At 41.8% G+C, this 112,462-nt stretch overlaps 2 protein-coding genes across 2 annotated transcripts; one reads left to right on the top strand and one right to left on the bottom strand.

The window, feature by feature from the left end:
• The first annotated feature begins 14,299 nt into the window (after positions 1 to 14,299).
• WASHC4 (WASH complex subunit 4) lies at positions 14,300 to 62,214 on the top strand. Its single transcript, XM_060245580.1, has 34 exons — positions 14,300 to 14,449; positions 18,950 to 19,089; positions 20,972 to 21,025; positions 21,173 to 21,238; positions 21,398 to 21,443; positions 24,108 to 24,175; positions 25,418 to 25,500; positions 27,620 to 27,662; positions 27,903 to 28,006; positions 29,507 to 29,627; positions 31,097 to 31,220; positions 31,333 to 31,460; positions 32,532 to 32,692; positions 34,089 to 34,215; positions 35,229 to 35,354; positions 36,038 to 36,145; positions 37,131 to 37,277; positions 37,433 to 37,512; positions 37,957 to 38,062; positions 39,914 to 40,030; positions 41,358 to 41,526; positions 41,792 to 41,946; positions 44,108 to 44,182; positions 44,280 to 44,384; positions 44,698 to 44,832; positions 49,343 to 49,451; positions 49,977 to 50,043; positions 50,934 to 51,020; positions 51,697 to 51,844; positions 55,034 to 55,130; positions 55,474 to 55,670; positions 58,939 to 59,038; positions 59,924 to 59,999; positions 60,770 to 62,214. Exons 1-33 carry the CDS (start codon positions 14,389 to 14,391, stop codon positions 59,989 to 59,991), a joined length of 3,522 nt encoding a protein of 1,173 aa, XP_060101563.1. The 5' UTR covers positions 14,300 to 14,388; the 3' UTR covers positions 59,992 to 59,999; positions 60,770 to 62,214.
• Positions 62,215 to 63,219: 1,005 nt separating this feature from the next.
• APPL2 (adaptor protein, phosphotyrosine interacting with PH domain and leucine zipper 2) lies at positions 63,220 to 106,554 on the bottom strand. Its single transcript, XM_060245579.1, has 21 exons — positions 106,182 to 106,554; positions 97,190 to 97,288; positions 91,884 to 91,943; positions 90,687 to 90,758; positions 87,770 to 87,857; positions 85,057 to 85,098; positions 84,880 to 84,938; positions 81,853 to 81,999; positions 80,216 to 80,298; positions 78,444 to 78,602; positions 76,542 to 76,730; positions 74,936 to 74,978; positions 74,791 to 74,847; positions 74,610 to 74,698; positions 73,355 to 73,513; positions 73,193 to 73,245; positions 70,629 to 70,803; positions 67,594 to 67,630; positions 67,346 to 67,486; positions 66,417 to 66,464; positions 63,220 to 64,743 (listed from the first exon to the last, which is right to left on the bottom strand). The coding sequence occupies exons 1-21, from the start codon at positions 106,233 to 106,235 to the stop codon at positions 64,612 to 64,614; spliced, it is 1,986 nt and encodes a 661-aa protein (XP_060101562.1). The 5' UTR covers positions 106,236 to 106,554; the 3' UTR covers positions 63,220 to 64,611.
• Between the last annotated feature and the right edge of the window lie 5,908 nt (positions 106,555 to 112,462).

Below are 112,462 nucleotides of genomic sequence, written 5' to 3'. Positions count from 1 at the left end.
CTGGCCGCTCTCCGGCAGATCGCAGGGAACTGCAGTTTCGATAAGCGGGAGGAGGCCTTGAGAGACCGATTCGTCTGGGGCCTCCGAGACGAAAGGCTGCAACAGAAGCTCTTCGCCAAGGAAGAGCTCACCCTCCAACAAGCCTTCAACGAGGCGACGGCCTTCGAGAGGGCCACAAAAGCATACAGCCACCCACGTGGAGAGGCAGTCCACCAGGAAGAGATGGCACCGGGCGACCAGGAGGACGAAGAGGCTTTCCAGCTCCGGCGGCCACAAGGAGCAGACCCAAGAGCCCCCTCGAGGCAACGAGCGACGGAAAGACCGTCCACCATCAAGTGCGCCAGCTGCAGCGACCCCCACGAGAGGAGGGACTGTCCATACCACAACATGGACTGCCGTAGCTGTGGGAAGATGGGTCACATCGCTCGGGCTTGCCGGGCCAAGAACAGCCGTCGGTGACCAACAGCGCATCACGACTCCACCGAGGCCCACATGACAGCGTCAACCAGCCTGCAGGTATTGAACTTGCCCCTCTCCGCCCCCGACAAGGTTAAAATGATGGTCCTCATAGAGGGCGCCCCATGCCTCATGGAAGTGGACTCGGGTTCCTCCATCTCCATAATTTCGGAGGAAACCCTAAAGAAACTGTGCCCCCGCCTCCAACTGAGGCCAGCTGACTTTGTTCTGAGGGACTTCCAAAAAAACCCGGTACACATCGTGGGCTGGGCCCGGGTACGGGTAGAGCGAGGGAAATTCAGGGGACCTCTGGACATTCTGGTGGTCAAGCGCCAGCTCACCACCTTACTGGGGCTGGCCTGGTTCCAACCACTGGGGATCCAGTTAGTGGGGGTAGAGCAAGTATAGGCGGGTAGCTTTGAGGACGTCTGCCGGGAGTTCCCAGCCATTTTCGATGGGTCCCTGGGGAGTTACAAAGGGCCGCCCATCACCCTGCCGCTTGATCCCCTGGTCCGACCGATCCGGCTCAAAGCGAGGCGGGTCCCGTTCACCTTAAAACCAAAGATTGAGGCAGAGCTGGACCGCCTCACAGCCCAGGGAGTCTTAGAACCAGTGTCCTATGCGGCCTGGGAAACCCCCATAGTCACACCTGTGAAGCCTAATGGGGAGGTGAGAATTTGCGCTGACTACAAGTGCACTATCAACAAAGCGCTCCAGGACAACCCATCTCCCGTCCCGGTGGTCAGCCATGTACTGGTGGCCCTAGCAGGGTCTAAAATTTTTGGGAAGCTGGATTTGGCACAAGCGTAACAGCAGCTACCGGTCGATGCCAAGACCGCCGAGGCATAGACCATTGTCACCCACCGGGGAGCTTTTAGGGTTCGGAGGCTACAATTTGGGGTTAGTGTAGCTCCGGGGATCTTTCAGAGTATAATGGACTCTCTTCTTAAAGGGATCCCCGGAGTGCAGCCATTTTTCGATGACGTTCTAATCGCTGCCCCGGACGCAGTGGAATTCAGCAGCCGCCTGAGGGAGGTCCTCCGCCGCTTCCAAGCAGAGGGGCTAAAGGTCAAAAAGGAAAAATGCTTGCTAGGGGTTCCGCGGGTGGAGTTCGCCGTGGACGCATCGGGGATCCACCCGACGGAGGACAAAACCAGGGCTATCGTCCAAGCCCCAGCCCCCACATGCAAGGCGGAGCTCCAAAGTTTCTTGGGGTTGTTGAACTTTTACCATTCGTTCCTGCCCCACAAAGCGGCCATAGTGGAACCACTCCACCGGCTGCTTGATAAACAAGCCCCGTTGGTTTGGGGGAAGCGCCAAGCCGCAGCGTTTCAGGCAATCAAGGACCTCCTTGTCTCCAACGCTGTGCTCCACCACTACGACGAAGCCCTGCCGCTGATCCTAGCTTGCGACGCTTCCCCGTATGGGGTGGGCGCAGTTCTGGGGCACCAACTCCCGGATGGGAGGGAGGTCCCAGTGCGTACTATTGAAGAACCCTAACCCCCGCAGAGCGCAACTACGCTCAGATCGACAAGGAGGCTCTGGCAATCGTGGTGGGGGTGCACAAGTTCAATGACTACCTATATGGTAGGCGCTTCACCATTGCCACGGACCATAAGCCGCTCCTGGGCCTCCTTGCCCCCGCAGGCAGACCCCACAAATCTTGTCCCAGTGAGTCCTGAGGTGGAACCAATTCCTCAACTCTTACTCCTACACCTTGGTGCACCGCCCAGGCAAAGCCATGGGACACGCGGACGCCCTCAGCCGCCTGCCACTCCCCTCAACGGACCCAGATCCCACCCGGGCCCACCAGGTGATGCTCATAGAGTCTCTGCCCGAGAAGCCACTCTACGCCGCTGAGGCGGCTCGGGCTACAGGCAGGGACCGCCTCCTCACACGGGTTCTGGACTGGGTGGGGAGGGGGTGGCCTACGGGCAAGGTGGACAGTGAGTTCAGGCCATTCGCGTCACGCAGAGATGAACTATCCTCTCACAAGGGTTGCTTACTCTGGGGCAGCAGGGTGGTGGTTCCCCCCCCCCCCATGCGCAAGCAGGTTTTAGACACCCTACACGAAACCCACCCCGGGATTGTGAGAATGAAAGCCCTGGCCCGCAGTTACGTATGGTGGCCAGGCAAGGATGAGGAGATTGAGGGGTGTGTGAGAAGGTGCCAACCCTGCCAAGAATCCCGGCCCGATCCGCCAAGCGCCCCCGTCCACCGCTGGGAGTCCAACCGGCAGCCATGGTCCCGCCTACATTTAGATTTTGCCGGGCCATACCAGGGCCAAATATTCTTCGTCCTGGTTGATGCCTACACTAAAAGGTTGGAGGTGATCCCGGTTGCATCCACCTCCACTGCAGCGGCCGTCAGGGCTTTGCGGAGGGTCTTTTGTACGCACGGGATCCCTGACACCCTGGTCACGGATAACGGGACGGCATTCACCTCCCGGAATTCCGGGAGTTTACCAGCCGATACCTCATCCAGCACATTAGATCCGCCCCCTTCCATCCGGCCACCAACGGCCAGGCAGAACGCATGGTGCGGACCACCAAAGAGGCCCTGGGTCGCATAGTGCAGGGGGACTGGGACCACTGCCTGGCAGCCTTCCTGTTCCACAACAGGATTACCCCCAACCCCACAACAGGGTTGAGCCCCGCGGAACTATCATGGGGAGGAAACTGATAACCAGGCAGGACAGGCTGCACCCAGACCGGGCTACCGACGTCCGCAATTCCCCCGAAGTCAGGGAAGTGGCACGGGGGTTCTTCCCGGGAGACCCGGTCTTTGTGAAGAACTTCGCAAGCGGACCAGAGTGGGTAGCAGGGCGGGTACTGCGGGTGACAGGGTCCCGATCGTACGAGGTGTCGACGGAGGGGGGCCAGATCCTCCAGAGACACATCGACCAGCTGCGCCGCCGCACAGTGCAGGAGGAGCCAACAGGGACTGGAGAAGCAGCGAGGGGGAGCGAGCCAACAACGGAACCACCTGAAACGGCCCCGCCGGCGCCGACCCTGCCAACATACGATTCCCCGAGACTGGCCGACCCAGAACCGCCACCGGAGGTGGCCCGCCAGCCGCCGGAAGAGAATAGCCAAGGGGATAGCCCCTCTGTGGGGGCCGCCCCAACGCCACAAGCGACCCCAAGGCGATCAACCCAGGAACGCCGGGCCCCCGCCTACTTGCAGGATTATGTGACTTGAACTAGGGGGGGAGGAGTGTAGTGTATTGTGCTTTAGTAAAGCACCGTGCGGCCATGCAGCAGAGGCCACCAGGGGGAATCTCCTGGTCACTCAGCAAAGCGCGTGGAAGGACTCCGCCAATCAAGATCTGTGGCGGGAAGTTCGACTGGCCAGGATTGGCCTGGGCCAGCTGGGGGGCCGTTCCGGGCTGTGTGTATATAAAGTGGGTCCCGGCCCACGTTGCTCTCTCTCTGTTGTGATGTACCATCCATTAAAGCATGTTGCCTTCAACATGTCTCGTCTCTGAGTACATTACAACACCCATTGTAACCCCTCCCCACTTTTTAACCTCAGTAACAACTTGTGTCCCAGGGCTAAGCAGTGAGGCGTTCCCACCACTCAGAATTCTTAGAAGGAAAGCAACAACTGTGGTTGCTGTTTGTTGAGACATGAATTAGACATGAATCAGAACTGATGCACATGCAGCTCCACTCCTGCCACCCATATTCACAAGTTCCTGATGAGAGAGGGAAGTGGAAATACATGTGTCAAAGAGTCCAAGACTGAACCCCATGGGTCCCCAGGGCAGAGGCACATAAGCAGCTAGACTTGTTTATTTTTTGAAAAATATTTTATAAAGTTTATTGAATTAGTGTCGAATAAAGAATTCTGCGACATGCAATGCATCACTGATAGGGTTGCCAGCCCCCAAGGGATCCCCCAATTTTGTAGGCTCCTGCCCACTGCCAACCAGCTGACTGGAGGGGGAAGCCCTGCCCCCAAAAGCCACAACCTGGTGCTAATACTCCTTCTAAGCTGTGAAGTCTTAGTAGCAAGAATTCTACTTGAAGTAGCAAAAATTCTACTTCATGAACTACTGGCATTAAAGTTGTGAGCAAGATGATGAGAATCTTTTGTGCCATGGAAAAAGCGATAGCAGAGTTGCACTGTAAAAGCAGTTGTTAAGAGCACTGGTTCCTATAGTAATTGTGACCAGAAGAAGATTTTCATATAGAAGCATGCTTTTGAACCTGGGATACATGTTGTTGCACTAATATGCATGAAATCTTATGACTGCTGTATTTAGATTAATTACCTGCATTTTTGGACATTGATTGCAAGCAAACTGCAATCAACAAACTCTACCATAGCAGGCTGCTGACTTTGTTATTGTCAAGACAGATATAGGAAAAAGTAGTGTTATCATCAAGACTGATATAGGAAATAGTATTTAATATGGATCTGTTATGATATGAATACAAAATTTGTTTACAATGAGATTGTAACGACTTTATTGTGAAATTGAAAAATTGGTGTGTATGGAACAACAGTAACAAATTTGGACACAGTGTTTTCTTTGAATGTTTTCTTATTTTGTATATAATCCCCAGTTGGGGGCAGGGGATCCCCTGGTTTGGAGGCTCTCCCCCGGAGGTGGGGTTGAATATCCAGTGGGCACTCTATTATACCTTATGGAGACTGGTCTTCATATGGTTTAATGGAGAATCAATACATGGATATTAATTCTCCATAGTTTGTGGGGGGCTATTTTTTCAGCATAGCATCTGGTACCTCTCCTCAAAAACTGCCTAAATTTCAAAAAGATTGGACCAGGGGGTCCATTTCTATGAGCTCCCAAAGAAGATGCCACATCCTCCATTATTTCCAATGAAGGAAAGACATTTTAAAAGAGGTGGTCCCTTTCAATGTGATGTCCAGAACTCCCTTTGGAGTTCAATCATGCTTGTCACAACCTTGCTCCTGACTCCACCCCCAAAGTCTACTTGCTCCACCCCAAAGCCTCCAGATATTTCCAGAATCAGACCTGACAGCCCTAGTTCCCCAAAACACTCAGTTTGAAAACCCACTACCTGTGACATTCTAGAGACAAAAGGGGGATGACCCTTTGAAATAAAAGGGGTCCTCTGAAACAAAAGCCACTTGACATGGAATCTCACATGTACAGAACTATAGGATATCAAATGCCACAACATGCGTGGAGGCCTCTTCTTTTCAAAACTAACAATAAAGCAAGAACATTACACATCAAATATTTCATTTTAATTTAGCAAGTTCAGGAAGGAAGCAGTTATAGGTTTTGAAGAATCCACATGATGCATTCTTAGAGCAGCTATCTGCTATGATCAGTAGCAACCACATACCTTGCAGTGATCATTCCTGTGGGAAAATCACTGCCTATAACAAGGTTCCCTCCCATGTCTGTTCCAGTTCCTTTGACCAAATGTGTGCTAGGAGTTCCATCCCTAGAACTTAATTTGCAGGCATACAGGGGCCCAATTCTGACTCAGACCATGCACCATTTCCCCTGCACGAAATTGCCCAGGGAGTTACTATCCCACTGGGGAGATGCGTGTACCAATGTCTTAACAGTGTGTACAAATGTCTTAACAGTGGATCTGATTAACATAATCAGCAAAACTGATCATCTTAAATCTTAGAAGAGAAAATCTTTGTCAAAACATTTGAAGAAGAAAGCAGAAGAGCAGCAGAACCACCTTTGCTGACTACAGTGAACTACACTTGACCCATTGATGTCAATGGGACTTCCTTATACTTCTTGGGTTGGAGTGTCCCAGATCAACAGGTTAACTGTAATGAAAATAGAAAATAAGAAAGTATATCCAGTTAATGTATCTGGATATATATTGTCATGATTACATGCTGCATTTGTGAGATTTATAGATATATATGAGCAGGGAGAATGAAATTTTGGGAATATTTTAGTTGGAGGGTTGGCTCAACAGTAGTCATAAGCTGCAATATATGCAGATCAGGAATTCTGTTACTAAAACAGGTAAAACACAAAAACTTGCCAGACCATTAAGAAGAAGAAGAAGAAGATATTGGATTTATATCCCGCCCTCCACTCCGAAGAGTCTCAGAGCGGCTCACAATCTCCTTTATCTTCCTCCCCCACAACAGACACCCTGTGAGGTGGGTGGGGCTGGAGAGGGCTCTCACAATAGCTGCCCTTTCAAGGACAATCTCTGCCAGAGCTATGGCTGACCCAAGGCCATTTCAGCAGGTGCAACTGGAGGAGTGGGGAATCAAACCCGGTTCTCCCAGATAAGAGTCCGCACACTTAACCACTACACCAAACTGGCTCTCCAGAGCTATGGAGAAATGTCAATCCTTCAGTGCAGAAAGGATTACTCTCCAAACAGTTTGCTTGAAGATTATGGAAAGTTAACCATGGATACCAAAAAAGTTGGGAAATGGATTTCGAACAAGACCTGCCAGTAAAAGAATGGAATAATAACATATTTAAGAATGTGTTATAGCTATTAAATAAGGAGATCAGAAAAAAAAAACATTGCCCAAAGGTGATCTACAGATGTCAGTATGGGTTACAATATAATACAAAACAGCTTCTCCCAACTCAGTGGGATTTGGTATTGTATCTATTGGTAAAAGAAGAGCCTCATGGCGCAGAGTGTTAAAGCTGCAGTACTGCAGTCCTAGGCTCTGCTCACGACCTGAGTTCGGTCCCCGTCGGAAGCTGGGTTTTCAGGTAGCCGGCTTGAGGTTGACTCAGTCTTCCATCCTTCCGAGGTCGGTAAAATTAGTACCCAGCTTGCTGGGGGAAAAGTGTAGATGACTGGGGAAGGCAATGGCAAACCACCTCGTAAAAAGTCTGCTGTGAAAACATTGTGAAAGCAACATCACCTCAGAGTTGGAAACGACTGGTGCTTGCACAGAGGACCTTTCCATTCCTATTAGTAACAGGTAGAATGGGAAGCAGCAAATTGTTACTGAGATCAAAGATATGGTTTCCAAACTGTGGATAGTTATGTGTTTTTTTTTACAGTTGGTTTTTTTTATTATTCTATTTAGTCTGTTACAACAAATATTTGTAGCTATATACATTTCAATCTCTCCCTCCCTCCCTCCCTCCCTCCCTCCCTCCCTCCCTTTACTCTTAGTCTTTTCACCCCAGCCATGGGCACAAAGTCTTAATCTTCCACTGAATGTCTTTTCTTCCTTCTTTCAATATCCAATCTAGGTAGGTCTTCCATCTGGTCTTAATTTCATTAGATTTCCCTTCCCATGTTGTCTCTTTGTTGATTGACGCCACAATGTCTGACTGTATAAATTCAAACAAATAGTTGTGCCAGATTTCTACTGTCCATTTACTTTTGTCTTTCCAACCCAAAGCTATAACCACCTTTCCCGCCAGTATCATAGCCTTAATTAAATTTTGAATACTCAAATCCATTATCGGGCCTCCTATTGTACTTAACAACATTAGATTAAAATCTATAGTTAGTGTTATATAGTATACTTTTCTAATAATTCCGATAATTTCCTTCCAAAAGGTTTTTACTTCTGAACATTCCCACCACATGTGTGCATACCAACCTTTAGAGAGTTTACAGTGCCAGCATAATGGGCTTAACCCTGGAATCATGTTAGCTAGCTGTGCTGGTGTCTTATACCATTTTGTAAGGAATTTATATTCAAGTTCTTTAAATTTGGTTACTTTGATTTCTTCTATTCCTTTCATAATTTTATCCTCCATCCTCTCTGATATCTGACCTTCATAGCTCCATCTCCTTTGTAAGTATTCTGTTATTTTATCCTTATTTATTATCATCTCTCTATATATTTTTCCTACCAAACCCTTTTTCTGCTTTGCCATTTCTTTGTATATTACTTCCATTGGTGCATCTATCCAGAGTTCTTCATTTTCGCTAATCGTTTTTACTGCCTTATATAGCCCAGCTATTTTAACCAATATTGTTTACCTATCTCTTCTGTTACTTCCTGTAAGGGCTTAAGATTTCCACTTCTAAACATATCCCCCACTCTGTGATAACCTTTAAGATTTAACATTTCCTACCAATTAATATCTTGCACTTCCTCGTTAACAGTTTCAAGGGGTGCCCATCTAGAAACTTTTCCTAACCAATAGGGTTGCCATTTCTTCCAAACTTCTAATGATGCTCTTCTAGGGCCTATTGTTAATTTTAAGACTTTATTCGTAACTTTAGAAAAAATGCCTAATCTACTTATATTATTATTAGTCTCATTCTCAAAGTTAACCCACTTCTGAGTCTTTTCCTCGCCTATTTTTAATAATGTTTTTAGTTGAAAAGCTTCATAATAATTGTTTAGGTCCAGCATTCCCCATCCAAATTCTGATTTATGACTATATATTATTCTCTTATGGAACCTGCATTTTTTACTGTCAAATATCCACTCATTTAATGCTCTGTTCCATTGTTCAATTTTATTTTTCATTGTTCCCAGAGGCAACATTTGGAATAGGTACGTTAACTTTGGTACCCAAAACATTTTAGCACTCCTTATTCTAGATGATATCCCTAACATTTTATTTTTCCATCTTTTCATGTCTCTATTTTTTTTTCCATATTTTATCATAATTATCCTTTATCATCTTATCAATATTTTTTTTTGCAAAACTATACCTAAATATTTAAATTTCTTAACCCCCAATCCTATATTTGTACTCCTATTTATCTCTTGCCTTTCTTCTCTATTTACATTAAAATATATGATTTCTGATTTTACCATGTTGACCCCTAGCCCTGAGCACGTTTTGAAGCCTTCTAGGATAATCTTAACCTCTTTAACTCCCTCTTTAGGGTTTGTCATGATTACTATAATATCATCTGCAAATAGATTGAGCTTCATTTCTTCGTTACCTATCCTATAGCCCTCTATTCTTCCCGAATTTCTAATCTGTTCCGCTAATTGTTCTATTGCTATTATAAATAAGAGTGGAGATAGTGGGCAACCTTGTCTTACTCCTCCTTGTATGGGAAATGCTTGTGAATGTTCATTATTAACTCTTACTTTCGCAATTCCTCCTTTATAAATCTCCTGAGTTGCTTGTAAGAACCCTTTCCCTATCCCTATTCTCTTCAATATTTGCCATAAATACTCATGAGAAAGAGTGTCGAAAGTTTTATAAACATCCAATTTTAGTAACCCGATTTTCTTCTGCTGACCATGATATAAGCCATTGAGAATATTTCTAATGGAGTGTGCTATATTTCTACTTTTATTAAATCCATGTTGGTCCCCTTTTATGATTGTCAGAATGACTTTCTGTAGTCTATTCGCCAATATTTTTGCAAAGATCTTGTAATCTTGGTTTAAGAGGCTTATAGGTCTATATGAACCTACTTCTTCCGGATCCTTCTGAGGTTCTAGGATTAATATTATTTCTGTTTCCCTCCACGTATCTGGGGCATTCTTCCCTTTCAAAACTTCGTTAAAGACTACCTGCATTTCGGGTGCAACAATCTCCATCATTTCTTTATAAAATTCGCCTGTGAAACCATGTAGCCCTGGCGATTTGCCTTTTTAAAATTCTTTTATTACTTCCCTTATTTCCTGAACTGTAATATCGCCCTCTAGTACTTCTTTCCCTTCTTTCTCTAAAACTACACTAATTGTCTCCTGAAACTCTATTGTAATCTTTTTCTTATATAGATTTTTATAAAAGTTCTCAAAGGCCTTGATGATTTCCTTGGAGCTTTGTGTTGAGTTGTTATTCATTTTTATACTTCTAACCTTCTGTTTTGCTTTTTTGATAGTTCACCAATCTTTTCGCTATGTTAATGCTATTCCTCTGAAAGTCGTTCCTTACCATAATTTCCTTTTTCCGTATTGTAGCTATATCTAGTGCCTCCAGCTATTTTTGAATCTCTTTAATTTTGCTCTGTAATATAGGGCAATATTTTACCATTTGTTCCCTTTGTAACTTCTCTAGTTCTTGGAATTTGGTTTGTCTTTTTTCGTACCATTCTCTTTTTATATTCTTTTATTTCTTTATACAATGACCCCTTATTACCGCTTTGGCAGCATCCCATAGTATATTAGTGGGTAGCGTTCCTCTATTTTCCTTAAAATATAAATTTATCTGTGTTTTCATAAATTTTCTGTCCTCTTCTTTCGCCATTATTAAATTGTTATATCTCCAGGGTCTATTTGTTGTGGATAATTTTAACTCCAATTCAATACTTATGGGAGCATGGTCAGATATCCAGATTAGAAAGGTTGTAATCTCTTTTATAAACATATTATTATTCTTTTCAAGGATTATGTAATCTATGCATGACGCCGTTTTATGCCTACAGGATATATGTGTGGGTCTAGGTCGTGAGCTTATAAACTCGTGTGCTTCTTTCAGGCCCCATTCCCCCAACTTAATATTTTTATTCTTTGTTATGTCCGTATTAAAATCCCCTGCTATTATTATTTCTCCCTCTGAGAATTGTTGAATCTTCTTAAAGACCTTAATTAAAATTTTCTTTTGCTTTTTGTTTGGTGTGTATATGTTCACTATAGTAATTTGTTTTCCTTCCAGTTTAAACTTAACTAATAGGTATCTACCTTCCTTATCTGTTAATTTTTCGACATCTTCCACTGTAAAATTTTTATGGATCAAGGTTGCCACCCCCCTGGCCTTGGAAGTTCTTCTAGCTTCTGCTAAGACCTGCCATTTTGGATTTTATTAATGGTTTTCTATCTTTTTTTTTGTATGTGTCTCTTGTAGACGCATCAAATCTATCCTTTGTTCTCTGGCTATTTTAGTTAACCTGTATCTCTTAAGGTTTGATGTTAAACCATTTACATTCAGTGAAAGTAGTCCTATTGCCTTATCCATTTTCTTTGGTTTTTTTAATCTTTGGCCTCCCTGGCTGTGGGTGGTTTTTTTTATTTATTAGGAAATACCCTCCCTTCCCTCCCCTTTCCTGTGGTTGAGACAATAATATGAATTAAAACATCATGCCGTCTCCCCACCTTCCAGAGTGTATGCACCCCAATCCTCCCCTTACAGCTTATTCCATAAAGTTAGCTCATTGAACCTTTGTATACTTCCCTTTATGAGGTTTCCTCGTGAGAATCCGTCCTTCGCCTTTTATCGTGCCTATTTGATGCTCCTTCTCCTGGGTCGTCTGCTGCCTCCATGCCTTCCTCCTCTCTTTGTTCTCTCAAGTCATCTGTGGCGATTCCCAGTAGTCTTAAGGGTTCCTTTGCCTCCTTAGGGTTTCGGGCTATCAATCTCTTCCCGTCTTTAAATATTATTATTGAAGATGGATACCCCCACGAGAATTTTACCTTATTATCATATAGTTTTTGCCCGTAAAGTCTCATTTGATTTTTTTCTTAATAGTTTCTTGACAAAAGTCCTCTCTTACCCAGACTTTATTACCTCTAAAGGTCAAATCCTTCTTCTTTTTCAAAGTTTTATATACTTCTTGTTGTATCCTTTCTCTTGCGAATTTTATGATGATATCCCGTGGGGCTCCTCCTTCTCATCTCCTCTGCAATCTATGGGTTCTTTCAATTTCTTGGGGTTGTACCTTAACCCCATTTTCTTCTATCCAATCTCTAAGTGTTCCTTCTAAAAGCTTATTGTTTATCTCTTCTGAGATCCCTGCAAATATAAGGTTGGCTCTCCTATTCTGATCTGATAGCGCTATAAACTGGCTAGATAGCTGTTCTATTTTTTGTTTATTTTTAGTAGCCAGCTCATTAGTTGTGGTAGCCATCTGCATTGTTTCTTTAAGTTCAGCTGCTAGGTCTGTAACAGCTTCCTTCACTGTTCTAATTTCCGCTCTTATCTGTTCCTGAGAAGTTGTTACAATATTTTGAAATACAGACAGTTCGGAAAGCTCTTTTATAGTCTTCGCCATTTCTCCCACTATCTTCCAATGAGTCTAATGAGAGCTTTGTGTTCGCCCTGGGCGTTACCACCTTAGAAGGGTAATAAATAATTGCTTTCTTACCCTCTGAATGCTCTAATAGAAATTCCTTTGTTCTCCAGAACCTCCTACATCAGTTTCCTCTTTTAATTGTCCTTGAGGACGGACTAGTCACATTCTTTTTGAGCTTTTAAGATAATAGTTCTAAGGAGAGGACGGGCAAGCTGCCGGCTTCTCTCAACACATGTGTACAACTCCCCCTGTGGATTGTTATGTTGATGGATAAGATTTCAATGATGAAACAGGAATTTTCTTAGAAGATACAAACATGGCACTTATTCGTCCAGTGGTAGTCCCTCTTGGCTGAATACTGTTCTATGGTAAAGTCCCATGTTAAGGATAATTAGGAAAATTAACTCGATAAGCTGACTAGTGCCTTTGTGTATTTGATACCATGACCAGTCTGAGATACACTGTCTAAATGAAGCATATTGCAGAGATGGAAAATGTGCAGAAAAATACATTCACTATGAGTACGAGGCATACTCCTTACAAGAACAGACTAATCATTTTTTTGGATTTTTAGTTTTGAAAAAAGATGTGGAAGGTAGAAACGACAGCAGAATTGGAGGAAAACAACCACATAAATAAGAACAGCTCTTTATAACATACTTTTCCTTGTATACAAAATCAATATATTTGAAAAGCAATACATGTGGCAAAGCTTGTTGTATCTAGAGTACATGCAACATGTTAGTATATGCAGCCATTAATGGCTTCAAAGGTCCAAAAATAATTATAAGTTACAAAATCATAAGTATACATCCACAAGGTCCACAAGTCTAATAACATCAACTTGATCACTTGAACTTGAAAACAAGCATCCGGTGTCCTTCCTGTTTCAATAAGAATCTTCCTCAGATCTCATAACAAGTCAGTGTACTATCAGTGCCTGTGTCACCATAGCCTACAATCAGCCAAACAAGTGATTACCTTAAGTATTTTCAAGGTCAGTTATATCCAAACCTAATTAAGAGAATCACCACTCCACAATATGAATAAGAAACAAAACCTTTGTTTTTTTATTTTTGTTGTTGTTGTTGGCAAAGATTCTAGTTAGAACATGTGCAAACTTGGCCACTACACAAGTCTACTCACAACTCTAGTTCCAGATAATTGAATAAATTGCACAATACCGTTCCCAATACTGATTCTTATGGGACCCCCACTGCTTAATTCTCTCAATTGTGAGAACTGTCCATTGATTCCTCCTCTTTGCTTCCTGTCACTTAGCCAGTTTTTAATTCATAAGAGAGAGGGTCTTCTTATCCCATAACTGCTAAATTTACTCCAGAGTCCTTGGTGAGATACCTTGTCAAAAGCCTTCTGAAAGTCCCTGTATATAATGTCTACCAGGTCATCTACATGCTTGTTTACTTTCTCAAAGAAGTCCAAATGGTTGGTGAGGCAAGACAATTGTATCTTTGATTACAGTTTCTACTAATTTCCCTTAAGGAGCAAAATATTTGTGTTGGACACAACCTAACAAATATGGATATTTTAAAGTTTTATTTATGTGCAAATATATGTGTTTTACTGAAAACCAGTTCCAACAAATTTAGAGAAGCTGTATATAAATACTGTCTGTAACCCAAGCAGCGTTTATTTTTAGCTGTCCCAGAACCCTATTGTCTCTGAAGGTGCTGAGACTCTGACAGATTGCTCTGTCACAATCCACAGCAATCCTTGAGGGTGATGATGGCCGAAATCTCACGGCGATTAAACCAGTTTAAGGTTGCACCACAGACGCGTAGCACTGCCGGCTACGCTTTTATTTCCCTCAGATTTGGCTATCATCACTTTGCCCAGAGGGTGTCATTGTTGAGCGCCCCTTCGCTCGCCGCCGAAACGCCGCTGCTTCCCGACTCCGCTCCATCCAGATCAAGAGACTACATTTCCCAGCGTGCCTCGCGGGCGTGGCAGGAAGTCCCGTGTCTGCGAGGCGAGGGGCAGCGATTGCTACTCCTGGCGTCGCTGCCGGGTTCGGGTCTGTCATGGCGCTTGAGACCCTCTCTCCGGACTGGGAGTTCGATCGCGTCGATGACGGTTCTCAGAGTAAGAGCGGGAAAAGAAAGAGGCGGGGAGCGCGCGCGCCCTTCTGTAAGGGAACTGAGATGGGCATGGTGGGGGCGGGGGAGGTGTTGTTAGCCGGCTGAGTCTGACAGTTTGAGGGGAGTCGCTTAGCCTGACCCGGTCCTGTGGAATGGGACCGCCTGACTCGTTCCTTCCTCCTTGATAGCTTCTCTCTCTCGACTCCTCTTCCGTCGAGGGAGGCCTTTCGCCTGTCCACATAGCCTGAGGGGAGTCTGAGGGCCACAGGGCTCTTGCCGTCCCTCAGCGCTCTTCAGCCATTCTTTCAGTCAAGGTGGCTGAAGGGTAAAAAGGGTGCTTTTGAAGATCATGTCTGTCTCTTTTGCCCGCCTTCATCCCCTTCAAAAAAATTACATACAGTTCAAATACATACAACAAACCCGTCCACCAATTCCCGCCGCAAAAGCTTAACAAGAACCATCTTCCTGAAACGGAATAAAACAGGAGTCTAGTGGCACCGTAAAGACTAACAACATTTACTCCTTGTAATAATAACTGTTTTTAGTCTTTAAAACACCACTCGACTGCTGTTTTGTTTTGCCTGCTGCTGCTACAGACGAACATGGTTATCTATACGGAATTATCCTCAAACGGACTCTAAAGTGGTAGTTGCTATTGCAAAAAAAAAAAAAAGAGAGAGCACCCTCCTCAGTGCCTTTTGGCAACTTTGTTCCTTATGTTGTTCAAGACACTTGCATATGGGTTGACCTGTTAGTCTGTAGCAGCAAAACTAACTGCAGCGAAGCTTGGAGTCTTGAGGCACATTTTAGACTAATAATTTATCTTCATTAGATGCATGAAATGTATATCTGTAAGAATGATACATTTATATTAACAACAGAAAGGTGGAGAAAGATGTTGAGAGACTGGTTTAAATTCAAGTCAACAGAGCCAATCTGCTTAGAGCAAGTGAAGACCATTTTCAACTCTTGTTCTATAGGCAAAGTAGGGTTAGTTTAAAAGTTAGGGAAGTGTTAAGAGGAAACAAGACTCCCTTGTGAGTTATGAGTCTACAGGAAGAAAGCACTATAGAAATGTCTTATGAACAGATTCTATCAGTTAGCAAAGATGGCCCCTGTTTTGAATAATCACAATTTATTTTTTCCATGTTCCAGTTTTTCCAAATGAATGGTGTTAGATGAAGTGCAATACCTATTTTGATCTGGGCAATAGTTAATATGTTTGTAATTCTCTCAATTTTGTCTTTTTGTACAATATCTTCAAAATAATTGCATCTGTTTCTGGATTAGTTTATTTGGGATAACTGTTTGTCTGATTTCATAATCAGATGTGGTAATGCAAGTTGTTGTTTCTCCTACAATTATGCAATGGAAATGATGTTTTAAGAACCATTCCTTTAAACACTGTTTTTCAACCGCTATGATTGTGAGGGATTAAGAAGAAGAAGATGAAGATATTGGACTTATATCCTGCCCTCCACTCTAAAGAGTCTCAGAGCAGCTCACAATCTCCTTTACCTTCCTCCCCCACAACAAACACCCTGTGAGGTGGGTGGGGCTGGAGAGGGCTCTCACAGCAGCTGCCCTTTCAAGGACAACCTCTGCCAGAGCTATGGCTGACCCAAGGCCATGCTAGCAGGTGCAAGTGGAGGAGTGGGGAATCAAACCCGGTTCTCCCAGATAAGAGTCCGCACACTTAACCACTACACCAAACTGGCTCTCCAGTTAAATCAAGGGTGGCCAAACTGCAGCTCGGCAGCCACATGTGGCTCTTTCACATATATTGATTGTGTGGCTCTCAAGCCCCTACTGCCTTGTCATCTGGCTTGGAGTAGGCATTTCTCTCTTTGAACCACTTCTCCAAGCCAAGTCAGCTGGCGGCTTGGAGAACTCATTTAAATGTAAAGTTGTTTTCTTTCCACATCTCCTTCTTTCCTTCCCTCCAACATCTGACATTCATGTTTTGCAGCTCTCAAACATCTGATGTTTATTCTCTATGGCTCTTACATTAAGCAAGTTTGGCCACCCCGGGTTAAAGGTTTTTAAATACAGAATCTCTAGTACATTTCTTATGAATAGAATGGGGGTACTGTATATTAGTACAGGAACAAGGGAGTGGTGAGTTCTGATTTAATTTGGAAGGAAAACACCAACCACTTAATGTATACCTGTATGCAAGATTGCTGATGCCACTGAGATGCCCACCTGGGTACACTTTATCTACTCTTTTGCTCACAGCAGTGTTCAGTAATGATAGCTCTCCCTCATCCTTTCACTGCACTTTTGTGGGGGGGAGTGGGGTTCAGATCTGTTCTTAGTGATTGTGACCTTGGCAGCAGGGAAGTGGTGGCTAGTCCAGATGAGTGCAGAATGAAAAAGTGGGGTCTTTAATATGTGCCAAGAAGTTAGTAATAAAATATGCCATTTGGATTCAAATAGATCTTATTTTGAATGTCCCATAAGAAAACCATCTCTTTTTGTGCCACCGGTCCATCATCTGGCTGTGACAGTGTTGGGACAGAGCACAGTGCCACTAAATATCTTCCCTCCCCTCCATATTAGACTTCCTTCCTTTCTTTCTCTCAAGCATTCTTTCTGTTAATTGTTTCCTTCCCCTTGGTGTTCCTATGTGACTTTGTGTCCGTTAACAATCTTCTTAGAACAATTCAATCTCTTCCACTTGTGCTTTCATGACCATTTCAAATGTAACTTTCTGTGGCAATGGCTTCGTTGTATCAAATATTAATCCTTATATAAAATGTTCATGGAGACATTCTACACAGTTAAACAGAGTGCAGATGTATGTCCCACTGTTTGCAAATTGTGGAATAACTTGTCAGATGGAATACTTTACACAATGATTATTACAAATATTTCATGAACTATCAATTTTGCACAGTAGTAATTTGAATCATTAGTTCTTGAGAGAACAGGTTAACTTTTTCATCTTTATGCTCTGCATGTCTGCTAATTTTGACATGTGTCGCAGAGAAGCTTAAAGTAGCATATCACTTCCCCAAATTCAATTCTGTAAATTCAAGCTAATATGAGCTGCTAATAATAATATAATTATGATATAGCAATAACAAAAATGTGAAACTGAGAAAATACTGATGAGGCAATGTTCTTTTCAAATCATTTTGCAGATTGCCTAACTAGGTACAGTTCCTACTCAGTCTAAAATGAAAGCAGTCTGTGTCAAGCTGGTTAAAACAGTAGGCTTTCGAAGTTATTTGCAGATATAGATGTTTAGTAATGGGAAATAAGAATCCAGCTGTATCATTCTAAGAGTCGATCTAGTCCAGCATACTTTTTACAACAGGGGCTAGCGAGAACCAAAGACAGAGTGACAGCAAGAACTCACTCAGTATTTGCCTGTAGTATCTGGAATTCAGAAGCATTTTGCCACCAATTAGGTGGATTTGGTATAGATCCATTGCCCATAAATTCCTCTACTCCCTTTTTAAAATTACCTGTGTTAGTTGTCATCAACAAATTCTGTGACTTATCTACAAGAAGAAATATTTTATTGTGTCATGATTCTACTGCTAATCAGTTTTATTGAGCGATCCTCCATTTATAAAATTACCTTTTTCATGTCTCTCCATCTTCTAAACTGAACAATTCGAAATCCTTCAGACTTTTCTTGGTTTCCTGCAGGATCTCTTTGTAATCATTAGCACTATATTGGCTATGTTTCCAGCCTTATAGAATGGAGCCTAATTTTAGTAACAAGTATTTTTTTTAGAGGGCTGAAAATTTCACATATGAGTTATGCATAAGAACATAAAAGAAGCCATGTTGGATCAGGCCAGTGGCCCATCCAGTCCAACACTCTATGTCACACAGTGACCACATGTTAATCACCCTTTGGGTGAAGAAGTACTTCCTTTTATCTGTTTTAACCTGACTGCTCAGCAATTTCATCAAATGCCCACGAGTTCTTGTATTGTGAAAAAGGGAGAAAAGTACTTCTTTCTCTACTTTCTCCATCCCATGCATTATCTTCAATATATGCATTCTGCTTATATTGACGTAACAGGGAGGGCTTCTGTTTGTAACTTTCAATTTGATGTGATCAAAATTAGTTTGGATTTGACAAACATACATTAAAATATTTCAGTAGAGAGAATAGGTCTTGTATAATTTCCATTGTATATTAGTCAAGAGAGGCAAAAAATATAGGAATGGTGAATATTTATATTATCTGTTTATAGACAATGATATTTTACCATCTGAAAGGTTTTATGATATGCTGTATTTTGTCTTGTTTGAAAAGCTATAGAATATGTGAAAAAACTTAAGGACCAAATGATCAGCTGTGTTCTGTTTTGGGCCAATAGGTCAGTTGTTGGGAGGTGAATTTGCATAACACAACATTGTAAAGTACAGATCATTCTCCTTTGTTAGAGTAAAATTTGCTTTGTAAGAAAAAAAGAGAGAGTAGTCTAGTGGTTTTCTACTAGTAATCTGCTGTAATGAAAATAATACTGTTTATTTTTAGAAATCCATGCTGAAGTGCAGTTGAAGAATTATGGGAAATTCCTTGAGGCATACACTTCTCAACTGAAGAGAATTGAAGATGCACTGGATGACTCTGTGGGAGATGTTTGGGACTTTAATCTTGATCCCATTGAATTAAACGTATGCTTGTGTTTAATGTGCATATATGTTTTTACATTTAATTCTGTTGAGTTACTAGTGTACATTTGGGAATCTGTTGATTTAGTGCTTCATACAGTAGCATACATGTAAATGCCGCTGATAGGAATAGGACTTCTGTGCAACTGTGCACAAAGTTGCAGTCCAAAAATCTAGCACTGTACATCTTTCAGAAGAAACTTGCACAATCTAGAGCAAACATTTGGTAAGAGGTAGGAATAAGCTGGCATTGTATTTGGTGGATGTACAGATCTTTACATTTGTTTATTTATGACATATTGTATTGCTCTTTTCAAGATCAAAGCAGTTCATATTTGCAAAATTTATACCTTGACTTTCTGACGTCATCAGGGCTGTTAAGGTGGTTATATACATAATAAAAACACATCTTAAAATAATTTAAAAACAAAATTAAAATACACATGCATAAAAGCAATAGTTAAACAGGGCAGGAAGGAGGGGTCACTGAGGGAACAGCAGATAAAATCAAAAGATGGCAACAGAAGGGGACAGATGAATCTCTTAAGGCAAAGAGTTTCAGAGTTTAAGTGTCATGACTGTGAAGGCTCTCTCCTGGGCAGGGGCACTGAAAGAATGGCCTTGGAAGATGATCATAGCGGTCAGGTATATTCATAAGGGAGTAGGCAGTCCTTCAGATATGATGGTTCAAAGCAGTGCAGGGCTTTAAAAGTCAACACTGGCACCTTGAATTACACAGATCAGGAGTCACTGTAGAAACTATGATATGGTCCTTACGACCCACTCTAGTTAATGTCCTGTCTGCAGCATTTGTAGTGGCTGAAGTTTTCAAGTACAGTCTCACATAGAGTTCATTGTAGTAATATTTTTTTCTTTTATACTTTAAAGTATTGTAAAATACTTAATTGTAGTATTGTATTGTAAAAATACTAACTGGAGCTTATTCTCTTGGAACACAGAAGTATTTGTGGCCCCTCAGAAACTGAAGGTGGGGCTGGCTCAGTCAGACTCCCAGAATATATGATATGAGGTCTCTGACATGGCTTGGAGGGCGGGGGGGGGGGAGAAGTATCTAGAATAAACAGAAAATGTCATTATGAGAAACTTGTGTGAAGAAAAAAGGTGTTCTTTAAGGCCAAATACTTTCTTCTCCCTCTTAGTTATCATTTTGATCAAAGACTTGTCATTCACTAACTAGTACAGGAGGTCTCACATATAACATTCTAACATGGTATTCTCTCTGGAGCTTATCTTCATAGAGGGATAAGCTTGTTATTACTGTATAGGTAGCATGAAGTGAAAATATTAGAACTTGTTTCTGTTGAAGTGTGATAATTCCATAACCGCCCCATTTTTAATATGAGCCTCTTTAATGCGAATGAGGATCATACATTTGAAGCTTCAGATGGTTACATAAGGCTCATAATTGTGTTTGGTACTTAGGAACATTATTTTAAAATACCTCTAGCTAAGACTGAATTTTAGTGATCCACAGGATCCTCTGAAGGCAAGCAGAATTGCTTCTTTCCAACAGTAATGCCTTGTTATGAACCTAGTGACAAATCATATACAGTCTTTCCCATGTGATTGCCTTCATTTATTAATTTATGTTTATTTATCATTTGTTTTTTGAATGATTTCTCCCAAAAGAAATTGTATGGTTTAAATGTGTTTTCTTTTTGTGTCCATTTTAAAAATATGAGAACAAATAATCTTATAGAAAATTGTCTGCCAGCAACATAAAAAGTTCCCCCTCATGTTATTGCGTTTGAGGAATCAGCTTGGGGAAAAAATGTACCTGTGATGTGATTATTTAGTCTAGTCAGTCATGCACCTGACTTCCCATCTTTCTTAAAAATACGCTCCTGTTTTTGCTTAATTTTAGCTTCTGCCTTATGAACAGTCTTCCTTACTTGAACTCATAAAGACGGAAAACAAGGTAAAGTTCTCAAGTGTCAAATATTCCTTTTAATTCCAGAAACATTGGTAAATGCTATATTGTCAATCTGTTTGAACATATATGAAAAATAAGTTTAATTTTATATGCTGTGCATGTATGAGTCTGTTTTTCTCTTTGATTTACCAGGTTCTAAACAAAGTCATCACTGTGTATGCAGCCCTTTGCTGTGAGATCAAGAAACTAAAATATGAGGTATATTTTTATAACACATGCTTGTAGTTGGCAAAACTACTGTCTAGGCTTTGTAATAGATTCATGTCCTGCAATTTAAATACATAGCCATGTGTTTTCTGCATTAATTCTTTGTAAAGTTATAATTCAAGGGAAATAAATCTCTGCATTTGTTCCTAGGCTGAAACAAAATTTTACAATGGCCTCTTGTTTTATGGAGAAGGAGGTAAGTGCTTCTTTAATTATGCTAATATGTGAAAATTCTGGTATAGCTAATTGATGGTTTATAAATTAAAATTAAGGATAATATTCTATGCATAGTAATGTACTTGAAAAAACCTTTGGTTTTTGCATATACAATATTAAAGTATTTTGTAGAGGTGTTTAATCAGTTGTAAACAAAACAAGTGGCTGTAATAGTGCATAGATTGGCTTCTGCTGTTGAGACTTCAGCAGCATTGTGTACATCAGAGGTATTAAGTTTAGTTTAGTTTATTGGATTTATATCCCACCCTTCCCACTGGAGCAGGATATCATTGTGAGGAGGATTTAAATGATCATGTGTTGGCAAAACCATCTTCACTGAATACTTACATTTTTTGAATTTTTTTTAGTTTGAAACCTGTTGTTGGTAATGAACGTAACAAAAGAAACTGTATGCTGAACTCTTTAGTTTTTATATTTTAAGTAAGCTTAGTGATAATCAATGTGTAGTCAATAAACTGCATGAAAAGCAGTCATGAGCCATTGATTATGTTTTTGAATATTATTTTTTTGGACGAAGGACAAATTTGTAATACTTCTTGTTTAAAAATTTTAATGTACCCTGAAAACAGTGTGTTCATTTTTGAGGGTGCTAGTTATTTTGTTAATGTTTTTAGAAGAATACAGTCAACTGATTAATTTTAAATTGAAAGTCTTTTTAAACAGAAACACTTCACACAGCCTATGAAAAACAGAAATGGATGGTGTAACTTGAATTTCCAATAGCAGCCTGTTCTCTAGCTGTTACTGACCAAACCCGGGAATGGACTGCCACAGTTCTTTTTTTTTAATTTCAACTTTTTTATTATTTCCAAACTAGCATATACAGATAGACTGCCACAGTTCTCACCCTCCTATAGGGTGGAATGGAAAGAAGAGTTGGTGTGAAGATTGTAGTTGGTGATGGGTCTTGGTTGATGCTGACTCTTCAGTGGGAAAAATGCTATTGCCTGTGTTTCTTTTACTTATTATATTCTCATCCTGCCTTTCCTCCTAGAGAGTTTGTAGTTGGCAGAACTGGTTCCAATACTTAGTTGTATATTTATTATCTGCGTACATGGCACATATGTTTCTTTCCTCCTCTGTTTTATCCCTTCACTATTGTCTCCTTGTGAGGCAGGTTATTCTGAGAGACAATGATAGCTCAAGGTCACCCAATGATTTTTTTATGGCGAGTGAGAGTTTGAATCTGGATCTCCTCAGGCTTACACCACCCTGGCTTTCAGTGGTAAAATGTCAGCTACTGCATTGGATCCTTCTGGGCAGTATTGTGGCTAAAGGGCAGGTTTCTGCCTCCCTTCTCACATCTGTAGGATGAATGATATCACACTGTTTTCAGAACAGAACAATCTTTTGTTTAATTCATTTATGCCTTAAGGGACACAGAGGCCATCTGATATCCTCAGACAGCATTTGGCGTAGAAATACAGTATATTCTTATTTGGTCGACAGTACTCAGTGGAGAAATAATTCTCTTAGCTAGGTATTACAGACAGTGCAACATTACTTTAAAATTTGTCATTTTATGGTGCATTTTATTAAAACACATTTTGAAAGATGTAGTGATGTGCTGCCAAAATTGAAACAAGGCACTTCTTTTGATTTTTCTGTCTCATTGGTAGGAAGGAGAGAGCTGTAGCAGCTGCAAGATTCATCCTTTAAAAAAATTGGTTTCTCCCAGTCTATGAATGGACTAAGTAATTTAAAGAGAGCAGGCAAAATTCAGTACTATACAGGGTGACTGCATAACTTGCACTTAGGGAGAGTTTTTGTCAGATGCATTTGCTCCTATCATGGACTGCAGTAATGGAGAAAGTTTAATAGATATCACTTCCATGTTAGTGAATTGCCTGTACTCATGTGCACAGTCAACATGTGATAAGTCCCTGTGTGTTTTATCATTTGAGCATATGATTGGTTTTTTCATGATGTACACAAACAAGAGATATGTCTGCTTGTTATGCCTGATGGTGTACTCATAATGATGGAGTATTTGCAATTTTCTGTGTGAAAATAATACCAATCCAGCAAGTGGTCTTTTGCTCTTCAGCCCATGATAGGAGCAAATGCATTTGACAGAAACTCTCCCTAAGTGCAAGTTAAAATCAAGGATTTTACCAGAGTATACAACTGACTAATATCAAGCAATTATATTTTTATTTACTAATTTATAACTCACCTTTGTCAGTGAGACTCAGGGTGTATTACATGGTGTAAAATGATGTGATTAAATAATACGAGACATCCATTAAACAACACAATTGGACTAGGATTACAAAAACTAGAACTAATTCAAAAAGTATCAGAAATAATATGTCAAACAGTGCAAAAAAAAAGAAATTAAAAAGCAGAAAATACTGCAGTGATAAACAGTGATATAAACTATGATTCAGTTCCCTCTTGTAGCACAGAGCAGAAGTATTTTTTGCCTGGCTGTCCCCCGCCCCCCCCTGGTAGTTTAGGCAGTCTTGGGGATGAGATAGCATTAAAGTTGAAAAGTGTATTCCAGTGAACTTTTAACCAGACTGCATTGGACATGTAAGTCATATGACCCTGGTTATGAGAGTAATTAATACTGGAGACAAGGCATTTCTAACATCAGAACAATTTTCATTTATTTTTCAAGCTTTGGAATCCAGTAAGGTGGAAGGAGATAGTCAAATACAGATGGGAAGATATATCTCATTTTTACAGGTAAAGTGTATCTGTAATATTTATGTATTTCTGCAACTGCTAGTAATATGTTTCACCTGAGCAATGGACTTTCTAATTGTTGCTTGCTGCAAGATAATTACCTTCACTGTCAAGTTTTACTCATATATTTTTTGGCTTTTGCTCATGAAAACTGCTTTCAAATGAGTTGGGGGCAATACTACTACTCTGTATCTTCCTTTACAGAGAAAAAAGCAGCTGGATGTGGGGAATTCTGAGCCCTAAAAGGGTTAACCAGTCCTTTTTTGTTTTTGCTGGTCCTTTTCTCAGATTTTCCTTCAAGGACAAAAGCTATCAGAAACAAAGGACTGACTCAACATGTTTGACCAACACAGAATGAAATCAATTGTTTCAACAAAGCAAAGACATTGAAGCCCTTATTTTTAAAGGGAATATTCAAAGTATTAACAGTTTTATTTCCCAATAATTGCCAGGGGACTTTCACTTGTTTATTCTTAAATGAAAGCAGGATCTGAGTGGCTCAATTTCCTGGGGTTTTTTTTTGTAGAAATTGTGGGTTTTTAAAATCTGGCATAATTTTAGTGGCATGGGATAGTAGATAACTGTCTGCTGTATCATAAGACCTTGTGTGGAGAATTTCCAGATGGCTTAGATTTTTCATTTCCCACTGCTTTACTATTACATCTTTCTAAGGCATTAGTCCATTAGGACTTTCCGGAGGATAGAAAATGTTGACATGTTCAGTCTCTAGGTGGAGTCCTAATTTAGTCAGTTTCCTTCTAGGGATTCAATAAACAGTAAATACTGTTAAGGTACAGCTGTTAACATAACCATTAATGACTGTGTTGTTGGGACTTAACAGTTCCAACTAATTAGTCTCTGGAGATTCTAAACAGATGTGAGATCATTAAGAATTTATAAACAATGTAATTTTTAAAATTACAAGCATTAAACTAGTAACATTAAGGCACTTGATGGTGTTTGGGATTGGGCTCATGTGAGCAGAACACTCTGAAATTTCCCTCATGCTGTCTATGGCTGTATTGAATTTGACTGTATTTTAACATATGGTGTTAAATGTAAACATTCAATCTGATAACTACACTTTAAATAAATAAATAGGATATTTACTTCTGCCTGGGTGACTGCACATTATTTTTCAAGTGAGAAATATTGCCCTATTAATTTCTAAATCTACAGATTAATGTTGTTTTATGAGCAAATGGTCTCCAATATAAAGCTGTGTGAAATTTGTCATTTCAGGAGCTGTCTTGTTTTGTGACACGGTGCTATGAAGTGGTGATGAATGTAGTGCATCAACTGGCTGTTCTTTATACTAGTAACAAGTAAGTACTGAAAGAAATGTTGTCTTTGAATACCAGATGAAAATATAGCAAACTGATGTGCTTCCTAAATTTTGTTCATTTGAGAAGTTGGGAAAATGTGGGAAGGTCTGTGGAATACATATCTAAAATATTGTTTAAACTCATCAATGACTTGGTGTCATACTTTTTTATCTTAATGTCATGTTTTTTCCCAGAAAGATCTTTCCCAGCATTTGCAGCCTGAGAAGCTTCTCTGAGAGATGTCAGGGATTGAGCCTGGTCTTAAAGCATGTACTCTACCACTGAGCCATGGTCACTTGTGCTCACTGAATTGTCTTGTGCCAGTGTAGGTTTCTGGAATCGAATTCCAGTTTGTGTGAACACAGAAGCAACATTTGCTTGACTTGATTTACAAGTTATATTAATTCGGTTGTGGGGATATAGATTGCATTGCCAGTAGTAACGTACTCTCATTCTCAGGACCAAGTGAGAATGTTAATGGATCAATAAGCCCTGTGTGAGGTGTTAATGGAGCAATAAGCCCTGTGACAAATGTGGAAACAGTTTTGGGCATTTTGATTCCAAGTCTGGCATTGAAATTGATAGGTGGATATCTTCTATACATTTGTGCTCATATTTCTAGCCTGCCTTTCCTCCATGTGGGACTCAGTGGCTAAAATGAGATTACAACTGACCACTTAGTGATCATATCAAAAAGTATAGCCAGTCACGGAGCAAGGATGCCACATGATATTATATTGGGAGAGATCCTAGGCTGTGAAGGGCTTTAAAGGTAAGAATCAGCACCTTAATCTCAGATATAAAAAGGCAGCCAACTAAGAATTCTGTAAATAGGTGTGATACGTGAATAATAGTTTGCTCTTGATAATAGTCACTGCATTTTGCTCTAACTGAAATTTCCAAGTTGTCTTCAAGAGGAGGCCCTTGTAGAGCACATGATAAGAGTCTAGCCTTGAGGTTAATGTACCATGTACCCTTGAATAAGGAACCAGTCTCCATAATTGTTGAAGCTGAAACTAACTGCTCTTGGCTGCAGTTCCTATCTAACAAAGCAACCAAGTTTTTGACCGACTCAGAGATAGACTCACAACTTCAAGGGTGTACAACATAAAATTAGTGAAATCCAAACTTTTTGACTGGTCCACATAAAAACAGAATTTCTTGCCGTGTCCACTAAATAAAAAGAGTGATACTGTGTGATATCTTTGTTTTGGGAGATCCATGATCTGCATTAATTTTGGTATATGAATGTTGCCAGATTTTTGAGTGCAGTTTTGGATGTTATATTTTTCTAGTTGATCTTTAAAGTTGGACTTGTGTGATATTAGTGTGAATCAGGCTTATAGTTAGAAATAACTACAAGGGAGATTTTCAGATTTGAAGCTGCTGTGAGTGTTTGCTGCTGGGGGGAAGCCCCTTTTTAAAGTGTAGTATTTAGTCTGGTCAGGGAGCTTGCAATCACTGGGAAATCCCACGATACTGTACAAATGCTAGCTAATGTCAGTCTTCTGCACATAGTTCAAATAGTCTCTTTTCAGTATTCCCTCAGCTCTTTTAGCAGGTGTTAGTTTTCTTCTGGATTTCTTTGTAATAATATTTGGCAGCACAGCAGCATGACTCATTTTTTTCAATGGATGAAGCTGTGTATGTGATCTTTATTTATATCAAGGCATTCACAGCAGTTATTCCAAGGTGCTATATAAACACCATCAGTGACATACAAAGACTATTATTAAATCTAATAGTTATACCAGGCCTGTGCAGTGCTGAACACTATCCACCAGCCAGTTGTTGTGAACTATCAGGGACTTGTTAAAGTTTCTGCTTCTGCTGCCTGCTTGAAACTGCTGAAACAGGGGCTATTGGGCTTCTGGCAGGCACAGTACGTGACCTCTGTGCTGTGCTCAGTTTGATGGGCCACAAGTTGTGTTGAATGAGATGAGGCACATTTTCTGTAATGTTGCAACCCAGTTAAGTGTCTCTAGTTCTCAAATATTGGATGTCTTGCAATTGTGGAATTGTTTTCTCAGTTATTGTCAATTATTGCGATTTACTGAAGAAAGCTAAGCCCCCTCCCTTGATTATGTGATGTAAAATGTAGTATTGATTCATTTTTCAGGAGTACGCCTAAAGTTATAGAAACATCAGGAGTTCATTTTCAGGTGAGAATTATTTGCAGACGCTGATGCACTGTGTCATAAAACTACACAAGCTCTCAGTCTGGAGCTCAAGTTTTGATATCTTGTTCTTCTACTATGGAAATTGTAGTTGTGCCTGTTTCTTTCTTGTAATGAAGAGAACCATACAGGCAATAAGACCTTTTCCTCTCAAAGAAGTGTACTGTATTTAATAATTTTCTTAGGGATCCTAAATCTATGTTGAAATATGTATGTTTCCAACAGGCTATGTATGAGCATCTAGGGGAGCTGCTGACTGTTTTACTAACTTTGGATGAGATAATAGACAATCATACTATGCTGAAAGATCACTGGACCATGTACAAAAGGTGTGTTGGTAAATGAGTTTCTTTTTTAGAAAAATTATAAGCACAAATAGTGCAGTAGCTGCATTGAGGGGACCTAGTCCCCCAAGCTAATATTGTTCCCATACATTTAATTGGGGGCTCACTTAGGATTTTTTGCAGCTTGTGCCCAACAAGTCCCTGAGCTTTAGTATTCATATGCAATTGCACCTTGACCCTATGTGTTTAATCACTGACTTAAATGGGAGAAATGCTAAACTTTTATTGTACAGAAGTAATTATTTCTGCAATGACCCACTGAGGTGAACTGTTTTAAATTTGCTCATGTGTGCAATGAAAGAATGGCCTTGATTTTCTTTCTAGCAGGTATCTGTCTTAAATTAAAATTTATTCAGTATATTTATAATCTGTTTTTCCTCCTGAAGCAGCTCAAAGTGGCTTGCAACAGCAAAAAACAACAACAATATAAACAAACATTTTCTTGGATTGACTAAAATTCAAAATATGGCTCATCTGAAGCCTCTTTATAGTTACCTTCAGGGAGAGAAAGATAAACTTAGCTCAGAGGTTACTCAGCTGCTGATGTCCTGCTGTCAGCAAAATCATTTTTTCTGCCCCCCCCCCCCACAAGCCACGTTAGAAACACTTTATTCTTTGAATAGTATTGGACTAGTTCAAATGTGCTTCACAGGGGTTTGGTTTGTATGGTATGGTAATGTAATGCATGAGTTGGGAGCTTGGGTGTTTTGTATTCCAAGATAAACTTTGAACAAATCAAGGGAGCCATATCTCCTCACCATGCAGTAGTGCTACAAATTGTTGTGACTCTCTGTTCAGCTAGCCCTAAATCTTAAGGATTGCACTGCAGCAAAATTGCTATATAATATTGGCTTCTGAGTAGAGAGCTGTTCATGTAGCCCTGAACCAATGCAGTTACTGCTGAAACAGGTATTTTTACACTGTGTTTCTCAGGGGCAAGGGGAAATAAAGTGAATTTCACACATACATATGCCATTTCAAGGTGTTTATAAAGTGTTAAGGAGTCCTGCCTTAGTTGTTGTGTATTAGAATTTTCTCAGATCTTAGCAATATACGAAGCATAAAAAATCACATCCTTCCTTTCAAAAGAATCAGAGCCCAGAATTGGAGGGTAGGAAATGCTATGGTGCAGATTCCCTGTTCCATATCTACTGTAACCTGCTAGTTATTTGATAAGGTCAATTCTCTCTGTCCCCTGATCTTCCTTTTATTCTTTTTTTCCTTTAAAAATCTTCTCACTTGCCTCAGACATTCTATGAGCAATGCTCAGACCTCACTGAGACCCCCCCCCCCACTTTAAGCATGCAATAATCCCTGCTTCATCTGTATAATTATTTTATTGAGAACTATTAAGTTCACTGTTAGGAAGAATAAAAATTGCCTTGGCAATGATAAATAAATTGCAGCTTCAGGGAGTGCCTAAGGTACAACACATGGGTACGTTGAGTTTGCTTTGAGTGGATTGTCATTATTTTGCTTTGCCAGGTTGTTAAAGTCTGTCCATCACAATCCTTCCAAATTTGGTGTCCAGGAGGATAAGCTGAAGCCATTTGAAAAGCTGCTATTAAAACTGGAAAGCCAGTTATTGGATGGGATGATATTCCAGGTAACATAGTGATTGTGGAGCAACATATTTTCAGTGCAGTTAAAATGTGCAGTGAAGCCCTAAAGAGTGCTTATTTTTGGAAACAATGATGTTTAAATTGGTAATGATTGAATTTTAAATTTTATATTTTTCTTGTTTCTAATATATTCTGCCTTATAGCCTAGCAGCTATCTTAAGTGTGGCCACTGGCTTAGATATTCCAGGTGCTATTAAGAGCAGCTGTTCACCTCTCTCTAAGGGCAGACAGGACTAGTTCTTTAGATTGCACATGGTATGTTCATAAGTCTTACTTAATTTAAGAATGCTGCATGTAGTTGGCTTCCTTGCAGCCGTGGCCATCCCTTCTAAATGTTGAAATTTTTTAGAGTGTATTTCTTATATTTGAGAACCTAATTGATTTTTAGTAGTAGAATAGCATCTGTTCAAGTATTCTGTATTGATGAATACAGAATACATCAATACAAAATAGCTTCTGTTTTCTCATAAACGTTAATAAATGCTCAGAGGCCAGAATTTTTTTTTCTTTGCATACAATAAAAACTTCCATGATATTGATGATCTGTTTCTACAAGTGGCCAAGAGGATTTGAGCTAGAAATACTGGATGTATTTCCCTACTACTTAGCAACCACAGTTTGCAGCAAAAAAATTAGGATCCAAAGGATTAGGCTTCAAACTTATATATTTTAAATGCACCTGTAGGCTGTATGAGTGTTAAGTAAAAGTGTATGTGTGTACTGAAGCAAATCCTTGGTTCATCAAGGTCAGTATAGTCTATTCAGACTGTCAACGACTGACCAGGGTCTCAGGTGGAGGTCTTTTGCATGACCCACTACCTGGTCCTTTTATCTGGAGATGCCATGAATTCAGTCTGGGACCAGAGGCTCTTCCACTGAGCCACAACCCTTCCTCAAGTTGGTGTGGTCTAGAAAGATGTTTTAATTTCCCTGGAGAGCATGCAGTATGTATGGCAGAATTGTTATGAAGTCTCTACCTAGTACATTGATCTGATAAATAACCCAGCACTTTTGTCTTTTTTCATACAAGACATAGTTGGAACATTTTTATAGCTTGTAGTATGTATAAGTAACTAAAGCTATATATTCCTCTATTGTTTTTATAATGAACCCAATTATTTAACATTAACATCAGAATGCTAATTGACATCACTTAATGTTTTTAAACTCCTTTGTAATCCCAGAAATATTTTCTCATTTTTAAAAGTGTTGTCTTGTGAAATCAAATCCCTACTGAAATGAACAAAGAAGCTGAAGCAGTGGTTAACAGCCACTGATTAAATATGGATTCCTTTATAATCAGATACCAAAATTATTTCAATTAAATAAGACCTCCAAACAAGGGAGAACTTGTAAATTCTAAGTTGTACTTATAGTTTGTTTGCACTTACATTGTCAGTAAATTCCACTTTTTACTGATGGTGTCAATTATTCTTCTCTTGTCCTCTTCCAGGCTTGTATAGAACAGCAGTTTGATTGCCTGAATGGTGGAGTGTCAGTGTCGAAGAATAGCGCCTTTGCTGAGGAGTTTGCACATAGTATTCGCACAATTTTTGCAAACGTTGAAGCTAAGCTTGGTAATGCCAGATGGACTATTTTCAGATTGACATTATTGTTTGTGAAAGTTGGTATATTGTTTGTTTGCTGTCATACTTCAAAAATATTCTTTTCTGTGTGTATTTGTACAAGGTGAACCCTCAGAAATTGACCAGAGAGATAAGTACGTAGGAATTTGTGGGCTGTTTGTACTACATTTTCAGATTTTTCGGACGGTAGACAAGAAATTTTACAAATCGTTATTGGACGTATGCAAAAAGGTGACTTTTTTGCTGTTTGTAACTTTCCTCTAAAAATTAAAAACTTCACAGTCAGTGTGAACATAATTTTTATCAATATGTGGCTTAGTTTAGGGCTTTAAGCGTGAGAATGCACTGAATAGAAACATTTAAATTCACTAGCTATTCAGTAATGTCTAATTATTTGGTTTTAAAATATTTATAGCTATTGGTTTACTGTCTGCATTGCTTGAAATTGTTGCAGCTGAAATTTTGCAACTATTCATTAGTTGCGGTGAACAACATGCTACTTTCAGGGTAATACAAAACGTATAATTAGTTACTGCCTTTGATTCAGCCTACAGTAATATTAACAGTCCCATCATTACCATGCTTGTTCAAGTGTAAATCTCATTTATTAAGTGAGAATTAATTTGATACTGAGGATAGCTTCCTAAATGTAATACAGGGAATAATTTATTTTCTATATGTGTTCAATGGAATATGTATTCATGATATGGCAAAGATATGTTTGGTAATTTGCAGGTTACATACTGCCCAGTCCAGAGGTTTAGCAGGTTTAGCACTGGTAGTGCAGGCCTCTTGTCAAGCTCCTTGAGTAGCTGAAGTGACATCCTGTATTATAGAGAAGAGTGGCATAGCATTCTCATACCTGTTCTCAAACCATTTCAACCCCTCTTGGGACAGCTCTTCACTCAAATAAACTGCTCACTAGATTGATGGGTCCTGTTCCACAACTCCTTAGAATGCTGCAGACTATGGCTGGTCCCTTCACTCCACCCAGTCTTAAAACATTTTGTGGTGTTCCTCTGCTACATTCATGCAGCAGAGAATAGACTCAGAAGCAGAGCCTTAAATCTAATGTGAAAAATAAAGTGGGGCTTTATTCCTAAGAAATGTGTTTAGAGTGGTTTATGTATGTATTCCATAGAATATTTAATAGCACTTCAGCAAGGTATAGGACAGTACTACATATCTGGAAATGATTGTGTGTGTTTTGCACTGTGTATTTGAATAGCTCTTTCAAATAAAATCAATAACACTAAGGTGAACTTTTTTTGTCTATCTATATTTTTGTCATTGATGTGACAGGTGCCAGCAATCACACTTACAGCTAATATAATTTGGTTTGGTGATAATTTTCTTATCCAGAAGGTGCCAGCTGCTGCCAAGCTTCTAGACAGGAAAAGCCTTCATGCCATTAAAGCACACAGGGAAAGTTTTCTACAACACAAGGCTCAGTCACTTACCAAGTAGGTTTTAAAGACAGAACTTTTTACCCTGTGGGATTCTTAGTCTGTACATGTTTATAAAAAATGTAAACTGTAAAATATCTAGGCACTGAATACCCAGATCCTTTACACAATCTGTGGAAGAAGCTTCTGTTGAAATAATAATAACAACAACAGTTAAACATGGTTATAATAATAATAGTTAAACATGGTAATTACTACTACTACTATTACTACTACATTATTGTTGCTGCTGTTGTTGCTTGTTTCATTTCTATACTGCCCATAGCCAAAGTTTAGGTTGGTATTTAGATTAAGGTAAACCAATTTATGATTGGATGGCAATCCTTGAAAGGGAAATTAGTTGTGTTTGCCTTTTGTACTTTCGGTGCTCTTTGTGCAATTTTTACATTGTTATTCTAAACCACTTAGGTGGATTTTCAGTTGAAACAAATTCGCTGAGAGTCTGGAAGCCATGTAACCTTGGTCATAATGAAGTATTTTCAAGTGCTTCCTCATGGCAGCTGTCTTCACATATCATATGCTTATTGTCATGTGAATCGGAGGCTTTTCTCAACACCATCCTAGGCTCCTTCTGGAATATTCGTATTGCTTTGTGAAGGCTTTCCATCTTTTATATGTGCATAAATAACCTAGTAATATGAATGTGCACTGTGTTTAGGACTGAGCATTAATTTTCAGTCTGATCATGCATTTGTCACATGCAATCCTAACTGAGATATTAATAGCCTCTCTTAGATTGGCTCAGTTCAGACAATGAATCCTGCAGTGGTTTGTGCTAGTAGTAGTTTAGAAATGAAGTTGTGTTTTAGAGCGACTTTTGTTTTCCCTTCAGTTCTCAGCACTTGGTTTCATGTTCAGTCTGGAGTGGAGTGGTTGTCATAAATATGATCTATCAATTTGGACAAATTCGATGAGGGAAAAATGATGAAGTTGTAGTCTGAAGTCATAGTTCAGCTTCTTCAGTGTCATTTACAATGCAATTAAATTTGTGTAGTAAAGTCTGAAATCCAATTTTCAGTCTTTCAAAGCTGAAATCAAAGTCTAGTCTTTCTAAAGAAATTACAGCTAAAGTTCAGCTTCTCTGTAGAATTTTGCAAATAGATTTTAATTTCTTATGATTAATTGAATTCTCTGTTTTTGTATATACTGAACACACTGATGTATTGTGTTGGTTAGTTTTCATGGTTCCTTGCGATCTTTTCTTTCATAATTTGGATCTCATGACAGACTATACTTGGCATAAATTGCAGAAGCCTACTTCAAACCATGTTTTCTGATTCTGGTTTGGTAGCTCATTGCAAGCCATGGCTTATAAAGTCAGACATTGTGTTCAACCATGATTTGGTGTGATGTCTGATAGAGCTGTTGAGCAATATTACTATTTTCTCTCCAGAGAAATGCAATCATACTATGTGTTTGTGAGCTCATGGATGATGAAAATGGAATCTATTTTGTCAAAGGAACAACGAATGGATAAATTTGCTGAAGATCTCACCAACAGATGCAACATTTTTATACAAGTATGTGTTAGAGTCTAAAATCACATGGTTAGAAAATGCTATTTACTGTATAGCTAGGTGATTTTCAGTTCCTGTTACCTTCGAGAAAACTGATCAGTCCATCTAAATGGTATACGTTGCCTTGTACAATCAAGAGCCATTCCTCTTTTTGTAATTTCAGAGGTAGTTGTGTTGGTCTGCAGTAGTTGTGCTGGTGCAGTAGAATAGCTAGATTCGAGTCCAGTAGCACCTTAGAGACCAACAAGGATTTTGGGGTATAACTTTAAAGGATTTAAAGCTTTGTTTGTCAGATACCTCTTTTGTAATTATTAATGGCTAGGGATGGGCATAAACCAGGAAAATAGAGGTTGGTTGTGGTTCATGAGATTGTACAAATCACGAGCCTCCCCAGTACTGAACTTGTTCATTTCATGACCTGGGAACTCACTGCTTGGAGTTCACTCAGTTTTAAGTGAATTTGTTGCTTGGACTTCACTAGCAAGGCACATCTTGCAAAAGCCATATAAATGGCTTTTGCAAAGCGTGCTGCTGCAGCCTCGGCTGGGGCTCTGCTGGGCAGCCTGGTTCAAGCTGGACTTTCCAACAGAGCCTACAAGTCTTTTCAGCCGTCCCTTGGGGGGAGTAAAAGGGATCACTGTTTCAGTCTAACAGTTGTTGAGCGCAGCAGCCCTGCAGTTAGGCAGAAATGGATGCAAGCTATTTCAGTGATCCCTCTCACTCCCCACCCCCGCTTCCTGCCATGGGCCCCATGAAGCTCTGAAAAACCATGTGGAGATTCATGGCAGAGTCATGGATAGGAATGGGCTTGGTTTACAAACCATGACTTGGTAACTTTTGCAACAAATTTAGGGTCATGGGGAGATTTGTGCTGATTCCTATTAATGACTTGGTACATCTATTCCATGACAGTTTTATTTTTGTGAGAACCATTTTTTAGTGAACAATTTGTTCATTTTGTTGTAACAGAGATGCAATGTGTGGTGATTCATCCTTTTCTTCCAATGTATTTCTAGGGGTTTCTGTATGCTTACAGCCTTAGCAACATCATAAAAAGCACAATGAATCTGCACATGTCAATGCAGAAGCCAATGACTAAAACCTCCGTTAAAGCATTGTGCAGGCTTGTGGAACTTCTTAAAGTAAGTTGCAGTGTTATGATACTTCTTATCCCCTCTTAAAATAAGCAGAAGATGTTTTGCAGGATTAGGAGATATACCTGTGCTTAAATTACAAAGTGAAAAGAGGCAGAACAGAATAGAGGCAAAAAAAACTGGTGCAGAACTGTGTATGCTGTGTCTCTTAAGGTTTTAAGGTTTTTTTACTACATCCTTTTCTGAACAAGGGATACATGCTGTGTAAGAGCAAACCATTTTTAGGCCAGGTACTTGAAATATGATGCCTGAGTTGAAGTCCTACATTAGCATTTAGGTTTGAGTCCTAATTGCACTCATGCCAGTAGAGTTTGTTGACACTGATTGGTCTTGTTTGCGAAGTGTACCTAGGCCTTCAGTTTTGAAGCTCAGTCCTAACCTTCAGCATGGTTGGCTAGTATAGTAGTATATCTAGTATGCTTCCTCTGAAGTGTGTATAATGCATATAGTTGTACATTGATATTGAAGAAACTTAACTACCAAGTACATGTGGCTTAGTTTTGTAGTGGAAGAAGGTCAGGATTTCTAAGAGTCTTGTATGTTGACTGAAGCTTTTAAAGGTTTTGGGGAAAATAGTTTTCCATATGGAATCGGTATTTAAAATTTTTTTGATTCAGATCTCAGTTGCAGATTTGAGATGCTAACTCTTTCCAAAATGTGGCTAACTGCAGGCAATAGAACATATGTTTTACAGAAGAAGTATGATTGTTGCTGATTCAGTCACACACATAGTTCAGCATCTTCAGCATCAGGCTCTTAATGCTATTTCTGTAGCCAAGGTATGTAATCAAAAGTTTTAGTACGTACTTGTATATTTTGTGTCCAGATTCTATACTGATAGATTCTATAAATTGCAAAACGGAATTGGACTTGGCCAGAACATACATTATCATTTATTTCAGTTCAATGGGGCTTGCACTAGAGAAGTCCCCAGTGAATTAACTTTAGAAGAACCTTGCAAGATCAGGCAGTGGTCTATCTACTCGAGCATCTTGTTTCACACAGGAGCCAACAAGTCCCCCTGGAGAGCCAACAAACTAGGCATTCACTCTTTCTTTCCACCTATGTGTGTTCTTTATCCTTCTCAACCTCCTGCTGCATCTTCAAAAAACATGTATCTTGACAATTGGGGTGTCATGTTTGTTTTGCCTGCATTTGTGTTTTTATTCTTCATAAGAAACCTGTATATGAATGTTTAGTTTGAAATGTCATATTTTCTCAAATCATGACAAATACTGTTTTATAACATCTGTTCCACTTTATGAGTGCTTTTCCTTACTGTATGATAACCTCGGCTTTTAATAGTATTTTGCTGAACCTAAACCAGATACATCTGCACAGGGGAACAGTAGTTTCTGTCAGTGAATTCTTCTTGCAACACTTGTAAATCTTGTTCTGAATTTTTAAGTGTTACATGAGAAAAGGGGAAAGATGTCTGAAATTAGAAATCCCAGTTTCCCAGGACTTTTAACACTGTTGCCTATGGTGAACATCTGGAAAGCTAAACTTCACCTAGAAGCTTATGGATTTTTTTAGGAGTAGGATCCTGGGTGGGGGAAGTATTTCTTTGTATGTAATTTTTAATTATTTTAGGCATATGTAATTTCTAGTTATTAATAATGGGTTTGAGGTTTTAAATGTCTTTAAATCCAATTCTTTAGAATGAAAATCCAAATTAAATGTGGTAGGCTTATGCATACAGTTAATCTGCTGCTGAGTACAAAATGCTGTCTCTAAGTGCTTCCTTTTTTAAAAAAAATACAGAAAAGAGTAATTTCTGACAAAAAATACAGTGAGCAACGCCTTGATGTCCTCTCTGCTCTTGTATTGGCTGAAAACATCCTCAATGGTCCTAGCACAAAACAGAGGCGGCTGGTCATTTCCCTTGCTCTCAGTGTTGGCACACAAATGGTAAGTGTGACAGTTTTTTCCTCTCCATCTGCATGTTATACAGTTCTGTTAGCAGTGATAAATATGGGAAGTTTTGCAGTCAGTGGCTGTGGTACAATTTGTATGGAAGCATTGGGTTGACACTACAGTGTGTCTTTCTGTATTTTTCATTTCAGAGAACGTTTAAAGATGAAGAACTCCTTCCTCTTCAAGTAGTTATGAAAAAGCTGGCTTTAATCAGTGAACTTCAAGAAAGGTAAAATGGAAGTAGTACAGTATAAATATTATGAAATGAGGAGGAAGAAAATGTTGTAAGCCACTTTGGGGAGAAAAGTGGGGTATAAATAAATAAAAGATAAAGAGACCCCCACAAATTCTTGCAGAGTCTTGGGTCTTGTAGAGTGTGACTTCATACTGTGTCATAGCCAGAATTGTTACGTATCTGGTGCAAAATCTTACTTTGGCTAAAAGTTTCTTGTGCTTCTTGTGGTGAAGATATAAGCAATGAGCACTGAAATTTCAGAAGCCAGGATAGGGTGGAGGGGATGGAGAAGAATAAAGCTTTATACAGCTGAATACAGCTTTTACATTAGAAATATTAGAAAGTAGAAAGGAAAGTAATCCCTGCAATCAGTGCTCCAGGTTTGCTTTCAATGAGATCTGTTTCTTTTTTAATAATTCAAATGATTTTTTTCCTTAGAGTCCGAACACAATGTGACTGTTGCTTCTTGTACTGGCATAGAACTGTGTTTCCAATTTATCTGGATGATGTCTATGAAAATGCAGTAGATGCTGCCAGGTTACATGTAAGTAAAAAAAAAAAATCTGAAGGAAGCATCTTTTCTGTGGTCAATTTTTTATGGCAAAATACCCATGGCTGAGATTTCAGAGAAGTATGTGGAAGACTTAATCTCTTCAGTAAACCTTGAAGCTAAAACCATTTGTTTTCAGCTGATTTGCTTAGCTTTCAGTGTATGTTTTACTCTACCTGTTGATCATTTTAACTGTAGCTCAAGGTAATCTGAATTTCAGAAAACCAAGGCTGCAATTCTGAAGATTTATTTAAGAGGTAAGTCTGATGGGCCTCTGTTAGACTTACCTTTCATATAGATATGCAAAGGATTGGGCTGTTAGGTAAGCATGACTGATTTACAATGCAATCCTATAAATGCTTACTCAGAAATAAGTGCTCCCATTTAAATGTGCACAGGACTGCAGCTTTAGTGTGAGATCTAAGCTGGCAGATGAAGGTTTGCGATCATCTTACAAACCAGTATCAGAAGGTGTAATTTGGAGAAGTAGGCTTTCCAAAGATAGTTTAGCACAGTGTCACTCATGGAAGCCACATGTGCCTCTTTGACATGCCACCTGTGGTTCTTCTTGGCATTGTCCTCCAGTGTGACACCTACTCCATGTTTCAGTATAATAAGCAAGCTCCATTGCCCTGAAGGATCTGTGATTAACAAATGATTCCCACTTTGAATTGAGGATGGGCAAGCTTCAAGCTGCAGGTGTCATGTCAGAGTTGAAGGTAAAGACAGCCCCTCCCCCCCCCTCTCTCACACACACACACACATTCCCCTCATCCAGACAGTTCTTGGGAGGAAAGCAAGCTGGCTACATAGAAAAGAGAATCACTATCATCATGACAGCCACTTAGGAAAAGAACAAGACCAGAGTGGGGTGATGATGGTTAATGTCCTTTCTCTGCAACCACCTTGCTTTTCTTCCGGAGACTTGGCAGTCTTGTTCTCTCACCTGCACTGCTGCTCCTCATCCCGAGGAGAGAGCAAAAAAGGTAGAAAGGGAGCCTTCCCTCTGGATACATAAAGGCTGGATGAGATTCAGCAATGGTGGAGAGAGACAACTTTACATGGTCAAAGGTAATCTGGTGATTTTATAATAATAATAATAATAATAATAATAATAAACTTTAATTTGTATCCCGCCCTCCCCCCCGAAGCAGGCTCAGGGCGGCTAACAAGACATGGTTTCCCATGATTTACATAAGACAATTTTAAAATACAATTGATACATACATTTAAAACAGTTACATAAGGTTAAAACTACATAAAAGTTAAGACTACCATAAATTAAGGTGCTATTCAGTAGATATTTTTCGATGGCAAGGTATCGTTTTAAAAGTTATATATTTAATAATTATATTGCATATTGTTGTATGTGTTTGTGAAGTGACTCACAGGGCATTAAACGTGTATTTTATTTAGAACAGGACTCTTTGGGTTGATGGTGATTGGGAATGTGGCTCCTCATCAGCTGCAGAGTGGGTGCCCCTGGTTTAGCATGATTTCTGAACTGGCAGAATAGTTAAGGCCATAGCACTGCCTGCTGAGGTCACTTACCTAGGAACCTGGTGGGCTGAGTGATGGAAAATTAAGACTAATCATTCTAGGCCATCGTTTGCCTTGCACACTTGGATGCTGAAACTGTGATTTGGATTTTAAACTATGAGCATGATTTGTCATACCTGAATTGAGCCATAATATTGCACAACTATATTGAAAACAGAACAGCTGATTTTGTTGACTCCTGTCTGTTCTAATGATGCATCACTTTGTAGTATCTTACTTTTCAATAGACTGTTTTTAGATTATACCGATCTTGACTTCTATATTAATTTGAAGCTTTTTCTACAGTACATGTTCAGTGCATTGCGGGATTGTGTACCAGCTATGATGCACTCAAGGCACTTGGAATCCTATGAAATGCTTCTGGAGAGCTATGACAGAGAAATCATGGATGTTTTAAATAAGGTGGTAATGCAAGTATTGTGTTTACTTTGCATGAAAGTTGAAAGCAACAGTTTGAGAATATCTGTTAAAATCTACTGTTGTTGAAAGACTTTTATGAACATCTGTATAGATGCCTTAGGATGGAACCTATTGCTGTATGGAAGAGACTAGTCCTTTACTGCGCCACTCTGTTGTGGATTTATAGGGGAAAGTCCAGCAAAACAATACACTAAAACAATTAGTAAAGTACTGAATATGAATCCTCAGTACAAAGACACATTTTTCCCCTTCGTACAAATGCGACAGGTCACTTCTGATAAGTTGCATTTTATGTAAAACATACGTACCAGAGGAAAAACATACCCTGGGGGGATATAGTGGGGGGTGAATTGCAATTTAAATAAATTACATTATGCTAAAATCTTATTTTATCTATGCTTGTAAACAGTGCTATTCCTGGCAATGAAACTATGATTTGGCCCTTGTACAATTTTCCAAAATGTCAGACTGTCCAGATAGTAGGCTGTAAAGTACAACATGCCTGATCACGTGTTTCTTTTCTAGATTAAATTTGCAAAACTTCATTTCTAGTGAATTTTTCTTAAAAAGTTAAATTTTTATTTCTAATTAGTTATAAACCACATGCCAGCAAAATATGCAAATAATTTATGAACGTTAAAATAACCATTCTTTTTATTTTTGCAAAAACTGATTTTTTTTTGCTTATTTGTTCTTTCATTTTTTTTGTTCATTTAATTGAATTGTAGCTTTGCACTTTTACAAAGGCATGACATTTTTAATTTTAACTAAATTTAAAATAAAATAAATACAGCTAGTATTTGTGGAGAAGTGAGCTAGGATTTGTTTTTTTAATTGACACTTGGCTGTTTGGTTTTATGTTCTGATTACGCTTTGCTAGCGACTTCATTTTCTTTTTAAGAAAGGAGGGATATAAATATTTTAAAAGGAAAAATAAAGCAAAATGCATATTTTAATCTCCTTTGGTTTTTTCCCCTTTGTCTTCTCTCTTATGCCTTGTCTGCTTTTCAGCAAGGCCACTATATTGAAAATGATCATGAAGCGCTGTTTACATTTTATGCAAATAATTGTGACCAGCAAAGAGGCTCTCTGGAGAATGGCAAAAAATTGTACTGAAAGTATTAGACACATCACATGATGGAGTTTGCCTGTTATTGAATAAAAATGATGTATTTGCAGATATGCATAAAATATGGCAAATGGCACTTCAAGGTCTCTTCTGTCTTTGCAGACCCATTTCTTGAAACTAATTTTCATAGTATAATTCCATCCCATAAAATGTGCTTATCATGAAATTTTGTTTATGCAGCACCTTCTGGACAAATTATGTAAGGAAATAGAAAAGGACCTGCGTCTCTCTGTGCATACCCACTTAAAGCTGGATGACAGAAATCCATTCAAAGTTGGAATGAAGGACCTTGCCCATTTTTTTGCTTTGAACCCAATCCGCTTTTTCAATCGGTTTATAGATATCAAAGGTATGCCTTGTTGAGTCTTTAAATACTTTTCTAGGCTGTAAAATCCATTCCTCCTCCTCTTCCTTTTTGCTCCCTCCCCCTTCATTCCAAATTTAATATTGTTGTGTCATTCCTGTAATGGATTATAAAACTATTTCACATATTATTCAGTTCTAAATAATACATCTTTTGGACTGCAGAAATTTTTTGTTTCCTTGTTTTGTATCAAGCCCTTGATTGCTACCTATGAAGTAGCTGTTGACTTGTACTATTTCTGTTTTTACAGCCCATGTGACACACTACCTTGACAAGACTTTCTACAATCTAACGACTGTGGCTCTGCATGACTGGGCCACATATAGTGAAATGAGAAATTTAGCAACTCAGCGTTATGGTTTAACGATGACAGAAGCACATCTCCCTAGTCAAACTCTAGAACAGGTACATAATTTCTGTGCTGATTTTTTACTCAGTTCTCTTTGTGTTATTCTCATTGGCTTTGGAGTTCAATGTTTAAGAAGCATTTTGGGTTGGCACAGCAGTTACAGTGGAGTGTGGAAATGCAGCTTTGGCAATTTGGCAAAGTTGAAACGGGAAGCTGGAACCAGTCCTCCTTGCCTTCTCCTACTAGGGATAGGCACAAACTGGGGAAATTGTGGCTCATGTTTGTTTGTGGTTTGTTTGATTGCTCAAACTGGTGGTTTGTGGTTCATTTGATTTCCCACACCAGTTCATGGTTTGTTTGGTTCAGGAGGTGGTACAACAGTCCCCTTGTGAGTTAGAGATGCCAAAGTCTTCAGCAGACTCCTCCACCAGCCCTCCAAGTTTGGCAAAAATTGGATTTGGGATTTCTGAACAATAGCCCCACCAAAGCAGATGCCCCCAGGAAAACTCAGCTCTAGCTTCAGGTTCTGTCCTTGAAACCACAGCAAGAAACTCCTTCCCAGCCAGGAGACATGTTTAAAAAATTATCCTGCTGTGTGTGGGGGAAAAGGAGTCCCTCAAAGCCTCCCCTAAATCAGCCACCCAGCAAACAGCAACTGAACTAACTCCTCTCTTTGTGCTGCAAAGTGAAAGCAGCTGAGTCAGGGTGTGGTATAATACTGGTGTATAATCTGCTTCCATAGAGCAGAATGGGAGCCCCATAGTTGGCTCCCAGAGCTGTCAGTCAAGCTATGGACAACTGCTTTGGGTATTTCTAGGGCTCTCCACAAGTCCATCCCCAGTGTTGCCTAGAAATTGGTTGAATTGGTGCCAGAACTGTCTGGAGAATGAACCACAAACACAAAACAAACCACCATGGAAAAAATGTGGTTCGCTTTTGGGTGCTGGAATGATGCAACCAAGCAAACCAGTTCAAAATAAACCATGAACTGGCCCGGTTTGTGCTTGAACCATGGTTCATTTCTAAGTTTGTACCCATCCCTATCTCCTACCCAGCAGCTTCTCCCCTGTTGTGTGTGTGGTGGGGGGGGGGGTCAGTGAGTAGGTGGGAGCATATGTGAGCTGGAGCTACCAATGAAGGGAGGGAGCTGTTGATGGGAGAAAGGAGAGACAGCAGCAGTGAAAAGGAAAATAGAATTTCCCCTCCACTGAGTATCCCTGTGGGCCTCCCTCCTGTGTTTCTGCTGTTTGTATAACTTAATTGTTCTGATGTGTTATTTTAAAACTTTTATTTTGAGTTGCTTTATGTATTTGTCTTTTAAAAATTTGTTTTTTATTTAGTCAATGTACAGGGCACCTTTCCAAAGTAAATACACCCAGGATGGGCTAATGAAATGAAATCATAACAAAAGTGACAGAATATAGGACTAGCATGCCTCCAGAAACAGTTTGGTGTAGTGGTTAAGTGGGCGAACTCTTATCTGGGAGAACTGGGTTTGATTTCCCCACTCTTCCACTTACAGCTGCTGGAATGGCCTTGGGTTAGCCATAGTTATCGCAGGAGTTGTCCTTGAAAGGGCAGCTGCTGTGAGAGAGCTCTCAGCCCCACCCACCTCACGGGGGGAGAAGTTTTAGGAGATCGTAAGCTGCTCTGAGTCTCTGATTCAGGGCGGGGTATAAATCTGCAGTCTTCTTCTAATAAAAGCCAGAGCTGAAACTATTTCAGCGAAGGCTGTTTTGCAGCAGGTTTTTAGATGGAACTGGAAGGCCTGTCTTGATGGGACTAGTGCCCCTGAGCATGGTTGTTTCATAGTCTTGAAGTGGCTGCTGAGGAGGTATTCCCACCAAATCTCCATTAGACACACCTGCAGTTGCCTGCAACATGGCCCCTCAGCTGACCTCAGAATACTAGCAGGAGTTTATCAGTTGAGGTGGTTTGTCATATACTTTAGGCCCAAGCCATTAAGAGCTCAAAAAGAGTTTACAGAGCCTCCTGGCTCAAAAACTAACACATGCTTTAGAGGGAAAAAAAGCAAATCTAGATATGAGAATAACAAACTTGTGACATTGAAAGTTTAGCTACACTCCTGAAAGTGATCCCCTTCAACAGTTGTATTGTGTTAATTACAAATCCCTTCATGTTTTGTTTCAAAAGTAATTACTTGGATTATTTCCAAGTGGTGGCTGTAAAATTATCTAAAAATGATTGTTGTTTCAGGGCCTTGATGTTCTGGAAATTATGAGGAACATTCATGTATTTGTATCTCGTTATCTCTACAATCTCAATAACCAGGTGAGCATGGGAATTAATGTTTGTGATTCCTCATTGTCGGCTGATTTCTAGTCTAGAACTATGATAATTATATAAATAAACCACTGTTTAATTGCAGATCTTCGTTGAGAGAATCAGCAATAACAAGCATTTGAACACTATAAATATAAGGCACATTGCTAACTCAATTCGAACGCACGGCACAGGAATCATGAACACAACAGTAAGTATTATGAGGGTTTGGGAATTTCAGATATTTAAGACTGTGTGTGAGTGTGTGTTATTTCAACTGAAACTGTAAATGGGGTTAGTATTTAAATGGGAACAGAGGAACCCTTTGCTTTGGTGTCCACCTTGCCCCCTCCTCTTGGCACAAGGGCCACAAGCTATCTGAATGTATGGGAAGTAGTGGAAATGCCCTGAGAGAAACTGAATTCTTGTAAGCTTGAGGGAAAAAATAATGGAAAATGTTATTTTAACCTCCTCTGCCATACTGATAGCTTTTCTCATACTGAGTTTCTTACACTTTTCTTCAGGTAAATTTCACATACCAGTTTCTGAGAAAGAAATTTTATATCTTTAGCCAGTTCATGTATGATGAACACATCAAATCCCGGCTGATCAAAGATATCAGATTCTTCAGAGAAGTTAAGGATCAAAATGATCACAAGGTATGATGTCATATGTGTAGTCTTCACAGGTTCATAATGCCAATTACCATCATCTCCCATTCCCTTTTCCATTCAGCAGTTCATTCTGATGGGGAAACGGTCTGCATGTGAAGCCTGAGTCTATCATATATATTAACCGCAATAGCTAAATGACCTTCACATACAGAAACTGCATCTTAAGCATGTTTAGTGTGGTATGGGTACTGATACAGTGGAGGGGTAGATGTATCCACTGGGCTGCAGAAGGGGGAAAAAAGTGAATGTCAGGGAAGAGAAGTTAGGATGACTGAGAGTTGATGTGAATGCTGCATATTCTCCTGAGGGATGATTCCTAAAGCATGCTACATCTAGAATTAGTCAATTCTAATGTGTGCTTATGAATTAGTATCTGATACTCCACAGGGGCAGAAAAATTCAAAACTTGGTTAAGTACAGAGTTTCTAGTTCCCTCATACAGACTACCTAAGCTGTTGGTTTATCCATTTTCACTTACTGCCAGTACTTTTTTTACAGTTAAATAAAAAAAAACCATTTTCATAAGAATACACCCCACTGAGTAGGTCAGAGTAAGATTCCCAATAAATCTGATTAGGATTGTTCTCTATTATTTTGGAGAAGGGCCATGACTTGGAGGTGGAGCACTTGCTTTTGATGCAGAACCTTGCTTTTGATGCAGACCTTTCTCTGCTGGTGGACCTATTGCCAGTGAGAGTAGTTAATACTGAGACAGATGTAGTGACATTCTGACGTGGTATAAAGCAGCTTTGTAGGTTTGTTCATTTGAGGATTTCTACTGTGTAGCTAAGATTACTTTGACAATAACCAATACGTTCTTAATCAATGTTTTATCTTTTGTACTTATCAAGCATTTCATAAAGCTTAGTAGAATTAAAAGCTAGTCCAACTGTAGTATCCATGTGTAACATAAAATATATTCAAAACCAGCATCCACTACAGAGTACTTCCATCACAGATATAGAAAAGCTACTTTTGAAAGGTGGCATTTTACATTAAAATTTCATACTTAATATCTGACTTCCCATGTAGGATAGCATTGTGCTGTGTTTGCACTTAAAATGCCTTCTGAATGGGTAAGCCAGTAACGTTATGAAAAGAGACGTATAGCTGCTGATCTCATTTTTATTATTTAAAAAGGCTACAAGGTGTGCAGCTAAGTTTTCTGAAAGTCTGTGTATGTTATAATGTCTGTTATAAGAATATGGTCATCACTAGACTGATATATAACTTATAGAGGTTTTCTATTTTTAAACTAAATCTTGGGGGAAAGCCGACAGGAGATGAAATGTCTCTGGTTCGGGAGGACTCGTCTCAAAGAGATGAAGGGTTAGCTGCTATTTTTCTACCGGGTAACGGACCGGAGTTGTCCACTGTGAAGGTGACAAACAATATGGACTGTCTGCCAGTGTCTCGAGGCGGCAGGAGGAAGGTGGCGGGCCTAGCTCGCCTGGGAAATTATAGATGTTTGTATGCAAATGCTAGAAGTGTTCAAAGTAAAATTGGTGAATTGGAATGTTTAGTGTTGGGAGAAAACATAGACATTGTGGGAATTTCAGAAACTTGGTGGAATGAGGAGAATCAGTGGGACACGGTGATTCCTGGATATAAGCTATATCGGAAGGATAGGGAGGGAAGGGTTGGAGGTGGGGTGGCTCTGTATGTCAGAGAGGATATACGGTCCAGTAAGGCTGAGATCAGAGAATTAGATTCACTTTTAGAAATGCTTTGGGTTGAAATAGAGGGCCCAAAAGGAAATTTAACTATGGGAGTTTGTTATCGCCCACCAAATCAAAAGAGAGAGGACGATTATAATATGATGGAAGGCTTAAAGATAGCGGCTAAACGTAAAAACTGTGTTGTAATAGGTGATTTTAACTACCCGCAGATTGATTGGGTCAATATGTGTTCTGGTCGAGAGAAAGAGATTGAGTTTCTTGATGCTCTCAATGACTGTGCTATGGAGCAGATGGTCTCAGAACCTACCAGGGGTGGGGCGATCCTGGATTTGGTCCTAAGTAATGCCCAAGACTTGGTGAGAGATGTAAAAGTGATTGCGCCGCTTGGGAGCAGTGACCATAATGTTATTGATTTCACCGTTTGTATAAATAGGGAGTTGTCCAAAAAGACCACCACAACCACGTTTAACTTTAAAAGGGGTAAATACACTGAGATGAGGAGGCATGTGAGGAAGAAACTGAAAGGAAAGGTACATACGGTCGAAACCCTTGGGGAAGCTTGGACGCTATTTAAAACTATAATCCTAGAAGCTCAGATAAAATACATACCACAAGTTAGGAAAGGCACAAACAGGCATAAGAAAAGGCCTGCGTGGTTAACAAACAAAGTAATGGAAGCTGTAAAAGGTAAGAAGGACTCCTTTAAGCGGTGGAAAACCAGTCCAAGTGAGATTAGTAAAAGGGAACACAGGCTGTGGCAAATCAAATGCAAGACTGTGATCAGGCAGGCAAAAAGGGACTATGAGGAGCATATTGCAAAAAACATAAAGACCAACAATAAAACTTTCTTCAAATATATTAGAAGTAGGAAACCAGCCAGGGAGGCAGTGGGGCCCTTGGATGACCATGGGGTAAAAGGATTACTGAAGGAGGATAGGGAAATGGCTGAAAAGCTAAATGAATTTTTTGCCTCCGTCTTCACTGTAGAAGACGAGAACTTTTTGCCCGCCCCAGAACCACTAATTTTGGAAGGGGTGTTGAAAGACCTGAGTCAGATTGAGGTGACAAATGAGGAGGTCCTACAACTGATAGACAAATTAAAAACTAATAAGTCACCGGGTCCGGATGGCATACATCCGAGAGTTCTGAAGGAACTCAAAGTTGAACTTGTGGATCTTCTAACAAAAATCTGTAATCTTTCATTGAAATCTGCCTCCATTCCTGAGGACTGGAAGGTAGCAAATGTCACCCCCATCTTTAAAAAAGGTTCCAGAGGAGATCCGGGAAATTACAGGCCAGTCAGTCTGACTTCAATACCGGGAAAGTTGGTAGAAACCATTATCAAGGACAGAATGAGTAGGCACATTGATGAACACGGGTTATTGAGGAAGACTCAGCATGGGTTCTGCAAGGGAAGATCTTGCCTCACTAACCTGTTGCATTTCTTTGAGGGGGTGAACAAACATGTGGACAAAGGAGACCCGATAGATGTTGTTTACCTTGACTTCCAGAAAGCTTTTGATAAAGTTCCTCATCAAAGGCTCCTTAGAAAGCTTGAGAATCATGGAGTAAAAGGACAGGTCCTCTTGTGGATCAAAAACTGGCTGAGTAATAGGAAGCAGAGAGTGAGTATAAATGGGCAGTCTTCGCAGTGGAGGACGGTAAGCAGTGGGGTGCCGCAGGGCTCAGTACTGGGTCCCATGCTCTTTAACTTGTTCATAAATGATTTAGAGTTGGGAGTGAGCAGTGAAGTGGCCAAGTTTGCGGATGACACTAAATTGTTCAGGGTGGTGAGAACCAGAGAGGATTGTGAGGAACTCCAAAGGGATCTGTTGAGGCTGGGTGAGTGGGCGTCAACGTGGCAGATGCGGTTCAATGTGGCCAAGTGCAAAGTAATGCACATTGGGGCTAAGAATCCCAGCTACAAATACAAGTTGATGGGGTGTGAACTGGCAGAGACTGATCAAGAGAGAGATCTTGGGGTCATGATAGATAACTCACTGAAAGTGTCAAGACAGTGTGCGTTTGCAATAAAAAAGGCCAATGCCATGCTGGGAATTATTAGGAAGGGAATTGAAAACAAATCAGCCAGTATCATAATGCCCCTGTATAAATCGATGGTGCGGTCTCATTTGGAGTACTGTGTGCAGTTCTGGTCGCCGCACCTCAAAAAGGATATTATAGCTTTAGAGAAGGTGCAGAGAAGGGCAACTAGAATGATTAAAGGGCTGGAGCACTTTCCCTATGAAGAAAGGTTGAAACGCTTGGGACTCTTTAGCTTGGAGAAACGTCGACTGCGGGGTGACATGATAGAGGTTTACAAGATAATGCATGGAATGGAGAAAGTAGAGAAAGAAGTACTTTTCTCCCTTTCTCACAATACAAGAACTCGTGGGCATTCGATGAAATTGCTGAGCAGACAGGTTAAGACGGATAAAAGGAAGTACTTCTTCACCCAAAGGGTGATTAACATGTGGAATTCACTGCCACAGGAGGTGGTGGCGGCCACAAGTATAGCCACCTTCAAGAGGGGTTTAGATAAAAATATGGAGCACAGGTCCATCAGTGGCTATTAGCCACAGTGTATGTGTGTATATAACATTTTTTGCCACTGTGTGACACAGAGTGTTGGACTTGATGGGCCGTTGGCCTGATCCAACATGGCTTCTCTTATGTTCTTATGTTCATCTGTTGGTTTGTATGACAAAGTTATTAATTATAGAAGAAAAATAATGTGGGAAAGCAAAAATGGGACTGATAGTAAGTACATGAAGGCCAGCATTTGTTATTCACTTATATCAAAATAATTTCTCTAGTACCCTTTTGAGAGAGCAGAAAAGTTCAACCGGGGGATCAGAAAGCTTGGAATTACACCTGATGGACAAAGTTACCTTGACCAGTTCAGGCAATTAATAAGCCAAATAGGTATGAAAGTATATTGAAAGACATTAACTTTATGCTCTTGTTTTTTTTTCTTTTTAAACTTCAAAATTTATTTTTTAAAATGTTGTTGTGCCAGAGTTAAAATTCTACTTTCAGTGGGAAAGTTAAGAAGCTCAATTAATGGAGTTTATGAATGCTTGGTTTTCAGAATGCTTGATTTTAGCTAATTTTTATCCATATCAGCCTAAAATATTGTACTTGAATAACGAAGAGACAAGCATATTGGCTGGATTATGCTTGTGTCTGTAATAGCATAAGTATGTTAATCTTTATATCCTCATGCCTCCTACAAAATATCATACTTGCTATTGCCAGCATATTTTCTACTAAGTATGATGTTTCTATTTCAAGGTTAAATTTTATTGACTATTGAGAGCACAGCCTTATTAGATGCCCCCAGCATCTACAAGTAATTTGTCATTTGAATTCTAACTGCTTGGCTGCTTGTTTTTCTCTTTCTCTAAATTCTCTTGCCTAACTTCTTTATTTCTTTTTCTGTTTTTAAAGGGAATGCTATGGGCTATGTACGAATGATAAGATCAGGTGGACTTCACTGTTGTAGCAGTGCAATCAGGTATATAACAAATGTATTTCTGCTTCATTGTGTTGTTGATGTTTTATAAAAATGCTCTTTTCAATATGACGGCAGGAGAGGCTCAACCCAGTGTCAATATTGAAAAATACAGAGGAGTGTTTTTTTAATAGAAAGCTGATGAGCTTTGGCTCCCCAGTATTACAGCATTTTGTAGATGATATCAGCAAATATGACACAGAATAGCATTTATGAATAAAGCCAAAATTCTTAGGAGTTTGCAACAGGACACAACTACTTGAAATCACAAGACAGACAGCATGGGCACAATCTCTGTCTCCATGGTATAACTATGCAATCATTTAGCATTGTATGAGGCTGCACACTCTTCAATCGTGAAGGCTTGTACCTTCTGTGAATGGAAGGATTTCTGCTCAAGGAGCATGACTTTCTCTCCTCCTTTTTGCTACCCCACCAAAATACTGCTCTTAGGATTCCACTGTCCCACAAGTTACTAGCCTGTTTGCTACCACTGTGTCAGCAAAATATGAAACTTTTCTCCAGCTGATGAGGTGCTTAAGTTGGATGAAGATACCTTATGCTGGAGGAAGACTTCATCAAACCTTGTTGAGCAAAGTGGTAAGATACAGATCAGTGTTAAAGAACTGGTGCTTTTTATTTACGCAAGTCAGGTTAGAAAGCTAATTTGATGAATTCATGTGCCAGAAATAAGAAAGGCAAAGCTAGCCCCGTGGAGGAGTATTACAGAAAGCTGAAAGACACATTGCTGATAGTTTCATAGCAGACTATGAGCAAGAGGGTGATGAGTTGGAAAATGGAAACAAAGTGATGTAAAAAGGAAGAAGAGTATATTGGTTTTATAAGCATATTATGATACATAATTGTTAGTGAACTTGATGTGAAATTTGTAGGTTTGTTCCCGATCTTGAAGATATTGTGAACTTTGAAGAACTTGTGAAAGAAGAAGACCTCTCAGAAGAAACACAAAAGGCAGCCAGGTAGCTCAGCTTGATGCAACTGCAAACAACCTCCCAAACTTTTATTTTTGTCTGCCCCATACTTTTTTTCTTTTTTTAAAGAAAAAGCTCAAAAATGTGATGCTGCATATATTACAACATAAAGGGCTTTGGGGTAGGGAATTCAATAATATTTATGGCAATGCAAGTATATTTGTAATCCATTCATTTTTATTGATAAAAGCTGTTACTTTACTGTTGATCTATAGTAATTGAAAAAGTATTGTCAATCACTTTTGTGACTTGTGCTAGGCTTGTCAGAGGGAAGGTGGCATGGTATATAGCCGTCTTGTCAGATCTTGGAAGGGTAGGTCCTCGGATGGGAGACCACCATGGAAGATTTTGCAGGTGGCAAACCACCTCTGCTTCTCACTTGCCTTGAAAGCTCCTTGCTGGTATCACCATAAGTTGGCTGTGACTTGATGGCACAGGGTTTATACTAGAACTGTAGATATATGGAAAGCTAAAAGTGATGTTCTAGTATAAACCTTGGAGGGAGGTTGTTTAGAGATTTTGTAAAGGTATCTTGGAGCAAATGTTTGAATTTTACTTGCTGGGAAATTTTTGTCTTAAGGCACAGATAACTTTAGCATATTGATAGTTAAAGTATTGATTTCAAAAATTTCCTGTTGGATTCATGTATACCTTTATCCCACAGGCAGCTGGATTTCGTACTTAGCGATCTTACCCGTAACTCTGCTGAAGGCACAGAGTACTTCAAAATGCTTGTGGATGTGTTTGCTCCTGAATTTCGCAGTCCAAAGAACATGCATTTGCGTAATTTTTATATAATTATTCCCCCACTGGTTAGTTATTTCCTTACTAGATTTATTTCATGATAAAAGTAGTTGATGTACATCTTCAGAGTGTGATTGTTGAAACAACTGGAATTTTAAAAAGATTGTTTTAATTTTACACATCAAGGTTTCAGGCCTATGCATATTTGTTTGGAAATAAGCTGTTTAAATCAGTGGAGCTTTCTTCCAAGTACACATATGCTTAGAATCAGACTGTTTAAACACATGAGATATTTCTCGATCTGGGTGATGGGCATCTAACTCTCTGACCATTGCATTCACAGCACTAATGTGACATACTTCTGCCAGAGAGCACATACATAAGAAGAGCCCTGATGGATCAGACCAGTAGTCCATCTAGTCCAGCATTCTGTCTCTGAAGGGCCAACCTCTGTGGAGGTTCCCCTCAGCCAAAATGGCTAGTAGCCATTGATTGATTAATCCATTATTATTGTTATTGTTGTTATTCTTCACAACCTGTATAATCCCCTTTTAAGGGTGTTTATTCCTGAGGCCATCACTACATTCTCTGGCAGTGAATTCTACATTTTAATTACTCTCTATTCAAAGAAGTATTTTATTTTGCCTGTCTTGAACCTACTGCCCATCAGCTTAATTGGATGCCCTTGATTTTTAGTATTTTAGGAGAGGGAGAAAAATTTGTCTTTGTCAACTGTCTCCATCTCATGCATTATTTTATAAACCTCCATCATGCCCTCCCCTTAGTCATTCATTTCAATTATTAGCTTCTATGACCAAAGCTCTTAAGCTCAATCAGGATGTAACAATTGTCAAAACATGCATTGGTATACAACAGAAGTAACCATATTTACAGAATTCAAATGTTACAGTCAAAATATTCAAATCTAAAAGTGAATAAAATGTTAAAACAGGAATTTCTAATAAACCTATCGTGCAGTTAAGTAATCCTAAAATTGTCATGTTAACCACATATATGCCAGATTCCATTACCATCAGATCAATCCAGATTTCTGTCGTTTCGCAGATATGATTATCATTAAAAATTTTGTAACAAAATAGGTGGTTTCAGGATTGGTATCTGCCTGCAAATAAGGGACCATCCAAAGTTCAGTTGGTAGTTGATGTTTAATAAGAACAGGAGTTATCCAAATTGATCTAGGAATTGACCACTGATGACAATGTAATAGAAGATGGCCAAGTGTTTCTGTAGTTCAAGACCCGCAATCACATAAGCGATCTGAGTACAGGACTCTAGAAAAACGACCTGTCAACTCAGCAGTGGGAAAAGAATTAAGTCTGGCAAGAGTGAAAGCACGTCTATGACTAGGTGTTTTTAGGGATCTAGTATATGAAGGAAGTGACTCCGGAGGAGGAATACCTAGGGCAGGAGTGGAGCATACGTGTCTTGCTTGATCTAAAGTACTAGCCCGGTCATCTTTTCTAAACTGAAAAGTCCCAAACTCATTAGCCTTTCCTCATAGGGAAGGTGCTTCAGTACCTACTCATCTTGGTTGCCCTCCTCTGTACTTTTTCCATCTCTGCAATGTCCTTTTAGAGATATGGGGACCAGAACTGCACGTTGTATCTAGAGGCCCTAGTCTTAGTCTCCAGCTTACCTTGTAAAAAGGCTTAAACTAGCAGGCTGACTGAAAACTGAAAGGCTGCTGTCATGCACAACTAGCTAAGTGAAATGCTGGTGTGTCTGATTTTCTTACGTAAGATTTAAAAATCTCAGTAAAGATTTTCCAGAAGAAAAAGAAATTCAGAAGGCTCTTTATTATTTATTTATTTATTACTTTACATTTATATCCCGCCCTCTCCGCAAGCGGACTCAGGGCGGCTTACAACATCATAAAAACAATCAATTCCATAAAACATATAAAACCATAATTCACTTATCAATTTAAAACTATTTGCGCTGTCTCAGTCCAGTCTGGCGGTATTGGGTTCTGACTATGATCGTCAGCTTCTGTAGGATGTCCGGTGGCAGCCCATTTTCAGTCAACCAGAAAAGCCTGTTTAAACAGTTCGGTCTTACAGGCCCTGCGGAACGCTGACAAATCCCGTAGGGCCCTTATAGCTTCTGGGAGGGTGTTCCAAAGTTCTGGTGCTGCCACCGAGAAAGCCCTGGATCTTGTTGCGCATAGCTTGGCTTCTTTTGGGCCAGGGGCAGACAGCAGATTTTTTGTCCCTGATCGCAGTGCTCTCTGGGGGATATATGGGGAAAGGCGGTCCCGTAGATAGGCAGGTCCCTGACCATAAAGGGCTTTAAAGGTTAATACCAACACCTTGAAGCGAACTCGGAACACAACAGGCAACCAGTGCAGCTCTCTCAGCACTGGCCGAATGTGCTCCCGTCGTGGTAGCCCCATTAACAGCCGTGCCGCAGCGTTCTGCACTAGTTGTAGTCTCCGGGTTAGCGTCAGGGGTAGCCCCATGTAGAGAGCATTACAGTGATCTATTCTTGAGGTGACCGTAGCATGGATTACCGTCGCTAGGTCGCTGCGCTCCAGGTAAGGGGCCAGCTGCCGTGCCTGCCGGAGATGGAAAAAGGCAGATCTAACGGTGGCTGCCACCTGAGCCTCCATTGTAAGGGAGGACTCAAGGAGCACACCTAAGCTCTTGACCTTGGGGACCGGTATCAGTGGCACCCCGTCAAGGGCCGGCAGCTGGATCTCTCTCCCCGGACCGCCCCGACCCAGGTAGAGAACCTCCGTCTTCGTCGGATTCAATTTCAGCCGACTCAGTCTGAGCCAAGAGGCCACGGCTTGTAATGCCAGGTCTAGGTTTTCCAGGGTACAGTCAGACTGGCCACCCATCAATAGGTAGAGCTGGGTGTCATCCGCATATTGATGGCAATCCAGTCCATACCTCCTGACAATCTGGGCAAGGGGGCGCATATAGATATTAAATAGCATCGGGGATAGGACCGCTCCCTGCGGCACCCCGCAACTAAGGGAGTGCCTCTGGGATGCTTCCTCCCCTATCACCACCCTTTGTCCCCGATCTTGGAGAAAGGAAGTCAGCCACTGCAAGGCAGATCCCTGTATCCCCACATCGGTGAGGCGGTCAGTCAGTAGCTGGTGGCTCTTAACACCACCAAAGAAACATTTACAACAGGAACTGGTCTGATGTATGAAGCCTTCCTGGATTTTGATTTGTCTTTTATCCTTTGCTGTTCCCAAATGGTATGAATTCTGTGTCTCTTTGTTTCAGGCTCTCAACTTCATAGAACACTCAATTAGTTGCAAGGAGAAACTGAATAAAAAGAACAAAGCTGGTGCAGCCTTCACCGATGATGGTTTTGCCATGGGTGAGTTTAGTAACATGGTTCACCCTTCCTGCACACTTAAAAAAAAAAAAATTCTCCCCCTCCCCCCCCCCCCAAAAGTCACAGATGTTGCTCAATGTTATATTCTTTTAAATATAGCATGGATTATAATTCTACAGAAGACTTGTTGTCAGCAATATATCTAATGATATAAACTGCAGCACATGAAAGCATGAACTTATGTCATCAACTGACATCTATCCCAGCATGAATTTCCCTGAGTCAGATCCCACCCCCTCAGATGTGAATCTGTGCAGAATATATTAACATTCTATTGTGTTTGGTTAGTGCATGTCTTGAGCAAGTGGACTTTTAACTTTTGCAGGGGTAGCTTACATTCTGAAACTTTTGGATCAATACCAAGAATTTGATTCCCTCCACTGGTTCCAGTCTGTCCGAGAGAAGTATGTGAAAGAGATCAGAGCAGTAGCAAAGCAACAGAATGTTCAGTCGAGTAGTCAAGATGAAAAGCTGCTACAGACAATGAATCTTACTCACAAGAGATTGGATGTTTGTTTGCAGGTATCATTTATTGTCACTTGCATAATTTAAAAAACCATTACTATTGTCAGCCTGTAATTATCTAAAGCGGGGTGTCAACTCCTTTGTTATAAGTGCTGGATCTGACACTTTTTAATAATAATAATAAATTTTTATTTATATCCTGCCCTCCCTGCCAAGGCAGGCTCAGGGCAGCTCACATGATACATATACCATGATATAACAATAAAATACAATTAATACAATAAAATACAGTTAAATACAAATTCGTAAGTTTAAGTTAAATAAATAATTTAAAACCAGTATAAATTAATGGTGCTATAGTTTCAGTACATATATAAAGATGGCTGGATATCATTGCCAAGATTCCACCTTAGAAGGCAAGTTGGAAGAGGGTGGTTTTACAAGCCCTATGGAACTGATTAAGATCCCGCAGGGCCCGCACCTCCTCTGGCAGCTGGTTCCACCATTTGGGAGCCATTATCGAAAAGGCCTGCTCCCTTGTTGTTTTTAGCTTGGCCTCCCTTGGCCCAGGGATTTTCAGAAGATTTTGCGAACTAGATCTTAGTGCTCTCTGGGGAACATATGGAGAGAGACGGTCCCTTAGGTAGGCAGGTCCTCAGCCATATAGGGCTTTAAAGGTAACGTAATAACCAGCACCTTGTAACGAACTCGGTACACAATTGGCAGCCAGTGCAGTTCCCGCAGCCTAGGCCGCACATGTTCCCACTGAGGTAGTCCCACTAGCAGTCTGGCTGCTACATTCTGCTCTAGCTGCAGTTTCTGAGTTCGGTACAGGGGCAGCCCCATGTAGAGGGCATTACAGTAGTCCAGCCTTGAGGTGACCGTTGCATGGTTCACTGTTGCCAGGTCGCCACGCTCCAGGAAGGGGGCCAACTGCCTCGCCCTCCTAAGATGGAAAAAGGCGGATTTAGCAGTGGCTGCTATCTGGGCCTCCATTGTCAAGGAAGGCTCCATTAGCACTCCCAGGCTCTTGACCCTACGCACTGGTATCAGTGACGCACCGTCAAAGGCTGGTAGGCGGATCCCCTCTCCCAGCCCGCCATGACCTAAGCAAAGGACCTTTGTCTTCGCTGGATTCAGCTTCAGCCCACTCAACTTAAGCCAACCTGCCACAGCTTGCAACGCCCGGTCCAGATTTATAGGGACATCATCAGTCCGGCCGTCCATCAATAGATAAAGCTGGGTGTCATCAGTGTACTGGTGGCAACCCAGCCCATACCTCCAGGCAATCTGGGCAAAGGGGCGCATGTAGATGTTAAACAACATCGGGAAGAGAACTGCCCCCTGAGGCACCCCACAATTAAGTAGGTGTCTCTGGGACAGCTCTCCCCCAATTGCCACCCTTTGTCCCCGACCCTCAAGGAAGGAGGAAAGCTACTGTAAGGCTAGCCCCCGAATTCCTGCATCGGCGAGGCGGCGGATCAGCAGCTGATGATCGACCATATCGAACGCAGCTGATAGGTCTAACAACAGTAATACTGCCGAGCCGCTGGAGGTCACAAACATGCTTAAACTTTTTGCAATATTTTGTTTAAAATGGAAAGGTGGGGGAATCTTGGGATTTGGCAATACAGTTTTAAAAAAAAAACAAAGAAAAAGAACAAGCATCACAGCAGAAACTAAAAATACAAAATGCTCTAAGCCTCTGAAATGAAATGGCTGGGCATTGCAAGCTTCTCCCCCCCCCACCATCCCGGGTCTACTCAGATTGGCAATTGCTCTCCAGTGCAATATCCCCTTTTGCCTGTGGGTTCTCACGTCAGAGTACTCACTAGGCACCAGTTCTCAGGTCCATTCAGCAGAGACAAGCTGGCTCATAGCATCAACTCTTTATTTGCAAAGACAGAACTCCAGGAAGCAACAGTTTCAGCTGGCTGTGGGAATGCTGGGAAATGAAACTGAGCTCCACTCCAATAAAACACATTGCAGCACAGACAAAGTTGCAAGGAAAACATGGAATAGATTTTAATTAAGGTCTCTGGGCCCAGGTAGACTATTTATCTGGGCACAGAGACCTTAAAATCCATTCCACATTTTCTCTGCAGCTTTGCAAGCCCAGAAGAGGTTTTTGCTGCAGCCAGAAAAGACAAGGCAGGAGCTGGGAACTTTGGCAACCTCAGAGCTTCAAAGGGTGAAGACAGGATGGGTGGAGGGGGGAGAAAAGAGCCCCATGGGGCTGATTAAAGCCCTGCATGGGCCTGACATCTAAAGCATTTAGTAGACCTCTGGGGTATATTGGAAGAATCCTACCTGTAGAAGCTTAAAATTTAAGTTTGTTGTTTTGGCATTGACAATGACAGTAAGGGTATATATCATTTTATAATATCTATTAGGGATGGGTATGAACTCATGAACCCTGAACCACGAACCTCTAACTTCCATTGGATGAACTGGTTTATTGTTCATCCAATTTAGCCCATCCTGAGTGAGTTCTGAAGGCATTTGGAGCTCACTCTGGAAACTCAGTCAAGTCAGGCAGCCCCACAGCAATGATGGTCTGTATTCTTGGTGCTTGGGGGTGGCAACAGTGGGAGGGCTTCTGGAGTTCTGTCCCCGTTGGTGGACCTCCTGATGGGACCTGGGTATTGGCCACTGTGTGACACAGAGTGTTGGGCTAGATGGGCCATTGGCCTAATCCAATATGGCTTCTCTTATGTTTTTGTGACAACTCTGTGCTGCTCAGAACTGTGGCCTCATCCCATTGCCTTACAGTCCTCCACACCACCATTACTGTATGTGTATTAGTTTAAAAGATAGTTTGTATGAGAATTGGCTGCAGTTGTTCAACAGAAAAGGAAAGTCATGTTATTGTCAAATATCCCTAGACTTTGTCATGATGAGCCAAATCACAGATAAAACGTTATAATCCTGCCTGAGTGAGTTTCCCTAAGGAAATGTTTTGTGTGAAACCTAACATCCTACAGCCCCTGGTTCACTTTAGGCATTTACTTCCATTGTATGTTTTTACTGAATAAACTTTGCTCTTGTTAACTTCTTAAAAAGAAACCATCTTGTGCCTGCAATTTTTACATTAGTTATCAATCCAGTTTTGATCTTATTTTTGAAATGTGTTTTTCTCCTGTATACAGTGTCTCATACCAAGTGGACTTTTTCACTTTGATATCAATTATTCAGTAGTAATATAAGTAATTGGGGAGTTTCTGGTGTTCATGTACTTCAATAAGGTACTTTAAATATACTAATATTCTTTGGCACATTAACACTTGCTAAGGATATCTTTCTTACCTGATTTTCTTCCCCATAGGAATTTGAATTGCTCTATTTCTCACTAAGCAGTGCAAGAATATTTTTCAGAGCAGATAAAACTGCAGCAGAAGAGAATCAAGAAAAAAAAGAGAGAGAAGGTTAGTGAAAAGTGTTGCAACCTTTAAGGAATCATGGTATCAGAACTGTTTTTAAAAATATATGAAATGATGTGGGGTGTTCTTGTTTTTAGGAAAACAGTAGTTGATTCTTCTATACCCAATTTCAGTTACTAGTTTAGAGTATCTGCGATAGAATTCAACCATGACATATAATTGCATGACAGCTCTCAGATGGGGGAAAATTGAGGAAGTCTGAAAGATATTAATTAATTGACCAAAGAAGTCATCCAGTTCCTGGGAAATATTCCATTGAAATCAAAGGCAGTTGCTTCCAAATGGAAAGCACTGCAAACGTTTGTCTGCAAAATTCAGCTTAGTCAATTGGGAATGAGGCAGTTGATGGCTGGTGTTTGGGTTTTTTTGGGTGGGAGGGGAGATTCATTCCAATGTGATGAGAAATAGACGACATTCATTTTCTATTAATGGCCACTGCTGGTGCATTCACCCTGAGGTGATTGAAACAGTTCCTGAATACATGCAAAAAGGAAGTGTTCAGTGGAACTGGTTATTTGCAGATATTTGTAATGATATGTAATCAGAATGCTTGAAGGCGGAGGAGCAGTAGTAGCGGCCATTTTTTTGCAGGTTGTCCAAGTATTAGGTAGATTGTCACCTGAAGGTTCTGTAGTTTGTACAGTTGAATATACATGAACATTTGATCACAAGCATTGTGATGATGCAAGTTTTTGTTGTGAAACATACTTGGTTTTAAGCCTTTATATCTTAATCCAGTTCTTCTGAGCTGTGAATGTTAACAGCCTGCTGATTATTATGATGTTTGTATAAGAGTAAGGACTCCTGTAAACATGACAGTACAGAGGGTACAAAGTTTTTCAGAGATTTTCACCCCCTTTTCTCTTGTAGAAGAATCAGCAAAAACAAGCAATGGAGACCTGTCTAACTCTTCTTCTGCAGATCCTGTTGTGAAATGAGAGCTCTGGTATGCATTTATTTACATGGTGATATATGGCACAGGGCTTTCCCCCTAAACTAGGGTTACCAGATGTCCTCTTTTTAGGGGACATATCTTCGTTTTTTGGTGCCCATCCTCTTTTGGGTTCTTTTTAATTAACTGAAGAAAATGTGCTCTCTTGGGGTTGGAACATTATGAATATTCCTAGTTAGCAGCAATTATGTTTAAATAGGAGGGGTATTTAAAAATGAGATTGTCATAGTGATCACTTGTTTGAAGTAGTCTGTCAGGAAATATGTTCTCTTTTTTGCTTTTCAAAATATGGTAGCCTCACCTAAATAGTAACTACATTCAAGTTTAGAAACAGTAAGTGGGGACCAATGAGGAGTCCCAAGAGAGAATATAACGAATTCACCCACTGTTGTCTCCCTGCCCTTGCTGTCTGTTCTTTTTCTTTGTTTGGTTGGCTCTTTGTGTTTCCCATCATTTTATAGCACAGGAAGTTTGATGTGAACAGTAAGAACAATGATTACTTCTATAAGAATTTGATCAATATGTTTAAACCTAAATATACGTACAACATCACTGTGATGTAGTAGTTAGAGTGGGAGGCCAAGATTTAGACCCCTCATCTGCCAGGAAACTTCTGGTTGACCCTGGGCTTGTCAAATACTCAGCACAATGTTCCTCACAGAGTGTTAGGATGAACTATTTACATCGTATCCTTTGAAGGATAAAAATGTATAGGCAGGAGAGAAAGTATATCTTTGATTTGTATTTCTTGCTCTGTTGCATAGAAATCTAAAGCTGTGATTTGTTGAAATTGATGGGACCAAACTGGCATGGAATTTTTCATCCTCTGAATCTGAAAGTGACCCAGCAGCACCACTCAAGTGTACAATAATCCTCAGTTGCTCAATTCAGATTTGCATTGCATCATCCTATCTGTTCAAGTGTTCCTTGTGATTTTTTGTGCTGTTTTCATACAATTTCATAACTTGGTATTTGAATGCTGTTGAGTTGGAGAGAGATGAAATTAACACCTTTGGCATTGCCGTTTGTTCTTTTTTCCCTGTATTTACTTATGTCCTTGCTTTAAATGTCTTCTGTCACTGACCACTGGTATCCAGGCTGCCAGCTTAGGTCAGCCTCAGTCCTGCAGAGACAGATGCTGTGTTCCCATTTCACTTGGGCTTTTAAATGGAGAGAAGCCTTAGTGTTAAAGTGTATCATATGGCCTTAAATGCACAGTACTAACCAAACTAATATGGTCTTGATACATTCTTAAAAATAAACATCTTTAGTCTTCAGCTAGGTTTAAATTCATGCATATGCAGTTTCTGTGAATATATACATATGTACATTCTGTTCTCTTTGTGAATATAGGATGGTAGTCCTTGTACTCTTAACTTCTCTAAATGTAGTATATAACCAATAGGAGAAGTTGCTTCCAATATAACCAATTAATGAGAGCCATTTCTAGTTTACATTCCTGCAGCTGCTAGTGGTAATATTCCTACTAGTGCAATGCTGTGGGATCTACAGAAGAACCCTTTTTATTTAATAGGGCTTCAACCAGACAGTTGTTCTTGCATCTGCGTTGTGTGATTGATCTGGGGGGAAACTGTCTGCACCCATTTAATGTAAATGATAAAAGCCAGCATATTAAGATGTGGCAGAACTGTTCTCCCTTTGCCCCCTCCTGTCTTTTTTCAGGCATGAAAGCACCAACTACAGTCATTTTCTGTGGATTTTATAAAGGCTGAAATAAAGGGACACTCCCCCCCCCCTCCAGACTTTATGCACTGTTGACTTCCTTCTTGCCAAGTTTTTTTTGTGGCATATGAAACAGAACATGAATCTACAAACCCATGAATCCTCACAACAGAAGTCCAAGTGGAAGAGGATTAAACCTAGAAGGTTGCCCTTGGTTTTTCTACCCTAGCAGAGGTGGGAAGGGGGTCAAAATAGCAAAGCCACCAAAGCACTTTGACTATACACTTGTTATGCTCAAACTTCTGACCAAAATGCAGCTTTTGAGGTCCTGCTGCATGTTGTCATGGAGGTAAAGTTGACCAGTTCACTTGATCAGTGGGTTATGTTCAAATTCTCAGGAATGATGGGGACCAAATATAACACCTTATTCTAACTCACTTCATTAAAAGGTATTTTGTTACCTCACTTTTCTTTTTCTTGTTAAATACTCTGTATGTAATGTTAATAAATGTAATGTAAGAAGCTGAATTTACTTTGGTTTTTGTGTAGTCATGGGCTGAGATTGGTTTGGATCCTACACCACTGAGTGATGGATCCAGCAGAAGAGATCACAGAACTAGTTGGCAGAGGTAGAGTGTTTCCTGCTGTTTGTCCTGGAATTCTTCTGAGGTGGGAGAGCTTTGCCAGTAAAATGCAGTGAGGGGAATAAGATAAAATAGTCTTTCTTCATTTGTGCTGCTGTAAGCCTCAAAAAGAAGAGAATGCAGCAGTTTTATGCAATTAATGTAGTTTGTCAGCCCAAAGGGAGGAGTTCTAATGGAGAAATAACTACTTCACTGAATACTTACAGACATCCAGAACAGAGCACTGGGATTACTATATTCTGGAAAGCTACCTAAAAAAGTTATTTCTCATATGCCACACTGATCCTAGTGCTCTTGAAAGGGCAAACATTTCAAAGTTATTCAATCTGGGATGTTTGCTTGTATTGGGACAGCTTGGATTACAGAAAGTAGCAGGCAGACAGCTGAAATTTCTGTATTGTTACACTAACATAGGTATAAGACAAAGATGGACTCTGCAGCAAATTATTTTGTAGTTGATGCGAACTTGATAATACTTCTGAATGGTATCAGTTTCACTTAGTCTTAAATTGGTCATATGAGTGCAAATAATTCACTGGCTATATTATAGAATCAAAGTGTTTTACATGTAAAGGTACTTCGTAGCAAAGCTGGACCACTATTTCCTAGGTGTTTGCTTCCTGCGATTTTAAAGAGAATGCAGGACATTCAGCTTGTATTATAGGCCCAACAATGCTAGTCGAAGATCACTAAACTTTTGGTTTAACAAGCATCCTTTCCCCCCTAAAGCACTTGTCCAAAAAGCCTTATTCGCTTACCAGATTTCACACTATACTACTGTAGTCATGTACTCTGTGTCTATTGTGTAGCTGCTCTGGATTGAAATGGTTCGGTTTGTGCTTCAGAAGCCAGAACTTCTGTGATATCAAACATTCACACCCCCAACATAGTTTAAATAAGATTTTAATCTAGCATTATTGCTATAAACATCTGTATTGCAAGATGTAGACTTTGCTTTAACATTAAAACATTTACTTATAAAACATCCACAGAGAAAATAATCTTCCTGGTTAGATCCAGCTCTGTTCTTGCATGTTACTTGCATTTTAAAATGACTAAAAGTTTTTTCATTTGTATTACTTCCCAATTCTGTGCTAATCCATGAGCATCATTAAATTGCATGCAAAATTATACTTATGGTTTTGTCTTCTGAAGAAACAGGTTTCCCAAGGCCCTACTTTGCCACAAAAACCAAAGTGCAGAAATTGTATTTTCTGCAACTTGCTTGGTTCAATTGGGGGAGAATATTTATATTACTTAACCCCTCTGATGCACACATGCACTTCTAGTTTGGACAAGCTGCTTGCTGCCATTCCCCCCCCCCCCCCAAATAACAGCTCCCTCATATCTAGAGAGCAACTACCAAAGCCTGTACATAGGCAATGCATAGCATCTGGTCCACTTGTTAACCTTCTGGTTCAGATGCCTGCTTCACTTCATGTACAAATATGGTCCCTACAAAAATGGTAGGCACTTAGAATAATATTAAAAGCTTATGCCAGCTACAGTATAAAAATAGATATTAATAAGAAAAAGTGTTTATCAAAGAGTTTTGTAAACAGCCTAGGACAAAATAGTGTTATGCTTTAAAAGTACATGAGAGCCTAAAAACAACTTCACATGGAATTAAATGACGCCTTTCTTTTGAACCGTTAAGATACAGGACTAGATTGTGGAAAATAAAAGATTTCACTGAGTTGTGTGTATTCCAGGTATGTTACTGAGTGCAGTATTCAGCCTTCTGCGACTCTCTAGTCTTTCCCATGTGTGTAAGAAGATGGAATTGAACAGCTGGGTGCAGTGCTTGGTTAAATCTTAAGAACCCATGGTGGCAGGGGGGTGAAGTTTGACCCACTCCTGACTACCATAAGCAGAAATGTACATTTACATAACTTGCAAAATGATGCTATCTGAATACAATCAATTTAAGGAGTGCACAAAGTCCTGATTACAGCAGGAAACTCAAAGTAGCTGAACTTTCAGGTCTGATACCTACGGAAATAGCACAGGAGCAAGGTGGCTCAGCATCTCAAGAACAACCCCACAATGTATGTATGCTTTGCATTTAAAATGCTGCGGGTAAGCCACCGAGCTTTCCTAAATGCTAGCAGCAGATGACTTCGTGTTGATTGCTGTAAGAACTTCAAAGATTGTCACAACAAAAATCCATGCCCTGTTCTTCTATTCTGTCACCAAGAGGAACCCATTCACACTGGATCACAACTGAGAGCACAGAATTTGACCTGTTATGTGCAACATCAAATCCTCTAAATTACAACTTATGCTTCAGACTCTTCCTGTCCATCTCCATGCACAGCAGCGTCTTCTTCTGACTGGTCATTCAGTAGCATGAATTTTCCATCATTGGTCAAGGGCATGGATGACATTAATTGAGCTAGTGCTTCTGGATCCTAAATGGGAGACATCACAATAAAACAGTAATGGAATGAAGTTAGCAAATGCAATGGCATTTCAGTCTGTAACATTATGGACTGTATTTTAAACATAATACTAGCTGAGGCTGCTATAATGTCTTGCAATATGGAATACAAACCAGGTAAATTGGCAAAAACTGAGTTAATACAGGTTGTATCACACTATCATCAATTTCCATTGTAAGCTTGTCCTGTCTGGCATAATAGATACAGGAGAAACACAACTGAAATTTTGAGTAATTTCCGAAGGCTGGATTTCTGATACAAAAAGGGGCTTCTGCTCATGAAAGTGACGTCTCCCTCCCCCGCCCAGTGCAGTCCTTGAGGATTAAATGATCTTAAGGACAGCTTTGGGGGAGGCATAGAGGGCTGCAAAAAGGAAAATAAAGCAGGAAAAAACATTGTGTGAGTAGAACTCTCATGCATTGCTGGTTCCCGTCCAGAAGGAAGACATAGTATCTCTAGGTTCCAATCAAAATGGTATTTGTAAATTATCTTCCATGTTCTTAGTGCTTCCTGATTAACTATGCTCTATTAAGCAAATGTCCACAAAATTCTAGTTACTAAATTTGCAAGACATCTTTGAATTTCCAGAAGCCAAGTTGATGTAAACATTGACGTGTTTCTGCAACTGTTCTTACTCCAGAGAGAGAAACTGGTTTCTTTCTGGAGTAAGAACTGGTTTAGACACAGTCCTAAAGTTAGTCATTTGTGATAGCCCCCTTTTACAAGTATTGTTCCCAAGTTTATTTGTTCTTTTTTAGATATTTATATTCCCTTTTCTCTTCTAGGCTGCCCTGTGGCACAGAGTAGTAAAGCAGCAGTACTGTAGTACTGTGGTCTGAACTCTCTGCTCATGACCTGAGTTCGATTCTGGCAGAAGCTGGATTCAGGTAACCAGCCCAAGGTTGACTCAGCCTTCCATCCTTCCGAGGTCGGTAAAATGAGTACCCAGCTTGCTGGGGGGAAGTGTAGATGACTGGGGAAGGCAATGGCAAACCACCCCGTAAAAAGTCTGCCATGAAAACGCTGTGAAAGCAACTTCACCCCAGAGTCGGAAACGACTGGTGCTTGCACAGGGGACCTTTCCTTTTCTCTTCTATGGAGATCCAAAGCAGTTCACATCTGTCTCCTCTCTTTCCATTTTATTCTCATAACCCTGTAAGGTAGGTTAGATAATGATTGGGGCAAGGTTCCCAAGGCAGAATGGGGGCTCCAACCTGGGCTCCCAGATCCTAGCTGAACACTTTAACCACTATACATCACTGGCCACTGAGTTCAGTGAGCGCTCATTACATATATGCTTGCTGTTTCTGCTGAAATCAGTGAAACCAAAAAACTTCACCTCTATTATTGGTTCATACCCAGAAAGTGTACAACATCTGGGCATAGATCCTATATCAGTTTGTCTCTTGCACCAAATCATGGTCATTATATGAATGTTTCATAACAATCTAACTAGGTAACCAAATTTTTGTATTCAGCTAATCCAGGGAATCTGATTCATCCCTAGATCAAACTGACAACAGTGTCAGGGTGAACAAGAACAGTTTGGACTAGGGATCCTCTAGCAACATTGTCTCCAAAGTTACAGCCCTGGCCCCAAACTGGAGATGAAGGGACATGGAATTAACAAGAGTATATATTACCTTACGAGCCTCAATGATTTCCTTTCCTAAGCTTATTGCATAGCAAATCTGCAGAGGAAGAAGAAATTGCCTTAGAACAACTTGCAAAAATGTCTTCCCTGTCCACAATCTTATGGACAGCTCCTCAAACACATTCAGACAAGATGCAGCCTTAGGACTGTTTCTGAAACCTTGCTCAGTGACCTCAGGATCAGACTAAGTAACAGTGCTCAGCAACAAAAAAAAAGAGAAGCTCAGATAACTCCTTGGCATTGTCGTATTTTCTTGTGATCTTCTTCCCCACCCCACCCCATCAATCATGTGGGAACTGGTTCATACACATACAAAAGGAAGTAGCAAGAGACATTCTCAAACACTATGTTGAATAGGCTGTAGAAATGAGGTAGACAACGATGATCTGTAGCCCACAGCCCTCAATTTCTCACCTCTAGTTTATAGATTTACAGTGTGCGAGAGGGCCACATCTGGATCTCTGCCCCCTTCTGCGAGCTCTCAACAGTGGTCAGAGACCTAGAGGTGGACTTCCAGCTGAATGCTTTGCCTCCCTTTTCTGTAGAGACTTTGCAAACACTTGCCAACCATGCATCCAACAGAACATACAGCAAAAAAGGATAATTAACAGAAACCAACAGATTGGTACACAAGTACTATTTTTCAGATGAGTCCTACAAAGCTGAAAGACCATTGGCATAAACAGAGCTTTCTATGCCACTCTTTCAGAACCTTATTCCTGAGAACTGGTGTACAGACTTCAAATGGCAAATTTTCAAGTTAAGGGAGCTGTAAATCAAGGTAACTACTAAGGAAACCAAAATTGGAACTTAAAATCTGGACAGAGTAAATGTTTGCACAACTCACTAAATTCCTACAGATGATAGCTTGAACTTTATATATATATATATATATCAGGAGCAAAGCCATCTCCAGACCTTTTCGCCTTCTGTGTTGCTCTCAAAGACAAATGCGCTCTTGGAATTTTCACCTGGAGACTCGACATCACAAACCACAAATCCAAGAAGCCTCTTGTTATCTTGATGTGCAGCAAACTGTGTCACACTGGCAAGTTCAAACTGGAAAAGCAGGTTTGAGAATTTAGATGAGCAGGTGCTTATCCCACAAGAAAGCTTTTTAAAAGGGATGGTTGCAGTATTAATAGTGTAAGGACAAATATACTTACGCTTGTCCTTGTAACTTGAGTTTGAGGATCTATTAATCTGCAGGTAGAATAAGTGTTTAAGAAAAAGGAATTCAGGTAAGGGTTTTCCCATGATTTAAGAGCACAGAAAGAAAAGAGGCTGCAATCAGGTGAGTTAATCTTAGCAATATACCAATTGTGCTGTACATTTTTCAGCACAATCCTAAATAGAGTTACACCTTCCTAAGTATGGAAGGGTATAACTCTAAGATTGCACTGTTGCTGTTTTTTTTTTTTACTGTAGCTCTTCTGTTATATGCTTGACATATCTTAATGTATTGTGCCTTGAGCCTAATGAGAGAGAAGCATCTTATACATCTTAAATGAGAGCCAATTTGGTGTAGTGGTTAAGTGCATGGACTCTAATCTGGGATTCCCCACTCCTCTACAAGCAGCAAGCTAGGTGATCTTGGGTCAGTCACAGCTCTTTCAGAGCTGTTCTCTCAAGAACAGTTCTTTCAAGAGCTCTCTCAGCCCCACCTACCTCACAGGATGTCTGTTGTGGGGAGAGGAAGGGAAAGGAGCTTGTAAGCCGCTCTGAGACTCTTGAGTGAAAGGCAAGGTATAACTCCAATCTCTTGTTTTCTTCTTCTGCATACTTTAATTTTTTTTAAATAGTCACATTGGCTCAAGTTAAGATATGACTTCCCTACTGAAAGCAAGGAATGGGTTTACTTTTGACAAAAGTAGCCATATTAGATACAGTGAGCAAACTCGAGGCTCCGTGCGTGTCTTCTAATTCGATCCTGGACTGTTTCGACCCACTCAGCTTGGAGGAGGTTGACAGAATCCTGGTAACTGCACGCCCCACTACATGCGATCTGGACCCATGCCCCTCTTGGTTAATTAAGGCCTGCCGGGAGGAGCTAGGATGTCCTATACGGGACATCATAAATAGATCTCTTTCGGAGGGCCAGTTTCCAACACCCCTGAAAGAGGCAGTGGTCCGCCCTCTCCTGAAAAAAGCTACATCAGACCCGTCCGAATTGGCCCATTACCGGCCGGTCTCAAATTTGCCCTTTTTGGGCAAAATTATCGAGAGGGCTGTGGCGTTGCAGTTGCAGGACTTTCTGGATGACACTTCCGCCTTGGATCCATATCAGTCCGGCTTCCGTCCAGGCCACGGGGTGGAGACGGTGTTGGTCGCCCTCATGGATGATCTCCGGCGACATCTGGATCGAGGCGGCTCGGCGGTACTGCTGTTGTTAGACCTATCGGCTGCGTTCGATATGGTTGATCATCAGCTGCTGACCTGCCGTCTCGCCGACGCAGGAATTCGGGGGTTGGCCTTACAGTGGCTCTCCTCCTTCCTTGAAGGTCGGGGACAAAGGGTGGCGGTTGGAGGAGAGATGTCCCGGAGACACCTACTTAATTGTGGGGTCCCGCAGGGGGCAGTTCTCTCCCCAATGCTGTTTAATATCTTTATGCGCCCCCTTGCCCAGATTGCCCGGAGACACGGGCTGGGTTGCCATCAGTACGCTGATGACACCCAGCTCTATCTACTGATGGGCGGCCGGGCCGCCGACACCCCTATAAATCTGGATCGGGCGTTGCAAGCCGTGGCAGACTGGATCAGGCTGAGTGGGCTGAAGCTGAATCCAGCGAAGACAGAGGTCCTTTGCGTGGATCGCTGTGGACTGGGAGGGGAGATCTCCCTACCGACTTTTGACGGTGTCTCACTAATACCAGTGCGCAAGGTCAAAAGCCTGGGAGTGCTACTGGAGCCCTCCCTGACAATGGAGGCACAGATAGCTGCCACTGCGAAATCCGCCTTCTTCCATCTTAGAAGGGCGAGACAGTTGGCCCCCTTCCTGGAACGTAGCGACCTAGCAACAGTGATCCATGCAACGGTCACCTCGAGACTAGACTACTGTAATGCCCTCTACATGGGGCTGCCCTTGTGCCGAACTCGGAAGTTGCAGCTAGTGCAGAATGCTGCGGCCAGGCTGCTACTGGGACTACCTCGGTGGGAACATGTGCGGCCTGGGCTGAAGGAACTGCACTGGCTTCCAATTATATTCCGAGTTCGCTATAAGGTGCTGGTTATCACCTTTAAAGCCCTATATGGCCGAGGCCCTGCCTACCTTAGGGACCGCCTCTCCCCACACGTTCCCCAGAGAGCACTAAGATCTAGTTCTCAAAGCCTTCTAAGGATCCCTGGACCAAAAGAGGCCAAACTAAGAGTAACAAGAGAGCAGGCCTTTTCTGTAATGGCCCCCCACTGGTGGAACCAATTGCCGGAGGAAGTGCGAGCCCTGCGGGACTTTAATCAATTCCGCAGGGCTTGCAAAACCACTCTCTTTCTGCAAGCATATGAGGAACCCTGAAAGCGATATCTCGCCATCGAAATACGTCAACTGAATATAGCACCTTAACTTAATTTTAGCTGTAATTTAATGTAACTGTTTTAACTGTATGTATTAATTGTATTTTAAAATTGTTTTATAAATCATGGTATACCATGTCATGTTAGCCGCCCTGAGCCTGCTCCGGTGGGAAGGGCGGGATATAAATAAAAGTTTATTATTATTATTATTATTAAGTTCCTTTGAATGTGATTTTTGTCATGACTAGGTTGGATCTGGGTCAGAGCTAGAAACCGGATCTCTAGACTACTTGTACTGATCCATAAACTCTCCTGTATATATTAATAGAGGAAATGTATAGTAAACTTGGAAGATCTGTGTGCACAGTGGATCTGTTATTGCCAGATGCAGCAGATTTCCCATTCTGTGAAAGCCATGTGAGCAAAGTGTGACACTTTTCTATTAAAGCCCTGGATAAGGCTATGACCTAACCAGGCTCTTTTATAATAGTGCTGTCCCTTATCCCATTTCATGTTCATCAAAAGCCCTGTGAGGTAGGTAAGGGCTGAGTGTGTGTGACTGACCCAAGAGCTTCCCTGGCAGAGCAGGGAAGTCCAACAGCCTAGTTCGCTTCAAAATAGTGGCTGGTTGGATAAAGAGGGGAAGCAAAGAGAAGAGAAAGAGAAAGAATAAAAACAACCTTGAACTTACTTCAGGTCACAGCTGGTGACCAAGAGGTGGGATTCTGTCATACGGAAGATGTTGTGAATGGCTCGAGCTGCCAGCACCTGCCTCATTGCTTCATAGATCACATCAACTGTTTGGTCTGATTTGACAGCCATAGACCCGAGGAAGCGAACTACAAACATCTGCTGCAAAAGTGAATCTGGAAAAAGAAAATAAAGGAAGAATTTTTATTTCCTTCTCCAAGACAACAGCTTCTGCGTTCTGTTCGAAGAGAAGTCTTTTCTTCGGTGTAGGTGACTGCTGGGTCAGCTGACACATGGCAGCATTATTTATTTATAAATTCAATTTCCAAACCACCCTCCTCCATACTTGGGGCTCAGGGCAGTGTACAATATTCAACAATGCAATCATATTCAGATTTAAATAAGTTAAGAACAGTAAAACAAATATAATAACCATTCCAGGTGGTGTCTAAAACCAAATTATCTTTACCTCAAGGGGGAGTGAATGGAAGGGAAGCCAGGCTAATTAAAAACTGTTGCTGTCCCCAACCATGGGCCTGGTGGACCATCTCTGCCTTGCAGAACCGAACTAGGTCCCACAGGGCATGGATGTCATTTGGAAGAGAGTTACACCAAGTTGAGGACAGCCAGATATTTTTTGGGCCAGAGATAGACTAGGATGTGTGAATGTATTCTCACATATTTTACAAAGACACCTGTCACTTCACCTCAGATAGTGCTTTTCATTATTAAAACTTTCAGTCACAATTCAAATTAAAATATCTTGCATCACTAGGGCAAAAGAACAACAAAAACATATTTAAAAACAAACCCTGAAGAGGTAAGAGAAACTGCAGTCAGCATTGATTAAAATGAGAGCAACAGAAGCTTATTCAAAAATAGACTGAATGCTTGCAGAAAGAACCCAATTAACAATCACTCTGAAATGTAACTGGGGGATGCTGCCAAATGAGCCTTAATGAGGAGAAAGTTCTGCTGTTTCCATAATACCATTGAGCAAGCCTGGTGCTGTGGGACCAGCCAGTGATTATCCAATAGGTGCGGAACATGGAGCTGGGCTTCTCCAGATGGTCTCATATGGAAAAGGCATTTGGTGATCCTGGACCCAAACTATTTAAACCCTCAGACATCAATGGTACTACTACACTAGGCCCAGAAGCAAGTAGTGAGCTAACATGGATGCCTCACAAAAGACACAATATGCTCACTGTTGTTCTCTCCTAGCTACCGGACAGTCACATTTTGAGAGTGCCATCACACATTGCCAGTCCTTGGACCTCTTCAGCTGCTCACTTCTGTTGTGAAAGGTGTTTCTTGTCATTATCAGGTGTTTTTCACTTCACTGACAGAGTTTGAAGGGGCCACGAGGTATCGGCGATGATTCCCGTGTTGTCTGGGACTGATAACGATGCTGACATTGTGGAGTGTTGACTGAGGGCTGCAAACCAATTCCCAATTGATAAAGACATAGCTGATGAAGCTGAAGCTGTTATGTTGCATGATGCCGCCTCCGCGGCAGATGGCCTGCGTACTGGTGGCAAAGCTCGTCAGGAAGTAGAGTGTGGTGGGTGTGACATCGCCATCATGTGCCATTTTTCTGGGCGGTGTCTCCTGGCCTCTGGGCCACGTTGATGCATCATCCTCCAAGTTTCTCCCTGGTCGTGTTCCGCATGTGTCTCGGCTCATCTACGCACTTCATCATCTGCTTACTGTTCCCTTGCGAGTACGTCCACTGGTATGTTCTTATTCTCCGTGCTCTGGGGGCACCACTGGTAGGTGTGGCCTTCCACGCCACAAAGATTACAAGTTATTGGGCGTTGGCATGAATCGGTAGGGTGACCGTGGCTGCTGCAACAGGCACACAGCACTGTGTTCCGGTCTCTGCACTTGTGATAGTACAATCCGCACGAGAAACAGGCTCGCAGCTGCCAGCTGTATTGGATCGTCACTCACTTGGCCCTCAGGAAAACGTAGCAGAGCAGGTGTTGGATCCTCCCCAGAGTGTCCCAGTGAAGTGCCACCACTGCCCTGTATTCGCAGGTTCCAAAGTCCAAAGCGTCTACGCATTCCCTCAATCAAAACAAAAGGCGTCCTTTCTGGGTGAGTCGTAGACTGATGTCTTGTGGGGATAGCTCCCTGTGGTGTGTTGAAACGGTGACTATCCACATCTCCCCACGAACAGGGGTTGCAGTTCAAAGTCAGCAAGAATCCCCTTAGGGTAGCGCTTCTTCCTGGCACTCTCTCTGATAAGCAAATTCCGACCACAGGATAATGTCCACTTCAGGTATCCCAGGTGGCAAGCTGACAGCTCGTACTTCCACTGGCGTCATGTGAAGGTGTTGTACGAGAAACTGGTTGACAATGTATTCCTGGTCTAACTGGAGCTCCGCAAATTTAGTTTGTCTGCTAAGCCATATGGGGGAACTGCTGCAAGAGTGCTTCAACTTTCTGCTTACAAACAACATTTATGGATCTCATGGGTTATTGTAAGGATGAGTGGGAGGGTGTTGTCCTATGTTGTCTGATGCAACTCTACTGTTTACAAATAGCTCTGACAGTCCTTACCTTCTTCATCTTCTTTCTGGCCATCTTCAGACTCTCCAAATGGGTTTGTGCGCCTGCAACACAAAAGAGGAGCAACTGTTACTGTATGAGCACTTTGTTATATGAGAAAAGGCCCGGTAAGGGAGCACATCACCAAAGGGAAGGTTTTTCTACCAACTGTACCTGCCACCTCTGTTCTGATCCAGGAACTCCATGGCAGGAAGCATGATGTCAAACTGAATTGGTGTTCCAGGTGCAATTAGCTCGGCTGAGTCTGGAGCACTGGCAGGTTCATTAGGGGTCATCCTGTCATTCGGTATCTCCACATTCTTCACATCCTGGCTAAAGCAGGAGATAACAGACTGCTTTTCCATATGACAAAAGCAATTATGTCAAATTCTTGGAAGAGTGGCTGCTGCAAACTGAGAACCAGGCAGGAGCAGGAAGATCAGTGTTCAGCGCTGGGTTGGGCTTTTAAAAACACAGCAGCATTTACCGTAGATGGCTAAAGGGGCTCAAGGCTTAACTAATCCATATTACCATGTTGCATATATTCCAGTGTTCCTGACATGGGTAGCCCAATCTTGCCAGTTCTCAGAAACCAAGCATGGTCAGCCCTGGTCGGTATTTGGAAGGGAGACCGCCAAGTAATGCGAGGGTTGTGACACGGAGGCAAGCAATGGCAAATCACCTCTGAATGTCTCTTACTTGAAAACCCTGAAGGGTCCTCATAAATCAACTGTGACTTGATGGCGCAAAAAAAAAAAGTTCCAGTAGGTTAAATATATAAGAATGGAATGAGGAAATAAAGGCATATCTTTCCTTTATTAATATGGAAACATACGAAGCTGCCTTTAAGCCTGGGTCACATGATACTGTGCTATCATTGTGCAATACAAGGACTTTCCAGATGTGACAACTACATTACTAGGAAGCCGCCATCAGCAGCACATGATGCTCCCAAATACACACATTTTGTGTGAACAGGGCAACATATGGATTTTCCATACCACAGTTCACAGGGAGACCATTTGCACCTTGTTCTATTCACATAAATGGTGACCAGGCATATCATCAGTAGGGATGGGCAAAAACTGGGAAAATACTTTTTGTGGTTTGCAAACTGGGCACACCATAAACCAAACTGTCATGAACTTTCAGGGGCCAAACAAACCAGTATGGTTTGTGAGGTGGTACAATGTGCCCCCTCCCCAGCATGCTAGACACGCCAGTTCATGCCCTATCCCTAATCATCACTCCCATTGGCAAACTCCTGCTATGCAGGGGATGTAATGTCTAAAAAGGACTAAAGTTGTGAATGATCACAACACAATGCAATGCCAATGCAATATTCCAGTAATGTGTGGGTGCAGCCTTATTCTGAGTCAGTCCTTCCAGCTGACAAGACACAACAGCTATTCAAAACATAAAGAGTTACCTGGGACATAGATGCTCCTGCTTTTTTCCAAAGCTTGTGATTGGGGTCACGGCCTGTAATGCTGTCTGATTTAATTTGATGGCCACTGCCTAAAGCAAAAGATGCAGTCTGAAGTCAGTAGGGGTGACTAAGCTACCAATGAAATACAGAAGACATTTTTAAGAATAAAATATCTGCTCACTTCAGGATTGTCCGTGAGATAGATCTGTCGTGAGATGTTGTTGATTGCACATATCCACTATTAACAGCAAAAAAAGCAAAAAGTGAAGATCCTGAGCTACTGATTTAATGCAAGAACAAAAACCATTACAAAGTGATTTTTTTACCTCCTCATATTCTTTTTTGCTCTCTGCCTGAAGAGTTATGCCACTAAAATGAAATACATTGAAAGTTACTTTCTTTCCTTGAACCACAGTTATGATGCACACATTCAGTTCGTCTACAAAATGAGCTTGTAAAGAGACGTGTCTCAAAATCCAGCAAATCCCATGACATCCAAAGGGAACCTCAATTTGTCATGCACACAAAATCAACCAAGCATAAGGGTTTGGGATAACGGAAAAGAACATGGAGTGAATGGAAGACTGCCAAACCAAAAGGAGCTCAGGCTGAGCAGTTTCAAACAGCAGCTAGCCAAATGTTCCCAGACTATCAACAAGCTTGACATTTTTGGCTTTCATGACTGCCCTCCGTATGCTTATCTATCCTTTAAAATGAAGGGTTTCAAGTTTTAGTCTTTTGGGTAATGTGTCTATTTTTTTTCTCCAAGTTGAGATGAACACTGGGTAGAAAATTATTTCTACTGTCCTGGATTTAAGTACATAAGAAAAGCCCTTCTGAATCAAACCAAGATCCTCCTAGTCCTCATGACTGCCCAGTGGATGCAACAGGACATCAAGTCAACAGCCCTTCCCTGCTAACTTTTGATTACAAGTTTACATTTGGCTTTTCATACCCATGCAGAACTGTAGTACAGCAAAGCACCCCTGCTAAAATTCTCTCTCCTACACATCTCTAAAAAAAGGAACAAAAGCTTTAATTTTGGAAAGTTGGCAATCTTTACCATGTAGGAAACTCTTCATTATTTCAGGGTACCCAGACACAAGATAACAAGCATCCAGTGCCTACTGAAGGATTATAGAAGAGGTTATTAAGTGCCACGTAGGAGTGAAAAGAAAACCTGCATTGATCAAAATGGTGTAGAAATATAACTATTTCCCTAGAAGAGCCTGACTTGTAATGCACCGGTGAAAGTGGCCAGTACAAACCCCCACCCTTAAGCAGCTCTGGGCTGGCACATCAGGTCTTAAGTTTCTGGATTGCAAACAACAGAATGGCATGAAAAACCATTACATCAAATAGAATTATTTATGAAGTCAGGAGACATTTGCTTTAGATAGCTAGAGACCTCTGTGAAGGCCAAAACTGTGTTCAAATAAGCACAGATAACAGTTGGTCGGACAGCTGCGAGTCACACCATGCATAGGTCTGGTCTGGTAGAACATTATTTTAGGAGAGATCAGAAATCTGGTACAATTCTGTTGGGCCTCCAAAAGAGTTGTTCTACTGGACCTATGGTTGAAGACAGTATCGAGTGCCTAGTCAAAAGGCTACAGCTAGTTTTGGCCTCCGCCTCCATCCTTTCTCCCCCTTGCTTCCCCCTCTTTTCTTAGTCATTTATACTGCCTCCCCATGAGATTTTATGCTATCTTAAATTGTACAGAAAGTGTTTTTCTGCTCTTATTGTTATTTATTGATTTTGTTTATGTTGTATTTTAGAAGGTTCTGAATTGCAAATTTATACATTGTTGTCACCTGGGAGCCAGTTTCAGAGAAAGCAGGTTATATATAAAATGAAACAAACAAACAAATTTCTGTCCAAATGGGAGAATAAACAATATTGATCCCTGACATAAGCTCTGATTTCCGTACAGTTTTCCTGTGGGAGTGGTGATCTGAAAACAGTATCGCCGATCTTCACAGTCGACTGCCATGACAGAACAGTTGTCCAGATCTTGGATCAGTCCTCCTGCAACAGCTCCCCTGGGCTGGCACATCAGGTTTCCACCTTGAGTGAAGAAGTACAATCTGTCCCACGTTGTAGTCACCAAGCCTGTTTTACTGTACAGGACACACAGTTTTGATATGTCATCCACTTAGAAGAGCTCGCATTTAACAGGTACAAACTGGGACTCAGGGAAATCCCTCCCTCATGTGAGTGCCTTTAAGTAGGCCAAGGGCAGCCACCTTCATCAGGAAAAGATTCAGGAGGATGGGTACATTGGGGCACATCCACTGACTAATCCCACCCCCACAAGTGACCATTTAAGCAGTAGTCAGTCATACAATGTCACCAAAGGAACTTGTGATGAAAAATATACGACTTTTCCAATTCTCCCTTTCCCCCTCCCCAATACATCTTTACCAGTGCAATCCTAAACATATCCATTCCTAAATCCTTCCTAAATCTATTGAAGTCTGTTTTCTATACTGATAGATTCAGGGGGAAGTCATGTTGATCTGAAGCAGCAGAACAAAATTTGAGTCCATTGGCATCTTTAAGACCAACAAAGTTGGTCTTTAATAAAACTTGGTTGGTCTTAAAGAGCCCACTGGACTCAAACTATTTTCTATACTATTATTAATTACTGCTTCTGCTGTGTCTTGGCTACAGTTTGATTTGTATGGCTTTAGTGGACTGGATATTACCTTTGGTGCCTCTTACATAGAAAGGGCTTACAAAATTTTATACAGACATCAATTAAAAAATAACTTCTGTATTTTTTCTTTTCAAGAAGTGCATCAACCCAAAGAAGTTTCAACAAAAGCATTATTTGTTAAAAACATCCTTCCTGGTTTTGGGTTTGTTTTTCTAACCTTTTAGGTACCAAATATAATATTGTGGAAAAGCAACACCCCCAAAAACAAATATTGCTCCACAAAAAACAACAGGTTAAACTGTCACAGTCTACCTAGCCCTGCATTCTGTCTTTCCACAAATGGCCTGCTATATTAAAGGCAAACCAGTATATGACTGTTCATCATCGTTAGATATATTTTATAGTTCTAAATAGAATTCAAAGACCAGGCACTGAGAAAGGGATCTCCAGCCTTAAGAATTCTGTGAAACATATTCAGTACAATGGAGTGGTTTTTGCTCACTTCTCACTAGTGCAAAACAAGGCAGCAATATCCTGCAAGGGACTTAGGGCAGCTTACGATGTTTGTCCCTCTTCTGTTTTATTCCCGCAACACCCTTTTAAAGTAGGTCAGGCCAGTCACCCACTGCTTTCACAGCTGAGTGGAGACTTGAACTCTGCTTTCCCTTGACCTAGTCCAGCCCTCTAACCACTGCACCATACTAGCTCTCAGTGCATAACCAAGAGGTGAAACACAAGCTGAGATCCAAATAACTGGGAACATCAGAATGTTCCTACTTCCCCTTCCTGTCACAGACCTTCATGGCCCCAAAAATCCACTCCTGAGAGTTGGGGCACCCTCCAAAGCAGCATACAATGCAACACAGGGGAATGAGAGGAGAAGGGAAGAGAATCAGCAAAACAAAACGAAAAAGGTGGGGAAGGCCTTTGGAAATGCCTTCTGCTCACACACAGAGCTGCTGCTATTCTGGCCATAGTCTCATGAACATGTGTTTTTCATTATTCTGCAGTAGAGGAAAAGTCACATCAGCTTTAAAATCCAAAGCCAAAGAGATATTTGTTGTACTGTTCTACCAATTCAACATTAGACAGGGTCTTTCCAATTTCCATTCTACCAATTCAGCATTAGACAGGCCCTCCCCTCCTACTTTCTCTCTCTCAATGTCTTCCTTACTTTCTAAGGTTCAGGTAGCCTGCCTTCTGAATCAGGTTTCTGTTAATGACAGGAGAGGCCACATCAAAATCTGGCGTGTAAACTGATTCATTCCCAGAAAGGAGGTCTTGTTGAGAAACCCGCATGGCTTCGGCCTCAGTATCCAATTCTTCCTGAACGCTGTGGAAAAATAAAGTCCAACCACTTCTCTGTCACAAGCATTCTACAAATATCAGACATAGGTCATTCAGGTTTTAAGGGTCTGTAGGCACTTTTACTTGTCTAGGTACTTGAAGTCACCAAGGCAAGATGGCAGCAGGTGAGTGTACTTCTGCGCATGGTTATTCCAAATCCCAAAAGCAGCTCAGTTTTCTAGTACAGGGCACAGAGTCCACATGTACTTTCTGAACTATTAATGGCAATTTTTAAGCTATGCAGAGATGCAATGAAGATTTGGATAAGCAACTGTACCTCAAAGGAAAACAGCTGGTTTCAGAAGGTTGGATCCCACAATTCCCTTCCACCAAGCTGGCTCCATGACTCCTGTCTGCTACATATCCCTCCAGTCACTGGATCCAACCCACTCCTTCCCTGTAGCATCATACAGCAATAAGGATAAACTTTTGTTTCCCAGCATGCATTTGTCCAGCATCAATATCTCTGGCTACTTCAGGGATGTGCAAAGACTCACTTTACCGTCCTATTCCAGTCATCGTATGAAACAAGCAGGAACTCTAGGTGCTAAATGAGGCTCTGTGGACAGGGAGCCCCAGGGACCAGACCCTTCCACTCCCCACAGAAGCTCAAACAAAGAAAAACACTGGTCTCCTGAGCAGCCAAGCGTATTTGGTGATGGTGGAAAGTGACACTAAGTTGACTTATGGCAACCCCGTAGGGTTTTCAAGGCAAGAGATGTTCAGAGGTGGTTTGCCATTGCCTGCTTCTGCATAGTAGAAGTTGGCCTGACCTACCAAACATTTTGCAAGCGCTGCTGTACCCCTCTTCCAAGGGAGGCAGAATCAGCAGTAATCCTGCTCAATGCCTGTCACTGGATATGACATTCAAGCAAGTCTCTTTACACAGTAGGAATTAAGTGGACTAAGCCCATGCAGGTCAAGCTCCTAGGGATGCCAGCTTCCAGGTGGGGCCTGGGGACTCTCCCAAAATTCCAGCTCATCTTCAGACTATACAGACCTGGAGAAAATGGATGCTTTGGAGGGTGGAATCTATGGCACTGTATTCCACTGAGGTCTCTGCCCTCCCCAGGCTCAACCCCCACATATCCAGGAGCTTCCCAACCAAGAGCTTGCAACCCCACCCCCAGTGGTGTGCATGGGGAACCGGGCAACCCTAGACTCCACTCACATTGAGACACCCAATGCACAGACACTGGTGGGACTGAATGCATAAACTAGATTGGGGCAGAAACGATCCTAACCCACCACCGTAAATAGCCTTACAATGGACAACATCTGAATTACATCAGCCATGCAAATTAGAACAAAAAGGGTAAACTGCCACCTTTTTTTCCTCTCACTATCCCCATCTTATTCCTTCCTACTCCTAACTTGCTGTTGTTGTCACTGCATCAAATGCACTAAAAGAGAACAAACGAAGGACATCCTCTAATGACAGCCCTCCATTTTCCATAGCTAGGCAAGATCCAGCAAGGCTAGTGACAGAGTCATGGCTGCTGCCCACTGTGGGCCTCTTTCATTCATGCACATTCACATAACAAGGAAACAAACAGAAACAGAGCAACCAATGGGCACAGAGACAGAATCAACTGTTACCTGTGAACCATGTTTGAAACAGACGATAAAAAGTTGTCCATTTTTTTGGAAAACATCTCTGCTCCCTTCTTAAAAAACTTAATCTGAAAAATAAAAAATGGGATTCCCAAAATTAACTGTGAACTTTGCAAATTAAACAGCTGTAGTAATGGGGTGGGGACAGGGAAGTAATTAGGGTGGGAAGGCCTAAAACAGAAGGTGATTTGGTGAAAAATAGTGGCCACCACTAAAAGCCACCAAGCTGCTAGATATGTATTTTAGAAAGGAAAACTGGCAAGTTTTAAGACATTTTAAAAGCCTCACTCCAGGGTTAGCTACACAAATGTCTACGACAAGAGTACATAGAACAGTTTTTCCTTCCTAAGGCTCAGGAATAAAACACAGAGAAGGTAACAGTGGCAAGAAACAAGTAAACAAATCTACTGCTGATGCTCTTGGATCTTCTCACTTACTGTCAATTACAACCTGCCTGTTTCCCAGTAATTCAAGATAGAAGTTATAGCCATAACATGTAAAACATTATGCACAGGCATGTGGGGTATCTGCTAACCAAGTACTTTCAGTCAGGGCTTTGGTTTTTTTTGTAGCAGGAACTCCTTTGCATATTAGGGCACACACCCTTGATGTAGCCAATCCTCCTGGAGCTTACAGGGTTCTTATTTCAGGGCCTACTGTAAGTTCCAGGAGGCTACATCAGCGGTGTGAGGCCTAATATGCAAAGGAGTTTTTGCAACAAGAAAAAGCCCTGCTTTCAGTTCTGTTTTCATGACTCCAGGTAGTAGACTTCCATGGAAATCACTAGCTGAATTTTAAACAGCTCCACCCCATTTCTTTGATATTGCTCACTTCAGTTAGGAGCCCTGGATATTTTCATGGCTATGTGTTCTGGTCACAGTTAAACCCCTTCAATAGATGCAGGTGGGCAGCTGTGTTGGTCTGAAGCAGTAGAACAGAGCAAGAGCCAAGTAGCACCTTTAAGACCAACAAACTTTTATTCAGAATGTAAGCTTTTGTGTGCATGCACACCTCATCTGAAGAAATGTGCATGCACACGAAAGCTTACATTCTGAATAAAAGCTTGTTGATCTTAAAGGTGCTACTAAACCCCTTCAATGTTTGTGTAGTCTTGAGACTGCAAAAACTCAAATATATTTGTGCAAATTTGGATTTCATTAAAGAGAACGACAGTGGTTTGATATAAAGCTAAAATACAGACAGAATGCAGTTGTGAAATATCAGACTACTTAACACTAATTCACATTAAACATAATTCATCAGATGATGTGTTTGAATCATGGCAGATACTGGAACAGCCACTGTCATTTTCAAATCAGGGTTTGTAAATGACAAATAATTAGCCCAAATAGATAGAGATTTTAGTTTAGGCACCAAAAGGAAACTGTCAGGAGATGCAAAAGTCAGAACTTGAGTGCTGATTGCCTTTGGGGAGGCTAGAAAAATATCAGCTCTGGTACTACAGGTCCACAAGTGGGCTGGTCCAGCAAACAGCTTTTAAAATTAAAACTGCACTCTATGGCTAATTTAAACCTGGTGGCTTAAGCACGTCTCATTGCAATAATGGAGCATGCCTGATGGAATGGATTCGCTTTTCATGATACTGTGCATACTGGACATACCTGTGAGCGTGCGTATCCTAGCATGGGCTCCATCATAGCTACTCTTTTGCGATACTGTAAAGCATTCAAGGCACAGTAATATTGCAGTGATGAGAGATGCTGCTTCCTCCGGGCACTGGCCACTTCTTTGGCAACTTCTGCCTTCAGCTGAACAATACAAATGTTTGGGACAAGCAGCCACATGTCAGCAGATAGTTCTTTTCAAAACAGAGAGTCTATCCACAGGCACTGGATGACTAGTAAATGCCACTGAAATGCCAAGGAAACTGAATGCGCATGCAGGAAAACCACTTGCCCACAAAAACACTGCATTTATCTGGATATGAAAAGTTTTCCTCTGGCTTCCCTATCGCCAAAGCAAAATAAGCACAACCTGCAATTCTGCAGTATTATGTGCTAGCTGTGAGATTAAATGCCAGGAGAATAAGGAGATGCATGGAGAAAGCTATAGGGAGAAAGTAATTTTAAGGTGCTACTGGGAGAGTCATGTCATGTTCAGATTACAGCAGAAATGCTAGCATTCAGCTAATGTCTTTGGGTTAGGGGAACTGTGCCTCAATATTAATAATCAGAGGCTTGAGAAAAGGAGTCAAGCAAGTTAACCTGGATGAAGGATGCTCAAGTGGAGGCCTGGATCCTGTGGAGTGTGTCCATAAGGCAGAAAGATCTCTGCTTGCAGAGTGCAACTTTCTTGCCTCCCTGTTCCAGCTGTAGCTCAAAACTGCCTTCTAGAAGGTTCCCCGTTTCCCAGAAGCAGCATTTTGAGGGCATCTGGTACTGCACTAGGAAGCAAGGAAGTCTTGTTCCATGGGCAGAAATTCTTCAATTCACTAGATCCAAGCCCTTCAATTCACTAGATCCCTTTATATGTTTAAATACTGTAATTTTGTTGGATCTATCACTGGAAGCCGCCCTGAGCCACTTGTGGGAAGGGCGGGATATAAATCCCAAATAAATAAATAAATAAAAAGCCACAACCTCTCCCTACTATCATGTCCTCAACCTAAGCATGGTCTGCCATCGGGACCAGAAAATAAATCCTGAAGGACAATAGTCCTGAGAATATCTTTTGTTGTGGGGGAGGGGGAGATATTGATTTGTATAAAAAATAGGCACTTTTGCACTTTTATTTTTTGGAGGTTCTAATATAATTTAATTTTATTTTTGGATTTATATCTTGCCCTATCCTGCAAGCGAGCTCAGGGTGGCTTACAACAGTATTCTTATCTGATAAGACATCTTTATTTAGCGATCAACAGAAATAATTTTCTCTCTCTTGTTTTATCTCCCCATGGGGCATGTAGGTTAATGTTATAACTAAACAAATCAATCTGAATGGACCCCATCTCCACAGAGGTTTCCCTCTTTGTATCAGCTTTGAATATCTGGGGTTGGATCCAGACAAAATTATCTCCTAACAGAAGGGGAGGGGTAATTTCCACTAATGTACCCTTCTCCTGTGCAGATCCCTGATTTTCCCCTCGTGCCATTCCAGAGGGCCTCTGTTCCCTAGGAGCAGTATTTTGGGGAGATTAATGGGGAGAGGAAGACAAAGTTCTGCTCCACTGCTAGAAGTGTCTTTCATTAGCAGAAAAATTAGCCTAGATCCTCTGCTTTTTACCTCTAAACAAGGGCCAAGAAGTAAAGCCGCATACAAATTCTCCAAGGCCAATTTACCATGGAAAGACCCTTTTGAGGTATATTACAACAGATGTGCTGTCTTGTTGGATTGCAGTAAGGCTATCTCATTGACTGCTCTGTTTCCAGCAGTCGCTAACCACATGCTCCTGGGAAGCTCTCAGACAAGGCATGAAAATGTTGAACTTCTCTATCCCCAGCAGTGCACCTGGTAACTTAGAAGTACACTGAGCATGAAAGCATCATCTATTTATCATGGATAATAAATCAATCCTCTACTGATTGCCTTTTCAAAGGCCATTATCAGGTAAAATTTTAAAAAATCTACAAATCACCAGCCAAGTGCTCTGAACACACAAAGCAGCAATCTCTTCCTCTTTCTCCAGGCTGTGTGTGGGATCTGAACTGCTACACCTGAAGCAAGAATCATAGCACTAAGCCCCTTGGTTGGGGCTGCACTAAGGCATTTGTTGTCCTCGCACACACAATATTGTGTCCAGACTAAACTGACAATTTCTCCCTTCCAGCAGTAGACTACCATCATGCCACTCCTCCAGGTCCCCTGTCCCACAGAAGCAGAATTTTGTGGAGATCAGTGGGCTGTGGCAGGGGGTGCAGTCATTTATTTTTCCCATTTTGAAAATTTTGTATGGATCCAACCCAGTGAGTCTTGTCCCACCCTAAAGGGGAATATCTGTCAGTTCTAAATACTGTGAATAGAGGTGAGCCTTCAGATTTTCCTGAACCAAAAATATACCCCCAAAATACTTGTATGTAATTTTTTGACACCTCAAAAGTTCCTGGGATTTTTTGGGGGAAAACTGAAAAAAAAAACCTCCAATGTTTTCATGTCTCAGCTGCTTTCCCCAGGTTCTTCTGCAGTCCCCTGAAAACCAGTTGGTTTAAAAGGGACTGCAGAAGAAATTGGGAAAAACAGCTGAGAAATGGGAGCAATGTGTTCCCCTCATCTCAGTTTTGTTTTGTAGCTTTGCAGCTTTTGAGTTGTTTCTCCTCCCCCCCCCCCCCCCACATCTTGGGTCTATGAGACCCCCCACCCCCAATTAGAATTTCTGGAAAATCCCAGATTTAAAAACTTGGGATCCAGGATTTTTTTGAAATTCCAAAATTTTGGGGGATATAATAGACCCAAAAGGGGAGGTGGGGGATAAGACTGTACATCCCTACTTGGGAAGCATTCCCCAAGGAAAATAGAACTGTCAAGTAAACTTTTTTGCATTGTTTCTAATTTTTGTAAACTCTAGTCCTATTGCATATCTCATGCTATCATGCCATTTTGATTGTGCTGTTTTCTATTCTGTAAACTGCCTTGAGTCTCAGGGAGAAAGGGGGGCTGTAAATGAAGCAGATAATTAAATACATTTCTTTTACCTTTTCGTTTTCTCTCTTTTTGGGTAATCTGCTGTACTTTGCCATGGAAACATCATGTTCTGCAAAGCAAGAGCACATTTGAGCACCACAACCCAATCAGCTGTGCACTGTACAATGTATCTTCTGCAATACGATCAGCAAATTTCATTTGAACAAAAGGCAAACTGTGGAACGTACCATTGCTAGCAAGGCCAAAGAGATCCTTCAGAGTGCTTACTTCTAAAAAAAGAACAAAAAGAAAAGACAGATCCTGCATTACAGTAAAGCAGCAGTGGGAAAGGTATTCACAAAACCAGACATGTGCTGGTTAAGCTTCTCATTAACAGTCACAACTCCCTTATGTTCAAATTCCAATATGAACATTTTATTTTGTGCGTAAGAGATTTCTTTCTAAAACTTTTCACCAAATCTGCTTCTTAATCAGTCCAACAAAGAACTATTTCATGCCACACTGAGTTTATTTTTTAAAGCAATGGTAGAAATGTGATTAACAGAATCACAGAATTAGGCAGACAGGGAAATGGGTCTCTTTTGTACACCCACTGGACTGCTGAGCCCTTTAGCACAGTGAAAGAGCAGTAGCAATACCTCCTTTCTCCACCCCATAGATAACATAAAGTGGGATGCTATGATCACATGATTCTCCTACTTTGAGAGTCTCATCTCACATCACAGCTGCATTTGGACATCATAACCATTATAAATGATAGTCTGATTAAACCCCAGTTTAGTTATGATATCTGATTTCCTGTAGTCCAACAAACCAGGGATTGCAAACTAAGTTTTGTTGCTAGTTTGCTAGCCATAGTTTGCTCTAATGCTTAGGCTGGAGTAACTGTAGAAAATTCCACTGTACGCAGAGGTTGCTACCTACATACATTGCTGTTTAACTAGATGTTTAATGTGTGTTTGTTAAGTGCCATCAAGTTGCTCCAATTTATGGAAATCCTATGAATTAACTACTTTCTAAGCGTATCATTAACAGCCTTACTCAGAACTTGCAAACGGAGGGCTGTGGCTTCCTTGATGGAGTCAATCCATCTCATGCTGGGTTGTCCTCTTTTCTTATTGCCTTCAGCTTTTCCTAGCATTGTCTTTTCCAGTGACTCTTGCCTTCTCACAATGGGACCAGAGTATGACAGCCTGAGTTTGATCACTTTAGTTTTTAGGGAGAGTTCAGGCTTCATTTGATCTAGAACCATGGTATTCATAGCCATCCATGGTATTCATAAAAGTCTCCTCCAACACCACATTTCAAATGAATCAATTTTCTTCCTATGAGCTCTCTTCATCATCCAGCTTTCACACACAGTAATAGGGAATATTATTGTATGAATTGACTTGATCTTGTTCACCAGTGACACATCCTTACAGTTAAAGTTCTTTCTAGCTCCTTCATGGCTGCCCTTCCAAACTTTCTGATTTCTTGGCTGCAGTCTCCTTTTGGCTAATGATGGAGGCAAGGAATAGAAAATCTTTAACAGTTTCAGTTTCTTCACTGTTACCCTTAAAGTTGTGTAATTTCTCAGTAATAATTACTTTTTGTCTTGATTTTCAGCTGGCACTTCCTGCTTTAACCTTCAGCAGCAGCCATTCAAGTCTTCACTGTTTTCTTCCATTAGTGCAGTGTTATCTGCATATCTCAAATTGTTAATGTTCCTTTCACCAATTTTCACTCCACCATCATTTGAATCTAATCCAGCTCTCCTTATGATATATTCTGCATAGTTATTTAGCAGATACAATACAACCTTGTCTGTCTGACACTTTTGCCAAGTGAAAACTATTCTTTTTCTTCATTAATCTGTCGTAACAATAGCCTCTTGCCTAGACTACAGGTTGTGCATCAAAACAATCAGATGCTGCGGCACATCCATTTCCTTTAAAACCAACCACTGTTTTTCATGATCCACACAGCCAAAGCTTTGCTTCCTTTTCTGAATCCAGCTCAAACATTTGGCATTTTTCGTTCCATATATGGTAATAGTCTTTGTTGTAAGATTTTGAGCATCACTTTATTCACGTGAGAAATTAATGTGATGGTCTGATAATGGCTCCAGTCTTTAACATCTCCTTTTTTCTTAATTGTTTAATGTTTAATGCGATGTGTAAATGCAGTCTCTCTTATGGAAGAGGGACATGTTTGCCATGAGATCACATTAAAAGCATCATCAGTGCACTAAGAAGAACTGAGCAAGAGAGCAGGGGGATAGTGAGCTGGCTACTGGATCAGGAAGAATCTAGAAGGAACTTCACTAGCTCAATCAGTCTACATCTGATGCCCAAAGTACCACAGGAACCACTTCTAACCTAATTGTTGAAACAATTTTATTAAGAATTCATTACATCAAGTTCAAGAACTTTTTCCCCTGCATTATTTTAAAGCAATTTTAAATACCTGTGTGTGCAATAAAGGGATTGGTTTGGGTTCAGATCAAATTCAAAATATGCAAGGTTTGGCTTCAAATCAATACAAAGCTCAGCCTGATAAAGAGATGCTGCAATCCAGAAACATAGACTGGAGTGTTTGTGGTACAGCAACATGCAAGCCATATTTCACCTGACCCTGGAAAAATTCTTGTAGAATGAGGTCATCAAATTGCACTGGATTGATTTCATGCAAGCTCAAGTATTTGCCAGCTTAAAGGATGCAGGCTAGAGACAGCTGCTAGTCTCACAGAATCCTGGTGTCTAGAGGAGGAAGCCAACATACCCCCCTTTTTTCTGGCCCTTACAATTCCCTTCTTGCCTTCTACAACTTGGTCATGTACATCAGGTTCACCAGACTGAGACCTCTTTCTTGCTTTGATTTCTGCTGGAAGCTTCCCAATGAAAATAACATAAAATATCAAAAGAAACAAAAATCCAGAAGAGCTTGACCAATATTTACCTGTGAGATCTTTTTCCCGAAACTGAATGATGGGGAGAACCATTGTGTCTGCGAGCTGCTTGGCCAATTCAGTGTGCAGAATGTTAAGCTGAAAGACAGGAGATGCTTTGGTTTAGAAGGCAAAATCACCTTCTCAGTTCTCCAAGATCAGAACACGAACCCCTCAGTTTGATTCCAAAGGAAAAGAAGTAGAACTCCACTACGGAACAGATGGCTGTCACCTCCCACTGTCTTACTGGCCTCACTGAATCCTCCCTCCAAAGCTGCTCCTGAGACAGAGAAATAGAGCTGGTTGCAGTGCAGGGTGGAAGGCACAAGGGAAAGAGGAAACTGTTCCCTCCTGTGTGCCTTGCCATTTCAGCCAGGGTGTGTGCACATCTAGTCAGTTTAGAAACAAAGATGGTTAAGGGGGAAGCAGACAGGGGTTTATTAAACTAAACATGGGGACAGAGAGAGTGGATAGATTAAGATATTTGGGCTATGGCAGTAGTTTGCACTTCTTTCTCAAGTACAGGGTATATTTACAGTCTTCTCATAGAAAACTAAGACACTTTACACTTTTAAATTCCAAAGATATGCCAAATAGTACAATTTTATATGCTGTTCAAGAAGCATTATGATGTTAAATTAGTAAGAGGTGTTTACTACATTAATTTCCCTCCAAATTTCTATCTCCCTCCCTCCCTGTGGCTTCAAAATTTCTGGAAATTTTACATTCCTACTTCAAAGCCAGACTTGTCTAACAATGCATGAAAAGGTACCATCACCCCACTTCTGGGCGGTTGCTGTTGCCAGACGCAGTTTTGGAGCTCTGCGGTTTTAAGGGTTTTTAAAATCATATTAATGACTCTTTTAGCTTTTATAAAGTAGTCCCATTTGAGACTGGTTTTTTAGCAGATTTTCTCTGTCAGATTTTAAGATCAAACTGTTGTGTTTTCCTTCAGGAGTTCTTATGTTATTTGCACTTTATCTAGCCCGGCACCTCCCACCCTCTCCTGCATGGTCTTCAATAGCTAGCTAATTAAGATGGCAACTCTTTCTTGGAGCTTGTACTTCCTTGGGCCAGTTGTTATATCTCATTCCAACCTCCCCCCCACAGTGGTGTTCTGAGGATAAAGGGCTGAATTTTATTTATTTATTTATTTTATTCGATTTATATCCCGCCCTCCCCACCGAGGTGGGCTCAGGGCGGCTTACAACAGAAAAAAAAAAGCTAACAGAGATCAATTTAAATACGTTAATAATTATACAATAAAATACATAAAACTCACATCGATATACACTATGCTACCTTTCCTTAAATCAGTCTTTCAAATTTTCCAGTATTCAAAATCTGATGTTCGAGATTTAATATTCAGGCATTCCGATCACAATTAATTATATGCCAACCGGAAGAGGGTTGTTTTACAGGCCCTGCGGAACTGTTCAAGGTTCCGCAGGGCCCTCACCTCCTCCGGGAGCTGATTCCACCAACAGGGAGCTGCAATCGAGAAGGCCCTGTCCCTGGTCGCTTTCAGACGGGCCTCCTTTGGCCCAGGGATTGTAAGGAGGTTCTGAGACCCCGACCTCAGCACTCTCTGGGGAACCTGTGGGGAGAGACGGTCCCTAAGGTAGGCAGGTCCCAGACCATAAAGGGCTTTAAAGGTCATAACCAGCACCTTGTACCGAACTCGGTATGTTATCGGCAGCCAGTGCAGTTCCCGAAGCCCCGGCTGAATGTGCTCCCGTCTAGGGAGCCCTAACAACAGCCAGGTAGCGGCATTCTGCACTAGCTGCAACTTCCGGGTTCGGCACAGGGGCAGCCCCATGTAGAGGGCATTGCAGTAGTCCAGCCTCGAGGTGACCGTTGCATGGATCACTGTTGCCAGGTCGCCGTCCTCCAGGAATGAAGAGAAGAGTAGGTACACAAGACTGGGACAAAATTAACTAGGCAAATAATGAAGTATAATGTGGTTGACTTCTGAAGTAACCTTCAGCTCAGCAGGAACATATCCATTTTCAAAGTCTGAACAGTTTACCAAAGGAGAGGCCTTGAAGCTTATATGATCTTAATTGTATTTATTCAGCAAACACTCACTGAAGTTGGACAACTTCTATGCTCTCCCCACACAGAAAAAATCCATATGGAGCAACAAAAATGGGAAAATAACTCCCCCACAGCATTATTCTGAGGCTGGAAAACCGGTTCTGAGTCCTTTGCTCATTCGTGGCAGATTTCTAATCCCCAAAAGGCTGTTCTTTATTTTTATTTTATTTTCCCTGCTGCAGGGAACCTGAGTTCCTTGGACTCAACTCTTTAAAATCCAAACATCTAGTTTGGCTGTGGGCTGCTACCCATGCAGAGCAGCTACACAGCACACCAACCTACTCTGCACAGGTAACAACCCTGTTTAACTGAGATTGTTGTTGAGCACTCCTGTCTCAGAGTCTTTGTGAAATCATTCCTTATTGAAGTACAAAGCTAGACTTGAGCCCAAAAAGGAGAAATAAAGGCAGTTGTCCAACAAAGACACATTCTTCGTACTGTAAATTTTAAATCTTCAGTAGGATCCAAACCACAGCCTTGGATCTGTGAGCAGAAGGGTACCTTTAAATGCACTAAACACATTTAGGTTCAAGATTTATTGTTACGTAATTGTGGAGTTATTTTAACACACTCAAGAATTATTTGAAGCCACGGAAGATTTTTTTAAAAAATCTAAATAAAAAGGAGAGGGAAAGCTCTGTTAGTTACTCTTAAACTTATTTCAAAACAGACTTGTTTTGACCCTTCCTTTCAGCAGAACAGTAACTGCTGCCCTTTTCTATTAACCACTCACAGCTCCAGCTTCTCTGTATATCCAGAACAGGCTAGTTGCAGTGAGGCAAACGTGTAGAAAGAGAAACTAAGAAAGCAGTTTCTGGCCACCTGGATTACCTCGTCCACAACTTTGGAGAAGTATTGAAGAGTAGAGATCATTTCTTCATCCCCTTTACCCAGGGCAAAATTCTGCATGGCAAACAAAAGAAAATAAGTCTTCAGTGGCTCCCACTAAATTCTAGGAGGATAGTGTAATATAAACGATATCAAACATAGTGAAGGATGGAGGAGACATTACCCTCATCACAAACACCAGAATTCCAGCAGAGCTGCCATATTAGTTTGTTGCAGCAAAAATAAACAGGAGTCTTGTGGCACTTTTGAGACTAACAAATCTTGCTTTCAAGTTTTTATCGACTACAGCAGTGATCTCCAACATTTCCAGACCTAAGAGCCACTGAGCTCCAAAAATGTGACATCAGAGTCACGAGACAGGAAGTGAGGGAACCAGAGCTAGGGCAGTTGGTAATGTGGACAGCAGACCAAGAGAACCAGGACAGGAAACACAAGCCAAACATTAGGTAGCGTACCATGGTGAGGAAAAAAATCAAGAAACAGAGCCATGGAAGAATTCACTCCACTGCTGAAATAGCCTCACCCTGTTGCACCTGTAGTTATGCATGCACAGAGGTAGAAAGAACAGCACCCTTAATCCCTCTAAAGGGCAAAAATGGCAAATGTAGAGAAACTTGCAATCCACTCGAAGGCCCCAAGCCCAAGGGTTGAAGCTCATTTGTCTAGAACACTTACTAAAATGCATGCACTGGGATCCTTGCTTATCAGATTACATAAACAGATAGGATTATGAAGAGTAAAAGTTGTAAAGATTAAAGGCTCAAGGAACAGAAGAAGTACAAGCATCTGCTCTACCTCCAAGTCCCCTGTTTCCTCTGTACAAATAAATGGCTGATATACATTCAGAGGAGGAAAAGCGAAGGAATGCACCTATGAGACATTCGCAGTTGAAAATAAAACAGTACTGTAAGGGAGTTTCATCAGATCCCTGTAAGACACAAGAAACTACCAAATACACCATGCTGGCTTGAATTTTCAGGAAATCACCTGGTGCAATACTATGAAATCGCAGAAGAGATCAGTGTAATCTTGCCAAGGTAAAAATCTGAGGCATATTCTCCCAATGACACCTCCCTAACACTAAAGGAAATACGCATGGATCTTGGGCACATCATCCGTTCAGTTCTCATTTGCTGAACCTGGCCACTGCTCAGGTTGCAAGCACCGCATGACACATACCTGTTTCTCATAGGCTAGAAGCTGCTTGGAGAGCTGCTGCGTTGCCAGGCACATTTCATTCTACAAAGAGAAAAGGTGTCTCATTACGGAGGTTCACACACACACTTAGACTAATCCTCTTATTTACTGTAGCCATCAAGGGCAGCACTAAGGAGGCCAGTCACTCCCCCCTTCCCTATTTAGGGTCACATGCAATTATTCCTCAACAGCACCAGACCCTCTTCTAGCTTGCTTGCTCTATATATTGATAAAGGTATAAGTATATGGGTAAAAATTACAAATCTTGGCTTTAATAGATTGCATATAATAACTATATCTTTTTTTTAAACTGAACTTTGAACTGAACTTTGCATATATCCAAGAACAGGATTTGCTCAGACCTTTCCCCCCACCCCCCAGCAAATTTTAAACCGTGCACTTGGGATTGTTTATTTTTATTAGCAGTCATTTGCATTGTGGGTGTAAAGCAAAACCACAAATAAGATTGAAGCAGGAAAATCACACTAAAGAGAAACAGTTCCCAAACTGGTTCTCTCCCTCCCCACAGCTTTGGTCATTGTTAATTTTAATTTGTGCATCACTTTAATAGCATAGCGATGCAATCCTAAACAGAGTGAAGAATATAATTCTTTTTAGGACTGCAATGAATGTGAGAGCTGGAAGCAAAGTGTTAATGCTCTTTCAACAACTGGACAAAGAAAAAAACCCATAGTGAACACCTGAAGAAGTCTCCTCCAGCCAGCAAAAGCTTACGCTTCAATAATTATATTAGTCTTGAAGTTACCACAAATCTCCCTTTTTTGTTCTCTATGTACCAAACTTTACAGGGCTACCCAAATGGATTTTGTAACCTAACCGTGTAACAGAATACTGGGTAAACTATATAAATAACACATGAAAAAGAAACTTGTACAATTGCTTCTGGCTCAAATTCTGAGCAACAGCAATACCAGCATGGTAAAAAACCACAATTACTTGGGTATTGCTGATTGTCTTTGCTTTCCATAGGCTCAACCACACATCCATTCACATTTTGCAGACTCTTCAGAACTGACTGCTCACTCACACATGCAAAGGCTTCTCTTCCACTTTGTGATTCAGAAGAAACAAGCTACTCTGATGTTCATGTTTTAAGATGCTTTACAGCGGTGTTAGGCCAAAAATAAAATAATTTTAAAAAACCAAGCGCAGAAATCATATGGTACCTTTTCTTAGGACCAACCCAGTGACACACAAATGCACATTTACATGTCATGGGGATGGTTCTAATACAAGCTGCCACATGGTTTGCATGTCTATTTTCACACAGCCTTTTCCTGACTCCGGCCCATCTGCAGAAGCTGCAAATACAAATGAGATTTCCTAAGATATGTCCAACATCTCTCAACACCACTTTCATTTAATCAATTCCATGCTCAAAAAGGTGGCACACAGATTTATTAATATGGGCAGTAAACCAAACTTATCAGTTTTAAATGAGAGTGTGGCTGGTATCCTTGTATACAAGATACCAGATAAGAACGGAATCACTTGAGCTAAAAATCCACACCATCATTTCATCACTGTCTAATAGTACACTGGCGGGCCCATATACAGATATCAAACACAGGCCACCCAAAAACAAAGTAGAGGTTTTTACATACTCCAGAGGGCTTCCTACATATGAAAAAACCCTAACTTTGTAAATTAATTTCTCCTCACACACAATGGCTTGATGAAGACAGAATATGCTACAAGAATGCAGAATGCTGAGAACCACTGATGTCAGTTAAAGTGGGAAAAGGAGGAGAGAAAATTACCCTTCTCAAACCTGCCAGTTTATTGAACCCTGAAGGGGGAGATTAAAGGGTGTGGTAGGAATTCCAAATTGCTCCTATCGTTCCCACAATTCCTCATTGCTCCCCACCCAGCCCTGTCTAATACTCACTTGATGGCTATTTCAGCATAATTGTGAGGATTTTTTTTTCTATTCCACAAACTACATCGACCATACACAAGCAAATAAAACACTTCATGCCATGTTTTTGACAATCAGTAAAAAGCTATCCCACAATGTGAGTCTGTGCTATAAAAACAATTTGCTTTCTCCTCTTACCTTATAATAAAATTAAGTTATATTGAACTTGAAGCCATGTCCCCAAATCCCATCTACAGTTCCAATTATGCAAGTAGATGGATGTCCCAATAACTATGGTACTACAGCAACTTTTGGAAATAAGGATAAGAACACAAACAAGAATGCTTTAAAGTCTGGAAGGTGTGCCACATGAAGCTGTAAGCTCCAGACATTCCACCTGGCAAACATGGGAGTTGACTCAACAACATACTTATCGGTAACATCATGCAATGCAAATCAAAACACCTGCAAGGGTGGATCTCACTGTTATGACATGCATGATTCTGGACAAAGAAAAAGGGAAGTGTTCTATTCAGTGAAAATATGTACCTAGGGCTTTTTCCTACAGCAGCTCCCAGCAGCTTGAAATCCCTTTCAATGGCTACTGACCTTTTGGCCTTGTAGACTAAGAGCGCAATCCGGGGGGTGGGGGGACGGAAAGTCTTCTGGAAGCAGATGAGCCGGTACGTGCGTGCAGGAAGGGTTTGTGCTGACGTACGACCAGCGCCACCAGAGCGGAGGGGAGGTACGTGGGCGGGGGGCTGCCTGAGCAGCACCCCGCCCAAGGGCAGCGCCACCTGAGGGCTGTGCCCGAGTGTGGGCAGAAGTGAGGCAAAGCACGGCGTTCAGGCGGAGGAGGCGGTGGAGTTGGGGACGCGGCCAGGCTTAGGCTGCTTCCTGAGCACTTTGGCCCATGACATGCCCCCCCCCCCAAGAGGCGCAACTTTATGCCCGCAAAAACGGTGGCGTGCCTCATAGGCACCAAAACCAAAAGGTCGGTGTTGCCGCTGTGGAAGCTTGCAAACCCAATTCCCTCACGCCTCAGGCTAACGAGCCCCCTCTCCAGCACCCAATCGTGGTCTCCCCCGCCTAGAAATACTTCCACTCTGGCCTCGCACAACTCAGTTGTTAGGGAAAGGAGCGCATAGCGGGAAGCTCTGCTGGCAAGCTCCTGGCCATACGGACTTAGAGTGAGGGACAGGCAGGCACGTTGGTGACGGGTTCTGCATCTCGCGGTTGCTTTGAAAGTATCTTTGCCTTGCGAGAGGGAGAGAGAGGTCTCTCCCATGGGGCTAACTGCTCTTGTTTCCAGGTCTCCACAGGTTCCGGGCTCCTGGAGGCTCTGCATGCAAGGACTGTCGCCCATGGCTCGGTAAGTTCCACTGCCCCCCCCCAGCCTCCCCCTTCCCTCGCTCTTGACTGCTCGGTGTACAAGCGTCACTGGCACTTGAACCAGGCAGTGGGCTCCGGCAGGGGGCATTTGTTGACCCCACTCCTCTGTGCTGCCGCCTGCTCCCTTCCCTTGGTCTGCCCTCTGCTGCGTTTACAACCCCTGGCAGGGCACAGAGTGTGTGTGTGTGGCGGCTGCACTGTTGTGGGGAGGTGGGTCAGAGACTGTCCCTTTAAGAGAGCGCCCAGCTGCAACGCAGCCCGCTCTTCCAGCCGCCGCACCTGCAGGTGCTCTTGATCTCTATCTCCGTTTTGCAGGTGAGACTTCAACACAGAGGCTTCTGCGTGTGCCGCTCCACTGCCCCCCCACTCCCTCAGAGGCTTCTGCCCGCCGCTCGGAATGGAGCCCTGCCCATGGCGAGACTGCCCAGCATGTGCCAGGGAGACTGCTGCACTCTATTCTGGAAAAATAAAGTCTGAGCTGTGCCCTCTGCTGTCTCTCCCGCTTGGTATCTGCTGCATATTCCCTGGGCAACCCCCCCCCACCCCGTCAGTGGCCTCTCCGAGAAAATGCCTGAGAGGGAGGGCAGACCTGGGGGGGACGGTCTATGAGCCATCATGCTGCCCCCCGCATGGCTGGACAGGGGAGGGGGAGCACCGCCCCTCAGTCTGCCCAAATTGGCAGCCTACCCAACCCCACAGGGCTGTTGTGCACAGGACAATAAGGGGGGGCTGATGAAGTGGACTCAGAGTTCTGCAGCTGATCCACTCACACTCTGAGTTCCGTGGCCCTCGGGGAAGGTGTTCTGTGCACATGGCAGGGGGGCGTCAGGGCAACACAGGGGGTCTCGAGGAAGGGGGTCTGCTACTGGGCTGCTCGCTCCCAGACACACATTCCAGCCGCTGCCTATGACAGCAAGCTCCTGCACTTGGTACTTCCTGCTTGTGTGCCCGCCATTGGCAGAGTCTCTGACAGCGGGAAGGTGTGCGGGGACTGACGGCTTCTCTGTGGTCCTGTGCGGGCCTGTCTCACCCCTGCCTCGCCACCAAGCCAGGCATCTCATGCGCGCATGCCCAGCCTCACTCCTGTTCCCTCCCTATGTTGGTGGGCCGTCTCTCCTTTGCCTCTGATGGTCTGCCCATCATTAGCTCCGTTCTGTTTGGGGGTGGGTTGGGGATGGCTACCAGCCTCTCTGGGACCACCTCTCCCCATCCCTGACTGTCATGAGCCGCAGTGCATGTGCCAGGACTGGCCAATTGGGGGGGGGGGGTGGCTGGGCTGGCCCTCCCGTCCGGCTGCCTCCACCTCCCTTCCATGCCTCCGCCAGCGGTGTTGCCATGGCCACCGTCTCCCTCACGGCGAGCTACGACTCTCCCCTCCCCACGCTCCAGAGTGCTGAAGTCCTCAGGAAGTCTACTAGCGGCACGGAAGCTACGCCGTGGCCGGCTGCCCCTTATCACTGGATTGGGCTGTAAGAGACCTATTAGCCTACAAGGCCAATGCAAATAACACAAAAAGCAGGGACAAGCTGGCCCCACTGCCCAATGACAGGAAAGCTAGCCTGCCCTCCCTCCTTTGCACATTCACCCCATATGGGGGCCGAGTCTATAGTTTGTACATACTCAGGTACTGTGACAAAGGTGCCAGATGTGGACAGAAGGATGTGAGAGCCAGCACATCTGGTCTCACTCTACCTGTGAATCGAAATGTCATACACAGAGAGCTTAGGTACAGATACAGTAATCTCACTAACAATCCTCATGAGCACAACCATCCAAAATTGAGCTACCATAAAAAAGAAATTTTCCCATTGTAAAGGATGGAATGGCTCCAGTATGTACATAATACTAACACAATGAACCTGGCAATGTATTTGATTGGCTTAACAGATCCCAGCACCAGCATTATACAAAAGAAGGGGTAATCAAGCCTCGACTCAGCCGGTTAGTGTTGGCCCATCTCACAGGTTTGCCTCTAATACTTCAAAAGGGAAGCCAAAACACAGACAAAATTGCTTACCTGAGCCCCATAAACCCGCTGCATTGCTTGAAGCAACTGGTTGGTGTAGTCCGTAAGTGTTCCTGCATCTTCTTCAAATACACTCAGCAATGAGCGAGTCTGACAAAAGAAGAGGGTAAGCAATTTAACAATTTATCCCCCCCTTCAAATGGAAGGGGGGGATAAAACAAAGATGTAGCATAGTAAAAACAGGCATTAGTAATATTTATAAGAACCACATATCAAAATAGATGTTTTCCCAAGGACTCCAGATTTCAGCAAGATAATGTGAAACCCTCATGATGAATGAAATGTGTAACAGGGAAGAAGGGGCTCACAGAAGCCCATCACCTGATTACGGTCAAAATTCCCCAAACAATCTGCTTCCCAGCATTTACTACTTTATATCAGGGCTTTTTTAAAAGCACAGGAACGTGTGGTCTAATATGTAAATGAATTTCTGCTGGGCTTTTTCTACAAAAAAGCCCTATGCGAAACAATGGTGACATGCAAATGAGTTCCTGCTGCTTTTGCTATCAAAAAAGACCTGCTTTATACAACTCAATGCCTAAAGCTCAGATGGAGCAGTCTCAGTATTTTACGTAGTACCCCCTTCCCATATGCCACCATCAAACATTTTTAACAGCAAGTATTTCATAATGTTGGCCATGCAGGAACAGGTCTGTTTGGCCAAGTGCACATGAACTGGGGAATTAACATGCACACAAAGACAACATCTATAAATTTGTTACCCCTGAATAGGGAAGATTCATTGATGGCTAACACCCTCCAATTTCACACATCCACTATGAGGCATACGATGATATTCCCACACAGAATGGCCACATTACATACTACTTCCCTATGCAAGTGCTAGCAGTCCTCAAGGAAATTTAACACTAAGGGGAAGTAGGGGCAGGGGTGGCATCTGACATAATCTGGCCAATCCCCGTTTCTGTTTGCACTGTCTGAATCAAGTCTTGAGTAGTCAATACTGACTTTGATGGACCAAGGGTCCAGCTCAATATGAGGCAGCTTCATGTATATGCTTGTTCTTCCTTCTCTTTACTGTCTATTTTATTCCACTTTATTTCTCTCTAGGAATCAAGGTAGACTACATGGTTTAAAACAATGCGGTTAAGAACAATAGGGCAGACATAATAGTGAATGTGACTGGCTTCCAAAATTAGAGAGCAGTGCACTTAAATTGTATCATGCACATCAGTGTGAGATTATTCCAAATTGCCATTGCCTCATCCCATGCTAGAACAAAAAATGTAGGTATTTATCCTGCTGATTAAAATACCCAAACCTGTGTCGAAACTCAGCAGACAAACAGGTTTAATTTTTTTAAAGAGCACAAAAGTGATAGTCAAATTATTCCGTACAGGAGGCCCCCCCTTCCAGTATTCTTCTGTCAACTCTGATTTATTTATTTTTTTGTAATAGCCCTTCTCCCATATTCCCATGACTTGTATCTGTGGCCAAAGGGGTGGTTAAACTTGCTTAATGTAAGAGTCACACAGAATAAGTGTCAGATGTTTGAGAGCTGTAAGACATGAACATCAGATGTTTGAGAGCTGCAAAATGGAAGGCAGGCAAATAGATGGGGGAAAGGAGGGAGAGGTAGAAAAAAAACAACTTTAGCTTTAAATGTATTCTCCATGCTGCCAGCTGGCTTGGAGAAGTGATTTAAAGAGAGAAATGCTAAGCTGGCCAATGGGCAGTGATGGCTTTGAGAGCCACAGTTCGGCCACCTCTGATCTAAACTGTCTAGATTTTAACAACTTGTCTGAAGGCTAAAGTAGATGTGAGAAAAAGATGCACATATAGTCACCCATTCATATGTAAGTAGGTGTTTGGTGTAATAGGTTATTTTTCCCACAGTTGAACAGGTGGATGAGGGAACCTAAATTTTCTCATTCCCTAGTTGCCTTCATTATCTGGAGCATTTTTCCTTGCCCTGCCACGAAGAAGACTGGAAGAAAAATGCCTCAAACAGTTAAGGACAACAAGGTAGGGAGGTGAAATTGGCACAGTTTAGCTCTTCTCACTGCCATGATAGTCAGAATGGCATAGTGGGTAGATTGTTGGACTGGAAGACCCAGGTTCTAATCACACTTTGCCATGAAAACATAGGATGAACCTGGGCTAGCCACACACATTCACCTAATCTACCTCACAAGTCTGGGTCCCCACTGGGGAGAAGGGCAGGGCATAAGTGAAGTAAATAAATAAATATTCCTGTGGGGCAGTTGTACTCTTCATAGCAGGGCCCAATGTTTACATCACCTCAGTCTAGGATGTGCTCTGTTTACAGTCCAGGCTTTGTTTATTAGCTTCCCCTTGCCTGTAGAACATCAGGGTGCCTGCCACTCTCATGGCTTTCCACCAAGGCTGTACACAAGTATTCCATAGAGCACTCCAAGAAATATGAATCCCAGCTGCTGGACATACACACGCAAGACAAAATTTTTAAAGTGGTAGCTTTAAATGTATTTTTAATCTTTGTAATTATGTGTTGGATCCAGTCAGCTTTCCCACTGCAGAAAAAGGGAGGGAGTCCCCTCTGAGCACCAAAAGGAGGGGGGGGTCAGAGGCATGTACAAAAGCCACATAGGAGGGGGGATGCAGTAAGGAAAAGAATTGGGAGAGACTGAGTGAAAAAGCTGGCTATATCCAACCCTATGTGTTTTCATAAGGTTTACTGTATTTTATTTTACTGTTATCTGCCATTGGTTCTGACTTGGTCAGGAGAAAAACAAACAAATCTTTTATATAAATTCTTCATTTTCCTTAAAAACTGACACACATGCCTGACACAGGCCACTTTCACACTACTGTTCTAAACCAGATGTTATCTGTTGTTGGTCCAGTTCTGACTAAAGTGATACTGGGACAGGGGTTTCATAAAATGAATTTAGTTCCATTAATAAGCTATCTCTGAAGTTGTCTTCTCTCCCCACCTTTTTTCATGGTGTAATCTCCCTCAAACTTTTTTTTGAACATTCTAAATTGAGCGCTACAGTGCTCGACCAATATAGTGGTGCCAAAGTATCTCAATGGTACTGCTGTAGCACCAAAGTGCTATATTGGTTTAGTGCCATGGCGCTCAACTTAGAACTTTTAAAAAAGTTAAAAAAGAAAATGAGGAAGAGCAAGCCATGGAAAAGAGCAAAATGGCATTTTAGAAGAAAATGACGACGACATTAGATTTATATTCCGGCCTCCACTTAGAGAGACTCACAATCTCCTTTATCTTCCTCCCCCACAACAGACATTCTATGAGGTGGGTGGAGCTGAGAGGGCTCTCACAGAAGCTGCCTTTTCAAGGACAACCTCTGCCAGAGCTATGGCTGACCCAAGGTCATTCCAGCAGGTGCAAGTGGAGGAGTGGGGAATCAAACTCAGTTCTCTGAGATAAGAGTCCACACACTTAACCACTACTCCAAACTGGCTCTCTCTTAGGAAGCACTATGGAGCTGTTAAGCACACCACAGTGATTCAGAAGTACAACAAAGAGGTGAAAACAAAAGAAAGCTGTCAGCAATACAAGTCAGGAATTTATTTGACCTTTCATTTTTAGTAGAGTTGAACTTACAACAGATATCTGGGTAATTGAATTTCCTGCGACTACTGTGACCCATTTCTCTGAGAACTCTGTAATGTGTTTACCATGTTGCATCTAAGTCTTCTGCCTGGCTTGGTGGCCTATAGCAGACCATCACCATAATATCACTATTATTTATTTTCTTTTATTTTTACCCAAAGACTCTCAACTGAATTTCCATGTTCAGATTCATGTATTTCCTCACAAGTATATACTTCCTTTACATATAATGCTACTCCTCCCCCCTCCTAATTTGTCTATCCCTTTTAAACAAGTTGTACCCCTCAATTCCCAACACACGGCATCTTCACACATACTAAGAAAAACTGTTTCTCTGTAGCTATCCATGGTCACCAGGAAAGAATGTTAATGGATAAATGTAGGGAGAGTTGAGGATTATGCATACATCAGCTTTTTTATTCCTCTCTGTGGCCCAGCAGACATACAACACATCTTCATGGATTTGACCCAAAATAGGCCTAACACATCTCTCTTGATAGTTTAGTACCAGAATGCGTATGAAGGAGTCATTAGTATAGTAGCTGTCTGTGGACTTACACAAAAACATTCAAGTTAACTTGATTATCTGTTCTTGAAGTTCCTAGTGTAATCCTAGACTAGAATTAAATCTAACTGTGGAAGAGAAGTTAAGAAGTTAAGACTCTCTGTCTAGAAAATACAGCTTGCAGGGGCGGGGGGGGGGAGAGCACAATGAGCTGACCTGGTAGCATAGGGCAATTCACAGTCCAGAGGCAACTTCAGACATTTTTTGCACCAGAGCTATGAAAATGACACCAAAATAAAATTTCTGTGGGCTACAGCTCACTTCCTCTTGTTAATACTACATAAAAATGGTGGTTGGAGCCAAGAAAATACTCCTTTCCTTGAAATTTCCTTCATATTGCTTTACGGTCAAGGTCAGCCACGACATGCTCTCAGGCTTCGTATATTACAAAATTAATAGGTATGCCACCCATACCTGTAGTATATTATGTACCATGACAGAAGAAAATACCTCTCTCCTCTTTAAAAAAAACAACTGTGTGCACATCAGAGACAATAAGGACCTGCCATAGCTTCCTAAATCACTTTGAGTAAATTCCATTCAAAAAAGACAAAATCCTTTTCTATGAAGAACATGGAGAATAAACTGCTAATTTTGTGAGGAATTAAGGAGCCCTCAGGGAGAGTTCCTAACCTGTAAAGCCTGGAAAGTTAATAGCAGTGAGCTCTTTCATTTATAGGGATGATTCAAGCAGCATGATCCCCAATTATTTAAATGCTGCATAATTTAATACAATTATTAATTGATTACACAGGAAAGCCTGGATACAGATGACATCAGTAGTTTCAAAACAGAGCACTGGCCTATGAGGAAACACAAAGAAAAGCAATATTCATGAGATCACTTCCTGATTATTAATTATTTATTATTTGCTTGTTTCACCTATCATTCCAGATTGCCACAGGCTTGCTCTAACAGGTTGTATGAATCTGCCATTTCCTAGCTGCTACCCAAAGGAGCTGTTGGCACACTCATAAAGAGACTGTCTACACACAATGTACCATGGGTGCGGCCCTTACAGCCACAGCAGATTTCTGTAATCAAGGCAACTCGATCAGCATGGAGTAGGCAACTCGGTCAGCATGGAGCACCATATCAGGAATGTATTGAGGTCATGCCTAATCTGAATATAAAATGCAGAAAGCAAATGGACATGGGATCTGGGATTGTATTATTCTGAGTGAATGCAACAAAAAACTTGAACTGGAAATTGATATCTTTAAATATAAGACTTCAAAATATTGAAATTATCTAAACTAACTGAGTTTGGATTAAACAACAGCAAAAAAGTTAGGCTTTCAGACAATGACTGGCCCAGTATTTTGGCTGAGCACAGCTTTGAACTCAGTTCTCCCTAATCATCATCTAATACTTTAACTAGTACCCTACACTGGCTAATAACAATGTGTAGATTCTAACAATATTTTTTTTCAGATATTCCTTAAGTATCCATGTGTGGCATGCTCCTTATGCCTCCTGGTCTGCCACTTTAACAGTATCATGGTACACATTTATTCTTCCCTCCCCGCCCCCAAGGAATGTCAAATATTAACAAGCTTACCATATGCTAGCCTTAAACTGTGAACATTTCAGCTTTGATAACGTGGCTTTGGGAAGACAGCCAATAAGAGACAAAAGAGCAGTGATAAAGGAGCAATGTTAGCGTGTGTTTGTTTAAAACGTCGCCAAGTCACGCCTGACTTATGGTGACACCAGCAGTGGCTCTCAAAGAAAGTGAGAAGCAGAGGTGGTTTGTCACTGTGTTGCTCTGTAGAGTCTTCCTTGGTGGTCTCCCTTCCATATACCAATCCAATAATACCATAAAATGTATTATAACATCTTTGCTATAACATATTACTATTTTGTAGTCCTCTGGGGCAACATATTGAAGATTTAAGCAATGTAAGGTGATATTTTGTAGGAAACCACAATTGTGAAGTTCAAAAATGCACTGTTATCAACAATCCTTTTTTCTCCCAACTAATAAGGTAGGAATTAGATTCTAAATATAGAAACAACAATGCATCCAAAGTTGTGATCATATTTAAGTCCAACTGAGATAATTGGGAAAGCTAAGTATGGTCTTCTATTGAAATAATAGGTGTTAAAAGTGCTTTACTTTGGAAGGCTCAGACCCATATAACTTTTAAAAAGGTCTTTATTGCTATAATTTTAAAACAAGTCCTTTATGGTAGAGGGGTGATGGGAGCTGAGGGGGAAGGGACCCTGGAAAATCCTTCTTGATGGAAAAGGCTAATTAAGCCTTTGAAGAACAATACTAAGCAGCACAGATGTGGATTAAGTACAGAATTTATCCTGACGAAAACTAGTCTTACAAAATGAACTCCACAATAAATTGAACAACAGAAGGGGGGGAAGTTTTCTCCAGTTCCAACCCCTGAAATCAAAGTTGCAACAGCGGATACTGAGAACATCCATCAGTGGACAGAAATAAGATATTTGCCCTGGAGAGGAAAACTAGAAGATGATGGAAATTGTCTTCAGTGTGATTTCATAAATTTTCATTAATTTTCTATTTGCCTGCCCCATTCCAAAGGTCGGAAGCAGGTAACTAAAAAAATGACAAAGTTTTAAAACTAAGATTCAACCCCTCCCCATAATTTTCTCCAAATTACTACATCTCTTGTCCCGTTTATACATTAAACAGGATCAAGGGGCATATCATTCTCTTGAACTGTACCATGTTAAGATGTAAGAGATGCATGTTTGATAAAAGGCTGAAGAAATATCCTATTAATAGCATGACCAAGAAAAGGCTCAAATATTTATTCCCTGATTTGCTAGTTTTTTAGATTCAGAAACCATGCAAGATGCCCTGTGTTTACTGAAGGAAGGACATACAAACAGCATTCCCCACCTGCAGCCTAAAGCAGTACAGTTAATGAAAAAAATTATTTTACTTAGCTAAATTTATCAACTGACCCTTACAGCACTTCCAAATGATACTCAAATACAGGCTTTGGGGGCCACCATATGCTTTTTAGACCCATTATTTCCTTGGAAGCGCTCTCTTACTTCAATGTGATCTCCAATTATCAAATTAGAAAAGAAATTTTCATTTGGTTTGTTGGGGTGACTGTGACAAAGGCAGCCATCCTGGATTTTTGTGGGAACACCATTTTTAGTGGAAAAATTGGATGTGTACACATTTGCATCACATGTCAGTGCCAGTTTGGTGTAGTGGTTAAGTGTGTGGACTCTTATCTGGGAGAACCGGGTTTGATTCCCCACTCCTCCACTTGCACCTGCTGGCATGGCCTTGGGTCAGCCATAGCTCTGGCAGAGGTTGTCCTTGAAAGGGCAGCTGCTGTGAGAGCCCTCTCCAGCCCCACCCACCTCACAGGGTGTTTGTTGTGGGGGAGGAAGGTAAAGGAGATTGTGAACCGCTCTGAGACTCTTTGGAGTGGAGGGCGGGATATAAATCCAATATCTTCTTCTTCTTCATGTTCCAGGAAATTCTGGGAAACTTGTGCAAATAATTTTGCATCTTTTAAGTCAGGAAAGAATGCCTTGAATTTCAGCAATTAGTCCCATGACCTTGCCAGCTCTACAAAGAGGCCAAGACTGCAGCAGCCCAAGCTTTTGATGTGCTCTGCAGCCTCTAATCACGTCTTCATGTCGCCCAAAATTAGAAGTCAGGCTAGTGATGCACCGACTCCCTTTGAGATGAGTCACCTGATGCTTGTACCTTCTCCATTAGAGCAGGAGAAAGCCTGTTTTGCATCAAGGCCTTTCCCTGGGAAAGATTAAAAAAAAATGACAGGCCAAGGAAGGGGAAAAGCCTTGCTTCATAGTAAAGACTTTTAAATCCTAACACCTTTTCTTTGCCCCTAGTAAAAGGGAGGAGAGGAAGAGAACAACAGACCCTTCATGCTGTGGCAGTCAATTTGGCAAAGGAATCAGAGGACATAAGGTTGCTGGGAAACACATACACACTTACAAGGGGTTACCAGAGAGGTTTTAATCAACTGTGTATCTTAACTTTCAATTATTGTTCCTTAAATGTCTATTCTTGGTATTTTTAATGAACTAGCAATCAGATAAAGAGTCAAACAAATAAAATTTCCCCAGCTTTCAAAGACGACAATCTCCACTGGTCTTTCTTGGTAAAAAAGTTAAAGTGACCTCGATTTGTTCTAGCCCCTCTATGCACTAAGAAGCAGCCAGCGCTTGTCACTGCCCATCCCCCTTCAAGCTCATTCATATGTACACAGTACTTCACATTAGAAGAACCTCTGCTGCAGTTTCCCCGTACTTCCCAGACTGTAAAATGGAGCTATATGGTGCTTTTTTGTGTGTATGAAATGCAGCTTCCGAGCAGCACTGCACAAATAATTATTTTGCTATTGCTATGGTAACGTTTCTTGTCACAGAACCAGATCCCCTAACAGTTTTCAGAGTACTGACGTATCTATCAAATATTATGGCTACCTTTATCCTTCTTTCTAGACTCCCTCAAGGTCTAGACTACACATATATATTCCAAAATGCCTCTTAATCGGGGAGAGGGCTGGATTTTAACCCTACATCCAGTTCTTAACAGGACCCAAGTATCATTTAACTTTAATCCAACAAACAAAAATTAACTAGGCCGCTTGGATGCAACCCTAAAACCAGATGCTCACCAAGATCGAAAGACCTGCTGGCCTCGGCTAAACGCCTTATTATTCCGGACCGCGGCCAGTCCTGCTTTAGCTCTCTTTCCACAACAGTGTTGCAGATAGGTTGAGCCCGCAATTTGGCGGGGCTACGACATCCTACCCCCACCCCTTCTTCTCCCCCTCCCACTTCAGATCTACTCGCTCCTGCCCCGATACCTGCGGACTATCCTGCAAAGCTTCTTCCAGGCGAAGTTTGTCGACAGCCGGCATTGCGAGAAGAGCACCGAAGCTGTCGTCGTGAATAATTGTGCTTGGCTTAATTCTGCTGCAAAAGCTGTAGCGGGGGTGGCGGCCAAGCTTTCCTCTGTGACACGTATTGTTTTGATGCAGCGCCGCTTATAGCCAAGAGGGGGGGGGGGAGCTAGCGCTTCTCTCTCTCTCCCTGCACCAGGGAGAAGGGGGCACGCAGCGAGATCACCAGCCAAGGTGTAAACAGGTTGCAGCCGCCTGTTGCAAGCCCCGTCCGCAAGCTGCGCGGAGGACCACTCCTGCAAGGTTCCTGTTTCGGGGAGGAAGTGGAGGAACTAGTGGCGAGCGGGAGCATTTTGCGCAGGAAGTGTGGCGTTGCGTACTATCCTCCCTAGATGAACTCTTCGTTGTAGAAACCTAGCAAACCGGACGGCGGGGAGGGGAGAAGAGGACGGGATGGGAGGGGAAAGAGAGGAAATAGGTTTAGCGAGGAGGTAAAAACCTCCGAGCAGATGATTAAGGGGCGTTAAGGTTGTATTTTGATGTTCGTATTCGTTATGCATGAGACTGTTTAAGGCTGCGCTTTTAATATGCTATTTTACTAGGGTTTTAAGTAAGTTTTAAAGTGCTTTTCCATAGCTCTGTTCGTGGCAACTCACAAATAAAATCACTTATTAGTTGTTTTTAATAAGATAAATACATTTATTTAAAAGGCTGCGTATAAAGCAAATGCTTTGGCCTTGTGCGTGAAAGAGAGTAGGGGAGGTCTCAAACCAGTTTCCAAGGGAAGGCAACCCACAGAGGAGGTGGCACCAATGAAAGTGCCCAGTCTCCAGTTGCTAATCTCCAGATTTGGTTTGAGGACTTCTGAAATTACAGCCGATCCTTGAAATACAGAGCTCGCTTATCCTGGAGAAATAGCAGCTTTGAAGGTTGAACTGTATGAATTATGCTTTGCAGAGATCCCTCCCCAAGTGCCCGCTTCCCCAGGCTCCACTACTAAATCTCCAGAAATTTCCCAATCTGGAGTTTTCAACCCTGCACAACCTGCTTCATCTTCAACGTCCAGGACCTTGAAAGCAAGGTTTGGAAGGCAGACCTTAACTTAAATAGCTGTTAATATTTATCCTTAGCTATCCTGAGACTTTTTGGGAATAGGCAGAATGTATGTTTTTAAATAACAAAAAATGGAAGGGTATGTTAGATTGGCAGTGGATGGAACTATGAGTTCAGACACCCTGGTACCAGGTATTGAAAATGTATGGGGGGGGGGAGTACACTCTTCTGAGATCTCAAGGGTCTTGGCCTAGACTGCAGGTTATCGAGAGATCCAAAGAAGAATGTCCTGTCTATTCAACAAAGACTTTGGAGCAGTCGAAGCATTTCATTTGAAGCATATCATGGAGGTATAAGATCACTTGTTTAATTCTCAGTAAGCTGCTATTAAAGTGACACCTTTTTCCTCTCCACACATTTGGAACCCTTAATACAAAAGTTCTAAAAGGAATCACAATGATAAAAATATTATTCCAACTACAAAGCAAATGCAGTATTTAAAACAAAGTATCAAAACCAACAGAAATAAAACTAGCAAAAAATGGTGCTCAGGTAAAAGTCCAGAAAAATAAGAGTCTTAGAATTTAAGAGGAAACTGTGAGCAGAAATATCTGGAAAGATTGTTACATATAACTGTCCCAACATAGAAAAGGCACTGTGATCTAGGGGGCACCTGGAATAGGGTACCTGATGCTGATGATCTAAGTGAAGAGACACAATGAGGTTTTTTTAGCCTCAAAAGTTTGTGCCACAGTAAATCTATTATTCTTCAAAGTGATCTGGGATTCTATTTTGTATCTATCCCCTGTAACTTCACTACTGTATTATTAATCAGCCATAAAACTAGCATTGCCTTGGATTAGGAAGATCCTAAATCTAGAAGCTGGCAATAATTTTAAAAACAGAATACTAGAGCACCATTATGTAAGTTGTTACCTTTATTGGCAAAAGATACATTTCAGATGAACATTAATAAGGGTACTGTTATAGACACTTAACTCAGTATAAAATATATCATCATAAAATTAGGCCAGAGTTTATTTAAGAATGTCACTATGTAAATAAACAGCTGCTTGAAGAAACGTAGCCACAATTTCAGTGACATTTATTTCAAAGTTATTGAGGAGAAATATTAGTTTGTAGGAAGCAGGTAAATCAGAGTTGCCGCTTAAAATCGCAGATAAAATACTCTGCTGAATGTTATAATAATAAGGGCATTGCATTAAGACAAGCAAAACTCTTTCTATAGATCCACTCAGCTGCCCTGAGCCTGCTTCGGCGGGGAGGGCAAGATACAAATCAAATCAAAATAAATAAAATAAATTCGACAAGGGCATTATATGCAGAGGCTATTCTCCTACAGGTGTTTGAGATGCAGGAAATCAACAGGTAAAGATTTGTCTGAGCGAGGAGATGCAGTGGTGAGAACACAGAGGGGGATAAGGAGTTTAAAAATATATATATATCCAGCCATAGCTGGAGAATGTTTTTATAAGTTAATTTAAAGCATTTTTTCAGATGCCATTTCTCTAAAAAGCTCAAATGCTGGCCCCTGGTTAATGGCATTGAAACAAATTCCTGGAAGAAAGTTCTGTCAGCACCTATTAGTCATAATGGATAAATGGAAGTTATTTTACTGAATATTAGTTGTTGGTGGAGGTAAACAGTGGAAGTGCTTTATGCTGTGTGTTGCTTCTGACTTGACTATTTTCTCTTTTCCAGGGACATGAAAATACATACTAAAAGAGCATATCTAAGCATATGCAATGTACCATGTGCAATGCCAAACCACCCCATAAAAAGGCTGCGGTGAAAACATCACGATGTGATGTCACCCCAGAGTCAGAAACGACTGGTAGTTGCACAGGGTAGTTGCACCTTTACCTTTTTAAAGCATGTGCAGAAAAGGTTTTGCATAATAACTGCCCCATTGCTGTGGGATTATGAGGCAAATCAATTATTGTGAGACAAGTAGGGTGGCCAGACCGTCCCGGTCACCCGGGAAAGTCCCGATTCTGGCCCCCAATTCCCGCCTCCCGGGCTGGCTATACCGGGACCATTAAAAGTCCCGGTTTAGCCAGCGGGGAGCCGGCGGGCCGCACGCGCAGTCGAGGAAGGCGGCGAGTGAGGGAGCCAGCGTCCCTGCGCGTGCGCACGGCGGTGTGGTGGGCTCTGCACATGCGCGGGGCCCGCCACAACGCCGTGCGCACGCGCAGGGACGCTGGCTCCCTCACTTGCCGCCTTCCTCGAACGCGCGGCCCGCCGGCTCCTCTCGCTGGCGTAGGGCCGCGGCAGAGGCGGAGGCGACGGAGGAGGCGGCGGAGGAGGCGGGCCAGCTGGAGCGGGAGGCGGGCCAGCGGGAGGCGACGGAGGAGGCGGGCCAGCGGCGCCTGCGGCGGCGTGGCGGGAGGCCCCGGGTCGGTGGGCTCAGCCGCCGCCTCCTCAGCCGCCGCCAGCCCCGCCCGCAGCGCCGCCACCAGCAGCAGCCGCCGTTGCGCCTCCTGGCCAGCCCGCCCGCCCGGAGGGGAGGCCACCCACACCCTGGAGAAGGTAAGCCCCCCCCCCAGGCAGGTAGGGAGGGAGGGGGCCGAAAGCGGGGGGGGCGGCTGGCGGGAGGGGGCGGCCTTCCTTCCTTCCTTCCTCCCCTCCTTCCTTCCTCCTTCCCTCCCTCCTTCCTTTCTTCCTTCCTCACTCCTTCCCTCCCTCCCTCCTTCCTTCCTTTCTTCCTTCCCTCCTTCCTTCCTTCTTTCCTTCCTTCCTTCCCTCCTTCCTTCCTCCCTTCCCTCCCTCCTTCCTTTCTTCCTTCCTCCCTCCTTCCCTCCTTTCTTCCTTCCTCCCTCCTTCCTTCCTTCCTTCCCTCCCTCCTTCCTTTTTTCCTTCCCTCCTTCCTTCCTTCCTCCCTTCCCTCCCTCCTTCCTTCCTCCCTCCTTCCTCCCTCCTTCCTTCCTTCCTTCCCAGTGGGGTGGGCTCCCGACTCCCTCCGCCGTCTGTTTCTGATAGCCCTGCGCCCCCTCTTTCATTTGATATGTGTCCCGTGCGGGTGCCACCCTCCTGCCGGGAGATGCCGCAAAATGAGCCCCCTTGAGGCTTATGGCGGCAGGGCTCGGGGGAAGCGAGCTAGACTGCTGTTCTTTTCAGGGGTTATAGAGTGTTTCGAGCCCGTCCCTGTGGCATCGGTCCCATCGTTGTGGGACCCAGGGGGCCGGCGCAGCGGCCCGCTGAAGCAGCCTGTCGGTCACTTCCGGGTTCCTGTCCTGCATCTCGACCTGTGTTATTAGTGACAGGCTGCTTCGGCAGGCCGCTGCGCCGGCCCCCTGGGTCCCACAACGATGGGACCGATGTCACAGGGACGGGCTCGAAACACTCTATAACCCCTCAAAAGAACAGCAGTCTAGCTCGCTTCCCCCGAGCCCTGCCGCCATAAGCCTCAAGGGGGCTCATTTTGCGGCATCTCCCGGCAGGAGGGTGGCACCCGCACGGGACACATATCAAATGAAAGAGGGGGCGCAGGGCTATCAGAAACAGACGGCGGAGGGAAATAATGTCATTTGGGGGAAATGATGTCATTTGGGGGAAATGATGTCACAGGAAGTGATGTCACTTCCTGCTTCTGGCAGGTGGCACGGGGGAAATGATGTCACAGGAAGTGCTGTCACTTCCTGTTTCCGGCGGTGGCATGACGTCACCAGAAGTGACGCCACTTCCTGTTTCCTGTTCACTCACATCATTCCCCCCTCAAGGTGTCCCTGGCTGGCCTCCAGCTACTATGGCCACCCTAGGACAAGTGTCCATTTTTAGAAATGCTTGCTGAAACTCTGCTTTCCATAGGCTATAGGGTCTGATAGCTGCTAGAGAATTGGTCAGAGATAAGAAATTAGCAATTCTATTAGCCAGGGAGTTAAGGGTGAATTGTCTTCCACAGCTTTAATCGATTATTATGGTTAGTGGGAATTCTAGTCTTCATTAATGATTGTTAGTGAAAAGTGGTTATAGATTCTGATTAATCAACATGAGATACAAGAGTAGGACTTGTCTGTGATGTTGACCCAGGAAACAAGTTTTTTTTAAAAAATTGTTTTAATATAGCACTTTAACATGCCGTTCAACTGTGTATGATGTGTTCTTACTATTAGTATCATTTGCTGATGTGTGCTGAATTTGCAGTTAATCATAGGGTGTGTCCTTTGACTGAAGTGGCTGCTACAATAGCAGCTTTTTTATTCTGATGCGGGGCCCAAAACCATTGCTGTTATGCACTGTGAAATAATGAACATTTAGGGTTGGATCCAGTGTTTTTGTGAGTTTGTGGAAGTGATTTTTGCTCCAAAACCTCTCAGCTGAGGATCAAAGGACTTTGAAGAAATTAAAAGAGGGTTTCTGTTAGAAGGCAGAATCAGCAGAAATAAATCTCCCTACTTAATGCTTCATGGCATAGTGTCTCTGATGATCAGCAGCATTTCAGTGGCGGGGGCAGGGGGACTGCAATTCATTTTGTTCACAAAAGCATTAGGTTGGATGAATTCAGTGTGAAAAGCTCACAGAAGGAGCTGGTGGGCAAATCTTCCACACTTTGCCCTTCCTTCTGCATGCTAAGAAATCATTTTTGAAAGTTAGGGGAACCTCTAAACAAAATACTTTGCAATGAAGAGGAAGAAATGGGTGAAATTGCCTTTCTTCTTACAGTAGTGGAACAAACTCTGCTTGCAGCAGAGAAGAAGCAAGTAAATTTGGACATTCCATTTTCTCACTGCAGATCCTTCCCCCCATGCACACACACTGCAAGCGAATTTTGGTCATGAGGGGTCTCTTGACCTCAGCAGACTATTTTCAGAGCATGCAGGGGAATGTTGATAGGCAGGGTAGAAATATTTTCTTTCTTTCAAACATTTTATGCTGCCCCCACATGAGTTAAGAGCCCCATGGTGCAGAGTGGTAAAGCTGCAGTATTGCAGGTGGAGCCCTCTGCTCATGACCTGAGTTTGATCCCAATGGAGGCTGGTTCAGGTAGCCAGCTCCAGGTTGACTCAGCCTTCCATCCTTCCAAGGTCGGTAAAATGAGTACCCAGCTTGTTGGGGGGAAGTGTAGATGACTGGGGAAGGCAATGGCAAACCACCCCGTAAAAAAGTCTGCTGTGAAAACACTGTGAAAGCAACGTCACCCCAGAGTCGAAAACGACTGGTGGTTTTACGGG

The sequence above is a fragment of the Heteronotia binoei genome, chromosome 8 (assembly GCF_032191835.1).
Source record: "Heteronotia binoei isolate CCM8104 ecotype False Entrance Well chromosome 8, APGP_CSIRO_Hbin_v1, whole genome shotgun sequence".
NCBI classification, from domain to species: domain Eukaryota; kingdom Metazoa; phylum Chordata; class Lepidosauria; order Squamata; family Gekkonidae; genus Heteronotia; species Heteronotia binoei.
This window is presented reverse-complemented; position numbering and strand designations above follow the sequence as displayed.

What these genes read in the sequence shown, in the direction of transcription:
- APPL2 (XM_060245579.1), bottom strand. Translation starts at nt 106,235, where the DNA reads ATGCCGGCTGTCGACAAACTTCGCCTGGAAGAAGCTTTGCAGGATAGT. An exon ending in AAAAGAGAGAAAACGAAAAG is followed by an intron (nt 82,000 to 84,879) that starts GTAAAAGAAATG and finishes TGTATTGTTCAG; the next exon opens with CTGAAGGCAGAAGTTGCCAA. An exon ending in CCAGAAAGAAGATGAAGAAG is followed by an intron (nt 70,804 to 73,192) that starts GTAAGGACTGTC and finishes TTCTTTTTCCAG; the next exon opens with ATTCACTTTTGCAGCAGATG.
- WASHC4 (XM_060245580.1), top strand. Translation starts at nt 14,389, where the DNA reads ATGGCGCTTGAGACCCTCTCTCCGGACTGGGAGTTCGATCGCGTCGAT. An exon ending in TAGATGCTGCCAGGTTACAT is followed by an intron (nt 38,063 to 39,913) that starts GTAAGTAAAAAA and finishes CTTTTTCTACAG; the next exon opens with TACATGTTCAGTGCATTGCG. An exon ending in CAGGAATCATGAACACAACA is followed by an intron (nt 44,385 to 44,697) that starts GTAAGTATTATG and finishes ACTTTTCTTCAG; the next exon opens with GTAAATTTCACATACCAGTT.